The following is a 130,193-nucleotide window of genomic DNA, read 5'->3' as shown; positions in this document are numbered from 1 at the left end:
GTTCATTGATACTGGAGGAATCCGATGAGCTATGAAGCTCTTTTTCACACGCGTCTGCAACAACTCAGCTGGCTTCCGTTTCCTGGATCGTCTGCTTCGACTCCGACGACGATGTGCATTTATTTATTTATTTACTAGTGCCATTAATTCTTATCTTTTGATATCTATCTTCTATTTTTTTCTTGTATATCTTATTCTTTCAAATATATCTTCTATCTTCAGATAAATGTTTGATCGGAAAATCTAAGTAACAACAAAAAAAATTGCGCGATTCTTTATTTAAGATCTGCTAGTGTCGGCGCATGTTCCGCTGGGTACAGCTTAGTTACTTTTCTTTAAACAATTCTACAAGGTAAACTAAAACTAAACCATTTTTAAAATTGTTTTACCAGGTAAAGCCCCCCTGAGCTCTATAGCGTTTTTTTTTTATTTTCTTTCGGAAGGCAGGCACGGCGCACGAGGGGGTGGGTGACCAACACCACGCCCGGCCGCCTTTGTCCCACCAGTGGCGATGCTTACCACACAACGCACCAGGTAATCACTTGAGGCTGAGTCGACCTAGGGCAGGAGGCCCAGGACCGGTTCACATAATCGTCATCGGTGTTGGTAGCCGTGAGCGGGAATCGAACTCGAGTCACTGAGTTCGTATCGCAACCTCGCTCACCGTTTATGCGACCGCTTCCCACCACACAGACAGACACACACAGACACACAGACACACACACACAGACACACACACACACAGACACACAGACAGACACACACAGACAGACAGACACAAAGAACACACACAAACAGACACACACAAGAGAAACACACAGACACACACAGACACACACACACAGACACACACAAATAGACACACACAGAGACACACACAGAGACACACACAGACGCATACACAGACACACACAGACACACAGATACACACAGACGCATACACAGACGCATACACAGACACACACAGACACACAGAGACACACACAGACGCATACACAGACACACACGGACACACAGAGACACACACAGACACAAACAGACACACACAAACAGACACAAATAGACACACACAGAGACACACACAGACACACACACAGACACAGACAAACACACATACACACACAGAGACACACACACAGAGACACACACAGAGACACACAGACACACAAATAGACACACACAGAGACACACACACAGACACACAGAGACACACACAGAGACACACACACACACAGACACACACACTCTCAGTCTTTGGGTCGTCTTTTGAGGCTGCGTGACTTTGACTTAAAATCGATGGCGACGCAGCGACGACAATCTCCGGCAAATGTAACGCCGAAATTGAGCGGTCTCCTCTCTCCTCGTGCCGATCGCACCGCGCACATTTGTAGCGGCGCCTTGCCAGCCCCGCTCCTGCCTTGCGAGTCGGAGTGGGGGGGGGGAGAAAGCGAGAAAGTGAGCGAGAGAGAGTGAGCGAGAGGTGGGGGTTTTACATAAAGCAAAGTTAAACAAAAATTACGAAATGATTGAACGAAGCAAAGTGCCGAATACACCGAGCATCTTCTTGTTTCCACTGATCGTAAAAAAAAAAGAGAGAGAAAACAGGGGGGACATAGACATAGAGTAGATAGAGAGGGGGTAGAGAGAGAAGGGGGGTAGAGAGAGAGGGGGAAGAGAGAGAGAGTAGAGAGAGGGGGTAGAGAGAGGGGGTAGAGAGAGAAGGGGTAGAGAGAGGGTAGAGAGAGGGGGTAGAGAGAGGGGGTAGAGAGAGAGGGTAGAGAGAGGGGGAGTAGAGAGAGGGGGTAGAGAGAGGGGGTAGAGAGAGGGGGTACAGAGAGAGATGGGGTAGAGAGAGGGGGGGTAGAGAGAGAGGGGGGGTAAAGAGAGGGGGGGTAGAGAGAGAGAGGGGGGTAGAGAGAGGGGGTACAGAGAGAGAGGGGAGGTAGAGAGAGAGGGGGGTAGAGAGAGGGGGGTAGAGAGAGGGGGGGGTAGAGAGAGAGGGGGTAGAGAGAGAGGGGGGGTAGAGAGAGAGGGGGGTAGAGAGAGAGGGGGTAGAGAGAGAAGGGGGGGGGTAGAGAGAGGGGGTACAGAGAGAGAGGGGGGTAGAGAGAGAGGGGGGTAGAGAGAGAGGGGGTAGAGAGAGAAACGGGGGGGGGTAGAGAGAGGGGGTACAGAGAGAGAGGGGAGGTAGAGAGAGAGGGGGGTAGAGAGAGAGGGGGGGTAGAGAGAGAGGGGGTAGAGAGAGGGGGGTAGAGAGAGAGGGGGGTAGAGAGAGAGGGGGTAGAGAGAGAAAGGGGGGGGGTAGAGAGAGGGGGTAGAGAGAGAGGGGGGTAGAGAGAGAGGGGGTAGAGAGAGAAGGGGGGGGGGGTAGAGAGAGGGGGTAGAGAGAGAGGGGGAAGGGGTAAGCAGAGCATGAAATATTTCGTGAAATCTTTCATTTAAACAGGGGGGGGGCGGGGGCACATAAAGCAAATCATTGGGGAAAAAAAGAAAAAAACGAAATGATGAACGCAGCAAAGTACCGACTACACCGAGCATCTTCTTGTTTCCTCTGATCGTAAAAAAATCGAGGGAGATCCTCACGATCGTGGTTGACGGTGGTTCGCAGTTGCTGGACAACTCGTTAAGACCATTGGAACCTCATTTGCCAGTAAAAAATATGATAATTGGTTTTTTAGCCTTATATCTGGCAACAAAACTGACACCTTTTTTTTTACAAGGAGTCATGTTTGCATAGACCACAATACCTGCAGTCGTAATGGCTTGGACCAGATGACGTCATCATAGGCTCTAAGAAAAGCTGTCTCGGGTGTGGACCAATCAACTTCAAGGACAGTGCATACAGAGTTATGTTTTTTGTTTGCATTACGACTGCAGGTATTGTGGTCTATGCAAACATGACTCCTTGTAAAAAAAAGTGTCAGTTTTGTTGCCAGATAGAAGGGTAAAACACCAATTAGCAACTCGTTAAGAGCTGATGTGCTCGCTCGAGCCGCTGCCGATAGAAGGGTCTCCACTAGAAGGGAGTTCTTTAGACCCTCCACCCGCCCAACCCACCCACCCCGGCCTCCCCCCGCGTCTCCTGACTCTGACACGATGGCCACTCGTCTTGGAAGAGGTTGGGGGTAGCGCCCGCAGTTCACGTGGAGGTGTTCACTTAGGGTAGAAGAAGATGTCGTGGGCACAGAGGCGGGCTTCCGGAAGTATCACCCCGTGGTGTTCTGTGAAATTTCCTTCGGCATGCGTCCCTTTTAGTGTGTGTGTGTCTGTGTGTGTATGTATCTGTGTGTGTGTCTGTGTATGTATCTGTGTGTGTGTCTGTGTATCTGTCTGTGTGTGTGTGTCTGTGTATGTATCTGTATGTGTCTGTGTATCTGTCTGTGTGTGTCTGTGTATGTATCTGTGTGTGTGTGTCTGTGTGTGTGTCTGTGTGTGTGTCTGTGTATATATCTGTGTGTGTCTGTGTATGTATCTGTGTGTGTGTCTGTGTATCTGTCTGTGTGTGTCTGTGTATGTATCTGTGTGTGTGTGTATATATCTGTGTGTGTCTGTGTCTGTGTATATATCTGTGTGTGTCTATGTATGTATCTGTGTGTGTGTCTGTGTATGTATCTGTGTGTGTGTCTGTGTATGTATTTGTGTGTGTGTTTAGTTTGTTGTCTATTCACCCTGCACCTCCGATTGTTCTGAATGCCGCTGGCAGAGGAAGATGAGGAGGAGGAGGAAGAGGAACAGGAGGAGGAAACAGAAGGCGATCTCAGAGGTAGCTCTGGGGTCTCCACTTCCGTGGGACCGCGTTCCCCTCGACGTGGACGAGGGGTCGCACCGCTCTGCGCGAGCTCCGGATGACGACGCCGCGGATTCCCGCAATCGCTGCGAGCTCGGAGGGAGGAAAACGACGCGTGGGGAAATAAATAAATAAATTGCGCCCTCGGATTTCGCGGCCGAGAAGGCTGCTTAAGATGCGTGGCGACGATGAAGAGGCCGCGGGCGGCAGTGGGATGTCACGTTAAGCGAAGCTGACGGCACCCAGATTAATCCCAGGTCCCTGGCGCGGCTACAGCGCCGTGGTGGTGGTGGTGGCTAGGAGATGTTAACTACCTCGCCTGGTACACAGGAAGTTGTGGGTTCGATCCGAACCTGACGCCTGCTGTAGATTTGGAGTTTGCGTGTCTCTCTCTCTCTCTCCGTGGTGAGATGTTAACAACCTCGCCTGGTACGCAGGAGGTCGTGGGTTCGGTCCCGACACTGACGCCTGCTGTAGATTTGGAGTTTGCGTGTCTCTCTCTCTCTCATCATCATCACCGCGGTGGGTAGGAGATGTTAACTACCTCGCCTGGTATACAGGAGGTCGTGGGTTCGGTCCCGACCCTGACGCCTGCTGCTGTATATTTGGAGTTGCGTCTCTCTCCGTGGTGAGATGTTAACTACCTCGCTAGGTATACAGGAGGTCGTGGGTTCGGTCCCGACTCTGGTACCGCAGAAAAGGCATCTCGCACCCCAAGAGGGGTTAAGTGGAACCACCGCTGGGCGGAAGCCGTAGCAGGGAAGCGAGGGGAGGGGCGAAGGGTTCGGGAGACTGACAACGGAGGAGAATGATGCAGGCTTTTTTTTACACGCTTTTATTTAACTCACTCTGTCTGTTGTCGTTGTTGTATCCTCAAATCTTGTAACTCAAATTTTTTGTATCCTCAAATCTTGTAACTCGAATTTTTACCCACTTCCCAATGTGATATCAACTGCAAAACTTGATATACTTATGTCATACTGATGACAATACTATATTCTAAAATAATAAAAAAAAGCATTTATTTTAAAACATTTTATTTAAAATGTTATGTTTCGGCTTGGGTCTAATTGTCCACGCTCAACTGACGTTGGCTGTAATTGGCCACGGTCCCCTTACGTTGTGGCAAGCTTCGGGGCCACTTCCTGGAGTCGTGGAGTTCTTCCATTACTCGTACGATACATTTTATCAAAGCGTGTTTTTTAAAAAGTTTTTTTAAAAATATTACTTATTTGGGGTTAAATCGCGTAAGTATAAATGTCGTGTCGTAACCCTCCACCACCCGACACGGCCAATCAGTAAGTGGGATTTGTCACGTAAAACAAAACACCAATTAGTGACTACTTCAGCCCACCGGTGTGTTGGAGAGTAAATCCACAACATTTACAATGTGAGTAGTTCGACGTTTCGCTGGTAATTACATCCAGCATCATCGGGCGATTTGCCAGAATACTAGTAACTAATTGGCGTTTTCTCTACGTGGCAAATCTCCTTACTAATTGGCTGTGTCGGGTGGTGGAGGGTCACGACACATTTATACTTACAGGATCTCACCCAAACAACTTTTATCGTGAATAATATTCTATTGGAACCTCATTTGGCAGTAAAAAATATGATCATTGTTTTTTTTACCCTTTTATCTGGCAATAAAACTGACACCTTTTTATTTTTTTACAAGGAGTCATGTTTGCATAGACCACAATACCTGCAGTCGTAATGCAAACAAAAAACAACACAACTCTGATAATGTATGCACGGTCCTTGAAGTTGATTGGTCCACACCCGAGACAGCTTTCCTTCGAGCCTAGTCTCACATGGTGTTGGACCAAATGACGCCAAAAGGCGTTTGCATTATGACTGCAGGTATTGTGGTCTATGACTCCTTGTAAAAAATAAAAAGCTGTCAGTTTTGTTGCCAGATAAAAGGGTAAAAAAAACAATTATCGTGAATAATATTGGTCGCGAAAGCCTGCAACGTGTTCAACGGACTGGCAGCCGAGGTGACGGAACCTTTATTTTATTAACGGGAGGAATCCGATGAGCTGCTATTGCTCTTTTCTCTTTTTGTCACACCAGATGTTCCAGGAAGGGGCCCACGGGGTCAGGGACGACGGTAACACCGGCGGGGAGACGCATCGGCGAGGATCGGAGAGCGTGCGGACGGTGCCGGGCGGATCGTCACGTCGAAGTGATCGTGAGAGAGATGTCGGTGGGGTGGGTGGGGGGTGATGCCTTCATCCAGCAGCGGATCGACCGTGGCCAATGACGATGCTGCTGATGATGACGACGACGACGACGACGAGATTTGACGTTGCTGTGAATTATGACGCCGCCACTGCCACCGCCACCGCCGCCACCACCATCACCACCACCGCCACCACCACCACCATCACCGCCACCACCACAATCACCACCACCACCATCACCGCCACCACCATCACCACCACCGCCACCACCACCACCACCATCACCACCACCGCCACCACCATCACCACCGCTGCCACGACCACCACCACCACCGCCTCCACTATCCCCACCGCCGCCACCACCACCACCACCGCCACCATCACCACCGCCGCCACCATCACCACCGCCGCCACTTTCATCACCACCGCTACCACCGTCGCCACCGCCACCACCACCGCCGCCACCACCACCATCACGACCACCACCACCGCAATGGGTTTCCTGTCCATCGACCGTACAGAAAATAATTGTGCGAAAACACTCGAACGTTATTTATTTATTATGTCTCTCTCCTTATCACCCCCCCCCCCCCCCAGACAAAGATCCCCCGTATAGTCTTAACAGACTGTTGGGGCAAGTGCTGTTAGCGAGTAGCACCTATGAAGGCCGGCACGGCACACGAGGGCGTGGGTGGCCAGCACCACGCCCTGGCCGCCTTTGTCTCCCCAGTGACTCTGTTTTGACACACCGCACCTGGTACACATTTGAGGCTGAGTCGACCTAGAGGAGGCCCAGGACCGGTTCAGATAATCGTCACTGATTATGGCCGTGAGTGGGAATCGAACTCGGGTCGCCAGGTTCGTTGCGCAGCGTAACGCTAACCACTACACTACCGCTCCCCACACACACCCCCACACACACCCCCACACACACCCCCCCACACACCCCCACACACACCCCCCCACACACCCCCACACACACCCCCCCACACACACCCCCACACCACCCCCACACACACCCCCCCACACACCCCCCCACACACCCACACACCACCCCCACACACCAAACCCACACACACCCCCACAAACCCCCACACACACCCCCACACACACCCTCACACCCCCCCCCCCCACACACCCCCCCCCCACACACCCACACCCCCTCACACACAACTCAATTTCCCCAAAGGCTCCTCTCCAGGACGATCACGGTGTGTTCGCTCTCCCCCGGAATGCTAAAACGCAGCAGTCGCCGGTGCCAAGGTGACTGCTGCTCGCCTCGGATGGCGGTCGCTCTCTCACGCTCTCTCCCTCTCGCTCTCTCTCTCTCTTTTTATGATCAGTGGAAACAAGAAGATGCTCGGTGTATTCGGCACTTTGTTTCGTTCATCATTTCGTAAATATTTTTTTTTAAACGGGGCTTCATGTAGCCCTCGCTCGCTCTCTCTCTCTCGCTCGCTCTCTCGCTCACTCTCTCGCTCGCTCTCTCTCTCTCTCACGCTCTCTTTCGCTCTCTCACGCTCTCTCTCTTTTTAAATCCTTTATATTAAGTTCGCTTGCTTGCTTAGGACCGTGCACATCTTTCGGTCGTTTTTTTAACCCACTTCCCGTGATCCAATCGAGCTGACATTTGACACACAGACTCGTTGTGTGTGACAATGCATTTTCGTGAAAAAACATTTCCAAAATTTTACACTGTTTAGGGAAAAAATTGTAAATATTTAATTACCAATTGTTTAATGCTGCCAGACAATCATCTGACCCATAGGTGGCAGCCATCTCAAGCCAGAGGACGAGAGGACTCTAGCCGCCCCGATGCCACGCATATAAAGGATTTATAGTGAAAAACTTTGTTTTTACGGGTTTACTTGTTTTACGATCAGTGGAAACAAGAAGATACTCGGTGTAGTCGGCACTTTGCTTCGTTCATCATTTCGTAATTTTGTTTTACTTTGCTTTATGTAAACACCCACCTCTCGCTCACTCTCTCGCTCACTCCCTCGCTCACTCTCTCGCTCTTTCGCTCTCGCTCTCTCTCGTTCTGCACGCAGCCCTTCGCACAGTCCGACGGCCTCCGACAGGTTTCTCATATCAGCCTCTCACGCTCTCTGCTCTGTGCTTCCAGTGTTCAGGGGCCTGCTCAAGGCGCGGCGCCGGCTGGAGCACGCCATGTACCACACACGTGTCGGTGATGTGCACGTCTTCTTCGAACCACGGAGGAGCCGGAAAAGCCCCCCTCTGTAGCAGCGTGGACGGCACCCTCATGGTGTTCGCCTTCTGAAGCGCTCGCTCGTCACCGTGGCGTGCGCGATGACCACCACCACCACCACGTGGCTTTTCTTTCGTGTTGTGCATGCTGCATTTAGCGTCACAGCGCGTCGATTTGTAGCGTTTATTTCATTTGTGTTTGCTGGTGACTTTGTGTATTTCATATTGAAATCGCCTCCAGTGCTTTTTCTGCTGGCGGCACTTGATACAGCTATCGTGCTGTGACTGTTCCACCTGAAGACGGAAGCTTGTGTTGCCTCCGAAACGTCGTGATTTTTTTTTCTTTTATTAATTTAAAATTTTTACCTACGTGACTTTACCGAAAAAACCTAAGAATATGGCAATAAAAGTTGTTTAAAAGTCAAAAGTCTCTGCATGCTGGAAGGAGCGTATGTCTCTCCCCGTGCTCCAAGCGTTTCCATGACCTGCTAGTGAGGGCCTCGTTTTTCATATGCATCCTCGCCTCACCTGAGAGAGTTTATTGTACTTCCCGGCGACCTCTTTCACTCTCCGAGCCCCATCGAGTGCTCATCATCTCTCCTCTAGCTCTGCGAGTGTCTCCAACAACACAGGGTCGTGCTGTCTCCCACCCAGAGGTCGCAACCGGGTACCCGATACCCGTACCCTACCCGATACCTGGCTACCCGTACCCGGCCGGATACGGGTAGCTGTTTGCGACCCTGGTGCGGCCGGGTACGGGTAGGCCGTGAGTCACTGGTGAGTAACCGTTTGTCACTCATTTCCCAACATCTTGTCTCTTCTCACTATTCAAGTTCCTAGAACCAACCCACCCGCGCCTGCAACATGGCTTCATCCCAGAGGTCGCAATCAGGTACCCGATACCCGTACCCGGCCAGGTACGGGTAGGGTACGGGTAGGGTACGGGTACCCGTTTGCGACCCTGGTGCAGCCGAGTACGGGTACGGGTAAGGAATGAAAACCCGTTTGCGACCTCTGCTACCACCTCTGTATCCCTTTCTCCTCTTTACACACTCGTTACTCGGCACGCCTGTGCGCTGCTCACAGCCCCAGCTCTCGCCACCCTTGTTTGTTTGTTGTAGTACAGAGTTAGACTGATGGCCTTAATCTAAGTTGTCTTGTGGTTGTTGTTGTTGTTTGACTTGCATCCCACTGGGATATTTGCACAGGGTTGGTGTACGGTGATTTTTCTGCAATATTTTGCTGTCTTTTCTTGGATTTTCTGTTTGCACATAGTCACTTTAAGATGTTTTCTTGTTCATGTTTTTGTGTTTTGTTTGTTGCGGTTGCACCCGATTCAAGAGCCGAATGGCTCACAGGGCTACACCTAATAAATGAACTTTGAACCCTTCCTATTGTCGGCTTTATCGCTCCTCTTTCTCACTCCTCTTCTCTCTGCTCCTTCTCAACCCTTTTCTTTCTTTTCTGTTGTTTCCCTGCCCCTACAGCACCCAGCACGCCGTGGGATGCTCTCACTGTTGACCCCCTCTCTCCTGCCGCCACCCTGTGCCTACCTCTACCCCACTTGCTTTTCCATCCAGGGGAGGTGGGCTCGCTCACCCTGGAGGACCCGGGGGGAATGCGTAAATGTTCCTCCGAACCAGGGCTCCTCACGAAGAGCAGTAGGCCGGGTCGACGGATCCCCCGCGCTCGAAGCCTGCGAAGGCGGCATGCGCGGCCGTTCAGGGGACCTAAGTCGCGTAGCACCTGGGGGCGGAACAGGATCGCTCCGCTGAGGATCAACCTCAGCGGGCACACACCCCGGCTCGTCGGACACAATCGACACTCGGCCCCTGCGATGTGGAGATGAGTCGAATTCGCGCGGCGCGATAAACGGTTTCAGGCGAGAGGGATGCACGAACCAACTCCGCCGACCAAATTTGATCTGGACACGCCGTGGTCGAACAACTCGGACAACATCGACCGGCCCCCCGCCAAGGGTGGAGTAACTTAGGCGATGTACCCACCGGCACCTGGGGACAGTGCAAACAGGCCTTGTCCCCCGGCGACCATTCATACAGGTGTAGTGAGTTCCCAGGGAGACAGACGACGTAGTTGAGGCACACTCTTTTATTAAACAAAAGGCGGTAACAACACTTGAAAGGGTTACGGCCCCTTCACCCGTACTCAATGGGAAACACCCCTAGCACTATTCCCTGACTGTCCTATTCCGCTACGAGTGCTATGGGAGGCTATCTGATCCGGCCCTGGTCAAGCACGGATCCCGGCACCCAGCTAACCAGGCCGTGCTCTCACAAGAGCAGCGCTCCTGGAGCTCTTGGGGCCGCGCCACTGGCTTGCCCTGCTCGGCCCTGAGAAGGACAGCGAGACAGGGGAGTCCCAGGGCCTATTCTGCCGGTCTTCAGTCTTCACTGGTAAAGCTTCTCACACACTGGCCCCGAGCCCTCTGGCTCCCCGCCTTTTATAGGAATCCTCTCCGAGGGGTGGGGGGGCTATGGGGGATCACAGCACCCCCCCCCATGGCCCCCCCAGGGTTAACCGATGCGGACGTGGATGTAGACACCCGTGTGTGGGTGCAGACACCCTTGTGTTTCTGTCCGCGTCTCTCCCCGTAACAAGCCCTACACAGGGAAGCACGCAACTCCCTGAAGCCGTTCGTTGGCCAATTTGCCTCGACTCCGAGTTGACATTGAAGGCCTCACGCGCCTCAGAAAGTTTCTGAAGCGTGAAGCGAACGTAGTCAGAAATCTTAGATTTATTTTTTGTTGGTGCGGCCTGTAACTGTACATCGATGGGAGGGGGCGGGGTCTTATTCCCTTCCATACATAATTAAACGGCGAGTAATCAGTGGACACGTGCGGGCCCATCTTGTAAGCGGCGAGGACGCCAGGGATATGTAAATCCCAATCGAGTTGTGATTCATTGACCTGGTGGCTCAACATGGAGGTCAAAGTCTTCTGTAGCCGTTCGACCGTTCCGTCAGTCTGAGGGTGGTACGGCGACGTACGCACCTTCTTTGTTCCCAACAAAACGCAGACCTCCTGTCACAATTTAGGAGAAAAATGATTGCCCTGGTCGGTCAGAAGGCGTTCAGGAGCGCCCTTGTCCATAACGTAACCATCGAGGAATGCTTCCGTAGGTCGACTCAGCCTAAAATGAGTACCTGGTGCGGTGTGTAAACGTCGCCGCTAGGGAGACAAAGGGGGCCGGGCGTGGTTTTAGCCACCCAACACCCTCGTGTGCCGTGCCGGCCTTCATAGGTGCTACTCGCTAACAGCACTTGCCCCAACAGCATGTTAAGGCTATACTGGGGGAACTTTGTCTTTGGTGCGTCTGTGCCTGTGTAGGTTAGACGGTGACCTTTTGCCCTCGTGCGCGTGAATATGTGAGAATGGAAGGTGGTAGGGCACGGAAATCTGTGCACGATTCAACGAGTGATCGCGACGGGAGAGACGTACGCAGGAGTATTGCACGAGTGACGTTACTTCCCGTGTACGCGTGTGGGTGCAGTGGGGAGCGGTAGCAACTATCCGGTCAGGCGACCCGAGTTGAATTTCCCGCGCAACGACCAAAAACGGTGGGCGAATGATTATTGAGCCGGTACCGGGCCTCCCCAAGGTCGCCTCAGCCTTAAATAATCACCCGCTAGCGATGGGTGAACATCGGCACTTTTAGGTGGCGTTGGCCACCCGCCCACCCTTCTTCCTCGTGTGCCGTGCCAGGGGGGGGGGCATCGTTGTATTCGTGCCGGGAGTGGTGGTGCTTGCTTACGCAGCGCGCCGCCGAAACCCGAGCGACGTTAAGTTTGACTCCTTGAGAAATGGATAACGCTGTTTCGTAGGAACCCGATTTCTCCAGTCTCAAACAGGACCATTGCCTGAAACGTCAGCCGATTGCGTTTTTGTTTTTTTGTCATGCGACGGCCGTCGGTGATGAATGTTGCCGGGCGTCGTGAACCTGTGTTTGTGCGCCACTGGCCGTTAATATTTTAGTACAAATTAATCAATCGCATCGTTTATTTATGGCAGGGCGGAAGAGCTCCCGTCGAGAGTAACCTGGGCCAGAGCAACGCGGCGGACACGTGATGATGAAAAGTCGTCAAGCAACTGCGGCGAAGGGAAATTAATTAGGCAACAGCGACACACTGTAACGGAGCCTCGAGTCACTTGTTACCTGCAATGGACGCGAACGCACGGTTTGGTGATGCTGCTGCTGATGCTGCTGCTGTTGTTGTTGCTGTTGTTGTTGCTGCTGTTGTTGCTGCATTGGCAGTGGGGCACAAACAGCAACGGCGCTCAACGCAGGCCCCACTTAGCTGCGTGGTTCTTTTGTCAGAAGCGTAGCTGGCTATCACGAATTATAGCTCAACAAAGTGGGCTCATCATCATCATCATCACGTGGAAATGTATAGCAGCCAAATACTCTAAACGGGGGGGAAGAATTGGAGGACCGGGAGAAAAATCCACGCGACCACGGGGAGGGAGAGAGAGACACGCAGACTCCAAATATACAGCAGCAGGCGTCAGGGTCGGGATCCAACCCACGACCTCCTGCATACCAGGCACGGCAGTTAACATATCCTAGCCAGCGTGATGATGATGAGAGAGAGAGACACGCAGACTCCAAATATACAGCAGCAGGCGTCGTCAGGGTCGGGATCCAACCCACGACCTCCTGCACACCAGGCGAGGCAGTTAACATCTCCTAGCCACCGTGATGATGATGAGAGAGAGAGACACGCAGACTCCAAATATACAGCAGCAGGCGTCGTCAGGGTCGGGATCCAACCCACGACCTCCTGCACACCAGGCGAGGTAGTTAACATCTCCTAGCCACCGTGATGATGATGAGAGAGAGAGACACGCAGACTCCAAATATACAGCAGCAGGCGTCGTCAGGGTCGGGATCCAACCCACGACCTCCTGCACACCAGGCGAGGCAGTTAACATCTCCTAGCCACCGTGATGATGATGAGAGAGAGAGACACGCAGACTCCAAATATACAGCAGCAGGCGTCGTCAGGGTCGGGATCCAAACCACGACCTCCTGCACACCAGGCGAGGCAGTTAACATCACCTAGCCACAGTGGAGGCTCCAACAGCTCCAGGTGAGTGGGAGTTAGCGGTCGCGATGCCACCGGGAATGGATCTGTCAGAGTGCAGGAGTCCGGTTCGTGGGGCGATCGTCTGACTTGGGTGGTGGTGGTGGTGGTCGCAGATGTCGTGGGGAGCGGTGGCGCGATGGTCAGCGCACTCCGCTCTGAACCCGCGATCGGAAGGGATGATGATGATAATTGATAATGATTGATGATAATTGATGATGATTTATGATGATTGATGATGTTGATTGATGATGATTGATAATAATGATTGATGATAATTGATGATTGATGATGATTGATGATGATGATTGATGTTGATGATGATGATTGATGATGATGATTGATAATGATTGATGATGATGTTTGATGATTATTGATGATGATTGATGATTGATGATGATTGATGATAATGATGATAATGATTGATGATAATGATTGATGATGATGCTGATTATCCATAGGCGCGACTGGGTGACCGACCAGAGCCAAAGATTTGGAAAAGAGCGAGAAAACATCTGCGGAGATCGACCGATGAGATGCGTTCGTTGCGCCGGAGCGTGAGATGGTGGCCTTCATCCAGCAGCGGATGAAAGCCACGACGCACGAATGATGTCCAGGACGACGACTACGACGACGACGATGATGATGATATTGGCACGAGGACGTAAATAGGTCCCGCACAATAGGACAACCGTTTTGCACCCGACGCATAGAAAACTAATTCACATTTTAACCTCAATTTTCTAACTGGGACACGTTCTTCGTAAAAAAAAAACTCTCTCTCGTGTCTCACGGGGGGGGAGGGGGGGTAAGCAGACGGAGTACGCGAGGTTCAAGCGAAGAAATTAAGAAGCCTCACCGGGGGAGCGAGGCCGGCGGCGGGAGAGACGTCTCAAGTGTCCGCAGCAGACACGCGGACGCCGGAGAGAACAGAGCGGCCGGGTCAGAGTGGCACGGGCACGCGCTCCTCGCGAACTGAAACTTAATATTCTAGGTTCTTTCGGTAAAGTCACGTAGAAGGTAAATAATAAAATAATAAAATTATATTAAACAATAAAAAAATTCTCACGATGTTTCGACTGCATAACAAGCAATCCTCATCAGGTGACTTTACCGAAAGAACCAAGAATATGAATCCATGCAGTCACGAAAGCTTTAAATCAAAATTGAAACTTAATAGTTCAGTAAACTAATAGTTGAGTTTTAGACTGCGATTTGTCATTGCGCTTGATTACTCGGGAAAGGCTCACAGAGTCACAAGAGTTTGTTTTCGGAAAGTGTGTCAGGATATCCCCACCCCTCCATACGGAGCGAAATGATAAAAAAAAATATGTAGTCTTGATTTGAAGCTTTCGTGACCGCAGGAATCCATATTCTTTGGTTCCTTCGGTAAAGTCACGTGGGTATTTTATTTTATACCTACGTGACTTTACCGAAAGAACCAAAGAGTATGCATATGTAGTGTTCAACACTGGAAGGCACCACTTTTACCAAACAACTTCCCAAGCGGGTAACACTGAACGCAACTCGGGTTCTGTAGTTGGCGATGTGGCTAACTTTGTGAGTAGCGAGACGAAGACCCGGAGACGAGACGCGGGACCCAGGTTTGACTCCACAGACGAGCCAGAACACTGCCGGGACACGCCCCTTGATGCCCCTGGGCGTGGCCTCGCTCCGCCTTCGGCAACGCCCCCTTAGAAATCCTTCTCGAAGGGGGCGTGGCCTCGCTCCGCCTTCGGCAACGCCCCCTTCGAGATCCTTCCCGAAGGGGGCGTGGCCTCGCTCCGCCTTCGGCAACGCCCCCTTCGAGATCCTTCTCGAAGGGGGCGTGGCCTCGCTCCGCCTTCGGCAACGCCCCCTTCGAGATCCTTCCCGAAGGATCCCGACCGAGCATCACGTGTCCCACTCGGGCGACCACGACCTCACTTGCCCTCTCTCTCTTTTTATTACGATCAGAGGAAACAAGAAGATGCTCGGTGCAGTCGGCACTTTGCTTCGTTCATCATTTCGTTTTTTTTTAAATAATAACTTTGGTTTATGTAAACCCCCACCTCTCGCTCACTCTCTCGGTCACTCTCTCGCTCACTCTCTCTCGCTCACTCTCTCGCTCACCCTCTCGCTCACCCTCTCGCTCACTCTCTCGCTCACCCTCTCGCTCACTCTCTCGCAGGCCATCGCCAGGACTATGCCCCCTCGGACTAGCTGACATGCCGCACTCACTCTGGTGCTAGAGAGAGAGACTCCGGGCGCACAGTTACACTACTGCAACAAATCTGTATGGGTCTCTGTGGATCTCTATGGGTCTCTTCCGTCCGATATATTACATATAGATTGAAAACTCATTTTTTTTGGAGCTGCTTTTCGCGTGCTTAGTTTGTTATCCTTCCCGCCCGCACCTCCGATGAACATGGTTGGCTACGTACGGTGCGAAATAAGTTCAACATACGTACACAGAAATCCCCTCTTGCGTGCAATCTCATTATGATAGCACCCTCGATGGCGTCTGCTGTTGGGATTCGGCTTTCCAAATGGCACAATTTCTAAATTATGTTGCAGTCTCAATGTTAAACTGCCCTTGGTGACGGGAGCTCACTGTTGGTAGTGAACGGCGTTTGGCAATGGGTTTTTTTCACGTTAATTAATCTTCCGTGACCTTTCTTGGCATTTTAAGACGAAAAAAATAATAAACGGCCGATGCCACGTTGCCAAAACTGTCGATGCATTTGAACTCGCGCGTAAATCGATGGCATCACGCGGGCATCATTGAAGTCATCTTCTCGCCGTGGGTTCGATCCCGACCGTGACGCCTGCTGCTATATATTTGGAGTTTGCGTCTCTCTCCGTGGTGAGATGTTAACTACCTCGCCTGGTATGCAGGAGGTCGTGGGTTCGATCCTGACCCTGACGACGCCTGCTGTATATTGGGGATTTGCGTCCCTCTCCGTGGTGAGATGTTAACTACCTCGCCTGGTATGCAGGAGGTCGTGGGTTCGATCCCGACCCTGGCGCCTGCTGCTGTATATTTGGAGTTTGCGTCTCTCTCCGCGGCGAGATGTTAACTACCTCGCCTGGTATACAGGAGGTCGTGGGTTCGATCCTGATCCTGACCCTGACGCCTGCTGCTGTATATTGGGGCTTTGCGTCCCTTTCCGTGGTGAGATGTTAACTACCTCGCCTGGTGTACAGGAGGTCGTGGGTTTGATTCCGACACCTGCTGCCTGCTGCTGTATATTTGGAGTCTGTGGTGTCTTTCTGCCGGTTGTTGAATGGATTTTTCTCTGGGTCCTTCGGCTTTTTGCCTCCACATTTAAAATGAACGTCCCTTGAGAGAATGCGGCTGCTATACATTTGCACGTGATAAGCCACTTCGCTGTCACTTTAGCGGGCGAAGTCGCTTCTGAAAAAGAGCTACACAGTTCGGTGGGGCCTTACCTGGAAAAAATATGAAGTTTACAGTTTATCCTCTTGATTCTTTCGGTAAAGTCACGTAGAAGGGAAATAAAAAAATAATAGAAATATAAAACAATAAAAAAATGGTATCTTCTTGGTTATTTCGGTAAAGTCACGTAGAAGGGAAATAATAAAATAATACAAATGAAACATAAAATACAATTTTCACGACGTTTCGGCCACAACGCAAGCAGCCGTCCTCAGGTGAAGAACATGGCTGTCGGAAAGACAGCCCTGTTCGCAAGACAGCTTCCAAGTCTTTCCGACAGACCTGTTCTTCACCTGAGGACGGCTGCTTGCGTTGTGGCCGAAACGTCGTGAGAATTGTATTTTATTATCTTTTATTTTTATTCTCTTATTATTTCCCTTCCACGTGACTTTACCGAAAGAACCAAGAAGATGAATCCCTGCAGTCACGAAAGCTGTAAATCGAAGTTTACAGTTTAGTTGAATATATTCTTGCACTCTATTCATCCGTCCGTCCACCCATCTGAGCCTACAATCAGCGGTGGTACAACATTACGTGGGACGAACCCCCAATGAATAAATACATTTAACATTCACAACATTTGGCCTGCGAAATGTGGCGTATGTTTTTAAAACACTCCTCTGTAAAAAAAAAAACTGCACGTGATCATAAATTGCGGTCGCCCTTGTCGCGTTCGTTTGCTAAAAACGCGTTCGTTTCTCTGCCATTGTAAAAACGTAAACACGCGGGTTTCTCTCGGCAATTTTTTTAGGGGGCCGAAGCGAAATAAAAAAAAAACACCACGACGCATATTTTTTTTTGTGTTTCAGTTTCATTTATTTGGTATAGCCCTGTGCGCCATTAGGCTCTTGAATCGGGTGCAACCGCAACAAACAAAAACATCTAAAATATTAACAACAAAACATCTTGAAATGACTATGCGCAAACAGAAAAATCCAGGAAAAAACTGCAAAGTCTTCCAGAAAAAAAGCACCGTACACCAACGCTGTGCAAAAATCCCAGTGGGATGCAAGTCAAACAACAACAATCGCAAGACAACTTAGATTGTTTGCCTCTCCTACTGCGATTGAGCAGCCATGCAAAGTAGAACGTCCGCTCCATCACTCCCCGTAGCGTCAGTCGCTTTAATTAAAGGCCGTTCAGTGCATCGCAGAGGAGGAAGAGGAGGAGAGTGGGGGGGGGTGGGTGACGAGTGCGGGGGAGGGGGGGGCTGCTAATGCCGTGAATATTTTCTCGCTCGCGATCGTCGCAACGTTCCCATTGACCTCGTGGCACGCCGATGTCGCGTCGGCCCGTAGCGCAGCGCGCTTGGGGATGATGTCTCCCTCGTCTGGTATGCAGGAGGCCGTCGGTTTCGAGGGTTCTATCCCTCACCCTGACTCAGTTTTCTCTCTCTCTCTCTCCCCCCGTGGTCGCGTGGATTTTTCTCCGGGTCCTCCGGTTTTCGCCTCCACATTTCGAATCGACGTCGCGTGTTCGGAGTCTTTGGCTGCTGCTCTACATTTCCACGCGATGATGACGATGATGACGACGACGATGAGCCACTTCGTCGAGCTGTCATTTGTGATCGCCAAGCTCGCTCCTGAAGAAGAGTTGTAACACCTCAGCGGGGCCTTACCTGGTACAATACAAAAACAATTCGATTAAAAGCTTTCGTGACTGCAGGGATTCATCTTCTTGGTCCTTTCGGTAAAGTCACGCAGAATGGAAATAATAAAAATAAAACATCATAAAATTATTCTCACGACGTTTCGGCCACAACGCAAGCAGCCGTCCTCAGGTGAAGACCAGGTCTGTCGAGAAGGCAGAGTCTGACAGACCTGGTCTTCACATGAGGACGGCTGCTTGCGTTGTGGCCGAAACGTCGTGAGAATTATTTTATGATGTTTTAATTATATTATTTTTTTATTTCCATTCTACGTGACTTTACCGAAAGAACCAAGAAGATTAAAAAAAATAGTTTGGGTTTTCTCCGAGTTCTCCTGCCCCCCCCCTCACACTCGGCCACGTGAGTGGGTGGGTGGGTTTCTGGGATGGATGGGTGGGTGGGATGAGTGAGTGGCTCCGCACGTGTTTTATTTCCTTGAATCTTTTTATTTTATTTTCCCGCGAGCGCGACCTCTAGGCAATGGACATCTCTGCGGTAAGAGGGGGATGGAGGCTTGAGGTTTGAGCGCGCTGCTACGATCCCGGCGACCTGAGTTTGCTTGCTGGCCACGGCTAGCATCAGTAAGCGGGGGATATCTTGACCGCTCCATGACAATATTGGTCCTGCAATGGAGTAATCGCAATACGTGTCTACCCACACGGTTTGCCCAGTATTCTTGTACAGGGAAATCGAGTTTGCAGGTCCATACGGCGGCGTACAGCCGTTGCAATACGGGCACATTTTTTCCGTCGATGTGTTTGTGTTTCTCCCTCGTGATGGGACTTTGTAGGATGAACGTTGAGATTTATAAGGGCACCACGAGGTGGCCAATAAGGTCTAAGTTAGTTTGCGATAGGGTAGGCATTGCTAAGGGGTTGACTGGTGTGTAATCGGACCCTCAAACAATAATCTGATACCTCTCGTGATATCGACGTCTTTTGAGTCTCGATCTGGGGGGCGCAGGCCGCGTGCTTTGGCAGTGCCACGGTGTGGCGGATGTACCCTCCGATCCGAACAAGCCTCTCGTCCAAAAAAAAATATATTAAATTTTAACAAAAAATTTATGAAAAAATATATATACCAGGTAAGGTCCACTGAGCTTGCAAGCTCTTGTCAGCGGGCCTTGCCCGGTAAAATAAAAATATAAATTGCCTTGCCGAGAGGGCAGCTGCCCGCTGATGGGATGGATGGTTTCTCTCTTTAGCCAAGCGGATCAGCTGTGTTCGTCATCGTCAGCGGGCCGTGGCCGCGTGCCCGCCAAGACGCGCACATCGATGATGACTTTGCTTTCAGGCGCCCCGCTCTGAACGTGTCGTTTGCACGACTCCCACGTGCTCGCGAAACTTATTTTATTGACCCCGGAGGGACAGATGAGTCGAGTCACCCACCCCCCCCAACCCTATCCCCCACCCTCCTCCACCGGGATTTGCACTCACGAGCCTCTGGATTGCGAGCTACTGTCGCTCTACGGCTGAGCCACCTTGGCTGGATACCAGCGCACCGCGTTGGATATAAGCCCGGCTCGCCAGGCTTGCGCAACGACTGCGCCCACAGCTTTCCACTGTGACTGTGCAACGCAACAGAGGGGGAGGGGGAGGAGAGAACACAAATGTGTCTCGTTTAAAAAAAGAAGAAGAAGACTACTTGTTCCGCAAATATCTAGGGGGCGAGAGGAAATCCGATATCGGTGAATTAACACGGGCCGCTATAGATGCGCGCTAGCCGGATCGATAATCTTACATCGTCAGGACAGCCGCTGCCGGCGGACGTACGAGATTTTTTTTTTTGCCAAAGAGCCGCGGAGCTGATTCCAGGCTTGGGGGGGAGGGGAGCTGAGCGAGCTGGGTTTGAGCCACGCGGTTTTTTTAAATCCTTTATATTAAGTTCACTTGCTTGCTTGCTTGCGCGCTTACGACCGTGTAAATATTTCGGGCGTTTTTTAACCCACTTCCCGTGATCCAATCGAGCTGACATTTTGCACACAGACTCGTTGTGCGTGACAATTTATTTTCGTGAAACAAAAATTCCATAACTTTACACTTTTTAGAAAAAAAAAATTCTATTTAATTACCAATTGCTTAATGGTGGCAGCCATCTCAAGCCACCCCCCCCCCGCCGGTGCCTCCGTGTTGGGGTTTTTTTTCTTCAAGTTTTGCTGCCAATAAACCCACGCGAGCCCGTTTTTATATTTCTTCCCCGGTTTTTTTTTTATCATGACAGTGTTTGCTTTTTTATTTATCCTGAGCGGTCATCATCGCGCGGCGCTTTCAGATGCGCTTCTGCTGGCCGTCTGGAACGTTCCTTCGTCCCGCCGATATTAGGAAGCCACTGGAGCTTTGCACTTTGAAATCGCCGAGATTAAAATCTCATTTATTGAGAACTGCTTTTTACGTTTAGATTGTTGTCCTTCCCCCCCCCCTCCCGCCCGCACCTACGATTGGCGCGGTTGGCTACGTACGGCGCGAAAGAAGTTCAACGTACAGAACGTACATTCCAGTCGGCTCGCTGGGTAGAAGGACGGAGGCAATGGTGGAATTGCTGAGTGTTGTAGTTGGTAAAGCTACGGCAATAGGAATTGTCGTAGCTTTACCGGAGAAGCTGCTGGTATGTGGACCGAAACGTCAGGCATCACTGGTGAACCACACGCAGAACGACCCGAGCGAGAGGGGGAGGGGAGGGTGCTGTGTGTCGCCGCACCCTCGTGTGACCCACCGGCTCGCTTCGCCTGCTGCGATTCGCCAACACAGACACTGGTTCATCTTCTTGGTTCTTTCGGTAAAGTCACGTAGAAGGGAAGTAATAAAATAATAAAAATAAAACATACTAAAATTATTTTAAAGCTTTCGTGACTGCAGGGATTCATCTTCTTGGTTCTTTCGGTAAAGTCACGTAGAAGGGAAGTAATAAAATAATAAAAATAAAACATAATAGAATAATTCTCACGACGTTTCGGCCACAACGCAAGCAGCCGTCCTCAGGTGAAGACCAGGTCTGTCGAGGAGACAGCATCTGAATGACTCCCCGACAGACCTGTTTTTCACCTGAGGACGGCTGCTTGCGTTGTGGCCGAAACGTCGTGAGAATTACTTTATTATGTTTTATTTTTATTATTTTATTACTTCCCTTCTACGTGACTTTACTGAAAGAACCAAGAAGATGAATCCCTGCAGTCACGAAAGCTTTAAAACGAAACAGACACTGGTTTCACGGCACATCCACGCCCCACCCCCTACCCCCACCCCTCCACCCCCCAACACCCCCCCACCCCCACCCCCCGTGATCGCCACCAAGTTTGGCGGACGTCCGCCTGAGCGCGTCGTGCCAACCATCGCTCATCGCCGCTCGCAAGCCTCCCGCGAGCCCCCCACGTCCCCGTTAGTTGGCGTCGTGGCGTCGCCAAGGGGTTCCATAGGTCGAGGATGGGGGGAGGGGGGAGGGGGGGGGTTCGATCCCCCCCGGTGCCCCCCCCCACCCCCCCGGGGCCGGCGGTCACTCGGGCCGGCGTTTAAAATTAATTGGCTATCGACTTCCTTGCACCCCGGCTGGGACCCGCAGCCGTTTTGAAGATGATGGACGAAAGTTTGGCTTTGCTTCGAAAGACAGAGAGAGAGAAGATCGCTCTCTCTCTCTTTCTCTCTCTTTCTTTTTTAATAATAACTTTGCTTTATGTCAACCCCCACCTTTCGCTCACTCTCTCGCTCACTCTCTCAGTCACTCTCTCGCTCAGTCTCTCGGTCACTCTCTCGCTCACTCTCTCACTCACTCTCTCGGTCACTCTCTCGCTCACTCTCTCGGTCACTCTCTCGGTCACTCTCTCGCTCGCTCTCTCGCTCACTCTCTCGGTCACTCTCTCACTCGCTCTCTCGCTCACTCTCTCGCTCACTCTCTAGCTCACTCTCTCGGTCACTCTCTCGCTCACTCTCTTTTGTTCGGATCTTCCAACGTTTATTTGAACGTGGCTTTGCTTCCACACAGTTCCGTGGTCACAGGCTTCGGAGGCGGTGGCACACACGAGGAGCCCTTTGACCCCAGCAGCACGGAACCTTGGTGGAGGTCGGTCCTTGCGTGCCTCTCTCGAACCTCTTCCTCGCCACCTTCCTATGGATGGCACAGCTCACACACGGCAGTGCAGCTTGGCATACAGCTTGGGAAGGGCGTAAGACTCCAAGACGCCGGGCCTCGGAGATGTCACGCACAGCTACAGCCTCCACAATGTTCCTGGTGGCAAACTTTTTTAATCGCCTTATCCTTGGGCAAGCAGCGCGCCCAATTGGTGCAGCGCACCGTACTGCACGTGGCCACGGCCCTTCGTCACGTGCCCGTTGTTCCTTCTCCTCTTAGTCACGTCGGCAGTTCTCTCTTCTTTTTTTTACGATCAGAGGAAACAAGAAGATGCTCGGTGTAGTCGGCACTTTGCTTCGTTCATCACTGGGTTTTTTTCATTGCTTTGTTTTATGTGCCCCCCCCCCCCCCACTGTTTGAATGAAAGATTTTACGTATTTTATCTTTCTCTCTGTCTCTCTCTCTCTTTCTCTCTGTGCCATTCGACAACAGCAGCTTCGTACATGGGCTGGTGCCTTACCTTGCTAACGAGCGCCATGACCTCGCCAACTTCGCCTGTGCTCAGGCACAGATGGCGGTGTACAGAACGAGGATACAAGATGCTGCAAGGTGACACTGACGGCTGCTCTGTGCTGCTTCCAGTGTTCAGGGGCCTGCTCAAGGCGCGGCTCCGGCTGGAGCACGCCATGTACCACACACGTGCCGGTGATGTGCACGTCTTATTCGAACGCTGGGGAGCCGGACAAGCCCCTCTCTGTACCAGCGTGGACGGCACCCTCGTGGTGTTCACCTTCTGAAGCGCTCGCTCGTCACCGTGGCGTGCGCGATGACCACCACCACGTGACTTTTCTTTCGTGTTGTGCGCGGTGCTTTTAGCGCCACAGCGCGTCGATTTGTAGCGTTTATTTTCATTTGTTTGCTGGTGACTTTGTGTATTTCATATCAATACTGGTAGGAACCTCCTGGTTACACAAGCCCACAGGGGATTATTGTGTCCGTCTTGCAGGAAGGGACTGTGTGGGGAGGGAGGGGCTGGGTGGGGAGGGTGGGGCTGGGTGGGAAGTGGGAGGGGTGGGGCTGGGTGCTGAAGGGCTGGTCACCCCGTTTTGCCCTTGTAAAACTCAACGTTTCACCTACTCACGCCGGCTTGTGCACGCCCTCACAGTCGGGCATATTTGCAGAATACACCACGCCGCCGTTGACCCTGCAGGCCATTGACCGAGCAACCCAACGTTCCTACCAGCTCCCTCCGCTGGAATGTGTTTGTAATAGCAGCAGCAGCGGCGGCGGCGGCGGCATCGGTTGAACAGGAACAAAGCTCTAGGAACCGGTGTGGACGTGAGTCGTTTCACCGGTAGGATCAGCCTCCCTTGAAGCAATTCGCTTGGCCGAGAAAAGGGCACTGGCGGCGCTGAGATGAGTCAACAGCGGGGAGCCTGGGACCGGCCTGGGACCGGCCTGGGACCGGCCGGCCGGCCAGGCGAGCGGGCGGTGCGGCCGGGCGGGCGTGAGGTGGCGAGCAAGCGGGCGGGCCGGGCAAGGGGCCGTCCATAAATGACGTCACGCGATTTTGGACGATTTTTGACCCCCCCCTCCCCCTCGTCACACGGCGTCACAAAAAATCAGACCCCCCCCCCCCTCCTCAAATATGACGTCACAAAGCTCTGCCCCCCACCCCCCCCCAAAATAAAACATGCTTCAAATCGCTTTAAACTATTGTCGTTGTAGTGCGTATTTAATGTGGCGCTGCACTCTGATGTTGTAGGAGAAAACATCAGTAGAACGTGTCGTCTATATTTATTTAAAGTTGCGTATTTTGATGTGACGTCACATTTGTCAAACTCCCACCCCCCTCGTCACACATCGTCACAAATGTCTGACCCCCCGCCCCCCTCTTAGGTGCGTGGCGTCATTTATGGGCGGCCCCCCAAGGGCATGATGCGGGCGGCCGAGCATGAGCCAGGCTTGACTGCGGCGTCGGCATTGCGAGCCACCCAGACGGAGCAAATTGAAATAATACGGAGGAGGAGGGGGAGGGGTAGGAAGCAGAAGGGAGTGGAATTTCTGGCCTCGTTTCGGAGGAATGAACATCGGCCAAACCCAGCTGCGTCTCCCCAAACAGTTGTGTACGTCTGGTTATGGAATTATAAATTCATTAAAAAAAGAAAAGCAATTCCCCGCTCGAATGAGCATCGAGGAATTCGTGCTCGTCTCTTGCTTGCGGGCCCTGAGCCAGGGGTGGAAATTCCACGTTCTCATGGCGGGAGGGGGGGTGCGAGACTATCCGTGGGTTGACTACCTTTCACTTGGTGGTTTTAGTTCCTCCAGGATTGATGACATCCTGGAGAGACGACGGGTCGAGTGAATCCCCGGACAAAAACAAATGTGGACTTGCGACCTTCCGATAGGGATACAGAAACACATTCCTGCGGAGGGAGCTGGTAGGAACGTTGGGTTGCTCGGTCAATGGCCTGCAGGGTCAACGGCGGCGTGGTGCATTCCGCAAATGTGCCCGACTCTGAGGGCGGGCACAAGCCGGCGTGAGTAGGTTAAACGTTGAGTTTTATAAGGGCACCACGGGTGACCAGCCCCTCCCCACCCTCCCCTCCCCACCCAGTTCCTCCCCACCCAGCCCCTCCCTGCACGACGGACGGACACAATAATCCCCTGTGGGCTGGTGTAACCAGGAGGTTCCTGCCAGTAATAAACATGTATTTGTTTTAACTAGATTCGAAGCGTTCGTGACTGCAGGAATGACTCTTTGGTTCTTCCGGTAAAGTCTCTCTCTGCGTGTCTTTGTGTGTGTGTCTCTCACTGCGTGTGTGTCTGCCTAGGCTGTTCCCGTGTCTGTGTTTTATCATTCATTCTTACCCGATGATGGTTCCTCGTGTTGCAACCGAAACGTCATGTTCCACTATTATTAGATTTTATTGTCTACGTTTCTTTATTCATTCAAGACGGCAATTCCGTGCGCGTGTAGACCCCTCCCCCCTCCCCACATCCCACTTACGATTGCGTGACAATTTTCCTTTCCAAGACAACCCACGAAGATGATTTTAGATTCAGGCAGCTCGTCTCTTAGTCGGGTGGCGTGCCGACAGTCCGTGACGTGGCAGTGCCCTCTGCTGTCACACAGGGCCACGTGCTGTGCGGACTCACGCGGCATATTCAAGAGGCGTGCAGCGAAACGTCGGTACGTCGTTGGGAGCGGTAGTGTAGCGGTTAGTGCGCTGCGCTACGAACCTGGCGACCCGGGTTCGATTCCCGCTTACGGCAAACACCAGTGACGATTATCTGAACCGGTCCTGGGCCTCCCCTAGGTCGACTCAGCCTCGAATAAGTATCTGGTGCGATGTGTAAACATCGCCACTAGGAAGACAAAGGCGACCAGGCGTGGTGTTGGCCACCCCACCCCCTTGTGTGCCGTGCCGGCCTTTATAGGTGCTCGCTAACAGCACTTGCCCCTACAGTCTGTGAAGGCTATACGGGGGATCTTTGTGTGTTGTGTGGACCCAGGTGCTCGCTGACAAAAAATGTTATATGAAGCGAGGTTGAAAATGTTGCGCCCCGGAGGGAGAGGGGGGAGACACCACATCTCACCACCATGGGGTGCCACGGTAGTGAGATGTTAACTACCTCGCCTGGTATGCAGGATGTCGTCGGTTCGATCCAGACACCGACGCCTGTTGCTGTATATTTGGAATTTGCGTCTCTCTCTCGCTCTCTCTGTGGTGGCATGGATTTTTCTCCGGGTCCTCCGGTTTTATCCCTCCACGTGTAAAATCAACATCACCCGTTTCGAGTTGTATGGCTGTGTAGTGGTGGTATTGACGTGCGCCGACTGTGACAGTGATGGATCACGGGGCGGGGTTGGGCACGCGTTGTGGGCGTGGTGTGGACGCGCGCGCCGGGAGTGACAGATGACGAGGCGGCGCGGAGTGAGTGGTGAGGCACGATGAGATGTGGGAAAAGAGGATCGTAGCCAGCGCCCGGCGATTGGTCGAATAAGTGGGTGCTCGCAGCGACGTCCGCAGGTGGGGTATAAAGGGGGACGCGCGAGAGCACTCGGGGAGAGTTACCCAGTTGAAGACCCGAAGACGGAGCTGAAGACCTAGTGAAGCCGAGTAGCTCAGTGGCGTTAGTCGCCGAGTAGCTAAGTGGATGTTGGTCATCCGAGTAGCTCAGTGGCGTTAGTCGCCGAGTAGCTAAGTGGGTGTTTGTCACCCGAGTACTAAGTGGATGTTGGTCATCCGAGTAGCTCAGTGGCGTTAGTCGCCAAGTAGCTAAGAGGATGTTGGTCATCCGAGTAGCTCAGTGGGCGTTAGTCGCCAAGTAGCTAAGTGGGTGTTTGTCACCCGAGTACTAAGTGGATGTTGGTCATCCGAGTAGCTCAGTGGGCGTTAGTCGCCAAGTAGCTAAGTGGGTGTTTGTCACCCGAGATACAAAGTAGGTGTTAGTCACCTGTAACCAAGTTTGATAAAATAAAGAGTGTGTTACCCGTGAAGTCGTCTCCCGTGGAGTTACTACATTACAACTGGCGTCAGAAGTAAACCTGTCTTCAAGAAGTATGGACACAAGGAAGACTACCCGTACCCACGAGCGAGGTCGGGATGACGACGGCGTACCGGGGACACCGACCTCGGGAGTAGAGGACGAGGAGTTGCCGCCGATGCAGCACTTCGCGGTGATGGCCGACGCTCCGCTTGCCTCCGACACCGGCCTCCAGGACGCGCACGCCCGCTTGGCGGAGTTGCTACTCGCCGCCGCCGCTGTCTTGGCCGACATCTCCGTTCCGGCGAGCGGAAAAACGGCTGCGGGGGTCGTGGAGGAAGCGACGGTGGAGGATTCCCGCCAAAGGGCGCTTCGCGCCAAAAGCCTGGAAGTTGCCGCCGTTTTTGGGGGGCCGCCACCGATTGGCGGGAAAGACGGACGCCACGTGGCCGGACGCCTCCGCGCAGCGCAGCCCACGTCATCGGCGCGCGCCGGAGCCCTCCATTTTGCGCCTGACAACCGAGCCGACATTTTACACAACTCCAGCGGAGCGCGGGAAAATCTCTCCGACGTCGACGACGATCGGGTCCTCCAGCAAAGATTGCCCGCGCTGTCGGCGTTCAAGGCGGATGGGGGCGACTGGGGAGCCTTCCAACGAAGGTTCCTCGCTCATCAGGAGATGTCGGGGTGGTCCGACACCACTGCCCTGCGTGCGTTGCCAGCGATGCTTGACGACGACGCGCTTGCAGCCTTCACATCTGCTGCAAGGTCGTCCCGCTCTACGCTCCAGGCCGCACTACACCTGATGGCGAAGGTGTTCGGGCCGCCCTCCACGTGCCGCCACCAGTTCTACGATCGGCGGAAGGTGGCTGGGGAAACGACGCTAGCCTACCGCACGGCACTGCTCGCCTTGGCGGACGCGGCTTTTCCCCGCATGGATAAGGAGGGGAAGGACGCCATGGTGACGGAGCAGCTGCTGGTGTTGGCCCACGAGTTCGGGTCGCCGCTTCGCGGTGGGGGGTTCGCGGCCGGGTGCCGGGGGTTCAATTCGGCGGGGGGGGTCCGTACGCGGCCCGCAAGCAGTCGAGTGGTCCGAATTGGCCCACAGGATCGTGGCTGCGTCAGCCGGGTCGTCCGTGGTAACGGGGTTCATTGACGGGGTTGAGGTCCGGGTGCTTGTTGACACGGGTGCGTCGGCCACCATCATCTCGGACCTTATTTATAACATTCTTCCCGTCCAAAGTAGACCCCTTCTGCCAGTAGACGTGCCATTTTATGCGGCGAATGGGGGATCCCTGGGGATCATCGGCCAGATTCGGGCGACTATTTGCATTGGGGACATTAAATTAGCGGGCCCTATTTTTGTATCATCATCGCTGGCCGTTCCCTGTTTGCTAGGTACGGACTTTTTGTCAAAAATGCCCATCAAAATTCTTATTGATCAGGCCTGCATAGAGCTTCCGTCAGGTCGGCGGGTTGCCTTCTTGTCGAGCCCTATCAAAGTGCGCACGGTTTGTGCGACGGTGCAGGCGCTGGCGACTCACACTGTACGGGTACCCCCGGGATCGCAAATGTTAGTACCCCTTCGGTTCAGGAAGCCACTCGAGGTGGGTGCGGAGGCACAGGGGGTGCTGTTGGGGCCGTCAAACAGAGCCAGTAAGGGCCTCGACTTAGCGGTTGCTCAAACCGTGGTGAGAGGGGACAGTGAGCCGTTCGTAATGGTCCTGAATACGGGGTCGCGGCCGGCCGTAATTGCGCAGGGAACGGTGCTGGCTCACGCCGCGCCGCTGCCCGTTGAGGAACGGCTCGTGGCTCAAGCAGATTTTACTGTCGAGTCGCATCCTCAAAGTGATGAGGGGACTGAGTGGTTGGACTCGCTGTGTGCGGGTTCTGCTAACTTGTCCGGGGTGCAATTGGGAGCATTGAGGGGTTTGCTCATCGAGTTTGCTGACGTGTTCAGCAAACATAAGTACGATATCGGCTGCACTGACCTGTTGCGCCACCACATAGCTACAGGGGACGCGGCCCCTATTCGTCAGAATCCCTTCCGGCTCAGCCCGGCCGAGAAGGAACATGTGCAATCGGCGGTTAATGATATGTTGGCGGCCGATATCATTTCGCCCTCTTCTAGTCCGTGGGGTGCTCCTATTGTCCTAGTAAAGAAACAGGACGGGTCCTTGCGGTTTTGTGTCGATTTCCGCCGCTTAAACAAAATCTCGATGGCGGATGCGTATCCGCTCCCCAGGATGGATGAGTCGCTGGATGCCTTGGCGGGAGCGCAGTTTTTTTCCACACTCGATCTGCTTTCTGGATTTTGGCAATTGCCACTCGATAACGAGTCTAAACCTAAAACTGCTTTCCGGACACCTGGGGGCCTTTTTGAATTCAACCGTTTGCCCATGGGCTTACATTCCGCTCCCGCCACGTTCCAGAGACTCATGGAATTGGTTTTGTCGGGCCTCCAATGGGATACCTGTTTGATTTATCTTGACGATATTATCGTCTTTAGTCGGACTTTCGAGGAGCACCTCCAGCGACTGAGAGCGGTGTTCCTCAGGATGCGTTCCGCTAAGCTAAAATTTAAACCGGCTAAATGTTTTCTGCTTCGGGAATCGGTCAGGTATTTGGGCCATATCGTGAGTCGTTCAGGGATCTCGACGGACCCTGCTAAGACGCATTGCGTCAGCTCATGGCCAACGCCAACCTCGGTCACGGAGGTTCGTAGTTTCATTGGTTTTGCCTCCTATTACCGTCGTTTTGTCAAGCAATTTGCCACCATAGCCAAGCCCCTGCACGCTTTGACGGCTAAGGGTGTGAGGTTTCACTGGGGGGCAGAGGAGGAGGATGCATTCTGCTCCCTCCGTGACGCTTTGGTGCAGGCTCCCCCCTTGTGTTACCCCGATTTCACACAACCGTTTTTGCTTGACACGGACGCCAGCAATACGGGTATCGGGGGGGTGCTCTCACAGTTGGTCGGGGGGGTTGAACGGGTGGTCGCCTACGGTAGTAGGGTTCTTTCCCCCGCAGAACAACGCTATTGCGTAACTCGTCGTGAATTGTTAGCCATTGTGTTTTTTACACAGCAATTCAGGCCGTATCTTTACGGCCGTCATTTTACGGTCCGGACGGACCATGCGGCTCTACAATACGCTATGCGCGTGGCGCAGCCATCGGGCCAATTGTCCCGATGGTTGGAGGTCCTTCAAGACTACCAATTCACGACGATTTACCGAAAGGGGTTGCGGCACTCAAACGCGGACGCCTTGTCGCGGTTGCCGCCGTGCACGGACTGCACATGTTTGTTGGGATCAGCGCGGTGCAAACCCCCGGTCGCCGGCACCCCGGGAGTTGCGCTCGCCGCCACTGACACCCCGGGAGAGGACGCCCCCACGGGGAGGGATTCGCTGTTGTCGTTGCCCCTCATTGAGTGGGGCCGCCTCCAGATGTCCGACAGCTCCCTACTTACGCTGCGTCGGAAAGTTGGCGCTCCCGAACAAGGGGAGGCGCGGGTCGGTTCCTGGGTGTGCAGACAGGGCCTGTTGATGAGGTGGGACAACATGTCCCGGCGTCACGTGCTCGTGGTGCCTGTTGCTATGCGGGGTAGGGTTGTTCTGGCAGCTCATGAACGGCTCATGCATCTGGGTTTTCACAAAACGCTCGCCCTAATCCAGCGAGACTATTATTGGCCGGGGATGGGTAACGACGTGGCGAATATTCTTAAGGGATGCGTAGGGTGCGCCAAAAGGAAACCGCCACCATTGGCAGCTAATCCACCGCTGCAATCCATTCAGGTTTCGCGTATAAACGAATTGGTAGCGTTGGACATCTTGGGGCCCTTTCCGGTTACACCAAGGGGAAATAGGTTCCTGCTGGTTGGCGTGGAATACTTCACCCGATGGCCTATGGCATGGCCGCTCGCCAACCAGTCGGCTGCGGCGGTGGCGGACGCCTTTGTCCAGGGTTATGTGTTGGACAAGGGCGCCCCCGAACGCTTGCTGACGGATCAAGGGAAGAATTTTTCGAGCGTTTTGTTGCGCGAGGTGTGCGACCTGTTGGGTACAAAGAAAGTGCGTACTTCCCCCTACCACCCGCAGACTGACGGGATGGTTGAGCGTCTGAACAGAACGATTACGTCTATGTTGTGCCAACAGGTCTGCGACGATCAGGTTGATTGGGACTTACAGGTGCCGGGGGTACTCGCGGCCTATCGAATGGCCCCTCATGCGGCGACAGGGTTTTCCCCATTTTTTTCTTATGTATGGGCGGGAGGCCGATCCGGCCATGGACGTCCAACTGGGGATTTCCCAGCCACGTGCAAAATCTAAATTGGCAGACCACATCAAATTTAATATCGCCAAATTGACTGAAGCGCGGGAGGGGGCAAGGTTGAATTCGCGGTCGCGGCAAATTGCAAACGAGAAATTGCATGAGCGGAGGGTGCATACGCATGATTGGAAACCAGGCGATAAGGCCTGGCTGCATTGTCCACATGCACCGTTGGCTACGTCCCCCAAGTTGTTGAGACCTTGGAGGGGACCGGTGGAAATTGTGCGGGTTGCACGGCCCCAGAGTATACAGATTAAATGGGGGAAACGCCGTTGGTATGTGCACCCCTCCCGACTGAAGCCCTATGCGGCACCGTGTGACCCCGTTCTGTGCCGTGACGACCGGGCGTGTGATGTGACCGTCGACTCGGGGAGGGAGGTGTCGCAGGCTGATCCTCACGTGTCTCCACCTGACCCACCCCCAGGTGCCTCGGGCTTGACGGCTGCTGACCGTCGAGAGCCTGAACCCCGGGGCACGCACGAGTCCTCGATGCCTGGCCGATGTCTTCCTGAACCGCCGGCACCACCGGACGTTCAACCGCGTCTGGTGCCGTACGACGGACCGGCAAGGCGGACTCGGGCTAGGTCTCAACAATTTTCATGAGGACGGTTTTTTTGTGCTCTACACCGAGCTCGCCCGGTGTTCCCCTCTGCCGGGGTAATGTCCCGTTGTAGGGACGCTCGGAAGAAAAGGGGACACTGCACGAGTCGAAAGAAAAAAAAAAAATTTCCATTTATTTTTTTTGTATACACATTGCTATTGTCACTCGCCGGTTTGTATATATTGTTCTATTGTCGCGGTGGCATTGGTTGAGGGTTGCGGATGGTGGTGTTCGCGTCGTGTTGTGTTGTTAGCTTAGTTGTTGTTCTTGTTGTTGTGTTGTGTTACGGGGCACACAGGGAGGGTTTGTATATTTTTGTAGCAGCCGGGGCGGCTGCGAGCTATGTGGTAGGGGGTGATGTAGTGGTGGTATTGACGTGCGCCGACTGTGACAGTGATGGATCACGGGGCGGCGCGGGGTGCGGGGTTGGGCACGCGTTGTGGGCGTGGTGTGGACGCGCGCGCCGGGAGTGACAGATGACGAGGCGGCGCGGAGTGAGTGGTGAGGCACGATGAGATGTGGGAAAAGAGGATCGTAGCCAGCGCCCGGCGATTGGTCGAATAAGTGGGTGCTCGCAGCGACGTCCGCAGGTGGGGTATAAAGGGGGACGCGCGAGAGCACTCGGGGAGAGTTACCCAGTTGAAGACCCGAAGACGGAGCTGAAGACCTAGTGAAGCCGAGTAGCTCAGTGGCGTTAGTCGCCGAGTAGCTAAGTGGATGTTGGTCATCCGAGTAGCTCAGTGGCGTTAGTCGCCGAGTAGCTAAGTGGATGTTGGTCATCCGAGTAGCTCAGTGGGCGTTAGTCGCCAAGTAGCTAAGTGGGTGTTTGTCACCCGAGTACTAAGTGGATGTTGGTCATCCGAGTAGCTCAGTGGCGTTAGTCGCCAAGTAGCTAAGAGGATGTTGGTCATCCGAGTAGCTCAGTGGGCGTTAGTCGCCAAGTAGCTAAGTGGGTGGTTGTCACCCGAGTACTAAGTGGATGTTGGTCATCCGAGTAACTCAGTGGGCGTTAGTCGCCAAGTAGCTAAGTGGGTGTTTGTCACCCGAGTACTAAGTGGATGTTGGTCATCCGAGTAGCTCAGTGGGCGTTAGTCGCCAAGTAGCTAAGTGGGTGTTTGTCACCCGAGATACAAAGTAGGTGTTAGTCACCTGTAACCAAGTTTGATAAAATAAAGAGTGTGTTACCCGTGAAGTCGTCTCCCGTGGAGTTACTACATTACAGCTGCAATACATTTCCACGCGATGATACGCAACTTCGTTCAGTTATCACGTGATGGCCAGGTCGCTTTTGATAGCTCAGCGGGCCTTATCTGGTAACCATAAAAATTATAGTTTAGTTTAAAACAAATAAGTAGTTTAATTTAGTTTTTATGAAGAAGGTTCATTGCCAAAAAATGTAAAAATATTATTTTTCGTATTTTTGGCAGAGTTGGTTGCCATAGTGTATTGGGTGTTCACCAGTAACACGTGATAGCCACTGCTAATTGATGACCAATTAATGAATGCTCCATTAGAGAGTCTAAATGGGAGAGGCGGGGCCGTCTTCCCATGAGTCCAGTCGAATGCACACGCTGCGTTAGTTCAGTTGAACACGACCAATATCATCCATAACACAGGGTTTTTGTGGGATTAGATCGCGTAAATAGATGTCGTCAAGATCAATGGGCTCGCATAATACGCATGCATAATGTACGTTGATTAATTAACCCCCCCCCCCCCACACTTTACACAAGAATAGCGCAGAAGCGTGGTCACCACATCTACGACTCTATATAAGGAACGAAACAGGTGGACTTCTCCACAAATCTGGCTGTCGCCTGATTAAGCTGGTAGTAATTACTGGCAAAACGTCGTGCTCCGATTGTAAATGTTGTGGCTTGGCTCTCCAACACACCGGTGTTGCTTTACTCGTGACGGTTTGGCCACGCACTGTACACACGTGTGCTGTAAGGCTTGTGCCCGCCCTCACAGTCGGCCATATTTGCGGAATACACCACGCCGCCCAACGTTCCTACCAGCTCCCTCCGAAGGAATGTTAAATAATAAAATAATAATAAAAAATATAAAGTGAATCAAAACAATAATAAAATACCGAAAGACCCAAAAATATGAATTCCTGCAGCCACGAAAGCTTTAAGTCAAAGATTTAACCATTACCACCACCACCACCATCGTCGTCGTCTACTCGTGGACTGGGAAGAGCAAACTAGTCGTAGGCAGTTTGCCAACTTGGTGGGATTTCGAAGGCAGGAACCTTCCCGACGGTTGCAAGCCCAGCGCCCTTGACCACCGGAGGAGGAGCGGGGTGGGGGACCTCTGAGCGTCACCAACCTGTAGGGCGTCGCTTTGCATGGACGTGAAGCAAAGACCGCGTGCACCGTCACGTGACCGTCACGTGACCACCACAAAGGAAACGGGGGAGAGGGGGGGGTCAAACAAAGGGGGTGAGTCCATAGCAGAGGTTTTTTGTGTGTGTGGGTTAGATCTCGTAAATATCAATGTGTCGTCCCTAAACCCGCCACCACCCGACACAGCCAACGAGTAAGGGGCCATCCATTTAGTAGGTACGCAAAAAATCTGTCAAAACTTGACCCCCCCTATACGCAAACGTACATTTGCACCCCCCCCCCCCCACCTGTGTATGTACGCTTGACCCCACGCCCCCCCCCGAATCCTATAGAACGACCGATCTTTAATCCACGCAGAAACGATCAAGGATTAATAATGTTAACGTGTTTAAGCAAACAGATAGTCCACTGCCGGACTATCTTAACTCATTTGAAGGCCAATGTAGACAAATTATTATCGAGGCTTCACCCCCCCCCCCCCCTGTTTCTTATGCGTACGAACATTGTCAGTGGACCCCCCCCCCCCTATGTTGGAGAGTAAACCGACTACAACATTTACTATTATAGTGTAGTGTAATGTGTAGTGTATAGTGTAGTGTATAGTGTAGTATACTAGTTCAGCACGACACCGGTTGTGTGTTGGAGAGTAAACCCACTACAATATTTACTATTGTAGTGTAGTGTGTAGTGTAGTGTATAGTGTAGTGTAATGGGTAGTGTAATGTGTAGTGTATAGTGTAGTGTAATGTGTAGTGCATAGTGTAGTGTATAGTGTAGTATACTAGTTCAGTACTCACCGGTTGTGAGTTGGAGAGTAAACCCACAGCAACATTTACTATTGTAGTGTAGTGTATAGTGTAGTGTATAGTGTAGTGTAATGTGTAGTGTAAAGTGTAGTGTAATGTGTAGTGTATAGTGTAGTATACTAGTTCAGCACGACACCGGTTGTGTGTTGGAGAGTAAACCCACTACAATATTTACTATTGTAGTGTAGTGTGTAGTGTAGTGTATAGTGTAGTGTAATGGGTAGTGTAATGTGTAGTGTATAGTGTAGTGTAATGTGTAGTGCATAGTGTAGTGTATAGTGTAGTATACTAGTTCAGTACTCACCGGTTGTGAGTTGGAGAGTAAACCCACAGCAACATTTACTATTGTAGTGTAGTGTATAGTGTAGTGTATAGTGTAGTGTATAGTGTAGTGTATAGTGTAGTGTAATGTGTAGTGTATAGTGTAGTATACTAGTACAGCACGACACCGATTGTGAGTTGGAGAGTAAACCCACTACACTTACTATTGTAGTGTAGTGTATAGTGTAGTGTATAGTGTAGTGTATAGTGTAGTGTAAAGTGTAGTGTATAGTGTAGTGTATAGTGTAGTGTATAGAGTAGTGTATAGTGTAGTGTATAGTGTAGTATACTAGTACAGCACGACACCGGTTGTGTTGGAAAATAAACCCACTACAACATTTACAATCGTGGGTTTACTCTCCAACACACCACCGGCGTTGCTGAAACTCGTAACGAATCGGCCCGTTGTTAACGTGACAACCCCTACTAAATTGGCTGTGTCGGGTGGTGGAGGGTTGAGCGACGACACATTTGTATTTACGCGATCTAACCTCAAACACCTCGATTATGGATATTGGTCACGCATGCCCGACTTGTGCGTTGGGCGAGTGACAAATCCGGCGCGCGTTTTCATTTTCCCCTTCACTTCTTTGTTGTTCACATTCAGATTGATTCCAGATTTTATTCAGATACCTCCAGGAAAAAAACGAATCACACTTTAGACGGCCGCCGATCAAAAACCGAAACACTTCACAGGCGAAAATGAAAAAGGAGAAAGTCAAGCGATTTTTTCTTTTTTTGCAAAAGGAACGCACGCGCGCGAGTTAATGGGGTTTCTTTTTTTTACTTACACAACGCCCAGATAAATAATTGTACCGCCGCGCGCTCGATAAAGGGGATTATTGTGTCCGTCGTGCAGGGAGGGGCTGGGTGGGGAGGGGAGGGTGGGGAGGGGCTGGGTGGGGAGGGGCTGGGTGGGGAGGGTGGGGAGGGGCTGGGTGGGGAGGGCGGGGAGGGGCTGGGTGGGAGGGGTGGGGCTGGGTGGGGAGGGGCTGGTCACCCCGTGGTGCCCTTATAAAACTCAACGTTTAACCTACTCACGCCGGCTTGTGCCCGCCCTCACAGTCGGGCATATTTGCGGAATACACCACGCCCTGGCCGTTGACCCTGGCCATTGACCGAGCAACCCAACGTTCCTACCAGCTCCCTCCACAGGAATGTGTTTCAGCCTGTGCCCCTAAACCGATAGGGGCGAGTGCTGTGTGTGCCGCAGATAAGCAGATTTAATTTGAAATTATTAAAGAAGAAAAAAACAAGGTTAGCCTAAAAATATTTGAAGCGAAAATTTAATTGACTATTTTTTGTCTTTGTGCTGTACGCCTTTTGGCGTCCTCTGGTCTAACGCCGTTTTGAGACGACGCTCAAAAGAAAGCTGTCTCTGGTGTGGACCAATCAGTTTCAAAGACGATGCATATATTATCAGAGTATTTTTTGGTTTGCATTTTGACCGCAAGTAGTGTGCTTAATGCAGACATGATTCCTCGTAAAAGGTTTCAGTTTGGTGTTTTAACAACTTAACACCTGTTTTGTTTGCCAGATAAGAGGGGGAAAGCGTATTCTCATGTTTTTGTTACTTTGATGATCGTATCGAATGACGCAGCTTTAAAAGGATGCCGCTCATTTTATTTTCATACAAAAACAACAAAACATGGTCACATTGTTTTTCTTCCGTAGGTCCTTGAGCTTTCGTAGGCCCTGGGTACAGTGCCTCACTATGGCCTATTGGATAATACGGCCTTGGTGGGCGAGTGGGTGGCTGGGTGGGTGGGTGGGATGAGTGGGTGGGTGGGATGAGTGGGTGGGTTGGTGGGATGAGTGGGTGGGTGGGTGGCTGGGTGGGTGAGTGAGTGAGTGAGTGGGTGGGTGGGTGAGTGAGTGGGTGGGTGAGTGGGTGGCTGGGTGGGTGAGTGGGTGGGTGGATGAGTGGGTGGGTGGGTGTGTCGCTGGGTGACTGGGTGGCTGGGTGGATGAGTGGGTGAGTGGGTGGGTGGGTGGATGAGTGGGTGAGTGTGTCCCTTCCGATATTAGGAAGTCACTGGGAGCTACGCACTTTGAAATCATCGTCTAGATTGACAAACTCATTTCTTTAGAACTGCTTTCTGTTGTTGCTGTCGTCGTGTTTTAGTTTGTTGTCCTTCCCCAGCACCTCCGATTATCACGGTGCGAGATAAGTTCAAGATGCATCGGGAGCGGGGGACAGAACGGAATGGAACGCCCCGGGGGGCCTGCTTTCGAACGGCCGTGGAAACGCAGCACCGTCGCATTCGGACTGCGCACAGACGGATTGATCGGAAGTCTGAGCGTTGCATTTCGTGAAATACGGCAGCGTTCCTCTTACACTCCGAGCCCAGGCTCCGACGTTCAACAACGTCAACTGCTCCGTTGCCATCTCGCAGAGGGGGGGGGGGGGGGTCCCGCGGTTGGAATCCAACGGCAACACCCACCGGGGTTGTCGCTGCGGTGCGAACAACCTCGACCTTTGCACCACCCACCACCCCCTTACGCAGCGGACGTTCTAAAGAATTCTAGATTTGACTCTCACTTGTGACGGTTCCACCTGAAGACGGAAGCTTGTGTTGCCTCCGAAACGTCGTGATTTTTATTTTATTTTTATTTTACTTTTATTAATTTAAATTTTTTTACCTACGTGACTTTACCGAAAAAACCTAAGAAAACGAGTTATAAAGAATCCTCACCCTCGCTCGCCAAGAGGAGGCCGCCGCGGTTCGGCGTCGGGGGCCCCGAAATCTGCCGCAGCCGAAAATGGCACGGCAGGTGAACCCCGGGGGTTGGGATGAGTGATCGTTGCCCATTTCGGAGAGGACCCAGAAGCGGCGCGTCACCCCCCAACCCCCCCCCCCCCTTCCTCCCCACCGCGGGCTCGACAACGGCCCGTGGAAGGAGATGTCACGGAACTAGTATTGAGGTCCCATTCGGGCGACTTCTCGGCCCCACCACGGGCGCCGGTGCGCGATGACGTGTATCGCTGGCGCACCCTTCATTCGCTCTCTTTGCATCTTTCGATTTAAAGCTTTCGTGACTGCAGGGATTAATCTTCTTGGTTCTTTCGGTAAAGTCACGTAGAAGGGAATTTTTTTTTTCCCTTCTACGTGACTTTTCCGAAAGAACCAATAAGATATCTTTGCATCGTCGAGATTTCTTTCGCCCACGTCACTCAGCGACTCGGCGCGGAAGCCGCTTTAACCCCTCGCTCGCACACACGTGGCACCGATGAACGACGTAAAGTGACCCTGTAACAGGCCCCCCCCCCATCCCCCACCACCCCGCTGAACAACTGTAGCGACGACGACGACGCTCCACGATGCGTCTCCAGGGATTGTACCGGGCGCCGCGTTCAGAAACCGAAGAGGGCCCCCCCCCCCCCCGCCCTGGGCAGTATGGGAGCGAAACGTCGGACATCGTTGCCCAAACAAAGGACCCGAAGTCACGTCGGAGGGAAGCGCGCAGGGCAACCGCGAAAACGCACGCAGCGGCCTTACCGTTACGACGACAGCCACTGATCGAAACAGCATAATCATAACAACAACGATATCAATCATAACATTTAATCGCGATAGACGCCACGTTTATGCCAAACGCGCAGAAGTCTCTCGCTCCGACTTTCGGTCGCGCGCGCGATGCCGCACACGCCGGACACGCCAGGCCGCGTGCCTCCACCCCTGCGGCGGTCATCAAGCACTCCCAGGATGAGGAAATGAGTAAAACGTGAAAGGGATCAACCCTCGGCAGCTCTGCCAGGGCCGCTCTCTGGGCTCCTCTTGAGCCGTCTCCGTTAAATCGCCACGGTGGCTAAGGAGATGTTAGCTACCTCGCCTGGTATGCAGGAGATTGTCGGTTCGATCCTGGCCCTAACGCCTGCTGGATATTTGGAGTTTGCGTGTCTCTCTCTCTCGTTATCATCACGGTGGCTAGGAGATGTTAACTACCTCGCCTGGTGTACAGGAGGTGGTGGGTTCAATCCCGACCCTGACGCTTGCTGTATATTTGGAGTTTGCGTGTCTCTCTCTCTCCACGTGGTCGCGTGGATTTGTCTCCAGGTCCTCCGTTTTTTTTTCCCCCTCCACATTTCGAATCGACATCACCACGCGTTTCAGAGTATTTGGCTGCGATGAATTTACACGTGGTGATGATGATGAGCCACTTCTTTGAGCGATCATTTGTGATGGGCCATGGGTCGCTTCTGGAAAAAGAGATAGTGGGGCCTTTACCTGGCAAAGTAAAAAAAATAGTTGCTAGGTTTGAATAGTTGATATGTTTGATTATATTTTGCGGTCGTGTCCAACCCCGTGACGTTATCGTTGCATTTGCACGGCAGGAGAACCCGCAGTCACAAACGACGGAGCAGCAATACCTGTGCGTCAGAGTCAAGGCTAAAGGCGCAACCCTGCAATTGCCCCGCTCCTTCCACTGCTCGCCTAAGTGCTTCCGCGAGAGGGAGCTCGCAAGCAAACCCCCTCCAACCCACGGGATTTTGGCCTACTCTTCGACACGCCGGCAGCACCCACACACTTTACCCTGCCGGTCGTAGCCAATATTCAAAATACACTATGGGAACCTCATTTGCCAGTAAAAATATGATAATTGGTTCTTTACCCTTCTATCTGGCAACAAAACTGACACCTTTTTACAAAGAGTCATGTTTGCATAGACCGCAATACCTGCAGTCATAATACAAACAAAAGAACATAACATTATCAGAGTTATGTTCTTTTGTTTGCATTATGACTGCAGGTATTGCGGTCTATGCAAACATGACTCCTTGTAAAAAGGTGTCAGTTTTGTTGCCAAATAGAAGGGTAAAGAACCAATTATCATTCAAAATACACTTCGGAACCGTGCTTTGACCATGGGTGGCTGGAACCTGGATTCGAACCCAGATCTCAGGGTAATTGGCCTGCTCATCCGCACGCCGGCCAGACGCCCTGGGAGAGGTGCCGATAACCCACACTTCACCTCACACCATGCGGGCGACGTGCCCAACGACTCGCTGTGCTTTGGAGGTACGCCCCACGAAAGGACGTCAAGAGTTTACTATACATGTATTTATATTTACCGCAATATTCTCACCACGACCGTCGGATAATTCACGCCCACGCTCAGCCAGCGGGGGGGGGGGGGGGCGAGGGGGGGGGCACGGATGACCGATTCAAATTTGCAGAGTACCCGAACGTATTTTTCGTACGTTACGTGCACGTCCAATATTTACGTTCGCCAAAATCTCCCTCCCCCCCCCCCCACCTCCTCTAAACTCAGCAGCGGCAGCTTCTCTGGACTTCTCTCCATGGAGGTTCTGTGCCCCGCCCCCCATCCCTGGACCCCCCTCCCCGTCCGCCCGGCCCGCCCGCCCCTACGTCTCGGTTTGTGCTCTGTACCGGGCTCCTACTGAAGAAGAGAGAAGAGAAAAACTAAATGTTATTCGCTGTTCTCGTGCCCATCGACGGCACGACGTTTGGCAGGGCCCGTGCCTTCCCTTCTCGTGCTCGAGACCCCTGGCAGGGCCCCCAACCGCGCCGCACCGCCAGGCAGGATTTGCACATTTGTATTGCCGCTCCTCCGATTAATTAGCAACACGGCCGGCTACGCGCGCTTGGCGAAACAAGTTCGGAGTACGTCTTTCTGTGCGTACGTACGGCAACGGACGATCGCAGCTCCCGTCCGTGCACCTCGTCATGTGACCCTGTCTTGATGATTATATCGTTTGGTCCGCTTTGACACACACACACAAAGACAAAGATCCCCCGTATAGGCCGAACAGACTGTTGGGGCAAGTGCGGTTAGCGAGCACCTGGGTGGCGAACACCACGCCCGGCCGTCTTTGTCTCCCCCAGTGGCGATGTTTTTACGCACCGCACCGGGTACTCATTTGAGGCCGAGTCGACCTAGGGGAGGCTCGGGACCGGTTCAGATAATCGTCACCGGTGTTGGCCGTGAGCGGGAATCGAACTCGGGTTGCCGGGTTCGTAGCGGAGCGCGCTAACCGCTGCACGACTGCTCCCCACTCGCCCACTCGCCCACACACAAACACATACACGCACACACACACGCACACACACACACACGCGCACAAACTGGAATGTCAAAGTCTTCAAATCTCTTTGAGAGGCATCAGCGCTGGCTCCGCTGCTCGGAGAGAAAAACTCCCGCCGACGAAAGCGTCGAGAGATGCAGCGTGAGCCTCCCTGCAACATTTAAAAGTCGGCGATTCCGACGATGGGTGCGTGCCAAACCGTCACACGCCCACCCTGGTCACCTGAAGCGGCCGCTTGACAAATTAACAGCCCTTTTTGGCAATCGCGCCGCTACGGATGAAGGCCTCCCGACACCGCCGTGCCCGTCGCGCGGGGCGGGGGTTTGTTTGATCGCTCTTCACCACGCCGGTCAACGCGAGTTTGGTGAACGGAGAGGCCAGGACAAGTTCTGTCATCGCTGTCCGTCAACGTTAGCCAAGTCCAGGAATCGAACTCGGGTCGGCGAGTTCGTGGCACAATGCACGAACCACTGCACTGCGGCTACCGCCCACAACAGCTGAGAGTGCCACCCCTCTTCTCAAGATTATAAGACGTTCCCGAAAGTAAGACGCACCGATCCAAAGACTCACACAGAGACCCATAGACTCAGAGACCCATAGACTCAGAGACCCATAGACTCATAAAGAGAGCCATAGACTCATAAAGAGAGCCATAAACTAAGAGACCCATAGACTCAGATAACAATAGACTCATACAGAGCCAAGGATTCAACACAGAGACCCATAGACTCACATAGAGACCCATACACTCAACACAGAGACCCATAGACTCAACACAGAGATCCATAGACTCAACACAGAGATCCATAAACTCAACACAGAGACCCATAAACTCACACAGAGACCCTGCCATGGCTGGTTAAGACACAATGTAAGGTAGAGCCTACTGCTCGGCATGCAACAATTAAAATTGGTTCTGATGCTCACGGTGCATGCACGCAGGAGTCGATCATCTGAGATTTGTGCAAAGTGTATGAAAATGATTATGCTAAGGCTAAGCTTAGGACAAACGAGTGTGTAAAACTGTACTAATCTGGCGAGATGTTATCTCCCTCGCCTAGTATGCAGAAGGTCGTGGGTTTGATCCCAACTCTGACGTCCGTACATTTGGAGTTTGCGTGTCTCTCTCTCTCTCGCTCGCTCCGTGGTCGCGTGGGTTTTTCTCCGGGTCCTCCAGTTTCTCCCTCCACATGTATATTATGTAGCTGCTATAAATCTCCACACAGTGATAAAAAGCCGCTGTGTTGAGTAATCAAGCCAGGTCGCTTCTGAAAATGAGCTATACAGCTTGGACGGGCTTTACCTGGTAAAACAGAAAATAAATCGGTTTTAGTTCAAACAGTGGTTTAGAATCCGCTGAAAACCCTCCACGCTGAGAAGACAGGCGACCCCCTGGAACCGCCACCTCCTGGCTAAGGCTCGCGGTCCCGCGCCCGCAGCACCCGGCAAACGCCGGAGCTCACCCACACGAGCGCTAGCCAGGCTCTGCCCTGCTCAGCTTCTGAGATCGGGCGAGTGGTGGGGTGAGATCGGGCGAGGTCGGGCTAGGTCGGGCGAAATCGTCCGATCGATAGGCCCACCGATTAAAAAACGTGCGCCAAAACGATAGAGTCTTTGCCTCGGGGTGGTGGTGCCACGGGCACACGCGCAGGACGGCCACGCACAGCGGACATTCGATAGAAGATCTATTGCGAGGGTGACGGCCCCGAATAGGACATTCAACCGTAGCACCCCGAAAGTATTTAGCAAATTAACACCGGGTACGCATTTCACGACCAATATTATCCATAAGAGAATATGCGAACATTAATCCCCCCCCCGCCGCCCCCACCCTTCTGGCCTTCGCACCTGATTGGCTCACAAGTGATGACGTCACATTTACCCCCCCCCCCCCCCCCCCAGCAGGAGGATTTCTCCACAACTGTGTGTGGCTGTCGCCTGATGCTGCTGCTGGTTGTTCTTGTTGTTGTAATTACCGGCGAAACGTCACGGCACTATAACTGTAAACGTTGCGGTGGGTTTACTCTCCGACACACAACCGGTGTGCTGAACAAACCCTGACCAATCGGCTGCGTGTTGGTGGCGGCGGGCGTAACGACACATTTATATTTACACGATCTAACCCACGGAACCTCTGTTATGGGGGCAACTGGCAAACACCCTTGGCTCCCCCCCGAGCAACCGTGGGACGGGTTGCCACCACTCCTGGCTTTCAGCAGGATCGTCTGCCCCACTCAGGGCAGCTGCTGTCCGGGGAAATAAGCGAGTCTCTCCCAGGACATTTAATAAGGTGTCGGTTTTGCCAGTTGCGCGATAATCACGATACAAAAAATCCGTTCAACACGATGCATTAAAGCAGTCCTCCACTCTCCCCGTATTTTGTGAGATACTCTCCCCCGTAACGACATGCCCCCGGGGTTGTTTGTACATCAAAAGGTGGCAACCGCGAGCTCAACGCTGCTGCGGTTGCTGCTTGCCGTGGTCTCTAGCTGCCACGCTGCGCCCCTGGCTCACACGCCGCCCCCCGGGGCAAGGGTCACGACTCAGCCGACCAGTCTCGTAGCTCCGTCGGTCGGTACAACGGATGACTTGGGCCCCACTCCCTGTCCAACCCTCCCTCCCTCCTCCCCCCCTCCCTGCTCTCCCCCTCCCTCCCGCCTTCTCTCCCTCCTTCCCTCCCCCCCCCTCCTCCTTCCCTCCTTCCCTCCTCCCTCCCTCCCGCCTTCTCTCCTTCCCTCCTTCCCTCTTCCCCCCTCCTCTCTCCTCCTCCCCCTCCTCCTTGTCGCCAAGTGGTGCCTGCACCCTCCCACCGGCCCAGGTAGTGGTGGTGGCGGCGGCGGTGGCGGTGAAGCGATCGCACCGCCTCCGTCCGATGACGATCGGTCGGTCGCCGGCAAAAAATGTTTAAATGCCTTGGGGCCCGGCAAAAGGCATTGGTGGTGGGGGGGAGGGGTGAAGCGGGGGGGGGGGGTTAACGTAAGTTTGGCGACCCCTTGGATTGGAGATGCGGGATACGTTCTGGAGATGCGCGTGACTAGCACGCGGATAATGACGTCGGCCTACGATGAAGCACCTTGAATGAATACGTAAAGAAGCATTCTCTCTCATCGCTTTATCTCATCGCTTTATCTCTCATCGCTTGATCTCTCTCATCGCTTGATCTCTCTCATCCCTTTATCTCTCATCACTTGATCTCTCATCACTTTCTCTCTCATCGCTTCATCTCTCATCGCTTGATCTCTCATCGCTTTCTCTCTCATCCCTTTACCTCTCGTCGCTTTACCTCTCATCGCTTTATCTCATCAGTTTCCCTCTCATCACTTTACCTCTGATCGCTTCATCTCTGATCGCTTCATCTTTCACCCGTTTACCTCTCATCGCTTTACCCCTCGTCACTTTATCTCTCTCTCTCGACGACGACGCAGCGGCAGCAGCAGCAGCGGGGAGCCGCGTAGACTTCCAGACGCGATTCGCGGACGGCCCAAAAAATCGCGCGAGGAGCCAAAAACAGTGGCGAGAGTGACGAGGCGACGACGACGCCCCGGTCGAGAGACGACGAACAGAAGAAGGGGGGGCGGGGGGGGGGAAGGAAAAAAACACGACGGCTCACAACGGCACCAAGTCACTTTGCCGCCATCAAAGCGTAACGAGGGAGGTGGGGCGGGGGGAGGGGAGGGGTGCGACACGCCGACGATCGGCACGCGCGCGCCGGGCACCGGCGGCCGCTGAGCGTTGCTCGCCGTGCACGGCGTCGCTGGTGAACAAGGAGGCGTCAGACTTCCATGTTGATGGGCTGCACATGACCGGTCTTGTGGTCCTTGATCCAGAGCTCGCGATCCTTCGTGGGGTCCACCTTCTGCAGGGACTGGTCCACGGGTTCCATCGTCTGGCAACGAGAGTGGGGAGAACGACGGGGAACTTTGATCTCGTCTCTCTGTCTCTCCGCGAGGATGCGGATGGTTTCGTTTTGTTTGTATGTGTTTGGGTGGTTTGTTTACCTTTCTTGTACTTTGCACTCCTTCCGTGTTTGTTTATTGTTTCGTTGTTGTCACGTTCTTACCCCCGTGCCCCTACTGGACATCCGTGAAAAAGAGCTTCATAGCTCATCGGATTCCTCCAGTGTGAATCAATATTCTGATTCGTAAACATGTACCCGTTCTGATGACGTACGCGTGCATCATCATCATCGTTTTATTTATTCCATTCTGATGACGTACTGTGCATCATCATCATCATCGTCATCGTCGTTTTTTTTTATTCCGTTCCAATGACGTACGTGCGCAGCTGTGTGGGCGGTGAGGTGCCACGGTCGGGGGAGTCGAGTGGCGATGATCGCACTCAAGAGGGTCAGAGACGCTCAACCGGCAGCGCCGAGATATCCCGGGTTCAAGTCCAGGTTTGAGCCGCTGCCTGCGATTATTGACGCTTACGTCATCGGAACGAAGCCGGAAGAAAAACTAAAATCAAATCAACTTCGTCGGCGCCGAGGCTCCCGCAAGGCCTTGCGGGAGGGCGTGTGGCACAGTTTGACGCCGGCGATCGATCGGTCGGTTCTCCGCGGTGAGTAACGGCGTCTTTAAAAACGACGGCGCTGCTGCTTCGCGTCTCTAAATAAAATTAAGGGCGAGCCGATTGAGCGTTCCGAGATTCAGCGGCGAACGGGGCACCGACCCTGCAAACTCGCAGGCAGTCTCTAAGGCAGGGGTGGGGAACGTCCGGCCCGCGGGCCGTATGAGGCCCGCAAAATCATTTGGTGTGGCCCTGCCAAAGCAACCGCAGGCGGGACTCGAAATTCAATAAATCTCGGAGCAAACCTGGAAAATCAGTTGCGAGTAGCAGCAACATCATCAACACCAGCTAACATCATCACACGCCTCGCCAAAGAGAAGCAGTTCCAGCCATCGCATTAGGGGTGAGTTAATTAAATGTTTGACCAAATATAACGGGCTAATTTTTAAGTTGATAATTTTGTATGGCCCGCGAATGATGTGATAAATATCCAAATGGCCCTTGGCAGAAAAAAGGTTCCTCACCCCCTGCTCTAAAGGGTTAATGTTGCCATTTTGTCACGGAGGTAAACAGTGGTCATGGATATTGTTGTTATTATTGCTGCTGTTGTTGTTCATGATCTCAGGAAAGGCTCGGTGAGTCTCAAACCACTTTTTTGCAGGAGGGTCATGGCCAAGTTTTCACAGCAGAGGGGGCGATGTTGCTGCTGCTGCTGCTGTGCGATGCCAAGCGAGTAATTTGCAGGTGATTAGGATTTGGCTGCGATACATTTTCCAAGCGATGAGCGGCTTCGTTAAGCAATCGTTTGTGATGGCCAGGTCACTTGGCTCAGCAGGGCCTTAACTGGTAAAACATTTTTTTTTATATATATAATATTCTTAGGTTCTTTCGGTAAAGTCATGTAGAAGGGAAATAATAAAATAATATAAATATAAAAAAAAAATTCTCACGACGTTTCGACTGCAATACAAGCAACCATCATCAGATGTGAAATCCATAGCAAATTTTCTCATCATCAGGTGTGCATTCCACAGCAAATTTTCTTGCCGTGGATTTCACACCTGATGATTGCTTGTGTTGCAGTCGAAACGTCGTGAGAATTTGTATTGCTTTATATCAATATTATTTTATTATTTCCCTTCTACGTGACTTTACCGAAAGAACCAAGAATATGAATCCCTGCAGTCACGAAAGCTTTAAATAAAATAAAAAATATACGTTTATTTTTAGTTGAAGTCGAACCGACTGCCTACACACGAATTGAAAACGCAGCGATTCTCGAATAAGACGGGCGGCGACATCGACGGCGGACATCGCGAGCCTGAGGATCGCCGTCGATATTCGCCGCCCGCTCGCTCGCCCGCCTGCCCGCCCGCCCGCTCGCCCGCCCGCCCGCTCGCCCGCTCGCCCGCCCGCGCGAGCACTCACGCTCTGGTTGAACATGTCCGTCTCGTGGCGAAGCTGGGCGTATCGGCAGAGGTGCTCCTGCACCATCTCGATCCTGCTACTCTCCATCCGCTCCAGCTCCTGCGGGCGGCAGGGACGATAATTGGGAAGCCAACGGCGAAGCTACGCAGTGTGAAGTCACCTGGATTTGAGAACTCGTTTCTTTACGGGACTGCTTGTTGTTGTCATCGTCTTTAGTTTCACAGTCCTTCCACCCCCCCCCCCCCCACTTCCCGCCACCTCTGATTAGCGCGGTCGGCTATGTACGGTGCGAAAGAAGTTGAACATACATGCCGGGCAAAGGACAATAAACTAAACGCAACAACAGGCGGTTGTCAAGAAAGTGAGTTTTCAAATCCAGGATAAATAAAACAATTCTAAAGTCGCTGTTGGAAAACCACCTCAGCACTGGCACGGCATTCATGCGCCGGTGAAAAAGGCGGTGCGGGGGGGGGGTGGCGGTGAGGGGGGTGTGCCGGTCTAGCGGCGCCTTACCAGGCTGGTGGTTACCACCTCCTCGAACCACTTGGACTGCGTCTGGTTGTAGAGGTCCACGCACTTCATGAGGTCATCTCCTGCGAGAGAGGGACGGGCCCGGTCAGGCCCGAGAGACGTGGAATGCTCCCGGCAACACCCCGAGGTCCGCCCCCAAGCGACGGTGACGTCACCGTAACGCCTGCGCCAGGCCGGGCGCGCTTTCAGGCTGCCGCGTGGAAGCGTCGAAGGGCTTCGCTGACGGCGGGGTCACGGGGGGGTGGGGGACGGGACGAGGCCCCACGTGCCCGTGTGTTGACCCACTGAGATGACTGCCGGGCACGCCAACTGCCCCTGCTAATGCCCGGCGATGACACCTGCACGGCCCCCCTGTTGCCGCCGGCTGAGCATCGCCGTGGTCACAGCGCTCCCCCCCCGGGGCTCAATCCACAAACCCCTCTCAAAGAAAACGAACGAACGGCTCACTGGAATTTTTTGCGAAGGGGATGATTTTTTTGCTTTGTTTAGCGGATTGCGCGAGTGTGCGTGCGTCCGTGTTGCAAACAGGATTGACCCGACCAGCGTATTTCTAGCGAATGGAGAGCAACAGAGCGCAATGCACGTGCTTGTGTACGCAGCGTTAGCGGCACAGCGCCGCCGCGCTACGGACCCGGCGGGACCCGAGTTCGATTCCCGCTCACGGCCACCAACACCCGGTGACGATTATCTGAACCGGTCACGGGCCTCCCCCTGGGTCGACCCAGCCTCCAATGAGCACCTGGCGCGATGCGAGAAGAACATCGCCACCGGGAAGACAAAGGCTGCCGGGCGCGGTGCTGACCACCCACCCCCTCGTGTGCCGTGCCGGCCTTCGTAGGCGCTGCTCGCTAACGGCACTCAAGGCTACACGGGGGATCTTTGTATGATGTTAGGTGCCGTTTCACCCCACCGCACCCCCCCCCCCCCCCACCGTCGCCGTACCAGCCTGGGTGGACTTGCGTCGCGCCTTCTTGATGTCCTCCTCCGTCTTGTTGGTGGGCTTGATCTCCAGCTGCTGCGACTTCACCTCCAGGTCACGCTGCCGCTCCGCCAGAACCTTCTTGGCCTGGACAACCGGAGGAGGAGGAGGAGGAGGTCACTCGTGGAAGACATGCGGAGGGGGTGATGGGCACACACCCCCCCCCATCCCAACTGCCGAGCCCCCCCCATCCCAACTGCCGAGCCCCCCCCCACCCCAACTGCCGAGCCCCCCCCCCATCCCAACTGCTGAGCCCCCCCCCATCCCAACTGCCGAGCCCCCCCCCCATCCCAACTGCCGAGACCCCCCCCCTCATCCCAACTGCCGAGCCCCCCCCCATCCCAACTGCCGAGCCCCCCCCCCCCATCCCAACTGCCGAGCCCCCCCCCATCCCAACTGCCGAGGCCCCCCCCATCCCAACTGCCGAGCCCCTCCCCCCATCCCAACTGCCGAGCCCCTCCCCCATCCCAACTGCCGAGCCCGCCCCCCCCCATCCCAACTGCCGAGCACCCCCCCCCCATCCCTACTGCTGAGCGAGGGGGGCGACGTAGCCAAGCGGCTTTGCCCCCCAGTTAGGCCGTTGCGTCAACCGCCGGCTAACTTCGCGGTATAATCCAACGTCCCCTGTGAATACACCGCCCCCCCCACACACCCCCACTCACCCCCCCACACCCCCGCACCCACCCCCTCCCCCCCCGTGGCGTTAACCGGCGTGGCTTGCCGGGCCGGGCCGTGGCCCCAAGACCTCACCTTGTCCACGTTGGCGAGCCGCCCAAGCAGCTGCTTGCGGTGCTCCGATATGTGGTGCTCGAACTTCTTGAGCTCCTTCTTGAGGTTCTCTCGGTAGCTCAGCAGCGGCTTCTCCACTTCCGTGTGCAGCTGCGGAGGGACGGGGGGGGGGGGGGCGAGATGCCAGGGTGGGCGGAGTCAAGTTGGCGATGATCACACTCCAAGGGTCAGAGATGCTGAGGTTTTCAGCCGCGATTAAACCTTTCCCCATCCCGATGACGCGCACGCACGCACGTACGTCATCGCTAAACTAAAGTAATTTCATCGGTACGTCTTCAGGTCGAAAGACGACGTCGCCCCCCCCCCCCTATCCCCACTGAGCCCCACCCCCCCCCACATCACCACTGCTGAGCGAACCGCGGTCACTTCGGTTGGCGGTCAACGTTCCCAAATCGAGGACCGCGACCGCCCTCAAATGAATGGCGCCGCCCGCTCCGTGACTGCCCCCCCCCATCCCCTCCTCCTCCCCGCCCCACCGCGATCCGTGTGTCGACCGAAGCGAACGCTGTTGCGGGTGCGGACCCTTCGCCGAGTGCGCGCGGTGAATTAATGCGAGGAGGGAGTGAAGAGCGGCCGTAAAACACGACGCTGAATTACGTCTGCCGGGCCGCACCCGTCCCGTGGAGCTGCAATGGCCGGCAGTCCATCAGTCGCAGCTCGCCACGAGCAAAGCCTGGGGGAGAACGCCTCCACCCACGCGCCCGGATCTCGGTTACGGTGTAAGCCGTGCCGACGGACGCGTCCCCACCGATCTCTCCGCGTCCGCCGAGCGGCAAGAGTTTAGCGGGAAAAACGCTTTCGAGGATTTCTAAGCGACTGCTTCACTGAGAAAATTCAGTGGCAAGGTCGCTCGGTGGCTAGGTCACACCTGGTGGGGTGGGTTTCTGCCAAGCACGTGGTGGGTGAATGTGCACACGTTGAATTCGATTTTCTTGTTTGTTTGTTTGTTGGATATTGACGGCGGAAAGATCCATGGCTGCCGGCTGTACGTCTCTTCACTCTACAACTATAAAAAAAAATTAACAGGTGAGGCCCCCATCACTGAGCTACGTAATTCGTTTTCAGAAGCGACCCCCCGGCCACCACAAATGCTCAACGAAGTGGCTCATCATCAACGCCGCGTGGAAATTGACAGCAAGCAGCCAAACAACCCTAAATAACGCACGCCACGGGCGACCGCAACCCGCATTTGAAGCCACTTGACCTCCGAGCAGCGCTGCAAAAGGAGGAGCCTCAAATCAAGATTAAAAGGAGGAAAGTTGCCACTCCCTCGTCTTTGTAACGAACGCCCCCCACGGGAAACATTTGGCGTCTCCATGAGAAAAATCCCAGCGGTGGACGCAGCTTCCCACGCGCTGTCTGCCCGCTCTGGTCAATCATTGACACGGCGGTTGGGAGTGCCGTGGCGAGATGTTAACTACCTCGCCTGGGTATGCGGGAGGTCGTGGGTTCTAACAAGACCCTGACGCCTGCTGTATGTTTGGAGTTTGCGTGTCTCTGTCTCTCTCTCTCTCCCCGTGGTGGTCACGTGGATTTTTCTCAGAGTCCCCCGGTTTTCCCGTCCACATTTAGAATCCACGTGATGATGATGATGATGATGATAAGCCACTTCGTTGAGCTGTCATTTGTGATGGCCAGGTCGCTTCTGACAAAGAGCTACACGGCAGCTCACTGGGCTTTACTTGGTAAAATAATTTGTAAAAAAATTGAGTTTTAGTTTCCATCTGCTGCTGCTGTTGTTGCCCCATCGCGAGGGCGTGGGCGATTATTTGTAACGGCTCGTCGTTACGTAACGCTGTGTGTGGGGGGCTTGTTCACGCGTGGGCTCCGCCCGTGCCAGCTGATCGTGAGCTTCCGCCGGTGGCCTTGCTGGGGCAAGTGCCGTTCGCGAGTAGCAGCGCCTACGAAGGCCGGCGCCGTGGCACACGAGGGGGTGAGTGGGTGGGTGGCTGGCACCACGCCTCAACCGCCCGGTGGCGGTGTTTACCACACGCCGCATCGGGGACTCATCGGCCGGCGCGCAGAAGCCGCTCAGTGCATCGTCACACCGCGGGATGCGCGAGCGAGATGGCCGTGACTTGGGGAGGGGCCTTCATCCCGCAGTGGATAGACCACGGCTGCTACTGCCGCCGCTAATAAAATCTCAACAAACTGGGCACCTACTGATCACACCACCCCCCTAACCCCCCGCCCCCCCCCCCCCCGACCACCTCCACTGAGCGCATGGTCACGTGACTGCAAAGCAACAACAACAACAAACCTTGGCAGCAAACTTGAGATGGACCTCCGCCTCGTCAGACAAACTCTTCTTGAGCTGAGACCACGCCTCCCCCAGGGTCCTGCACGCACAAGAGGAGACCACGGAGGTCGCCGTTTGTCAGAGCCGCAGCTCGGCTCCCGGCTTCGGCCGTGGCACGGGCACGAGCCGCCCAGCTGCTGCCACAGACGCGGGCAGCAAGCGCCGTGGTGGCTTTGAGATGTTAACTACCTCGCCTGGTATACAGGAGGTCGTGGGTTCGATCCTGACCCTGAAGACACCCGCTATATATTTGGAGTTTGCGGTGTCTCTATCGACCTCTCCTCGTGGTCGTGTGGATTTATATCCGGGTCCTCTCGTTTTTCCCCCCCACGTTTAGAATCGGCGTGCGTTCAGAGTGATTTGGCCGCGATAAATTTGCACGCGATGATGATGATGAGCCCACCTCGTTGAGCCATCACTTGTGGCAGCAACGTCACTTCTGAAAAAGAGCTGCGTAACTCAGTGGGCATGGTAAAATAAAATAAACATTTAGTTAAAAGGGGGGGCGAATTGAGAGAATGCACGCAGAAATGCGCCCCAGTCGGGAATTGAACCCAGGCAAGGCCGTAATTATAATATTCCAATATGCTCAAAATGTCCCCCCAAATATATTGCTATACAATAGATTTCTGTATATATGATTGTGGTTATGGTTGTACTTTATTAATCCCTCATCTCTGCCATTACATACAATGAAACAAGAAAAGGTAAAAAAAATCAAACAGAGCAATGTAATACAATACACTATTAGACATTACTGGTAAAAATAAAGTCCATCCTAAGTGTTAGTCAATTTTTTTAATATTTTAGGCAGGAAATGGCAATAAATTAGTTTTCAAATTTAGTTTTTTTTCTGGGAGGGGGACCCCCAGACCCCCTGGAAGATTTGGTCCCCCCCAATGTTGACTCCAAGGCTACGGCCTTGAACCCAGGCCTCTCGTCTCTGTGCCGCCACCCTGGGGTTACAAGCCGGTAGGCTGGAGTGCAGCATGCTCCTGCAACTACAAAGACAAAGATGCGACGTATAGCCTGCAACAGACTGTTGGGACAAGTGATGTTAGCGAGCAGCAGTGTGAGGAGGAGGAGGAGGCCGACACACATTTGAAACAATTGGGGGTTTGTGACAGCAGCACGATGACGATGATGGGGGAGGGGTGTCACAAGTTGTAGTATTTGTCGGGGAGGGGGGGGGGAAGCACGTCAGGGGCCCCCTGCACTAAAGACCACAGGGGGCCCACCAGTGACCACGCAATTAAGGGCACTGGTCCTGTCCACCCCGTCTGTACCCACTCCAGCACTAATTTCCTACTGCACAATTTTTTTTTTTCACCAGGTCAGGCCTCACTGAGCTACGTAGCTCCTTGTCATAAACGACCTGGGCCGACACAAATGGCGGCTCAAAGAAGTGGCTCATCGCGCGGGAATTTAGAGCGGCCGAATACTTTAAGCGCGCAACGTTGATTCTGAACGTGGAGGGAGAAACCGGAGGACCCGGAAAAAGAAATCCACGCGACCACGGGGAGAGTAGACACGGAAAACTCAAAATATACAGCAGCAGGCGTCAAGGGTTGGGATCGAACCCACGACCTCCTGCGTGCCAGGCGAGAGGGTGGGTGGCCATTTGTTCTGTCTACCTGGTTGGTTCTGTCCAATTCATTATCTCCGTCCCGGTCGAATTGTCCACCTGGTGTAAGCCGTGTCCTCGGTGCGGTCCTCCTCATCCGCACCCGCCCTGTGTTCATACCATTACGTCTCGTTTGTACTGCCCGTTTGTTTTCGCGCCTGCTACCTCGTTCGGTTTTGTCTCATCGGCCTATTGACCATCCCCCCCTACGTTCCGTCTCATTTGGCCGCCCCGGGGTTTGATTGCCGAGCCGGGCGCCTTTCCGCGTGGAGTTTGGACGTCTGTGAAAAAGATCTTCACAGCCCATTGGATTCCTCGAGGCTGAATACAGATTTCCGATTCAGATTCTCTCTCCCCCTGTTCTGCGTGGGGTTTCCTGCACGTTCTCCGTTTTTCCCTCCCATCGCGAAAGTCAAAACAACGTAGCCGGCATTGGCCAAGAACGAACCCAAACGCTGAAAAGTCACCTGCAAATTCCACTCAATTGGGATCGCCCCCTGCTGCGAAAACGTGGCAAAAGCCTGCCCTAGAAAACAACACTGAATTTATATCATTGGACCTCCTTTGCCAGTACCAAAATATAATAATAGGATTATTCCCCTTTTTTCTGGCAACAAAACTGAAACCTTTTTACAAGGATTCATGTCTCCATTAAGCACAATACCTGCAGTCAAATGCAAACGAAAAACACACTCTGATAATATATGCATTGTCCTTGAAACTGATTGGTCCACACCAAGGGACGTCCCTTTTCATTATTAAATACTTTATATTAAGTTCACTTGCTTGCTTGCTTGCGCGCTTACGACCATGCAAATCTTTCGGTCGTTTTTTAACCCACTTCCAGTGATCCAATCGAGCTGACATTTTGCACACAGACTCGTTGTGCGTGACAATTTATTTTCGTGAAAATTTTTTTCCAAAATTTTACACTTTTTAGGAAAAAATAAATTATATTTAATTACCAATTGCTTAATGGTGGCAGGCAATCATTTGACCCATAGGTGGCAGCCATCTCAAGCCAGAGGACGAGAGGATTCTAGCCGCCACGCATATAAAGGATTTATAGTGAAAAACTTTGTTTTTACGGGTTAATTTTTCTCCATCTCGGTCGAACTGTCAGAAAAAAGGGGAAAAACCCCTATTATTATACCACTGAATTTACTTTACAAGGTAAGACCCACAGAGCTATGTAGCTCTTTTTTTCAGGAGCGACCTGGCCACGAATGAGAGCTCAACCAAGCGGATTATCATCACGTGGACATTTATAGCGGCCAAATAACTCTGAACACATGCTTATTCTAAATGTGGAGGGAAAAACCGGAGGACCCGGAGAAAAAAAATCCACGAGACGACGAGGAGAGACAGAGAGAGAGAGACGCAACTCCAAATGTACAGCAGGCAGGGTCGGGATCGAACCCACGACCTCCTGTGCACCAGGCGAGGCGGTAAACATCTCACCACGGTGGTGCTCACCAGAGCATCGAGACTCAGCGAGCATTTCCTGTGTAAACAAGCGGTATTGTTACAATCGTAACAATAAAACTCATAGGGCGGTGGTGGTCGTGGTGAGCAGAGCCGTCACAAGGGTTACGACGATTAAGGTAGTCAGCCCCGGGCCCCGCGCTTCGGGGGGCCCCCCGTGGTTCGACGTCACGGCGTCAGTCAGAAGGTGTCGGGGGGGGTGGGGGGAGGGCCCGCATGGCGTGGTTTGTCCCTGGTCTCGCCGCACTCCCCACTCCGGACGGGGCCCTGTTCTAGTCTCTGCCGCATTTATAAAGGCGCCCTTCGCCTAGGCGCCTGACAATGCTTACTGACCACGGTGCAAAACGGCAAAAATAAGGGAAGGTTTGGGGGGCGCGGTAGTACGGCCCTTAGTTCATCGGGTTCGGAAAAGGAATGAGATGTGGCAGCAGGGGAATGAGGCGATGGTGCAGGGGGGTTGAAGGCCCTGGTGGTGGTGGCGGTGGAGGTGGTGGTGGTGGCGGTGGTGGTGGTGGTGGTGGTGGCGGCGGTGGTGGTTGGTTGGGGGTGCCCTTACCCCTCCTCCTGCAGTGCAAGGGGGCTCTGTGACATCTTGGACAAATTCTTGGCGTATTCCTCCTCGATCCGTATCCTGCGCGCGTGTTTCACGGGGGGGGGGGGGGGGGGGGAGAAACGAATCGCGCAAGACATTAGCCGCACGACGCTCTACCAACCAATGGGATCGCGAGACCCGCTCATCGCTTGCCGACGGAATCGATTCGAAACATTTCTAGTAGAAGAAACGTCGCGCGGCTTTTAAGGGCCGTCGCTCGCCGAGATTTTTTCAGCCGACCGAGCGACGTTTTCTCGGAACGTATCTCGCTCGTCAAGCGAGGCGGATGTGCCTGTACTGTTTGTTACAGGCCGACTGTTTAAGCAGAGAGCGCCAACACAGCAGTCAGCGCGCCACGCCACGAACCCCCCCCCGACCCCGACTGCCCCAGTTCGATTCCCGCTCACGGCCACCAACACCAGCGACGATTATCCCGAACCGGTCCCTGGGCCTCCCCCTAGGTCGACTCGGCCTCAAATGAGTACCTGGTGCGGTGTGTTAAAAACATCGCCGCCGGGAAGACAAGTCGTGGCCGGGCACGGTGCCGGCCAGCCGCCCACCCCCTCGTGTGGCACCGTGCCGGCCTTCGTAGGCGCAGATACTCGCTAGCGGACACTTGCCCCAGCAGCCTGGTGAAGGCTACTCGGGGTGATCTTGATCTCGGGCAACTGACGGAAGCTCAGGATGAGCGTTACGTAACGACGAGCCGTTACAAACAATTAATCGCTCGCCATGGGGCAACAGCAGCAGCAGATGGAAACTAAAACTAAACGATTGTTTATTTTGCCGGGTAAGGCCCACTGAGCTGTACAGGAACTCCTTGACTTACGAACATTCGACTTACGAACTTTCAGAGATTCGAACAAACCCTTGTCCGTATGTCCAGTTGCCTGTTCGGACCGAGAGTCGTAAGTTTAACCGCCGTGCAATAGATAGCGGTGATGGCATCTACATCTACAGAACGTGAAGAACCAGTGGCATCGACATCTGCAGAACGTGAAGAACCAGTGGCATCTACATCTGCAAAACGTGAAGAACCAGTGGCATCTACATCTGCAGAACGTGAAGAACCAGTGGAATCAACATCTGCAAATCGTGAAGAACCAGTGGCATCTACATCTACAGGAGACTATACAATGTTTAAAGCCATTCCGCCGTGTTTAGTGCACATGTCATACGACATGTGTCGAATCGACAGGAGAAAACTTACGAACAGACCTCTGAAACCTAACTCGTTCGTAAGTAAAGCAGTGCCTGTACTGCCAATCTTTCAGAAGTGGCCTGGCTATCACACAGAGCTGAGCGCATTGTGGACATTTACAGATAGCAGCCAAAGACTCGGAACGCGCTGACGTCGATTCTAAAAGTGGAGGGGAAAACCGCACGACCCGGAGGAAAAAAGTCCACGCGACCACAGGGGAGAGAGAAAACACGCGCACGTCAAATATACAGGAGGCGTCAGGGGTCGGGATCGAACCCACGACCTCCTGCACACCAGGCGAGGCAGATGACATCCTGTCACCAGATGTAGGCACGCCGCTGTCACCACGCGATGATGTTGAGAGGAGAGAGAGCGAATTTGATTTGTTCCTTGGCGTCGAACCGACCAAAATAGACGTTTTGATCTCGTTAATTAAAATTGCCAACGACAAGCACACAATGTGCCTCTTAGCGAGTGGTGGAAATGAGCCTGAAGCAATGAGGGATTAGACGTTTTTATATATTTAAGTCACTCACAGATAAGACCCCCCTAGACTAACAGAGAGACCCACAGACACACACAGAGACACACAGACACACACAGAGACCCACAGACACACACAGAGACACACAGACACACACAGAGACACACAGACACACACAGAGACCCACAGACACACACAGAGACCCACAGACTCACACAGAGACCCACAGACACACACAGAGACACACAGACACACACAGAGACCCACAGACACACACAGAGACCCACAGACACACACAGAGACCCACAGACACACACAAAGACCCACAGACACACACAGAGACCCACAGACACACACAGAGACCCACAGACACACACAGAGACCCACAGACTCACACAGAGACCCACAGACACACACAAAGACCCACAGACACACACAGAGACACACAGACACACACAGAGACACACAGACATCCACAGACACACACACAGACACACACAGAGACCCACACACAGAGACCCACAGACACACTCATGGACCATTACCGGTCTCTGACGAACTCGGCCATCTCCTTGGACATCTGGCGCCCCTTGAGCTGCTTGGAGACGATCACCTCGAAGCCGCTGGGCCCCGCGTTGCCCTGGGCGTCCTTCCTGTCCGACTGGACGCACGCGACGGGCGGCAGACAAGTCACCGCGCGTGGCCGTAGGGGGGGGGGGGGAGGCGGGGGGGGGGGGGGGGGCGGGGGAAAGTGCCTCGAAGCGAGCGGTTTTTCATCGCAAGCAACTCTACGGGACGTCTGGTAAACACGTTAGCGGGCTGCGGCGTGTGCAACGTTCGACACGTTTGGAATCGACAGGAGCTAATGTTGGACTTGCGAACAAATCGACTTACGAACAGGCCTCTGGAAACGAACTCGTTCGTAAGTAGAGCAGTCCCTGTACTGCCGTTTTTCAGAATTGGCCTGGATATCACGCACAGAGCTCAGCGCAGTGGATCGTCGTAGCGTGGACATTGACAGCAGCACGCGTTCGTGACGGGGGACTGCAGGATCCGAGCGCGTCCGTCCGGTGTTCGCCGAAGCTGCCGTTGGCTTCCGGTCACCGAACGAACACGTTGCCAGCTCGCGCTCGGTACACACACACACAAAGCGCTTGACGCAAATGAACGACGTCGCCCTGCCGATCTCACCCAAGGAGCATCAACCACCATCACGCGGATTTTGGCCAAGCATCGAACAAAGGCGGTGGTCACCGCATCGCGCGGCGCTTTCAGATGCGCTCCTGCGGCCGTCTGGAACGCTCTCGCTTCCGATGTTAGGAGCCACTGTGGCTTTGCAACTTTTAAGTGATCTAAATTTAAAACTCGCTTCTTCAGCTTGTTGTCCTTCCCCCCCCCCGCACCTCTGATGAGCGGGATACGTGGCGGTGCGAAGGGAGTGGGGGGAGGAGCAGGGGGGGGCGGGGCGGGAGGTGGAGGGGGCTCGGAGAGTCGGGGGAGCGGGGGTCGGGGGGGCGGGGGGAATCGGGGGGGCGGAGGGGGCGGCAAGGGGCGGCAGGGGGCAGGGGGGGGGGAGCGGAGGGGTGTGGGGGGTGGAGGAGGCGGGGCGGGGCAGGGGGGGGCGAGAGGGGGCAGAGGGGGCCGGGGGGGCGGGGCGGGGGGGCGGGGCGGGGCGGGGGGGCGGGGGGGGCGGGGCGGGGCGGGGCGGGGGGGCGGGGCGGGGGGGGCGGAACTCACCCAGAAGTAGTCGCAGTAGCTCCACTCTCCGGGCTTGAGCAGCGTCTGCTCGCAGAGCGCGTCCGGGTGGGGGAAGGTGACCCCGTTGATCTGCACGGGGGGGGCGGGGGGGGGGAAGGACGAGCATCCCGATCAACGTCGCTCCTCTTCCCCCGGCGAGGTTTTTCGCGTTGCCCACGCTCGAGTTCACGGTTGCGTTGGGGAGCGGCGGCGCTGCGCTACCAACCCGGCAACCTTCCGTTCGCGGCCAACACCGGTGACGAAAATATTTTCCTTTTTTTACCTACGTGACTTTACCGAAAAAACCAAAGAGTTTGGGTGCTTTGTTTAATTTTCTTGTACTTTCTTACCCACCCCCCTTATTGGACATCTGCGAAAAAGCGCTTCATAGCTCATCGGATTCCTCCCGTACAAATACATATTCTGATTCTGTATTTGACTCACGGATAGACCCCCCCTAAGAGGCTAACGGAGAGGCCCACGGACAATCACAGACACGTTCGGGGGGGGGGGGGGGGGAGTTTGCAGTTGTTTCCGTGAAAATCGGACAAACGACTCGCGCGTGCGTCCGGGTCGTGCCGCGCGCTCACTCGGCGTTCCTTTCGGGGGGGGGGGCGGCGGGGGGGGGGGGGTAACGGAATTCGGTGACAGGCTCTCGGCGTTCGGCCCACCGAGTTTGGCGGAGCGCAAACGCCGGGCATCGTGGGCGGCCGTGGGAGCAGACGGAAGCCGCGGGGGTGGGGGCCGTGGCACTTACCGTGAGCGTCGTGGTTGACTTTTTCGACGGAGATTCCAGTTGCGAGCCCTGGAGGAGACGGAGCGGAGGTCAGTCGCGGCGAGCAAAGGCGCAGCGCCGAAATGCCTCGCTCACGCCACCGCTGCTGCCGGCAAGGGCCTCCGCCAGAGGGAACTCAAGGGAGCCCCTTCCGGAGTCTGTTTTTGGCCTACTCTTCCACATCGGCAAGGCCATTGCTGGTTGCAGCGCGACCGTTCACTCCGACTCGCGTGAAGCGGTTGGGTGCCACGGTGGCTAGGAGATGTTAACTACCTCGCCTGGTACGCAGGAGTTCGTGGGTTCGATCCCGAACATTATGCCTGCTGCTGTATATTTGGAGTTTGCGTGTCTCTCTCTCCGTGGTGAGATGTTAACTTCCTCGCCTGGTGCGCAGGAGTTTGTGGGTTCGATCCCGAACATTATGCCTGCTGCTGTATATTTGGAGTTTGCGTGTCTCTCTCTCTCATTATCATCACGGTGGCTAGGAGATGTTAACTACCTCGCCTGATATACAGGAGGTCGTGGGTTCGATCCCGACCCTGACGCCTTGCTGCTGTATATTTGGAGTTTGCGCGTCTCTCTCTCCCGGTGGTCGCGTGGACTTTTCTCCAGGTCCTCCGGTTTTACCTCAACGTTTAGAATCGACGTGCGTTTAGAGTATTTGGCAGGGATGAAGAAAAGCCCACATGGTTGAGCTCTCATTGCTGATGGCCAGGTCGCTTTGGAAGAAGAGCTGGAAAGCTCATTGGGGCCTTTACCCGGTAAAAATAAATCAAATATTGTTTTAGGAAAAGGTGGAAATTACCCTCTCTTTACCCCACCGCCAGCGCGCGGTGCTGGTTACAGCACTGGTGGTGTGTGAGTGTGTGTAACACTGGTGGTGTGTGTGTGTGTGTGACACTGGTGGTGTGTGTGTGTGTGTAACACTGGTGGTGTGTGTGTGTAACACTGGTGGTGTGTGTGTGTGTGTAACACTGGTGGTGTGTGTGTGTGTGTAACACTGGTGGTGTGTGTGTGTGTAACACTGGTGGTGTGTGTGTGTGTGTAACACTGGTGGTGTGTGTGTGTGTGTGTAACACTGGTGGTGTGTGTGTGTGTAACACTGGTGGTGTGTGTGTGTGTGTAACACTGGTGGTGTGTGTGTGTGTGTAACACTGGTGGTGTGTGTGTGTGTGTAACACTGGTGGTGTGTGTGTGTGTGTAACACTGGTGGTGTGTGTGTGTGTGTAACACTGGTGGTGTGTGTGTGTGTAACACTGGTGGTGTGTGTGTGTGTGTAACACTGGTGGTGTGTGTGTGTGTGTAACACTGGTGGTGTGTGTGTGTGTAACACTGGTGGTGTGTGTGTGTGTGTAACACTGGTGGTGTGTGTGTGTGTAACACTGGTGGTGTGTGTGTGTGTGTAACACTGGTGGTGTGTGTGTGTGTGTAACACTGGCGGTGTGAGTGTGTGTGTAACACTGGTGGTGTGTGTGTGTGTGTAACACTGGTGGTGTGTGTGTGTGTGTAACACTGGTGGTGTGTGTGTGTGTAACACTGGTGGTGTGTGTGTGTGTAACACTGGTGGTGTGTGTGCGTGTGTAACACTGGTGGTGTGAGTGTAACACTGGTGGTGTGTGTGTGTGTAACACTGGTGGTGTGAGTGTGTGTGTAACACTGGTGTGTGTGAGTGTGTAACACTGGTGGTGTGAGTGTGTGTGTAACACTGGTGGTGTGTGTGTGTGTAACACTGGTGGTGTGTGTGTGTGTGTGTAACACTGGTGGTGTGTGTGTGTAACACTGGTGGTGTGTGTGTAACACTGGTGGTGTGTGTGTGTGCGTGTGTAACACTGGTGGTGTGTGTGTGTAACACTGGTGGTGTGAGTGTGTGTGTAACACTGGTGGTGTGTGTGTGTGTAACACTGGTGGTGTGTGTGTGTGTGTGTAACACTGGTGGTGTGTGTGTAACACTGGTGGTGTGTGTGTGTGCGTGTGTAACACTGGTGGTGTGTGTGTGTAACACTGGTGGTGCGTGTGTAACACTGGTGTGAGTGTGTGTAACACTGGTGGTGTGAGTGTGTGTGTGTGTAACACTGGTGGTGTGTGTGTGTGTGTGTAACACTGGTGGTGTGTGTGTGTGAGTGTGTAACACTGGTGGTGTGTGTGTGTGTAACACTGGCGGTGTGAGTGTGTGTAACACTGGTGGTGTGTGTGTGTGTGTAACACTGGTGGTGTGTGTGTGTGTGTAACACTGGTGGTGTGTGTGTGTGTGTAACACTGGCGGTGTGAGTGTGTGTGTAACACTGGTGGTGTGTGTGTGTGTGTAACACTGGTGGTGTGTGTGTGTAACACTGGTGGTGTGTGTGTGTAACACTGGTGGTGTGTGTGTAACACTGGTGTGTGTGACACTGGTGGTGTGAGTGTGTGTAACACTGGTGGTGCGTGAGTGAGTGTGTGTGTGACACTGGTGGTGTGAGTGTGTGTAACACTGGTGGTGCGTGAGTGAGTGTGTGTGTGACACTGGTGGTGTGAGTGTGTGTAACACTGGTGGTGTGTGTGTGTGTGTGACACTGGTGGTGTGAGTGTGTGTAACACTGGTGGTGCGTGAGTGAGTGTGTGTGTGACACTGGTGGTGTGAGTGTGTGTAACACTGGTGGTGCGTGAGTGAGTGTGTGTGTGACACTGGTGGTGTGAGTGTGTGTAACACTGGTGGTGTGTGTGTGTGTGTAACACTGGTGTGTGTGTGTGTGTAACACTGGTGGTGTGTGTGCGTGTGTAACACTGGTGGTGTGTGTGTGTGTAACACTGGTGGTGTGTGTGTGTGTGTAACACTGGTGGTGTGTGAGTGTGTGTAACACTGGTGGTGTGTGTGTGTGTGTAACACTGGTGGTGTGTGTGTGTGTAACACTGGTGGTGTGTGTGTAACACTGGTGGTGTGTGTGTGTGTAACACTGGTGGTGTGTGTGTGTGTAACACTGGTGTGTGAGTGTGTGTAACACTGGTGGTGTGTGTGTGTGTGTAACACTGGTGGTGTGTGTGTAACACTGGTGGTGTGTGTGTGTAACACTGGTGGTGTGTGTGTGTGTGTAACACTGGTGGTGTGTGTGTGTAACACTGGTGGTGTGTGTGTGTGTAACACTGGTGGTGTGTGTGTGTGTGTAACACTGGTGGTGTGTGTGTGTGTAACACTGGTGGTGTGTGTGTGTGTAACACTGGTGGTGTGTGTGTGTGTAACACTGGTGGTGTGTGTGTGTGTAACACTGGTGTGTGAGTGTGTGTAACACTGGTGGTGTGTGTGTGTGTGTAACACTGGTGGTGTGTGTGTAACACTGGTGGTGTGTGTGTGTAACACTGGTGGTGTGTGTGTGTGTGTAACACTGGTGGTGTGTGTGTGTAACACTGGTGTGTGTGTGTGTAACACTGGTGGTGTGTGTGTGTGTAACACTGGTGGTGTGTGTGTGTGTAACACTGGTGGTGTGTGTGTAACACTGGTGGTGTGTGTGTGTGTAACACTGGTGGTGTGTGTGAGTGTAACACTGGTGGTGTGTGTGTGTGTAACACTGGTGGTGTGTGTGTGTGTAACACTGGTGGTGTGTGTGTGTGTAACACTGGTGGTGTGTGTGTGTAACACTGGTGGTGTGTGTGAGTGTAACACTGGTGGTGTGTGTGTGTGTAACACTGGTGGTGTGTGTGTGTGTGTGTAACACTGGTGGTGTGTGTGTGTGTAACACTGGTGGTGTGTGTGTAACACTGGTGGTGTGTGTGAGTGTAACACTGGTGGTGTGTGTGTGTGTAACACTGGTGGTGTGTGTGTGTGTGTGTGTAACACTGGTGGTGTGTGTGTGTGTGACACTGGTGGTGTGTGTGTAACACTGGTGGTGTGTGTGAGTGTAACACTGGTGGTGTGTGTGTGTGTAACACTGGTGGTGTGTGTGAGTGTAACACTGGTGGTGTGTGTGTGTGTAACACTGGTGGTGTGTGTGTGTAACACTGGTGGTGTGTGTGAGTGTAACACTGGTGTGTGTGTGTGTGTAACACTGGTGGTGTGTGTGTGTGTAACACTGGTGGTGTGTGTGCGTGTGTAACACTGGTGGTGTGTGTGTGTAACACTGGTGGTGCATGAGTGCGTGTGCGTGTGCAATGCAGATGACTCTGGGCGTGGGAGTGAACGTGCCGAACGCTGTGCTGCTCCGGCAAGGTCACCAATCAATGAATACCCTCCCCGGCCCAGAGGTCATCCCGGCAACTCGAGTTCATTACTCGCCAAGAGCATGTTTGTTGGTGAATCGGCGCTTAATATCAAACACTCGTGCCAGGATCACGTACACAAGACCCCCACCGTGTAGCCTTCACAGACTAATGCCGCTAGCAGCGCCTAGGCCTCGGCAAGGTAAGGTAAAAGTGTAAAAACAACGAGCCTAACCTTACCCTACCTTTTACCTTACCACAATACAATCACTCTACCCTACCTTTTGCTCTTTAGCAGGTAAGGTAAAAGTGTAAAAACAACGAGCCTAACTTTACCCTACCCTTTACCGTTACCCCTTGGCATGTCGACACCTTTACCCTTTACCCTTTTACCTGGTAAAAATGGTACAATTACCTTACCTTGCCGAGGCCTAGCAGCACCTATGAAGGCTGGCACGGCACACGAGGGGGTGGGTGGCCAGCACCACTCCCGACCGCCTTTGTCTCCCCCAGTGGCGATGTTTACACACCGCACCAGGTACTCATTTGAGGTTGAGTCGGCATAGGGGAGGCCCAGGACCGGTTCAGATAATCGTCACCGGTGTTGGCCGTGAGCGGGAATCGAACCCGGGTGGCCAGCTTCGTAGCGCAGCGTAGCGCTAACCGCTACACCACCGCTCCCCATGTACACAAACACACGCACACACACACACACCATAACGAATGACATTTGTCTCAAGTTTTTTTCTCTTGCCTGTATGTCGCTGCTGGACTTCCTCATGTTCTTCTGCGATGGGGTGGGCGACAAGGAAGCCTCACCTGCAAACAAGAGAGCCGGTTCACCTGCCAGGCAATTTAAAATAATCCGCTCGCTCATTCGCTCGCCCACTCATTCCGCCTTCACGCCAAGAGACTGCCCCACGCAGTTGTCGCCGGATGGGCGAGGGGGGCTGACTGCCAACACGGGCGGTGGAGTGGTCACCACCCAGCCCAGCGGCCAAGGGGAACCCCTAAGATCGAATGTGGGAGACTGTTTGGGCAAATCTGCGTGGTTGTTTTAACACGTAGGCTTGCGCGACCAATATTATATCGATATCCATTGTACTTGATATGCGTACATTAACCACCCGCCCCCCGCCTCTGGTCTTCGCAGCTGATTGGCTAACAAATGACGACGTCACATTTGTCCTTCCGTCTATTTAAGACCGAAACAGGAGGAGGATTTATCCACAACTCTTGCGGTTCGACCTCGGCAGGCCGCCCCGGTTAACAACCGCCGGGGCGTGCCGACCCTGACGCACGCCGGCGTCCCGCTCTGCGGAGTGCACGGGCAAGGACCTCGCGGTCACGGGATCGGCGCGAGCACCGCACGCGCCCAATAATTACGTCGTCATCGCCATCATTACCATCCCTAACGCCGACAATTAGGGACGGAACGGTTGATCGCGGTTGGGTCTTGGCCGGGAGCCCGTTAAGTCACCGCGGTTACGCAAGGGCAGGGGGCGCGGCTCTTGAATTGCCCGCGCCGGGCCTCGTGCGCCGGTGGGAAACTTCCCGCGAGCCCGGGGTGGGTGAGATCAGCCGAGCCCCGGCCCATCTTGGAGCGCGGCCACCGCCCTTTTGTGGGGTCAAAGGGGCAGCGGCCTCCGCTGTACTCCTCAAGCCGCGAGCGGCCTCCGCTGAAAGGAGCCCGTCGAGGGTACGTGGGCCTCCTCTGCCAAGCCGGCCAGACGTCTTGGTAGCGGTGACAGTACCCGCCCGCGCACTGCACCACCATACGCGACGTGCCGATCCACCGTGAATTGCCCGTTCCCCCAGAGACGGACGTAGAGACCCAAAGGCTTACAGAGACCCAAAGAATCACCGAGAGACACCACGAACTCACATGGGGACGCGCAGACCCGTAGGCTCGCACGGATCATCCGTAGACTCACGCAGACTCGAAGAGACCGACAGACACGCGTAGAGACTCACAGACTCACGTAAGAGAGCCGCGCCATACGGTGCAACGCGATTGACGGATCGCACTTCACGTGGTCACAATCAGGCGGCTCCGTAACCGTTTAGAATTCTGAGACATCTGCAAGTCACATCGTGGACGGATGTCCCGTTCACCGCTGAATCTCGGAACACACAAGCGGCTCCGCGTCAATTTTATTGAGCAGCGCCGTCGTTTTTTAAAAGACGTCGTTACTCACCGCAGAGAACCGTAGCGACACGACCGCCGCGCTCAACGATCAATAAGCCGGCGTCAAACTGTGCCGCACGTAACCCTCCCGCGTGACCTCGTGGGAGCCTCGGCACCGTTAAAGTTCTGTCATTTTTCTTCCGGTTCCGTTGCGATGACGAACGCCCACGTCATCGGAAAACGCAATCGGAAGAAAAAACGGATGTGACGCACGTCATCGGAACGAGAAAGGGTTAAATCCACTCGCCCCCCCCCCCCATCACGTGATTGCCCTCCCCACGACTCACCGGTGGGAGACGGCGTGGAGGGCGTTGACACGGACCGGTTGGAGGCTTCGCCCGTCGGCCTCTCCCAGGTCGTCTCTGCGACGGGAAAAAAAAATAAGCGGAACGGTCGGGGCGCGGTCCGTGCGGCCGGACCATCACAGAGGGGGGGTCGGGGCCGTGGGGTAAGCGGGCGGGACGGGAGCAGAGCACCGGACCTGCAGCCCCCATCCGCGTCCGTCCGCCCGGCAGGGTCAAAAAGGTCACGGGGTTTGGTGGTTAAAAAGTGTGGGTCCTGCCACCTCGTCCGAGAAGTCTGGCACAGTGTGGAAGAGTCGGCGAGTTATCGTCTCTCAAGGGGCTGTCTACAGCAGTGGTTCTTCTTAACCCGGCGTGCGAGATGACCTTTCTGGGGGGGTAAGCGAGGTATTGGCCAGATTTTTTTAGAAGGTAAAGCATGGAAAACACAAATTTAGCACGAGCGCGTAAGTACAACTACTTTTTTAATTTCGATTTAAAGCTTTCGCGACTGCAGGGATTCATATTCTTGGTTCTTTATTTTATTATTTCCCTTCTACGTGACTTTACCGAAAGAACCAAGAATACAACTACTTTGTTTGTATTGATTAGCGTGATAAAAAATATAACGACTGAGAACTAAAGGGTGCGAGGGTGCAGTAAAGGTTAAGAACCACGGCTCTAGAGCTTCCTCTAGTATCACTATCACTAGTTTAATTTCAGCAGGTAAGGCCGCACGAATGATAGCTCAACAAAGTGGCTCATCATCATCACGTGGAAATGTAGAGCAGCAGCCGCGTAACTCTCAACGCATCACGTTGCTTGGAAATGTTGAGGGAAAAACCGGAGGACCCGGAGAAAAATGCACATGACCGCACACGGGGAGAGAGAGAGACACGCAAACTCAAAATATACAGCAGCAGCCGTCAGAGTTGGGATTGAACCCACGACCTCCTTCATACCAGGCGAGGTAGTCAACATCTCCTAGCCACCGTGATGATGATGAGAGAGAGACACGCAAACTCCAAATATACAGCAGCAGGCGTCAGGGTTGGGATTGAACCCACGACCTCCTGCACACCAGGCGAGATAGTTAACATCTCCTAGCCACCATGATGATGATGAGAGAGAGAGACACGCAAACTCCAAATATACAGCAGCAGGCGTCAGGGTTGGGATTGAACCCACGACCTCCCGCACACCAGGCGAGGTAGTCAACATCTCCTAGCCACCGTGATGATGAGAGCGAGAGAGAGACACGCAAACTCCAAATATACAGCAGCAGCAGGCGTCAGGGTTGGGATTGAACCCACGACCTCCTGTACACCAGGCGAGGTAGTCAACATCTCCTAGTCACCGTGATGATGATGAGAGAAAGAGAGAGAGACACGCAAACTCCAAATATACAGCAGCAGCAGGCGTCAAGAGTTGGGATTGAACCCACGACCTCCTGCACACCAGGCGAGGGAGTTAACATCGCCGAGCCACCACGGCGCCTGGGATAACGCCCAGGACCGTGAGAGAGACGCCTACGACTTAGGGAGGCCTTAATCCAGCAGCGGATGACGACGTACACTGCACACAGCGTTGGTGTACGGTGCTTTTTCTGCAATATTCAGCTGTCTTTTCTTGGATTTTCTGTTCGCACTTAGTCACTACAAGATGTTTTCTTGTTCATGTTTTGTTTTTTTTGTTTGTTGCGGTTGCACCCGATTCAAGAGCCGAATGGCTTCACAGGGGCTATACCTAATAAATGAACTTGAAAACTTGAAACTTGATGACTTCAGCACCACTAGAGGGCAGCAGTGGCCAGGCCGTGGTGGGGCAAATCGTGGGGGAAGCCGAATCGGGGGGGGGGGGTCACAGCTCCGAAGCAGCAGAGTAAGCTCGCGTACGACGGGAAAACCGTTCAACAGTAAAACATTTTTTAAAAATTAACTAATTATCATATTTTTACTGGCAAATGAGGTTCCCATAGTGTAGATGCTTGCCCCGAGCTCTCATACTCTGATGGTGCATTGTCTTTGAGTTGTACGCCTTTTGGCGTCATCTGGTCCAACACCATGTGAGACTAGGCTCTAAGGAAAGCTGTCTCGGGTGTGGACCAATCAACTTCAAGGACAGTGCACATTATCAGAGTTATGTCTTTTGTTCGTATTATGGCTGCAGGTATTGCGGTCTATGCAAACATGACTCCTTGTAAAAAGGTGTCAGTTTTGTTGCCAGATAGAAGGGTAAAAAAAACAATTATCAGTAAAAACGACATCACGGCGGTGATCCACTCCGCAACTAGCTCCTGACGCGGTTGTATGTATGTTCGTTCAACTTCTTCTGCAACCGTGCGTAGCAAACCGCGCTACAGATTTCACGTTGACCACCTCCCGGCGGAGGCCGAATCCTGATGAGGTCACTCACGCGATGCAGACAGAGGGCGGTGTGCTTCGTGTGGGTTCGATCCCGACCCTGACGCCTGCTGCTGCTGCTGTATATTTGGAGTTTGCGTGTCTCTCTCTCTCTCTCCACCGTGCATGGTCACGCGGATTTTTGACTCCGGGTCATCTGCGAATTTTGTCCCGCGCTCAATTCGGCTAATTTCCAGCATCTCCAGAGTGAGTCAAAAAAATTAACCCGTAAAAACAAATCCTTTATATGCGTGGCGGCTAGAGTCCTCTCGTCCTCTGGCTTGAGATGGCTGCCACCTATGGGTCAGATGATTGCCTGCCACCATTAAGCAATTGGTAATTAAATATAATAACAAAAAAATCCAAAAAAGTGTAAAATTTTGGACAAAATTTTTCACGAAAATAAATTGTCACGCACAACGAGTCTGTGTGCAAAATGTCAGCTCGATTGGATCACGGGAAGTGGGTTAAAAAACGACCGAAAGATTTGCACGGTCGTAAGCGCGCAAGCAAGCAAGCAAGTGAACTTAATATAAAGGATTTAAAAACAAAACCACCACCACATCGGTTTGACCGTCAAGAGGTTAAGCTCGAGGTCACATTTTCTAAATCAGCTCCGTGATTCCAGACTTTCCGCGGGGCGGGCTCCCTCCGTTAACGCGCGCAGCATCTCGCATTCCTCCGCCAGAGCTCCGAACGGATTCCCCGTCACGCGACCGCGATAAAACCCGGAGGAAATCGACCGCCCCACCACCGGCCCCACCACCCCCCCCCCCAAACAAGACGCGCGGGGGCAAGTGCACCGTAACGATGCCGACGACGCGTGAACAAGACGCACCGGACGTTTCGGCTCGAGAACGAACACGAGGGCCCAAGTATTCCCAGCGAGGGCCCATCCCCCGAGCCAGGAAACGGACACGTGATGGTAAAGCAATCGCCGTTGTCTCTGCTGCGCCCACGCAGGTGTCCACATCATCATCGTCGGCGTCGTGTGGAAGTTCGTGGCACAGCCCTCGAAACACTCTAAATGTGTTTGGAGGGGACACGGAAAAAAAAAGCGGAGGACCCGGAGAAAAAAATCCACGCGAACCACGAGCAGAGAGAGAGAGAGAGACACGCAAACTCCAAATATACAGCAGCAGGCGGCAGGGTCGGGATCGAACCCACGACCTCCTGCGTACCAGGCGAAGGAGTCAAAATCTCCGAGCCACCGTGGCGCTACGAGAATAGAAAATACGCCACGGATGATGTTGAGTTAGCTCGGGCACGAGGGGCCCACTGCCCCACACTGCACCCCCCCCCCCCCCCATCCGAGATCAACTGGAGCCAGGTCACGCGGTGCTTGTGACCCGGGTTATTGAATGAGAAGTAGTAAACGGACCACACAAGACTAACTGCGATTGACCGTACCCCCACAAGGGTTTGCTCACTTCAACTCGCCGCCTCGTGTTGGAAATCCAGGGAAGAGAGGAAAAAATAAAATGTACGGCCTCATCCCTACAGGCAATGATTTACGGCGCTGCCCCAAGCTGCCCCCCCCCTACCCCCTCCCCCTGCCCTCCACCACCCCCCGGGGCAGCATCGCTGGCAGGGATGCACCCCACAACAGCCGCTTGGACGGTCTCACGGAAAATGTGAATCATTTCTAAAACGTAAACTCGGGTCACTCCGGCCAGAAACTCCGCCACCGCCGCCGTTCCTGGCAGCCGCCGTCGGCACGGACGGACGGCTTCCTCGGGACGAGCGCCAACGAGTCGAAGGAAAGTCGTCCGGAGCACTGCAATGAACTTCATCTACACTAACACGGAGTTGGCTTGGTCGCGTAAAATATGAATGCACGACGCCGGTTGCAATTACCGGCGAAACGGCTCGGCGCTCGAATTGTAAATGGTGTGGGGTTTTCCTCTGCAACGCACCGTTTTTGCTGTGCCAGTAACGATTTGGCACGTTTTGTTCACGTGATAAACCTTACTAATTGTCCGTGTCAGGTGGTGGCAGGTTTAACGATGCATTTAAATCTTCTTGGTTCTTTCGGTAAAGTCACGTAGAAGGGAAATAATAAAATAAATTAAATTAAACATAATAAAATACAATTCTCACGACGTTTCGGAAAGACAGCGTCTTTCCGACAGACCTGTTCTTCACCTGAGGACGGCTGCTTGCGTTGTGGCCGAAACGTCGTGAGAATTATTTTACTATGTTTTATTTATTACTTTATTATTTCCATTCTACGTGACTTTACCGAAAGAACCAAGACGATGAATCCCTGCAGTCACGAAAGCTTTAAATCGAGATGCATTTATATTTAAGCGATCCAACCCAAGAAATACAACTTCTGTTATGGATGAAACTAAACGATTTTTTTTATTTTACCAGGTAAGGCCCCCTGAGCTGTGTAGATTTTTTTCAGAAGCGGCCTGGCTATCACTAATGATAGCTCAACGAAGAGGATGATCATCGTCACGTGGACATTTCTAGCAGCCGAGCACTCTAAAAACACGTGATGTTGATGCTAAACGTGGAGGAAAAAAATCGGAGGACCCGGAGAAAAATCCACACGACCTCCTGCGTACCAGACGAGGTAGTTAACATCTCATCACGGAGAAAAAGAGAGACACCGCAAACTCCAAATGTACAGCAGGCGTCAGGGTCGGAATCAAACCCACGACCTCCTGCATACCAGGCGAGGTAGTTAACATCTTCTAACCACCGGCGGTGCTGGGAGAATATAGGTCATAGGTGATGTTGAGTTCGGTAGGGCAATGGGAATTCTTCATCTAAAAAAAAATGAGACAGAGTCCACAGGGTTGGCGGTGAATAATATTTGGAGACTGCACGGTGCACACGATGTGGCCCTGATAGAAATCAGTAATCTCGCAAACAGTCGCCTCCTTTGAAGAATGCTTCTTTCAACTTTGGTGAATGTTTACGTGCCCGTGTAGGGGCAGTTCACCGAACAACATTCTTCGTATTAGGGCCCCAATGGTGCATATGGTGCATCGTGCAGCCCCCAATGATGATTCACTCTTTCTCTCTGCCTCTCTGTCTCTCTGTCTCTCTGTGTCTCTGTGTCTCTCTGTCTGTCTCTGTGTCTCTCTGTCTGTCTCTGTGTCTCTCTGTCTATCTGTCTCTGTGTCTCTGTGTCTCTGTGTCTCTGCCTCCCTCTCTCTCTGTCTCTCTCTCTCTCTGTGTCTCTCTGTCTCTCTGTCTCTGTGTCTCTGCCTCTCTCTCTCTATGTCTCTCTCTCTGTGTCTCTCTCTGTGTCTCTCTCTCTGTGTCTCTGTCTGTCTCTGTGTCTCTCTGTGTCTGTGTCTCTCTGTCTCTCTATCTGTCTCTGCTTCTCTGCGTGTCTCCGTGTCTGCGTGTCTCTGTCTCTCTGTCTCTCTGTGTCTGTGTCTCTCTGTCTCTCTATCTGTCTCTGCTTCTCTGCGTGTCTCCGTGTCTGCGTGTCTCTGTCTGTCTGTGTCTCTGTGTCTCTCTGTGTCTCTCTCTGTCTCACTCTGTCTCACTCTGTCTCTCTCTGTCTCTGTCTCACTCTGTCTCTCTGTCTCTCTCTGTCTCTCTCTGTCTTTCTCTGTCTTTCTCTGTCTCTCTGTCTCTCTGTGTCTCTGTGTCTCTATGTCTCTGTCTCTAACCTCTCTGACCTCTCTCTCTCTCTGTCTCTGACCTTTCTTATCTCTCCGTTCTCTCTAAATCTCCGTCAGGGGGTGCCGTCCCCCGGAATGCCTGAGATGAGATGTCACCGGCTCTGTGAAGAAGCGGGTGCATTCAAGCACCCAATGAATGCTAACATTATCCCCATAATAGCCGTTTGTTTCGCGAGTTTAATTCAAACTTCCGCGACAGAGTTTAAAGTCTTCTGCCGCGATCGTAACACGCGGCATTCACGAGGGGTGCGGTGAGCGCCAGCTTGCGACGGAGAAACGTTTCGGGAGTCCGAGAGTTCAAATGAAATCTAACTTTCACCACAGCGGCCGCTTTGGTGAAAACGTGAACAATAAAAATTAAAGTTTACTTAAAAAAATTATTAAAACGGCAATGAATACCCGTAGTCACTCATATGCATTCATTAACCCCCCTCCACCCACGCACGTTGTGACTACGGTCTGCTCTGGATGGCCCACAGTCGCATACCATTGGAGAGGTTTTTCCCCCCATCTCTATATATATGTAAAAGGGAAATTTGTGAATATGTGTGTCTGTTCGAAATGTTTAGTGTACTTCCCAACATGCAAAAAACTTGAAATTTGGCATGTGGGTAGCTTCCAGACTGTACACAATGCAAAAAGTATAACAATAGACTTTTGTATTTTGGGGGGGGTGGGGGGGGCGCAATAATGGATGTAATATTTTGCAAGACAAGTGAGCGGTGACGTCACACCTGTGACGGGTGACGTCACACACCTGTGACGTCACCCGCATGCTGCAGCGTCACGCAGGGTGCCTGCTGACGTCACGCATCCCCCCCTCCCCCCACCCTCCGCGTAGGCCGCGTGTTCATCCAAGACAAGAATCCAAGTCCCGAAGTCCCGGGGCGGAGCCAGGTTGTAGAGCTAGTTAACAATCAAATAGTGGCTACATCATGGGACCTTCTTTGCCAGTACCAAAATATACTAATAGGTATTCATATTCTTAGGTTTTTTTCGGTAAAGTCACGTAGGTAAAAACATTAAAATTAATAAAAGTAAAATAAAATAAAATTATTATTTTATTAATTTTAATGTTTTTACCGACGTGACTTTACCGAAAAAACCTAAGAATATGAATCCTTGCAGTCACGAAAGCTTCAAATCTAGAATTATACTAATAGGGTTTTCCCCTTTTTTCTGGCAACAAAACCGACACCTTTTTTGTTTGCATTTGACTGCAAGTATTGCAGTTGATGTAACCATGATTCCTTGCAAAAGGTGTCAGTTTTGTTGCCAGAAAAAAGGGGAAAACCCCTATTAGTAATCAAATAGCGGTGGTGGTGGTAGCAATGAGGTCACCGTGCGTGAAGGTGTTGACGTAGTACTTTTGTCCCTGCGGGCTGATGTAGCACTGCCAGCCTTGGGGCAGCGGCGTGCTGCATCGCTCCTCGCCTCCGCCCTGCGGACTCCCCGGAGCTGACATCTGTGGCCCAGCGTGCGTCCAGAGCGAGAGAGAGAGAGAGAGGGACACACAGAGAGAGAGGGACAAGAAAGAGACTTTTGACTTTCAAACAACTTTTATTTCCGCCAGCAGCAAAAGCACTGGAGGCGATTTCGATATGAAACACACAAAGTCACCAGCAAACACAAATGAAAATACTCGCTACAAATCGACGCGCCGTGGCGCTAAAAGCACCGCGCACAACACGAAAGAAAAGGCACGTGGTGGTGGTGGTGGTCATCGCGCACGCCACGGTGACGAGCGAGCGCTTCAGAAGGTGAACACCACGAGGGTGCCGTCCACGCTGGTACAGAGAGGGGCTTTACCGGCTCCCCAGCGGAGACACAGAGAGAGAGACTGAGAGAGAGGGGGACAGGCGATTCGTTACGATGACGTTTGCCGGACGCGTATCGATAGCGCAGTACTCGACAAGTCTGAACTGAAGCCCTTCTCATTTTTGTTATTCGTTCATTCATCCGAAGCGTACGCTGAATAACAGGCGGTCGCTTTTTGGTCACTGGATCGTTTGCTACGAATTCTGCGTAACTTTCTTGGCCACTCGGCCACCGCTGCCGCTCCCTGTGAAGGTTGCCTGGCTTGGCTGGGAAGTTGGTGATTGCGCTCTGGGATGTTGAGGTAGACCACCGTGGGATGTGGCAGTAAACCATCGTGGGCTACGTTTCTTTGCTGCGAGAATTTATTTTCCGTCGTTTGCGCTGCTTTGTTTTGTTTCGGTGTAATATCTAAATGCGTTTATTCATTTTTTTTATTTTGCTCGGTAGTAGGAGTCGGGGTTTTCATTTGCTCGGCGTGTACGGCTGTGCGTGTGTAGGGCTTCTTTCGCGCAGCGCGTAGCCAACCGCGTATACAGCAGCAGGCGTCAGGGTCGGGATTGAACCCGCAACCTCCTGTATACCAGGCGAGGTAGTTAACATCTCCTAGCCACCGTGATGATGATGAGAAAGAGAGAGACACGCAAACTCTTAATATACAGCAGGCGTTAGGGTCGGGATTGAACCCGTGACCTCCTGTACACCAGACGAGGTAGTTAACATCTCCTAGCCACCGTGATGATGACAGAGAGAGACACGCAAACTCCAAATATACAGCAGCAGGCGTCGTCAGGGTCGGGATTGAACCCGCGACCTCCTGTACACCAGGCGAGGTAGTTAACATCTCCTAGCCATCGTGGTGCCAAGCATTACGACGGCCGGTGGCACCGCCTTGCCAACTGTAAATGTGTAATCTCGGTAAATGCTTAACACGAGGTCACACACAGATTAACTTGAGGGTCAAGCCGACTTCCTGGCTCGCAGTTTGTTTGTTTTACGACAAAAAAGAACGCAAACTCCGGCCACGCGTTAGTGGGTGTGTGAACCCACGCCACCTGCCAGAGAATGTGTGCACGTGTGTGCGTGTGTGCGTGTGTGCGTGTGCACGTTTGTGCATGTGTGCGTGTGTGCGTGTGTGCGTGTGTGCGTGTGTACGTGTGTGCGTGTGTACGTGTGTGCGTGTGTGCGTGTGTACGTGTGTACGTGTGTACGTGTGTACGTGTGTGCGTGGATGTATAGTTGGCATAGGAGGAGGGCACAGGCGGTGCATCGGGCAGTTGTCTCAGTCAGTCAAACCCACGGCACCTGCTGGGTCTGCCCCGTGACCTCCTGCCGGCGGGCGTTCGACACTTCACGTGGCCTCAGAGTGCACGTAGCCTGGCACAAGCGTCGTGGTGATGTCACGGCCACTTGGCGGTGAATGGCGGTTGTTGTGGTTGTGTGTTAAAATGTGGCGAGCGGGCAGCGTAGAAGGTTAGCGCGCTGCGAACCCGGTGACCCGAGTGTAATACTCGCTCACGGCCAACACCAGTGGCAATATTCTGAATCGCTCCTGGGCCTCCCCCTAGGTCGACTCAGCCTCAAATGAGTAACTGGTGTGGTGTGTAAACATCGTCACTGGGGAGACAAAGGCGGCCGGGCGTGGTGTTGGCCACCCACCGCCTCGTGTGCCGTGCCGGCCTTCATAGGTGCTACTCGCTAACAGCACTTGCCCCAACAGTCTGTTAGGGCTATACGGGGGATCTTTGCCTATGTTGAACTTCTATCGCACCGTACGTAGCCAACCGTTGCTAATTGGAGGTACGCAAGCAGGGATAACAAACTAAACACTAAAAGTAGTCCTAAAGAATTGAAATAACGTCGTGAGAATTTTATTGTTTTATATTTTTCTTATTTCATAGCTTCCCTTCTACGTGACTTTACCGAAAGAACCAACAATATCAGTTCCCACTAGTTAATGACAACGAACTGAACACAGAAAGCAGAAACGAGCGGCGGGGAGAGCCGGACGTCGCGCAGCTGAGGACCGTCGCGTCGACTCGCCGCCCGTCACGCGAAGAACGTTCACCCGGCGTGACGCTCGCGTGCGTGCGGCCCTTACCGGCGGCGGCCGGGACGAACTCGGCGGCCGTGCGGCGCCCGCCGTCTTCAGCCGGCTGTGGCGGAGCCGCCTCGCCACGCCGAGCGCGTTCACGCGGCGATCACGCGCGTCCGATCGCGTGCGCGGTGACACGCATGTGCGTGGTTACGTGTGTGGCCGTACGGCAAACGCGTCAGCCGACGGCCGGCACGGCTGTCTTGGGCCGTCACCTCATCCGAAAGCGCCGCTTTCGGATGAGGTGAGCTTCCGTGGCCGTCTGGAACGCTCTCCCTTGCGATATATCAGGAAGTCACTGGGAGCTAAGCGATTTTTAAAGCATCTACATTGACACACTCGTTTCTTTTTTATTTAAAGCTTTCGTGACTGCAAGGATTCATATTCTTGGTTCTTTCGGTAAAGTCACGGAGAAGGGAAACAATAAAATGATAAAAATATAAAACAAAATTGTTTGATATTCTCGGCTATTAATGTTCGAGGTGTTTTTTCTTTTGTTTTATATTTTTTTAAATTTCATTGTTTCCCTTCTACGTGGCTTTACCGAAAGAACCAATAATATACACTCATTTCTTTAGAACTGCTTCGTTCGTTCAGTTTGTTGTCGTTTCCCCCCCCCGCACCTCCGATTAGCGTGCTTGTCTACCTACGGGAGCGAAAGAAGTTCAACGCACACACACACACAGGGTCGGCACGGCTTGGGTCCCGGGTGTTAATCGTCGTGGGAACGCTGCAAACATTCCAAACCGCCCTCCTCCTCCATGACTGCCGACGAGTGGCAGAGAAACCAAATTCCTCCGTAAACGATGACGTCTGTTCGCCCCGGCCGAGATCCATCGCCGTTGTTGACATATTTTTTTCCTCCCCCCTCTTACCGCAAACCCTTGGCGGATTTCGAAGACGTCTTGCTTCCCCTTTGACGTCATGGATTTGCGCCGTCCTGGGTTCCACTCCAACCGGATTCATTCCCGGCTCATTTAATGTTCGCGGTGGTTTTTATTCTTTCGGATTTGCGAATTTTTCTTTTTCCATCTCGGTGCCAACAGGAGGCGGTGAGGGATGCGCATGGAGCAGCGTGGAGCGAGCGAGCGAGCGAGGGCTGCCGTACGAAAAGGGCCCTGCTCTTTCACCCGCCAATCGACGCTTCGGCCGGTGTCAAGAACTCGGGCCGAGGTGTGAAGGGGTTTTTAACCAACGCCATCCACAGCATGCAACTCCGGCCGTCGCCTGACGAGGCTGTGACTTTACCGGTGGAAACGCCACGGCACATTGATTGTCAATGTTGTTGTGGGTGGGTTTTACTCTCCAACGCACCACCGGTGTGTGCTGTGCGAGTCACTAATTTTGTTCACGTGACAAGCATTACTAATTGGCTGTTACTTTTCGATTTAAAGCTTTCGTGACTGCAGGGATTCATCTTCTTGGTTCTTTCGGTAAAGCAGCCGTCCTCAGGTGAAGAACAGGTCTGTCGGAAAGACAGCATCTGAATGAAACACCACCAAGCTTGGCAGCGTATATTTAACCTGAGGACGGCTGCTTGTGTTGTGGCCGAAACGTCTTGAGAATTGTATTTTATTATGTTGTATTTTTATTATTTTATTATTTCCCTTCTACGTGACTTTACCGAAAGAACCATGAAGATGGCTGTTACTCTTTGGTTCTTTCGGTAAAGTCACGTATATGATTTTTTTTTTTTTCACCTACGTGACTTTACAGAATGAACCAAAGAGTATGGATCCTTGCAGTCACGAAAACTTCAAATCTAGAATAATTGCCTGTTTCGGGTGGTGGCAGGTTTAACGACACATTTATATATTTACGCGATCCAACCCAAAAAAACTCTCTTCTGGATGATATTGTTCGCGAAAGCCCTACTGCATGTTAAACCAACAAAAACCTCCATCATGGAGAGGTGCATTCATTTTCTTCGTTCTTTCGTTAAAGTCACGTAGAATGGAAATAATAAAATAATAAAAGTAAAACATAATTAAATCATTCTCACAACCTTTAAATCGAAATTTAGGTGCATTCATTGTTTCTTTCATTAAAAAAACGCATTTCCCTCCCACCAACCCCCAACGCAATTTTACGCTAGAGACGCTGACGGCCATGTCAAGACATTCATCCAGCAGCGGACGGACCATGGCCATCGACCGCGACCCCGGCCATCGACCCCGGCCACCGACGCCGCGTGGGCAAGCGCTTGCAAGGCTTCCGCGGCCCGTCGCGATGATTGCTCCCCCTGGCGCATTCCGGCTTCGTGCTGTTGCCACAGCTGGTCTCGGAGATTCTCCAAAGGCGGTGAACTTCAAAGTAGCCTGCGTCCCGTGACTCGCAAATCTCAGCAGGGCAGCCCAGGAGAATTCGACTCGATGGATATCCTTGGGGCCAAATCCGCTGGCCCCAAAACCAAAACTGAACTTTTTATTCTTTAACAGATAAGGCCCCACTGAGCTACGTGACTCTTTATGAGAAGGTCACAAATGAAAGCCCGGTGAAGTGGCTTATCATGTGGAGATTCACAGGAGCCAAACACTCCAAATGGATGTTTCTAAATGTTGAAGGGAAAAACTGGAGGACCCGGAGTAAAATCCAAGCGACCACGGGGAGAGAGAGACATACAAGCTGTAAATATACAGCAGCAGGCGTCAGGGTCGGGATCGAAACCACGACCTCCTGTATACCAGGCAAGGTAGTTAACATCTTATAGCCACGGTAATGATGATGATGAGAGAGAGACACCGCAAACTCCAAATATACAGCAGGCATCAGGGTTGAGATCAAACTCACGACCTCCAGCATACCAGGCGAGGTAGTTAACATCTCATAGCGACGGTAATGATGATGAGAGAGAGAGACACCATAAACTCCAAATATACAGCAGGCATCAGGGTTAGGATCGAACCCACGACCTCCTGTGTACCGGGCGAGGTAGTCAACATCTCATAGCCACTGCGGCACCCCAATGACACGCCACCCCGACAAGTTGGCTGCAACAGATGCCAGAAAGTACTCAGCGGGGTCAGGACGTGGTCATTGCTGGTGTCAAGTTCAGGGTTCACGGGGAGGGGCCGGGCGGCTGAAAGATCAGAGCGCTGAGATGACACCGCATGGGATTGTGGGTTCAAATCCCACGTTCCAGAGGCCTGTAGTTAAAGTGTGGGCGAGGTGATGGTCTCAGCCTAGTGAATAATAATAATAATTGCGCACACACACACACGCACACGCACGTGCGCAGCAAAGCCAAAAACAACCTCCGTCGCGCTACATTTGCTCTCGTACGGCAGGGCTCAGCGGGAAAGTGCTGCCCCTTCCACCGCGCGCGGACCAGACGCCAATCGAAGGATTGGCTTCTCAAGAGGCAATCCTCTGTGATGTCCGTTTCGGTGGCGGTGCCATCCCCTCACGCCACTGGGATTTTTGCACACAGCGTTGGTGTACGGTGTTTTTTTTTCTGCAATATTTTGCTGTCTTTTCTTGGATTTTCTGTTTGCACTTAAGTCACATATATCACTTTGAGATGTTTTTTGTTCGTGTTTTTGTTTTTTGTTTGTTACGGTTGCACCCGTTTCAACTTGAACTTGCTCACCCGGGAGAGAGATCTGAATGCCACCACACACCGGCTCCACCCCACGTGGTCCGTCTGCTCCATCCCGTAGCTCGCGCACGGTGAACACTGAAAACTCCATGCACCTGGCCTGGCACCAAGCCTGCGGTGACGTCACCGCCCCACTCAGTGGGGAGCGGTGGTGTAGCGGTTAGCGCCACGCTGCGCTACGAACCCGGCGACCCGGGTTCAATTCGCGCTCACGGCAAACACCAGTGGGGATTATCTGAACCGGTCCTGGGCCTCTCCTAGGTCGACTCAGCCTCAAATTAGTACCTGGTGCGGTGTGTGAACATCGCCACTAGGGAGACAAAGGCGGTCGAGCGTGGTGTTGGCCACCCACCTCCTCGTGTACCGTTCCGGCCTTCATAGGTGCTAGCTAACAGCACTTGCCCCTACAGTCTGGGAAGGCTATACGGGGGATCTTTGTCTTTGTGTGTGTTACTGTGTATGTGTCACCGTGCGTGTATCAATGCGTCTGTGTTAATGTGTGTGTGGTCCTGGGCCTCCCCTAGGTCGACCTAGCCTCAAAATTGCACGCACACGAAAAAAAAGCTGATCTTTCAAGGAGGAATAAAACCGAAATCAGGTCAACCTCCCAACAGCGGCAGCGGCAGCGGCAGCAGCAGAGGCTTTTGGCTAAGCCGTCAAACAAACACGGCGGTCAGCACATCGCGCAGCGCTCTCAGATGCGCTTCTGCGGCCGTCTGGAACGCTCTTCCCTTCCGATATTAGGAAGACACCGGGAGCAATGACACTTTCAAATCATCCAGATTTACAAAAACTACTTTCGTTAGAACTGCTTTTTGCGTTTCGCCTGTTGACCTTCCCCTGCACCTCGGGTTAGCGCGGTTGTGTCTACGCACGGCGCGAAAGAAGTTCAGCGTACATCGAATGGCCGCGGCAACGCAACCGTGGGGCTTCGGTCCAGTGCTCGAACACGTGCCATGCCATTGTGTGAGAATCTGACCGCGTGCTGTACACGCAGCCGATGATGATGGCGATGATGATGATGATGATGGCGATGATGGTGATGATGATGGCGATGATGATGATGACGATGATGACGATGATGATGGCGATGATGGTGATGATGATGGCGATGATGATGGCGATGATGGTGATGATGATGGCGATGATGATGATGATGGCGATGATGATGATGATGATGGCGATGATGATGATGATGATGGCGATGATGATGATGATGGCGATGATGATGATGACCGTCAACCGCCGATGCACTTGGGCTGCAATACGGCTTGCAGTTCTGAGAAGTGTTCCTTGAATGACTCGTTGTTATTGCAAATGTCACGTCGCCTTGACTTCCACTCCCCCCCCACCCCGTCCTTTTTGATAAAGAAGATAATGTACGAAAAACACGAACTGCAGCCACCACTTTTGGGAACATTGTAACACATTACAATTCCGTTCCATTTTTTAAAAAACTGAGCACACACTTGAGCATAATCACGCGTTCTTATGTCATTGTCCGCGGGTGTAATGACTCATTCGCACGTGTGTTAAAATGTAATTCTACATGTGTACCATTAAGCCGACCGCGCAAATCGGAGGTGCGGGGGAAGGACAACAACACTAAACTCAAAAAAATGTGTGTTCAATCGAGCATAGTGGTGTAGTGTATAGTGTAATGTTTAGTCGTGGTGTGAATAGGAATTTATTGTCGTGTATAGCGTAGTGTGCATAGTGTATATTGTAGTGTAGAGTAGTGTATAGTGTAGTGTGTAGAGTAGAGTATAGTGTATAGTGGTATAGTGTAGTGTATAGTAGTGTATAGTAATGTATTGTAGTGTACAAGTGTAGTGTATAGCGTGGTGTGCATAGAGTATATTGTATAGTAGTGTATAGTGTATAGTAGTGTATAGTGTAGTGTATAGTGTAGTGTATAGTGTAGTGTATAGTGTAGTGTATAGTAGCGTATAGTGTAGTGTATAGTAATGCATAGAAATGTATTGTTCTGTAAAGTATAGTGTATAGCGTGGTGTGCATAGTGTATAGTGTAGTGTATAGTGTAGTGTATAGTGTAGTGTATAGTGTAGTGTATAGTGTAGTGTATAGTAATGTATAGAAATGTAATGTAGTGTAAAGTGTCGTGTGAATTGTAGCTCACAGTAGTGTAGTGTGTAGTATGTATGTTGAACTTATTCTGTAGTCAACCGTACTAATCGTAGATGCATGCCGCTACGTCGTGCATTGCGAGGATCCATTGCGTGCAAACCTTATCGCACGTTCAGCGGTGGAGCGGCAAGCCCTCCGATCACTTCCTGGCCACGGCTAACTTCACTGGCGAGCGATCTCCTGACCCCCACCCCGGGGGGCCCCTTCCACAACCCGGACTGACCGCAATGGTGAAGTATGGCCCGTATAAAAAATAATCCATAACAGAGGCGTTTGGGTGAGATCGCGTAAAAATAAATGCGTCATAATTGTTTTTTTTTACCCTTCTATCTGGCGACAAAACTGACACCTTTTTTTACAAGGAGTCATGTTTGCATAGACCACAATACCTGCGGTCGGAATGCAAACAAAAAACATAACTCTGATAATGTACGCACTGTCCTTGAAGTTGATTGGTCCACACCCGAGACAGCTTTCCTTAGAGCCTAGTCTCACATGGTGTTGGACCAGATGACGCCAAAAGGCGCACAACTCAAAGACGATGCACCATCAGAGTATGAGAGCTCGGGGTAAGCATTTACACCATTGCAACCTCATTTGCCAGTAAAAAAATATACTGGCAAATGAGGTTCCAATGGTATAAATGTGTCGTTAAACCCGCCACCGCCCGACACGGCCAATTCGTGAGGTTTGTCGCATAAACAAAACGTGGTCATTTAGTTGCTAGTCCAGCACACTGGTGGCGTGTTGGAGAGTAAACCCACTACAACATCTACAATTCGAGTGAACCGTGACGTTTAGCAGGCAATTACAAAATCCAGCATCATCAGGCACCTGACAGATTTGTGGAGAAATCCTCCTGTTTCGGTCCTAAATGAATATAATCCTAAATAGAATCCTTAACAACGGTCAGTTGCAATGGTTACGTTTCAAGTTTCAAGTTTTCAAGGTTCATTGATTAGGTACTAGCCCTGTGAGCCATGTGGCTCTTGAGTCGGGTGCAACCGCAACAAACAAAATATGAACGGAGAACATCTTAAAGCGACGACGCGCAAAACAGAAACATCCTGGAAAAACCAGCAAATCTTCCGGAAAAGAAAAAAAGCATCACGTGATGCCGAGGTTGTCTGCCCGTTGCGAGCAACGTTCCGCTGCTTGGGCGGTGTTTGTCTCTGTGTCCGCATGGGACTCCGTGGTGAGTTCCTTCTCTAATGGGCATGATGGGGGGGGACGGGGTTGACGCTTATCTCGTGCTTACAGCCCTGGACGAGTGGTGGAAATTCCCCGTTACTGTGGTGGGCGGGGCAGAGGTGTCTCACGATGGCAATCTAAAACTAAAATGTAAAAAAAAATATTTTACCAGCCAAGACCCCCACTGAGCTATTTGGTTCTTTTTCAGAAGTGACCGGCTTATCACAAGAAGATAGCTCGACTAATTGGCTTGACCTCACGTGGACATTTACAGCAGCCAGACACTGTTGAGTCTAAACGTGGGAGGGAAAAACCAGGGCACCTGGAGAAAAATCCACGCGGCTACAGGGAGAGAGAGAAACACGCAAACTTCAAATATACAGAAAGCGTCACAGGGTCGGGATCGAACCCACGACCTCCTGTATAGCAGGCGAAGTAGTTAACATCTCACCAACAATGGCACCCCACTGGTAGCACAAGCCCTGCACCACACTCACCCCACACACGCATCCCCCGCCAAGCCCACGGAACCGTCACTGTTCGGGTAAAGACCACGGGGCCGCTTGCTTGGGTAATGTTCGAACAGATAAGGGTCAGGGTGGGGGGGGGAAGCTGCTGAAAGATGTTTTTTTTATATGTTTCAAAGGAGGGCCTTGGCTTTGCAATTATGTGGTGGCGGAGATAAGCGTGGCGGCTGAGCGGACCCCGCGGCATGGACTGATGGATTCTGGAGCCACGGCTTGGCTTGGTGGTTTGGCTTGGCTTGGCTGGCCTTGGCTCCTGTGATGAGCGACTGGCAGTCTCGCTGCAAAAGCTCAAGTTGACTTCTGTTTTAACGGGTCGGGGACAGCTCAAGAGACCGGGACAGGGGGCCTCATTTGTGCCGAGCGGGGGGGTGGTGTGGGCCTGGGTAACAGAAATGACAAAAGGCGAATAAAACATTAAAAAATTAACCCGTAAAAACAAAGTTTTTCACTATAAATCCTTTATATGCGTGTTCAATGGGCCACAACCCAGCCCACATTGGTCTTTGAAACGGGCGGCTAGAGTCCTCTCGTCCTCTGGCTTGAGATGGCTGCCACCTATGGGTCAGATGATTGCCTGCCACCATTAAGCAATTGGTAATTAAATATAAAAAAAAATTACCTAAAAAGTGTAAAATTTTGGAAAAAAATTTTCACGAAAAGAAATTGTCACGCACAACGAGTCTGTGTGCAAAATGTCAGCTCGATTGGATCACGGGAAGTGGGTTAAAAAACGACCGAAAGATTTGCACGGTCGTAAGCGCGCAAGCAAGCAAGCAAGTGAACTTAATATAAAGGATTTAAAAATAAAGAAATGCTACGGTGATGAAGCATCATTGAGAAATGGGAAGCATCAGCGGCGATCTGAAACAAAGCCACGCGGCTACCCCCGAAGCAGTTGAATGGCTGTCAAAATCCCGACGTGAATTTGTAATCTGTTGCAATCCCCAGAAATGCCACACGACAAAATAAGGAGAAGAATGGAAAACATTGCACAACCATCAACGAACGTTTATATAATTAACCCCCCCCCCCCCACGTGTCTCGTAAGTTAACCCCGGGGAATATTATTTCAGACCAATCGTGGTACAATTGGCACGAAACAGACGTAGGGTGACAGCGGCCCTCGGATGTAACGAGTCAGCGGAGACAGAGAGGGGTCCACGGGACCAGTTCCGATACGACTCGCCACCGATGCCAGCCGCGGCCGGCCGGGGAAAGCCGATCCCAAGGCAGCCCCCGCCCACGCTGGGAGCACGAAATCACGGCGGCAGCGGCAACAGCAACAGCGCAGATCCCTCGTGCGAAGGTTCCGGGGCGAAGACTGTGGCCCCTTTGTGTTTCCTGCGAGGTTTGCCCCCGTCGAGAGAGAGACGCAGACGAGGAGACAAGGGAGCACTGTGGCCGATGGCGCTTCGTCTGTGCGGGGGGGGGGGGGGCGGGGGTGGAGATGGGACCGCTACCAGAGGGGATCACTCGTCCCAGATCTGGAAAGGGGATCGGCTTCGCCGCCGGGGAAGTCTCTGCGCTGACGTGTCGCCCCACGGCCGTCCACCGGCGGACAGAAGCATAGGAGAGGTCAGAGGTCGCAACCGGGTACCCGGGGGGGGGGGGGTCCCCCCGATCTACGTCGGGGTTGGGGGACTGGATAGCTTGCGACGTATAACGAAACAAGGTATAACGGGGGACTTTTCCCCAATAGAAATACTACCACATGCTAATGGAGGGGGGGGGGCCGCAAGAGCGTAAATATCGCCTCGGCGACGCAAAGCGCACCACAGCACCGAGTAATTCATTTGAGGCCGAGTCGACCTAGGGGAGGTCCAAGGTCCGGTTTAGATAATCGTCACCGGTGTTGGCCGTGAGCGGGAATCGAACTCGGGTCACTGGGTTCGTAGCTCAGCGTGCTAACCGCTGCACCACCGCTCCCCACGCGATAACCTTCACTTGACCACACCACTCACGACCTGCCGATCATAGATGACCTGTGGTTGCACCCAGTTATGTCGCCTCCCCCCGCATCTCCCCCATGCCTCCCCCTCATCGCCCCTACTTCTCCCCCACGTCTCTCCCACGCCCCCCCCCCCATCTCCCCCACACATCTCCCTCTCGTCTCTCCCTCATCTCCCCCACGCCTCCCCCGCGTCTCACCCACGTCTCACCCACATCTCCCCCGCGTCTCACCCGCATCTCCCCCACGTCTCCCCCACGTCTCCACCCCATTGGTGTCCCGGTCTGACCGCTGCGCGTTCGGGTGGCGGGTGGCATCCTGGGCCCTTCCTCCTCGCAAGGCCGTGTCCAGATGGCCCCGTGGTTCACTGCGTGCGCCCTCGCAGGAAGCTGGACGCTCGGACTCGAGAGGGTTTTTAAATCCTTTATATTAAGTTCACTTGCTTGCTTGCTTGCGCGCTTACGACCGTGCAAATCTTTCGGTCGTTTTTTAACCCACTTCCCGTGATCTAATCGAGCTGACATTTTGCACACAGACTCGTTGTGCGTGACAATTTATTTTCATGAAAAAAAATTCCTAAATTTTCCACTTTTTAGGAAAAAAAAATTCATATTTAATTTAAAATACCAATGTGATAAAAATGAAACTCTTACTCAAGAAAAACAGAAATGAATAATACAAATAAAACCGATGCCACGCATATAAAGGATTTACAGTGAAAAACTTTGTTTTTACGGGTTAATTTTTTATTTTTGATGATAATTTTTTGTTAAAAAGTGGAACACGCAGCCCGCAGCGGGCAGAGACCGGCCAGTCCAGCGCCCCCCTTCCCTTCCCGGCACTCGCAATCGTCGCCCACGCCACGTCGCACTTTGACGCTCACTTCGTTTTCGGTTCAAGTCGGGACCGGCGCTGGCACTGGCGGCGGTGCGGTAGGCGAAGGCGCAGCCCTGCAATTACCTCCGATTTACCGCGCCTCCGATTAGCACGGTTGGCTTGGTACGGTGCGAAAGAAGTTAAACATAAATACAAACTACTATACACCACTACACACTACACGACTATACACTGCACTACGATACACTCGGATCAGCACGGTTAGCTACGTACTGCGCAAAAGAAGTTCAACATCCATACCCACATGCATGCTTGGTAACGGCACTGCTGTCAGAAGGACATCCACCAGAGAGAGCTCTAGAGGGTAGTTGGCCTACTCTTCCAAGTTGGCAAGACGTCTCGTAAGAGCTCGGGGTACCCACTCCTTACCCCACCGCACTCGCTGCGCTTGAACCGATCGACACCGCTGGGCGGACGAGACGCTTCGTAGAGGCTTTGCGGAGCTTCGAAGAGCTTCACAGCTCATCGGATTCCTCCGGCCTGAATAAAGATTCCACATTTGAGACGCTTCCACTGTTTGCTTCACTCTGCCACGCCGCGAGATGGGAGTCAAACCCGGCGACCTCTGGGGAGGCGAGTCGTGTGCGCTGAAGGTTCACGCAGCTGCGACATCCCCTCTGCGCCGATTCTTGCCAGTAAACGTTGCTTGCCCTCTGCCGTTCTGCACTAAGACATGGTGCCGATTGTAGATTTCGAAAGAAAAATCTCGTCTCCGTATATATAAAAGGCAAAGTTGTGATTATGTGTGTCTGTTCAAAATAAATATTTAGCGTACTTCCCGACATGTAACAAACTTGAAATTTGCCATGTGGGTACTTTCCAGACTGTACACCATGCAAACATTCTGAAAATACACTTCTGTTTTTTTTTGGGGGGGGGGGGGAGCTCAATAATGCAGAATTTTTTTGCACGGCAAGTGAGCTGTGACGTCACATCTGTCACGTGACCCCCGCATGTGGAAGCGTGGCGCATTGTAGTGTAGCGGTTTAACGCGCCGCGCAACGAATCCGGCGACCCCGAGTTCGATTCCCGCTCACGGCCACCACTGGTGACGATTATTTTAACCGCTCCTGGGCCTCCCCTAGGTCGACCCAACCTCAAAACGAGTAATTGCTCTGCTGTGTGAACATCGCCACTGGGGAGACAAAGGCGGCCGGGCGTGGTGGATCCAAGTCCCTGGCAAAGCCGGGTAGTACAGCTAGCATATTTGTAAAAGGGGCAGCGCGTTCACGACGAAGCCGGTGATTCACACGACTCTGTCTGCCGCACGCGGTTGTTATTTTTACCGGGCCGCTCGTTCTCTTCCAGCGGTCTCGCGCTTAATTGCCGAAAGCGAGTGATGAATTATTAACGAGTGAGCTCCGTCGAAAGAAAATCGCATTTCGCTGCGGGGCGATCTCCCAAATCGTACGACAGACGAATATCGGGCGTGACAAATTCCTCGTCGAACGTGCGACCTTTCCACGTGGCAGTAGCAGCGGGAGGAAATAATCATTTCTAGATTTGAAGCTTTCGTGACTGCAAGGATTCATATTCTTAGGTTTTTTCGGTAAAGTCACGTAGGTAAAAAATTAAAACTTATTTTTTTATTTTTAACCTACGTGAAAAAACCTACGAATATCATTTCTAGATTTGAAGCTTTCGTGACTGCAAGGATTCATATTCTTAGGTTTTTTCGGTAAAGTCACGTAGGTAAAAAATTTAATTAAAATTAAAAATTTTATTTGAATTTTTTACCTACGTGACTTTACCGAAAAAACCTAAGAATATGGAAATAATCATTATGATATAACGATACTTCATCGCTTATTGTTATTATCATGATGATAAATATGCTTGCTTTACCCAGGAAACCCTCACTGAGTCTCTGGATTTGCGGTGATTCTCAGAGTGCGGTGCCTGGTGACCAGCAGGCAGTCCGTGACGATACCACACCCTGTCAACCCACATGGCTTACCCCGGATTCTTGTACAGGGAAATAGAGTTTTCAGATCCGTACGCCGTACAGCCGTGTCATGATGGGACTTTGTAGGATGAACGCTGAGATTCATAAGGGCACCACGGGGTGACCAACAAGGTCTGAATTGGTCTGTAATAAGATAGGCACTGATAAGGGGTTGACAGGTTTGATATACACTACACTATACACTACTATACACAATATACTACCATACCGTGTCAACCCACACGGTTTACCCCGTAGTCTTGTACAGGGAAATTGAGCCGTCAGTTCCATACGGTGTACAGCCGTTTCAATACGGGCAAAACAATAATAATTGTGTCTATTTGTTTGTGTTTCTCCCTTGTGATGGGACTTTGTAGGATGAACGCTGAGATTTATAAGGAGCACGGGGTGACCAATAAGGTCTGGTTTGGTCTGTAATCAAGTAGGGGCACTGATAAGGGGTTGACAGCTCTGGCATCTTTCGATTTAAAGCTTTCGTGACTGCAGGGATTCATCTTCTTGGTTCTTTCGGTTAAGTCACATAGAAGGAAAATAATAAAATAAAAACTATTTAATTTAATTCTCACGACGTTTCGGCCACAACGCAAGCAGCCGTCCTCAGGTGAAGACCAGGTCTCCCCGACAGACCTGGTCTTCACCTGAGGACGGCTGCTTACGTTGTGGCCGAAACGTCGTGAGAAATATTTTATAATGTTTTAATTTTTATTATTTTATTACTTCCCTTCTACGTGACTTTATCGAAAGAACCAAGAAGATGAGCTCTGGCATCCTCTACGTGTAGTCCTGCTGTGGCTGCGATGCAAACGTGGGGTTTGAACCGGACAATGATGACAAAAAGTTAATTGTACGTTTTTTTTGTTCCGGACACTAAATTCATATTTAACTCGCGAGGTAAACAAACCGGTTTAAACCACCCTAACATCTGAGATCTAAATGCCACCCGATTGGTACGGTCGGTTACGTACAGTGCAATCGCACGGTGCAATAGAAGTTCAACATACATAAACATACTACTCTTAGTTTTTGGGTAAAGTCACGTAGGTAAAAAATTAAATTAAAATTAATAAAAATAAAATAAAAATCACGACGTTTCGGAGGCAACACAAGTCTCCATCATCAGGTGGGACCGTCACAGCCAGATCTTGATGCAGCAAATCTGGCTGTGACGGTGCCACCTGATGACGGAGACTTGTGTTGCCTCCGAAACGTCGTGATTTTTATTTTATTTTTATCTATTTTAATTTCATTTTTTACTTACATGACTTTACCGAAAGAACTAAGAGTATGAATCCTTGCAGTCACGAAAGCTTCAAATCTAGAATACATAAACATGAAAATCTTATAGCTGCGTTAAAATACATTTCTAATGTTCCTGTAATACAAGTCATTTTGTTTGAAGTGGCATTCAGAGAGAGAAATGTCTCCAGGGGTGTGGGGCTGGGTGGTCCGCGGGCTATAAACAGGTTTGACAATCACTGCTCTCGAAACTTTTCAGGAGGTTCCTGCCAAGTTTCCCGCAGGAGGGGCCGATGTTGCTGCTGCTGCTGCTTCTGCTGCGATTCCCAAATGAGTAATTTGCAAGCAACTTTTCCAGCATTCGGAGAAAATTCGGCCGATACACGGCAACGTTTTGCGATGTCCTTGTTGTTGTCGCCGTCGTTGTTGCTGGCTTTGGCCGAGAAACGGAGATCTCGGAGCAAAACCCACGCAGATCGGTGAGGAGGAGAAAGAGAGAGCGTAACAAACTCCGCGCAGACATGGGCCCGAGTCCTGCAATCGAACCCAAGTCGTTCTGACCGAGAGCCGCCACCGCAGACTTTGCCGCCCTGCCGGGGGTCGTATGGCAGGACCTTGCAATCACCGCCCACGAACGAACAAACGAGTGAATGGATGGATGGAGGGCCTCTCAAAGGTGACACGGAGCGAGTGTCGGCTTTCAAAGCGAGGCGTGCATCCCCCGCGGCACAATTGGCGGTGAAAAAAATGGGTGCAGCCACGTGACAGCACCGTTAAGGGACAGGAGTTGCACCACCACCACCACCGCCGCCGCCCACCTGTGACCTGGGCGCGGTTGTACAGCGGCACAAAGGAAGCGGTCGTCTCTGCCCCTTGAATGGATGCCGCCCATTGATGTCCCCGACGCGTGTGCCACCCTGGCAAACGAGAGATGATTCGTCGCTGTGTGCACAGACTGGGCTGCCACCTGCCCACACCTGTCAACCCCCTTGTCCAGTTCCGTACCTTATTGCAGACCAAGTCAGACCTTTCGATTTAAAGCTTTCATGACTGCAGGGATTCATCTTCTTGGTTCTTTCGGTAAAGTCACGTAGAAGGGAAATGATAAAATAATAAAAATAATAAAACATAATAAACTAATTCTCACGACGTTTCGGCCACAACGCAAGCAGCCGTCCTCAGGTGAAGACAGACCTGGTCTTCACCTGAGGATGGCTGCTTGCGTTGTGGCCGAAAAAAAAGACAGACCTGGTCTTCACCTGAGGACGGCTGCTTGTGTTGTGGCCGAAACGTCGTGAGAATTATTTTATTATGTTTTATTATTTTCATTATTTTATTATTTCCCTTCTACGTGACTTTACCGAAAGAACCAAGAAGACAAGTCAGACCTTATTGGTCACTCCGTGCCCTAATAAATCTCAACGTTCATCCTACAAAGTGCCACCGCAAGAGGAGAAACACAAACAAATTCATTTTTGATGCCCGTATTGAAACGGCTGTACGCCGTATGGACCTGAAAACTCAATTTCCCTGTACAAGAATACGGGGTAAACCGTGTGGATTGACCGGCATGCCGGTCCCGGTTTTCCCAGCGGTCGTCCTTCTGGGGTAAATCTGTCTTCCTGGAACGTTGAGAGTTGCGGGGAATAATCATCATAACACCGTCCAAAGACAATGGCTTTTCCGGCATTGTGAGATACCACGGTGTTAGTTTTACTATTCTCACGATATGTTCCAGTGCGTTTGAATCTCTCGGGTGGCAACGCCACGCTCTCGCAAAGGGTGCCACGATGACGGGCACCGGAGTGGCGACGGAGTGGCGACTCGTACGCGTTTCTTTAGCGGCGGCACAACCGCAAGCCACGCGTGCATTTATTTACAGAGCCTCCACGCAGGCAGGTCAGAGGCACGCGAGACTCAAAGTTGCTCGGAGGAGCGGATGGGGGCCTTTCGGCAGGGAACGGCACGGCGAGAAGGAGCGATGGTCAAATATAATAATGGAGCGGCAGCCAGGGGACGGAATTTCATCACTGGCTGAAAGTGGAATTTCCATCACTGGCAGAGGGGATGTAAACATTGGATGAGCGCCTAGGATAATGGAAAACCCGAGGCCCTGTATAACCTACAATCCTGTAGAACTCAGGCCCTGTAGAACCTACAGTCCTGTATAACCTACAATCCTGTAGAACCTAGGCCTTGTATAGCCTACAATCGTGTAGAACCTAGGCCTTGTATAGCCTACAATCGTGTAGAACCTAGGACTTGTCTAACCTACAATCGTGTAGAACCTAGGCCTTGTATAACCTACAATCGTGTAGAACCTAGGCCTTGTATAACCTACAATCCTGTAGAACCTAGGCCTTGTATAACCTACAATCGTGTAGAACCTAGGCCTTGTATAACCTACAATCGTGTAGAACCTAGGCCTTGTATAACCTACAATCCTCTAGAACCTAGGCCTTGTATAACCTACAATCCTCTAGAACCTAGGCCTTGTATAACCTACAATCCTCTAGAACCTAGGCCTTGTATAACCTACAATCCTCTAGAACCTAGGCCTTGTATAACCTACAATCGTGTAGAACCTAGGCCTTGTATAACCTACAATCCTCTAGAACCTAGGCCTTGTATAACCTACAATCCTCTAGAACCTAGGCCTTGTATAACCTACAATCCTCTAGAACCTAGGCCTTGTATAACCTACAATCCTCTAGAACCTAGGCCTTGTATAACCTACAATCGTGTAGAACCTAGGCCTTGTATAACCTACAATCGTGTAGAACCTAGGCCTTGTATAACCTACAATCCTGTATAACCTACAATCCTGTAGAACTTAGGCCCTGTAGAACCGAGGCGAATGGAAACCCCGAGGCAGAACAAACGAGACAATGGAAATGAGACTCAAGAAACGTGTTGATTCATGATTCTAATCTTGACCTCAAATCTAAAAAATTGACGGAATTAAAATTTCATGGGGGGGGGAACGGGGGCAGCAGCGAGTTAATAGTCACATGCCTATTGGATCTTTGTCAACAGTCTGCTAAGGCTGTACGGGATCTTTGTCTTTGTCTGTTTTGTGGCTAACACCCCACGTGCCGGTGTGGTTGTCAGCCGTGGCCACTTGCGGGACACACCGATAAGTCGGTTAGTGGGCAGAACGTTTGCCGCCCCCGTTACAGAAGTTTAAACAGTTCGAGTCCAGCGGCCGCTCTGGTTAATACCTGCCGTTTTTTGTTATCCGTAACAAAAATGTACTGACCGCTACGCGCAGTCCCGCTTCACAGAGGACGTTCAAGCTGCCGTGGCCTCATTAGCAAAGAATATAGAAGCCGATTTAAAGCTTTCGTGACTGCAGGGATTCATCTGCTTGGTTCTTTCGGTAAAGTCACGTAGAATGTAAATAATAAAATAATAAAAATAAAACATTATAAAATAATTCTCATGACGTTTCGGCCACAACGCAAGCAGCCGTCCTCAGGTGGAGAACAGGTCTGTCGAGGAGACAGAGTCTGAATTCTGAATCTGAACCTATGAAGAACCAAGAAGAATATAGAAGCCACTGAGCGTCACTGTCCGAATTTTCCAACGTTGAACAACATTGCCACATGCAGATCGCTCCATCGCGATGTTGGAGTACGTGGCCATTATTGATACCGATTGCAAAGCAACTTGGCAGGAACCCCACCGAAAAAAATGCCATGAGGCTCTTTGTGGTTGTGAGCGTAAACAAGCGTAATCGTATTATTTCTTTTTCGAGCTCACGGCATCACATTGCGCTAGCCATTGTGCTAGTACGCCCCCAACCCCCCCCCCACCGCACACTAAGACCCGCCACTGCATAGCTATTAACAGCCTTTTGGACAAGTGTTGGTAGAGACCACCTATGAAGGCAACCGGCACTGCACACGAGCGGACGGTGTGGCCAGGAACACAGCAACAACAACAACAACCGCCGTTCACCACTAAGTGGCAGTGACATCAGCACAGCGCTCATGTCAGGCTAGGCACACTTTGAGGCCGCGTGAAGTGTCGAACGCCCGCTGGCAGGAGCTCAACGGAACAGACCCAAAGTGCCATGGGTTGACCCACTGAGATGGCTGGCAGATGCACCAGCTGTGTCAACTCTCTGCGCTTTAGCCACCCGGCGCTCCGCTCGTTGTTGTGAGCGTCGCTCCTCTGCCCTCCGTTGTTGCTGGAGGGCGACTGCCTCCAACTGCCCAGTAGCAGCGTCCTTCACGAGCCTCCCCCTCCACAGCAACACTCCCCCACACATCTCCGATTAGCACGCTTGGCTGCGTACGATGTGAAAGAAGTTAAACATACATACAAAGATCTCCCCTATGCATACATACACAGTCATTCACACATGGACACATGTCCAAAGACAAAGCTCTCCTGTATAGCCTCAACAGAGTGTTGGGGCAAGTGTTGTTAGCGAGTAGCACCTATGAAGACCGGCACAGCACACGAGAGGATGGGTGACCAGCACCATGCCCGATCGCCTTTGTCTTCCCAGTAGCGATGTTTACACACCGTGCCAGATACTCATTTGATGCCGAGTCGACCTAGGGGAGGCCCAGGACTGATTCAGATAATCATCACTGGGGTTGGCCATTAGCGGGAATCGTCAGGTTCGTAGCGCAGCTCGCTAACTGCTGCACCACCGCTCCCCACCCACATGAACACATGCACACTCACACACACACACTTTCATACACAGATGCATAACAAAGACATGCATACTTACACACATTCATACTTACATATATTCATACTTGCACACATACTGACGCACACATTCATACACACATTCATTTTTACACACATATCCGTACTTGCACACATTCATACGTACACACACATCCGTACTTACACACACACGTTCATACTTACACACAATCGTACTTACACACACATTCATACATACACACACATCCGTACTTACACACACATTCATACGTACACACACATCCGTACTTACACACATTCATACATACACACACACACGTTCATACTTACACACACATTCATACATACACACACATCCGTACTTACACACACATCCGTACTTACACACAAAATCGTACTTACACACACACTCATACTTACACCCACACTCATACGTACACACACATTCATACCCCCCCCCACCCTCGTGTTGCTAGGAGATGGGGGGGTGGGGGTGCTGGAGGAGGATATGGGGTCAGGCAGTGGCTCTGGGTGTCTTGTGCGTACGGGAAGTGACAGGAGAGGGGAGAGGTTCACTGACAAAGCCCCTCCAGTTCAACACGATGATTACATTATTGACTTCCCAAATTCCTGACATTTCTTACTCGGGGTCTAATCCGTAGCTCGGGACAACAGCGAGACCACCCCCACCCCCCCCCATTTTCCTCTCTCTCTCTCTTGTTTTTTAATCTTCCAGAACACACAAAAAAAACACAGAGAGTGCTGAACTGGACAAAATGGCTTGTGGGGCTGGTGATGTACAAAAATAAAATAAATATTCTTGTTTGTTTAGTCTTGGTTCTTTCGGTAAAGTCACGTAGAAGGGAAGTAATAAAATAATAATAAAATAATAAAAATAAAACATTTTTATTTTATTTTATTATTTTATTACTTCCCTTCTACGTGACTTTACCAAAAGAACCAAGAAGATGAATCCCTGCAGTCACGAAAGCTTAAAATCGAAATTCTTGTTTGTTGTTGTGTGTGGGGGCACGGAGAAAGAGAGAGACATGTAAATTTGATCCAACTAGAATTTCGGCGGCCTCAAGTCTCATAACGTCTGTCTTGATCTTACTCCTGCCGAGGGCTTCTGAGCCATTGGCCTCCTCGTACGTCATCCCCCACTGATGTCCTCCACCCCCCCCCCATCCCTCCGCCTCCCCCAATGTGTGCAGATATTACTGAGCAGAGCTCGCAAACGGGTTTTGATTCCTTACCCGTACCCGGCTGCACCAGGGTCGCAAACGGGTACCCGTACCCGGCCGTACCCGTACCCTACCCGTACCCGGCCGGGTACGGGTATGGTACGAGTGTCGGGTACCTGATTGCGACCTCTGGGATGAAGCCATGTTGCAGGCGCGGGTGTGTTGATTCTATGAACTTGAATTGTGAGAAGAGACAAGACGTTGGGAAATGAGTGACAAACAGTTACTCACCAGTGACTCACGGCCTACCCGTACCCGGCCGCACCAGGGTCGCAAACGGGTACCCGCACCAGGGTCGCAAACGGGTACCCGTACCCGGCCGGGTACGGGTAGCCGGGTATCGGGTAGGGTACGGGTATCGGTTACCCGGTTGCGACCTCTGTTACGGAGTTTAACACCGAGTAAGTAAGTAGGCTTTCGCGACCAATATCGTCCACAATAGAGGGGAGCTTTTTCTTGTTTTGGGTTCGATCACGTGATTATGAATGTGTCGTTGAACCCGCCACCACCCGACGCAGCCGATCAGCGAGGTTTGTCACGTGAACAGAACGTGGCCAATTCGTGATGCCGGTTGTAATTACTGGCGAAACGTCGTACTCGGATTGTGAATGTTGTGGATTTGCTCTCCAACACACAAGCGGTGTTGCTGTACTAGTAACGAATTGGCCACGTTCTGTTTACGTCACGAACCGTACTCCTAATTGGCTGTGTCGGCTGGTGGGGGTGGTGGTGCTGGGGGTGGTAGTGGGTGGTGTGGTAGGGGTGGTGCTGGGGGTGGTAGGGGGTGGTGTGGTACGGGGGGGTGGTGGGGGTCGTGGGTGGTGGTAGTGGTGGTGGTGGTAGTGATGGGTGGTGGTGGGTGGTGGTGGTGGGTGGTGGTGGTGGGTGGTGTGGGTGGTGGTAGTGGTGGTGGGGGTGGTAGGGGTGGTAGTGGTGGTAGGGGTGGTGTGGTAGGGGTGCTGGTGGTGATGGGTGGTAGTGGGTGGTAGTGGGTGGTGGTGGGTGGTGTGGGTGGTGGTGGTGGTGCTGGGGGTGGTAGTGGGTGGTGTGGTAGTGGGTGGTTTGGTGGGGGTGGTGCTGGGGGTGGTAGGGGGTGGTGTGGTACGGGGGGGTGGCGGGGGTCGTGGGTGGTGGTAGTGGTGGTGGTGGTAGTGATGGGTGGTGGTGGGTGGTGGTGGTGGGTGGTGGTGGTGGGTGGTGTGGGTGGTGGTAGTGGTGGTGGGGGTGGTAGGGGTGGTAGTGGTGGTAGGGGTGGTAGTGGGTGGTGGTGGGTGGTGTGGGTGGTGGTGGTGGTGCTGGGGGTGGTAGTGGGTGGTGTGGTAGTGGGTGGTTTGGTGGGGGTGGTGCTGGGGGTGGTAGGGGGTGGTGTGGTACGGGGGGGTGGCGGGGGTCGTGGGTGGTGGTAGTGGTGGTGGTGGTGGGTGGTGGTGGGTGGTGGTGGTGGGTGGTGGTGGTGGGTGGTGTGGGTGGTGGTAGTGGTGGTGGGGGTGGTAGGGGTGGTAGTGGTGGTAGGGGTGGTAGTGGTGGTAGGGGTGGTGTGGTAGGGGTGCTGGTGGTGATGGGTGGTAGTGGGTGGTGGTGGGTGGTGTGGGTGGTGGTGGTGGTGCTGGGGGTGGTAGTGGGTGGTTTGGTGGGGGTGGTGGGTGGGTGGGTGGTGGTGGTGGTGCTGGGGGTGGTAGTGGGTGGTGTGGTAGTGGGTGGTTTGGTGGGGGTGGTGGGTGGGTGGGTGGTGGGGGTGGTGGGTGGGTGGGTGGTGGTGGTGGTGCTGAGGGTGGTAGTGGTGGCGGTCGGAGTGGGGGTGTTGGTGGGTGGGAGGGTCACTCTTGCCAATGAGACTCTCCCCTGACTCTCTCGACTTCCCCACTGTGTTGGTTCCACCACAAGGCGTCGACATCACAGCGAGTGGCCACCATCGCAGTCGACAGTAGCAGCGAGTGGCCACCATCGCAGTCGACAGTAGCAGCGAGGGGAGTCACCAAAAACGAATCTCCGTCTTCACGGGTTTTGTATTCGCGCGATGCGTTAAAGTATTTTAGAGTAGCGGGGGAGGGGCGGGGGGCTTGCAGGCAACTTGCATGGACAACCTCGCAGCATCAGAATATGTATCTATGGGGCCGTCCATAAATGACGTCACGCGATTTTGAACGATTTTTGACCCCCCCTCCTCGTCACACGGCGTCACAAACAGACCCCCCCCCTCAAATATGACGTCACAAAGCTCTGCCCCACCCCTCCCACAAAACCATATTTCCATTTTGAAAATAAAACATGCTTCAAATCGCTTTAAACTATCGTCATTGTAGTGCGTATTTAATGTGGCGCTGCACTCTGATGTTGTAGGAGAAAAATGTATTAAAAAGTTTATTTAATTAAGTCTATTTATTTAAAGTTGCGCATTTTGATGCGACGTCACATTTCTCAAACCCCCCCCCCCCTCGTCACACATCGTCACAAACGTCTGACTCCCCCCCCCACCCCCCAGATGCGTGACGTCATTTATGGACGGTCCCTATACTGGAGGAGGAATCCGAGGAGCTACAAAGCTCTTGTTCTCACAGCCGTCCAGTCTGGGCTCGGCGTGAGAACGTTCCAGCAGCAATCAGATGCCATTACGCCAGAGGTCGCAACCGGGTACCCGATACCCGTACCCTACCCGATACCCGGCTACCCGTACCCGGCCGGGTACGGGTAGCCGTTTGCGACCCTGGTGCGGCCGGGTACGGGTAAGGAATCAAAACCCGTTTGCGACCTCTGCTTCACGCTCTCATTAGCACATCGTTCCGTATAAATGTCAACACACACACACATTTGGTGTACATTAGCTCCAGAGCGTCAACTACAAACCATTTTTTGTTGTTTTATCTAACCAGGTGAGGCCCCTCCGCTGAGCTGTATAGACTGTAGCTCTTTTTTTCTCTTCTTTCAGAGACGGATCTGTTTACCGCTGACGATAGTTTGGGGACTTATCATCGCGTGGAAATCTACAGCCAGCGGAACGGCGCGTTCATAAAATGCGGGGGGTAGGAGGAGGGTAAAACCGGAAAAACCGGCGGACCCGGAGGGAAAAATCACGGTGAGAACAACGCAAACTCAGGTGCCAAGGGTCCGGAATCGAACCCACGACTTCCTGCGCACCAGGCGAGGGCGTTAACATCTCGCCGGCTGCAGCTGCAACCGCCGCTTGCTTCAAACACCCAACTGGGCAGATCTGACCACGCCGGTCTCCACCGCTTTACACGTGGCCCAGCACACGCGCACACGTGGTCCAGCACACACACACACGTGACCCAACACACACACACACGTGACCCAGCACACATACACACACGTGACCCAGCACACACACACACTCACACGTGTCCCAACACACACACACACGTGTCTCAGCACACACACACACACACGTGGTCCAGCACACACACACACACACGGCCCAGCACACACACACACACGTGGCCCAGCACACACACACACACACGTGGCCCAGCACACACACACACACACACGTGACCCGGCACACACACACGTGGCCCAGCACACACACACACGTGGTCCAGCACACACACACACACACGGCCCAGCACACACACACACACGTGGCCCAGCACACACACACACACACACGTGACCCAGCACACACACACACACACGTGACCCGGCACACACACACACGTGGCCCAGCACACACACACACGTGGTCCAGCACACACACACACACACGGCCCAGCACACACACACACACACACGTGGCCCAGCACACACACACACGTGGCCCAGCACACACACACACGTGACCCAACACACACACACACGGCCCAACACACACACACACGGCCCAGCACACACACACACACGGCCCAGCACACACACACACACGGCCCAGCACACACACACGTGACCCAACACACACACACGTGGCCTAGCACACACACACACGTGACCCAACACACACACACACGTGACCCAACACACAAACGCGTGACCCAACACACACACGTGACCCAACACACACACACGTGGTCCAGCACACACACACACGTGGCAGCCGTGTATGCTGGGTGAAGGCCGGACGAAATGAATCGACGTAAACGATTGGTACGAAGCAGTACGGCTGCGAAAGCCAAACGCGGAACGTCCTCCCCCCCCCCGCGTTGTTACGGCAATCGCGCCGCGCGAGGTTTTCTTTGGCTGGCACCGATACGCGCCGTTCGGCGCCGTTGTCCGACGTTTCGCTCCAAGGGGCCGTGAGAACTTCTCGAGGAAGCGGAATCAAAGGTTCGATCGAACGTGGTCAACGCTGCGTGTTTGTCCGCCGCCAGTTCGCGTCGCGCCCACAGTGGATCCGTCGTTGCGTCCCAAGATTTGTCGCTCCACGTGCCGGGGGATCTTCGGGAACCGAAACGAAGAAGCTCGCGGTGGCGAAACGTCGGACGTCGTGCCGATCGACACGCAGCACGAACCGACGACGCCACCGCTGTGGCAGCGGCGCCACGGCTAGGAGATGTTAACAATCTCGCCTGGTGTACAAGAGTGCGTGGGTTCAATCTCGATCTTGGCACCTGCTGTATATTTTTGGTTTGCACGTCTCTCTCTCTCATCATCATCACGGTGGCTAGGAGATGTTGACTACCTCGCCTGGTCTACAGGAGGTCGTGGGTTCAATCCCGACCCTGACACCTGCTGCTGTATTTGGAGTTTGCGGTGTATCTCTCTCTCTTCCCGTGGTCGCGTGGATTGTTCTCCGGTTCCTCCGGTTTTTCACCACACATTCAGAATCAACGTCACGCGTTTACAGTATTTGTCTGCTACCGATTTTGGCACGAGAAGCCACTTCGTGGAGCTATCCAATGTGGCCAGGTCGCTTCTGTAAAAGAGCAACACAGCTCAATGCGGCCTTGCCTGGTGAAACAAAATAAATAGCAATAACAAAACATAGCAATTGGATACCAGTGTCTATTTGCTTGCAAAACATGAATCTGTTGACTGAGCAACACGGGATAGCCACCATGTGATTAACAGCGCTTAACTGTGGGTACAGCCAGCATGGTGTAGTGGTGGCGGCGGCAGTGTCTATCTCACTCCCTATCGGCGAACCGAGTTTGATTGCCAGCCACGGTGAGCGATGCCAAAACCATTCCTGGTATGCAGGGGGTCATGGGTTCCATCCAGACCCCGACGCCTGTTGTACATTTGAAATTTGCATGTTCTCTCTTGCCGTGGGTCGCGTGGATTTTTATCCGGGGTCCTCCGGATTTTTTTTGCTCCACATTTAGAATCAACATCACGCGTCTTGAAGAGAATTTTGGCCGCTATGAATGTCCACGTGAAAGGCCACTTGATTGACCTACTGTCATTTTTGGGCCTTGCCCGATAAAACTTTTTTTTTATAAAAAAAAAAATATTTCTATAGTTTATAGTTTAACCCCCATGGCCAACAGGGTACACAGTGTAGCCTTCATCCAGCAGTGGATTGACAACAGCCTGGACGCAGCTATTCCTATTTTCGCAAAGTTCTGGTCGATAAACCCCAGACGCAAGCCTTCACACGTTACCACTGCAGACCCAAACCGCGCAGCCAGGAGACATTTAAAAACAATGCCTTGCTGCTGGGTTGATGATTGCCTTACACGTGGCATAAATGATTAAGAATTCATCAGGTGGAGAGAGTTCACGGAGAGGCTAAGGCACACACAGAGAAGACTACATCCCAGGCTCCTCCCCCTCTGCATGTCTCTTTTCACCCAATTACATTCGCGAGCATCACGCAGAGCGAGCGTGTTGGACTTAGTGCTCGAGAGCGGGTCCGTGGCAGTGTGGGATGAATCTAGTGCGGGGCCTGTAGCATATGTTATGAAGGGGCCCTACATAAAATTAAAATAAAACACTTAACTATTAAAACACGTACATTTTTAACTTGCATAGTAAAGTAATTGTAATTTTTTCATTTGCTATACAGCCGGATAATACGGAAAAGCGCTAACCTTAAACACCCGGTCGTTCGTAAAAGTTGAAGGCAGTATAGTACTATAGTAAGAGCAAGTGCATTAATCACTGAACCGGAATTGATAGCTTGAAAGCATTTAGCGCGGGGCCCTTGAAAGTGCGGGGACCGTAGCATGTGTAGCTACTACACATGTGTAGCTACTACACATGTGTAGCTACTACACGTGTAGTAGATACTACACATGTGTAGCTACTACACATGTGCAGCTACTACTTGTGTAGCTGCTCATGTGTTAGCTGCTCTTGTGTAGCAGCTACACGTGCAGTAGCAGCTACACGTGTAGTAGCTACTGCACATGCAGCAGCTACTGCACGTGCAGCAGCTACTGCACGTGCAGCAGCTACTGCACGTGCAGCAGCTACTGCACGTGCAGCAGCTACTGCACGTGCAGCAGCTACTGCACGTGCAGTAGCTGCTGCACGTGCAGTAGCTACTACACGTGTAGCTGCTACTGCACGTGCAGCTGCTACTGCACGTGCAGCTGCTACTGCACGTGCAGCTGCTACTACACGTGCAGCTGCTACTACACGTGCAGCTGTTACACGTGCAGCAGCTACTACACGTGCAGCAGCTACTACACGTGCAGCAGCTACTGCACGTGCAGCAGCTACTGCACGTGCAGCAGCTACTGCACGTGCAGCTGCTACTGCACGTGCAGCAGCTACTACACGTGCAGCAGCTACTACACGTGCAGCAGCTACTACACGTGCAGCAGCTACTGCACGTGCAGCAGCTACTACACGTGCAGCTGCTACTACACGTGCAGCAGCTGCTGCACGTGTAGTAGCTACTACACGTGCAGCTACTACTACACGTGCAGCTACTACACATGTAGTAGCGAGCCTCAACCGGCGCGGAATTCCGCCAGCCCCCTCGCCCCCCCACCCCCTGTCACCGTGGGCGCGAGCGGTGGCCGGGGGATTAACGGGAGATTTGGGGATTGTCCGCGCCTCGCTGGGCACGGGGACCACGTGGCCGCTACGTCTGCCACGCGAGGAATGCGACCACCCTCCCCACCCCCAGCGGTGACAGCTCCCCGACCGCGGTGTCTCACCCGAGTTTGGGGCCACGGACATGAAGCGGAGCAGCCCGGGCTAACTCGCCAACTATTAAATAAACATCTGCTTGGTTCTTTCGGTAAAGTCACGTAGAAGGAAATAATAAAATAATAAAAATAAAACATCGTTAAATAATTCTCACGACGTTTATTATGTTTTATTTTTATTATTTTATTATTTCCTTCTACGTGACTTTACCGAAAGATCCAAGAAGATGAATCCCTGCAGTCACGAAAGCTTTAAATCGATATTAAATAAACATTTTTCGATTTAAAGCTTTCGTGACTGCAGGGATTCATCTTCTTGGTTCTTTCGGTAAAGTCACGTAGAATGGAAATAATAAAATAATAAAAATAAAACATCATAAAATAATTCTCACGACGTTTCGGCCACAACGCAAGCAGCCGTCCTCAGGTGAAGAACAGGTCTGTCGATAAGACAGAGTCTGAATGACACGTCCTTGGGCTTGGAGCGTCTATTTAAGCTGGGAGGGGGAGGAGGAAGAGCGCCTTGACAAAATAATTTGCATATCAAGAGGAATTTTAACATATTTATGTAATATTACACTATGTATTATTCTACCCATCCTACTGCACACCATAAACAATTTTTTTTATTTTACCAGGGAAGGCCCCTACCGAGCTTTGTAGTTCTTTTTTCAGAGGCGACACTGCCCATCACAAAGTTCATTTATTAGGTATAGCCCTGTGAGCCATTCGGCTCTTGAATCGGGGGTGCAACCGCAACAAACAAAAAACAAAAACATGAACAAGAAAACATCTTAAAGTGACTATGTGCAAACAGAAAATCCAAGAAAAGACAGCAAAATATTGCAGAAAAAAGCACCGTACACCAACGCTGTGTGCAAAAATCCCAGTGGGATGCAAGTCAAACAACAACAACAACCACAAGACAACTTAGATTCAGGCCATCAGTCTAACTCTGTACTACAACAAACAAACATGGCCAAACCAAAAAAACTTTTCTAAAATCACCAAAATAAAGCCATAAAAGCAATGAAACAGTAATCATAGGAACAAATGGAAGCTCCACCAAGTGGCTTATCGTGATCACGTGGGCATTTACAGCAGCCGCGTGCTCGAAAAGCACGTTTCTGCAGACTCGTGAAGACCCATAGGATTACAGAGACCCACAATCATGGAGAACCACAGAGACTCATACTCATAGAGACTCAAAATGAGCCACGGATAGCCAGAGACTCGTTTTGAATATTCATCGCGACCCATACTGAAACTAAACTATTTTTTGTTATTTTACTAGATAAGGCCCACTGAGATAGCTCTTTTTCAGAAGCGATTTGGCCACAAATAATAGCTCGACCTAATGGCTTATCACGTGGAAATGTATCGCAGCCAAATACTCTGAACACACGGTGATGCTAAAATGTGCAGGGAAAAACCAGAGGACCCGTAGAAAAATCCACGCGACCACGGGGAGAACACGCAAATTCCAAATATACAGCAGCAGGCGTCAGGGTCGGGATCGAACCCACGACCTCCTGTATACCAGGCGAGGGAGTTACAATCTCACCACGGAGAAAGATGCAAACTCTAAATATTCAACAGGTGCCAGGGTCGGGATCGAACCCACGGCCTCCTGTATACCAAGCGAGGTAGTAAACATCTCACCACGGAGAGAGACAGACATTCATATTCCAATTATACAGCGGGCGTCAGGGTTGGGATCGAACCCACGGCCTCCTGTATACCAGGCGAGGTAGTAAACATCTCACCACGGAGAGAGACAGACATTCATATTCCACATATACAGCGGGCATCAGGGTCGGGATCGAACCCACAACCTCCTGCATACCAGGCGAGGTAGTTAACATCTCGCCTCCCAACCATAATAAACGAGCCGCTACTGCGTGACGGAGCCATAGCTGAGAGCATAAGTAGAAGCTGAGCGGAATCCCATCGCTGCATCGGGTTCGTTTCTTTTTACCAACTCACCCCCTCCACCCCACATTGGCAAAAGCGCCCAGCTCCCTTCTTCCAGCAGCGGTGCGAGTGAGCGATTGCAGGCTCTGCGCCGTTTCACCCTTTAAACCGAGGCGGCCGAACGCACAATTACGGCGATGCATCATCGCCGGAGGGGGCTTCTCCTCCCAGCAGCAGCAGCAGGGATTAGGAAATTCACGGTGGCTTTCATGTCTGACTGTGGTCACGCATCATCACCAGCCACGGTCAAGCCACTGCTGGATTAAGGCGTCCCCGGAGGCATCGGCCTTCCCTCGTGGTTGGTGGCGGTGACGGGGCCCAGCGGTGGGGCCTTTGCCGAGGTCCGTGGTGCGAATCCAGCAGGCCGCCCCGGTTAGAACCGGAGGAGAATGAACAATTCTGGCCATCGCCTCGTGAGGCTGGTTGTTGTGATCGCCGGCGAAACGTCGCTGTGCTCGAATTGTCAACGTTGTGGGTTTACTCTCCAACACACCACCGGTGATGCTGGATGCAATTACCAGCGAAACGTTGTACTACTCAAATTGTAAATGTTGTGGTTTCACGCTTCAACACAACGGTGGGCTAAAGCAGTGAACTATTTGTCTTTTGTCAACGTGACACTTTTTTACCGATTGGCCGTGTCGGGTGGTGGAGGGTTACGACACATTTATAAATAACGCGATCTAAACCCAAAAACGTTGATTATGAATAATATTGGTCGCGAAAGCCTACGTGTTAAACACCACCGGTGTGTGTGTGTGTGTGCGCTGGAGCCGCGTCTAAATTGCCACGTTCTGTTTACGTGACAAACCTCGCCAAGTTGGCCGTGTCGGGTGGCGGCGGGTTAGCGACGCATTGACACTTACGCGATCTGAACCCAGCAACGAAGACTTGAATATGGAGCGTTAACCGCCGTGACTTCCCGACTCACCCCGAGTGGACACCTGTGGACGTCCGCCGCCGTCACGGTTCAAAATTCGCCAAAAAGCTCGAACTACGTACCGGCAAATTACTCGATTGGGATCCCGCGCACGGCAGCAACACCGCCTCTCCCCCCCCCCCACCCCCCCACCGTGAAACTACAACGGCCCATCCGTCGTCCTTCGTGACGAACTCCTTGCAAGGCCCCGCGGGGCCGATACGTAGACGCGCCCGCTTTGTCGCGATGGAAAAGCATCCGAATAGGTACCAAGAGTAAAACCTAATTGTTGTTTTTCACACGTTGATACTGGCAAAAAAAGGTATCCCATGATGCAGCTGCTCGCCCTGCAGCTCGAAATGCTCTGCTACGCGTGGCGTTGTCTGCGTGCTGTTCGCATTTTGGCGATGTTCTCTGGTCTGACCTGGTGGTGAGGCTAGGCCATGAACAAGGCTGCCGTCTCTGGTGTGGGCCAATCAGTTTCAAAGACAATGCCATAGATGATTACACTGGTCAACAAAAACAATTTCATTTTTTTCTGGCCTGGACTTTTGCAGCTGTTTTAGACTAATTTCAGAGTGCCGATTCCAAATCTGATCTCAGATTTGCTCTATCACATTTTTATGCTATCGGTATACCCCATTTTAATTGATTTTACCGGAAATTAACTTTGTCACTTATGATTGCAAGTTGTTGCGAGTCGGTGACTGCTTTAGTGTCACAATATGGCAGAGGTTTGGACTCGAGTCATGTGACTTGGACTCGAGTCAGACTCGAGTCATGAATTTGATGACTTGCGACTCGACTTGGACTTGCATAACAATGACTTTGTCCCACCTATGAGATGTGGACTCGAGTCATGTGACTTGGACTCGAGTCAGACTCGAGTCATGAATTTGATGACTTGCGACTCGACTTGGACTTGCATAACAATGACTTTGTCCCACCTCTGCAATATGGTGCTGTATTTTTTGGATAGTGTGTTTATAATATCATTTTATGTAGATATCCACATTTATTTAATATTTTTCTTCTGCAGTTTTTATTGAAAATGCAATATCTGATATCTCAAAAAACCTGATGTGATAGACAAAAACTGATGCCAGATTTGGAATCATCAAAATTACCTTAAAACCGTTGGAATACCTTATGCCAGAAAAAGTGTGTTGACCAGTGTTATCAGACCCACGTGTTTGTCTGCATGCTCACAACAAGGAGTGTGTGGTTAATGCAGACTCTATTCCTTACAAAAGGTTTCCACGTGGTATTTGAACATCGTTACACCTCCTGTTTTATTGCTAGAAAGGGTAAAACTTTTTATTATTTTGCACACTTTGATACTGGCAAAAAGGTCCCATGATATCGATTGTTTTTATTTTACAAAAAAAGCTTTAAACAACAATCGCGACGATGCCGGTCGTGAAACCCACGAAGACACTGATCATGTACGTACGTTTAACTTCTTTTGCACCGTACGTAGCCGACCGTGCTAATCGGAGGTGCGGGGGAAGGACAACAAACTAAACGCAAAAAGCAGCTGCAAAAAAATTAGTTTTTAATCGAGTTCGATTTAAAAGTGCATAGCTCCAGTGGCTTCCTAATTTCGGAAGGCAAGAGCGTTCCAGACGGCCGCAGAAGCGCATCTGAAAGCGCCACGCGCCGGGGTGACCCACCGTCTCTGTTCGACGGCTTAGCCAAAAGCCGCTGCGAAGATGACCGGAGTTTGCGTGATGATGGTTTATGCGAATGATGGAAATGACAGTGACGCAGGCAGCGGCGGTGATGATGATGGTGGTGTTGATGATGACGGCCTTGAAGTTTGATGACGGATGACTGGAATTGCAAACGGTGGCAGAAACATTTGAGAAACGCATCGCTGTGAGCGCCCGAAGGGCACACGTTTGGGTCCAGCGCTAACGACTGTTGAGTGAACGGTTCTGACAATCATCCCAGTGCGTTCGAGCGTGACGCACGCCACACGCCATTACAATTCCAGCATTCCGTCGTTATTCGCAAACTCGCCATCCACGATTTCTGGCTAGCTGTGAATCGCATCTGGAACTCTACATGGCTACTGCATCGAGAGAGAGAGAGAAAGAAACTGATCAGATAAAGTAATGAGAGAAAGTGATGAGAGGGCATGTGATTAGATAAAATATTGAGAAAAATTTTCATCTCAACTTAAAGCTTTCGTGACTGCAGGAATTCACATTCTTTGGGTCGTTCGATCAAATCACGTAGATAGTTTCAAAGAAAATAACAACCTATCTACATGACTTTACCGAAAAAGACCCAAAATAATACAAATAGAACCATCTTCATTGAATTAATAGCTTATTTACGTATTTATTTCAGGAAATGAAAAAAGGCCAGTATCACTGTCCACGAAATTTGATATCGACGAGCATCTCCGGAACGTATCCCTCGTCGCGACGAACAATGAGATGCTGCACCCATCATCCTTGCCGCGCCACGCGCCCGCACCACCGTTCGCTCCTAGCGGCGGCATCGGCGTGCCGCGGAAACGTAATCGCCGATGTTCCCACGTTCTCCCGCTCCCGGCACGCGAAATCTTCGGTTTCGCGAAGAGCGCGCGGTAGCGAAACGTCGTGACACGGCGCCCGGCCCGCGCGTGCGTAGCACAACTGAATTCGTTCCCAACGCAAACGCGAGGGCACCCTGGGACAGACAGCTGGCCCTGCCGTGTGTCAGGGACGTCCTGTGTCCCTTGGCAAGGCACGGGCACGCGACGCACGCGCCCCCACTGCGATTTACAGCTACAGCCACCCACACAACTGCTACGAAATACAATATCCCCCCCCCTAACCCCCCGGGCACTATTCCACGCCGGCGTTGCGAAAGGCTCCGTTCTCGTAACAAAAAAATCACGCGCCATCACCCGGCACGCGGCTTCCTCCCGTTACGTAACGACGCGGGTCTGTCCGGCTCGCCACCGCTTGAAGCCGCTTTGTCCGTGCGTGATTTTGTTACAACCCCCCCCACCACCACCACCTCAACCCGAACGTCATCGCGGTCCCGTGGTGTCAAGTCGTGCGACGAAGCGGTCCGCGGAAGTGTCTAACGCAAAACTACTTCTGAGGTCTCTTTGATAAACTCCCCCCCTCCTCTCCTCCCCCTTAACTTGTATTTAAGAACTTGCATCTTGGAATCCCTGCCTCACTTGATGCAGCAAATCTGGCTGTGACGGTCCCACCTGATGACGGAGACTTGTGTTGCCTCCGAAACGTCGTGATTTTTTATTATTTTATTTTTATTAATTTTTATTTCATTTTTTGCCTACATGGTGACTTTACCGAAAAAACTAAGCATATGAATCTTAATTTTAGAACTTTCGTGACTGCAGGAATTATTATTTGGTTCTTTCGGTTAAGTCATGTCTAAAGATAAACCCGTACCTGGCCGGGCCGGGTACGGGTAGCCGTTTGCGACCCTGGTGCGGCCGGGTACGGGTAGGCCGTGAGTCACTGGTGAGTAACTGTTTGTCACTCATTTCCCAACGTCTTGTCTCTTCTCACAATTCAAGTTCCTAGAATCAACCCACCCGCGCCTGCAACATGGCTTCATCCCAGAGGTCGCAATCAGGTACCCGACACCCGTACCCTACCCGTACCACCCGGCCGGGTACGGGTAGGGTACGGGTACGGGTACCCGTTTGCGACCCTGGTGCGGCCGGGTACGGGTACGGGTAAGGAATCAAAACCCGTTTGCGACCTGTGCTCTGCGTCTACATCAGTGGTGCGAAAGAAGAAGAATCAAGAAGAGGAAGACGACTCAACGTCTTGGCACTTTCTCACCCCCCCCCGCCCGCCCCCACCTGCTCGTGAGATGCGGTCGCATTTATTCGCCATGGAAATCGCGTCGCGACTTTTGCCGAGATTTCACAGCTAAATTATCCCATTGTTTGTTGCACGCAGTCGAACGGATATGTATATTTATTCTAGATTTGAAGTTTTCGTGACTGCAAGGATTCATACTCTTGGTTCTTTCGGTAAAGTCACGTAGGTAAAAAATGAAATAAAAATAAATTATTTATTTATTTCAAAATAAATTAATTAATTTTAATTTCATTTTTTTCATTTTTTACCTACGTGACTTTACCGAAAGAACTAAGAGGAGGATATGTATATGTTTTTTTTTCCATAACAGAGGTTTCTGGGTTAGATCGCGTTCATTATAAAAGTGTCATTAAACCCGCCGCCACACGGCACGTCAAAACAGCAAGGTTTGTCACGCAATCAAAACGTGGAGATTTGTTGCGAGAAAATCACACCCGTGTATTGGAGAGTAATCCCACAACATTTACAGTTCGAGTACAATTGGGCTCATGAGGCGACAGCCAACAACACATTCATATATTTATTGTCAAATGGGTTTAACAACACATTTGTATTTACGCGATCTCATAAAAATCCTACGTGTGAAACGGATTTTTCTTTTTTTTAATTCTCGGCGTTGCAAATCGGCCCAATTAAATGCAAAAGCCAATTTTACGTGATGGGTTTCTTTTTTTTAAATCCTTTATATTAAGTTCGCTTGCTTGCTTACGACCGTGCAAATCTTTCGGTCGTTTGTTAACCCACTTCCCGTGATCCAATCGAGCTGACATTTTGCACACAGACTCGTTGTGCGTGACAATTAATTTTCGTGAAAAAACAATTTCCAAAATTTTACACTTTTTAGGACAAAAATATGATATTTAATTACCAATTGCTTAATGGTGGCAGGCACCACAGTAAGAAACAACTGCTGAAGTGATAGAAAGGCCACGAACCAGCGACAAAACTTGTGGCGAGATGTTAACTCCCTCGCCTGGTGTACAGGAGGTCGTGGGTTCGATCCCAACCCTGACACCTGCTGCTGTATATTTGGAGTTTGCGTGTCTCTCTCTCTCATCATCATCATCACGGTGGCTATGAGATGTTAACTCCCTCGCCTGGTCTACAGGAGGTCGTGGGTTCGATCCCAACCCTGACACCTGCTGCTGTATATTTGGAGTTTGCGTGTCTCTCTCTCTCATCATCATCATCACGGTGGCTATGAGACGTTAACTACCTCGCCTGGTATACAGGAGGTCGTGGGTTCGATCCCAACCCTGACACCTGCTGCTGTATATTTGGAGTTTGTGTGTCTCTTTCTCTCATCATCATCACGGTGGCTATGAGATGTTAACTCCCTCGCCTGGTATACAGGAGGTCGTGGGTTCGATCCCAACCCTGACACCTGCTGCTGTATATTTGGAGTTTGCGTGTTCTACCCGTGGTCGCGTGGATTTTTCTCCGGGTCCTCCGGTTATTCACGCCACATTTAGAAACACGCGTTTAGAGTATTGGGCTGCTATAAATGTCCACAGGTTATGCCACTTAATCGAGCGATCATTCGTGTTCAGCTCGCTTCTGGCAAAGAGCTACATGGCTCACGTTGCCCTTACCTGGTAAAATAAAAAATAAATTGTTTAGCTCTAGTTTATTCGCAAATGCATGTGTGCGTGCGCAGTTACCGTTAATTTACTGCACACATCTCTGCGGCTTAGAGTGAGACAGTGATTTAGTGAGAGCGGAAACGCAGCCGAAGCCGCGTGGGCGATTTTAAATTGGCCCAGCGCGTTTATTTTATTAAAGACATGAACTCCGCACCGGTCAATGTTGTTCATATTCCCCCGTAAACCACCGGGACCCTATTTGTGAATTTTAGTTTCCTATCCAACAAATTAATGAGGCAGTGTATCCCCACCCGCACCCCCTCCCCACGCCGCAATTAATCTCAGCAGGGTGATTAGCGGCAGCGGCAGTATGATGCGATATACTGCTGCCGTATGGGCGACATTAGTTGTGGGAGCGGTGGCGCAGTGGTTAGCGCGCTGCACTGTGAACCCAACGGCCTGAGTTGGGTTTCAGGCCACGGCTATAGCATCGCTTGCGAGCTGGCAGCATGGCCCCCCCCCCCTCTCCTCCATCGCTATCCTGCATTGACCAGAATGGTGAAGTATGGTTTAAACAATCCTTCAGCAGGTGTGGCGTGGAGAGGTTTTTATCCAGCAGTGGATTGATAAAGGGCCATAAAGCATGACCGTTTTGGCATACTATAATTGATATAAATTCATGGCCCTTTTGTCAATGCAAAGGCCCCCCACATGCAATATTGGTTGTTGGAGGCTGATCGACCACACTGTGCATTCCTCCGGTTTTCCCGCCACATCCTCCCGTTTTACCCCTTCCACATTCAGAAACGTGCATTTAGACTATATCGATTGTTTTTTGCCGCGACAAATGTCCAAATGATTGGCCAACTTTGTTGGACTATCATTTGTGGCCAGGTCGCTTTTGAAAAATAAGTTAATGCATCGGTGGGCTTTGTCTGCTGGGATGGGGGATGGTTTCGTTTAATTTGTATGTGTTTGGGTAATTTATTTACCTTCATTGTACTTTGCACTCCGATCGTGTTTTTGTTGCAACGTTCTTATCTCGCGCCCAGCTTTATAGCTCATCGGATTCCTCCAGTTTCAAATAATATTCAGATTCTGATCAGTGGACGATGACGAAGGCGCGCGGCGTAGAAGTTTGCGAAGTGCGCAAACCACTGTGCCACAGCTCCCAAATACAAGATTCATACAATGCATATCCTGTTCAACGTTTCCGCGACATTTCATCTGCGGCATCTAAACAAGCGGCATCAACATCAACACCGCCGCCGCTTGTCCTCCGTAAAGAGATTCAGGGGCAGCCCTGCAATCGCTCGCCCAACACCACTGCTGGCAGATGGGGGCCCTCCCATCGAAGGCCCTTTGGAGAGGCCCCCCCCCCCCCCCCCGATTGTATTTCTCGCTGGCCATGGCGTTCACAGAGAGGTGGGAGAGGCGGTGGTGTAAGCGGGTTAGCGAGAAGCTGCGCCAAGAACCCGGCGCTCCCCCCGCCGCCGCCACCGCCGAGTTCGACTCCCGCTCACGGCCGACACCCGGCGGCGATTGTCGGAACCGGTCCTGGGCCTCCCCTAGGTCGACTCGGCCTCAAATGATTACCTGGCTCGGTGAGTAAAAACATCGCCGCTGGGGAGGCATCTGCCTCTGCTGGGAGATGGAATCAACACCCCCCCCCGCTCCCCCATGAACATACTCGGGGGGAGGAGGAGGGGCGGTTGTTTTTGTCTTTAAATATCGCGGGCGAGTCGATTTATTGACCCATTGGGCCAAGAGTGCACTTGCAGCGGCAGATAAGGAGCCCAATTAAACGAGCGGCGTCCTGAAAGCCACCGCGCGCCAGCGCCGCTGCTACCGCCGCTCCACTTGCGCTCGCTCGGCTTGTTCGCTCGGCGCGCTGGAACAGCGGCCACGCTGCAAGACGGCGCCTTCCGCGCTGTCCGCGAGTTTGCGATGCGTCGCCCGGATTTTCGGGATCAATCTTTTCCGAAAGATTTTTTTTTCGTCATCTGAACGATTTGCCGCTTAGGTGACAAAATTCAGGACGGTCCGGGAATAACCCAAAAAAAATTTGTGTCACATTTCGTAATTTGGCCCCCGAAAGACGTGACGTCGCTTCTCCTGTTGGCGTGTGTCGCGGCCGTGGTTAGCTCACTGGACTTACAAATCCAGAGGCAACCAGCTGGACTCCATCTCACGGCGTGGCAGTCGAAACGATGGAAAAACCTTCCTCGAATCTGCCCCTCCGCCCCGCCCCCCCCCCCCACCATACTAAACCCAACTCGACACCCAACAGGCCGCGTGGGCTGGGGTAAAGTGTGGAATGCCACCCACCACTTCCAATATGTCTCGGCAGCGTGGAAGAGTAGACCAAATACCCTCTGGAGCTGCCTGTAGTGGAGGCCCTTCTTGGCAAGCGGTGGCGCAAGCGTTGGCGTGAGCGAGCAATTGCAGGTGCTGCACCTTTATCTTGTAACTGAGAGAGACCGGGGGGGGGGGGAGGGTGCAAGTTTTGACACGCGGTGACCCTCAGGTCACCGTGCGGATCGTCCGTCCGTCCGTCTGCGCGCGTGTCTATCGGTGCGTCCGTTGCTCACGCTCCACCGCACTAGGCCACCGTTACAGACTCTGGGATGCGGTAACTAATCCTGAACGCGGTTACCGGGTCGTGGTTTTAACAGCCAGAGTTACTGTGCAGATTAAAATACTATAAAAACTATTTTGTATTTTACCAGGTAAGGCACAACTGAGCTATGTAGCTCATTGTCACAAGCGACATGGCCACAAGTGATTGCCCAGCGGAGTTGCTAACCACGTGGAAATTTACCAGCAGCCAAATGCTCTAAACGTGGAGGACCCGGGAGAAAAATCCACGTGATCACGGGGAGAACATGCAACGCAGGCGTCAGTGTAGGGATCGAACCCACGACCTCCTGCATACCAGGCGAGGTAGTTAACATCTCATAGCCACCGCACTCCCAGAAGGCCGCGTGTGTGGCTGATGGACTGTGAGAGAAAACGTTTTATTTATTTTTATTCGGGGAAAGGGACATACGGAGACGTCCGACTATTTATTTTTTTAAGTGGCCACCGATCAGCTGGTCTTGGGAGGAGGGGCGAGGGCGGAGAATCAGCAGAGTGTGCTGCTGGGGAATGTTTATAAACAAACCCATTCCTCGGATGACATGTGCTCCCTGCAACAGAACAGCCCCACGCCTTGATAATCATCATCATCATCATCGGTCAGCTGACTGACAGCTGTGCCGATCGGGGGGGAGGGGGGAGGGTGATTGACACATGTTCAACCCTGTCCACGGATTTGTCAGGGTGATCCACGCTCAGACACCCGAAATTGTCGAGAACAGAGCGACGGCGTTCGACTTCCCATGCCCTCACGAGTCGCCCCCGAATGAGGGCGAGAATGTTTGTTTCTACCGGAAGAATTCCGAAGAGCTGGAAAGTCTCCTTTTCCCCATCGCGAGTTAAAACCGCGTAACATTCGAACCAATGTGCTCACGCAGCCGCCCGTCCCCGCCGCTATAAGGGCTACAGCGCATTCTCCGTTTGTCAAGTTGCATCCATGGTGACATTTTGAAATCGAAGGCTGTTTTTTTTTCTTTTTTTAAAATCCTTAATATTAAGTTCACTTGCTTGCTTAGGACCGTGCAAATCTTTCGGTCGTTTTTTAACCCACTTCCCGTGATCCAATCGAGCTGACATTTTGCACACAGACTCGTTGTGCGTGACAATATATTTTCGTGAAAATTTTTTTCCATAACTTTACACTGTTTAGGACAAAAATATTATATTTAATTACCAATTGCTTAATGCTGCCATGCAATCATCTGACCCATAGGTGGCAGCCATCTCAAGCCAGAGGACGAGAGGACTCTAGCCGCCACGCATATAAAGGATTTATAGTGAAAAACTTTTTTTTACGGGTTATACTTATTTTCCTTCTGCCCTCCCGGTTCTCTCCCGACCGTGCCGTTGGCACCACGGCGCGTCGTTCGGCACGCTGTCCTCATCATGGATAGCACCGGTCGCGAAAGCCTGCGTGTTAACACTCATGTTGTCCTTCCGCGCGCCTACGATTGGCACGGTTCGCCACGTACGGTGCGAAAGAAGTTCACCATACGTACGTACGTACTGGAGAGCCGCTGGATATATTAAGAAGCCACTGGAGCTGTTAGGAAGCTAAATCTAGATTGAAAAAAAAATTTACCCGTAAAAACAAAGTTTTCACTCTAAATCCTTTATATGCGTGGCGGCTAGAGTCCTCTCGTCCTCTGGCTTGAGATGGCTGCCACCTATGGGTCAGATGATTGTCTGCCAGCATTAAGCAATTGGTAATTAAATATTTTTAAAAAATTCCCTAAACAGTGTAAAATTTTGAAAAAAAAATTCACGAAAATTAATTGTCACGCACAACGAGTCTGTGTGGAAAATGTCAGCTCGATTGGATCACGGGAAGTGGGTTAAAAAACAACCGAAAAATGTGCACGGTCCTAAGCAAGCAAGCACGCAAGCACGCAAGCAAGCGAAATTAATATAAAGGATTTAATTATCTCTTGACAACTGCTTTATTTGTTTGGTTTGTTGTCCATCCCCCGGCAGTTGCCTACGTACGGTGCGAAAGAAGTTCAACACACGTACAAACATGGACTCACACAGAGACCCACACAGACCCACGCAGAGACCCATAGATCCTCACAAAGACCCATAGTTTGTTGGCCTTACCCGCCCCCCGCCCGCACCTCCGATTAGCGCGGTTGCCTACGTACTGTGCGAAAGAAGTTCAATGCACGTACACACACACACATACCGCAACACGTCCGACGTTCCGCTCCCAAGCGGAGAGAACCATTGCCAGCGAAACGTCGGGACGCCGCGCCCGGCGAGAGAGAGGGGAAACCTCCCGGGCGGAAAAAAACATCCCGGGGAAGCGATGACACTCGGCCGTGCAAAAGACAGCGGCCGTGAGTCCATTGGGCTGGAGGGGGGGAGGTGGCGTTGATGAATTATGATTTCATACGAACTCCCCCCCCCCCACCCCCTTCTTCTCCCCGGGGGGACTGCGTCTCAGAGACACAGCGGCCTAATTAGGAGGCGTCACGCGTCGAGATTTCTCGCTTCTCGGAAAATTCCAAGAACGAACCCCCCCCCCACCTACTCTTAGGTTGTTTTCGGTAAAGTCACGTAGGTAAAAAAATAATATTAAAATAAATAATAATAAATGAAAATAACTCAATTAAATCACGACGTGTCGGAGGCAACGCAAGTTTCCGTCTTCAGGTGGGGCAGTCACAGTCAAATTGATACAGTAAATTTGGCGGTGATTGATACGGTAAATTTGGCGGTGATTGATACGGTAAATTTGGCGGTGATTGATACAGTAAATTTGGTTGTGATTGATACAGTAAATTTGGCTGTGACGGTCCCACCTGAAGACGGAGACTTGTGTTGCCTCCGAAACGTCGTGATTTAATTGAGTTATTTTCATTTTTTTTAATTTTAATATTATTTCTTTACCTACGTGACTTTACCGAAAAAACCTAAGAGTATGAATCCTTGCAGTCACGAAAGATTCAAATCTAGAATTAACGCACCACCCCCCCCTCCCCCGTGCCCCCACAGCGACGCAGCAAGATTTCTCTTCTGTGTTTCTGGGGGGGCCATCCATAAATGACGTCACGCACCTGGGGGAGGGGGGGTCAGACATTTGTGACGATGTGTGACGAGGGGGGGGGGGTGAGAAATGTGACGTCACATCAAAATGCGCAACTTTAAATTAATATAGACAACACGTTCTACTTAATTAAATTAACTTTTAAATACATGTTTTCTCCTACAACATCAGAGTGCAGCGCCACATTAAATACGCACTACAATGACAATAGTTTAAAGCGATTTGAAGCATGTTTTTTTTGGGGGGGGGGCAGAGCTTTGTGACGTCATATTTGAGGGAGGGAGGGGGGGGGTCTGACTTTTTGTGACGCCATGTGACGATGGGGTTGGTGGGGGGGGGGTGGTCAAAAATCGTACAAAATCGCGCGACGTCATTTATGGACGGCCCCATACGGGGTTAAACCGCGTGGCTTGTCACGGTGCGGCTTGCACCCCACGCGGAGTGGCGGCACCCCGCGTGGGGTGTGCGCTGTGCAGGTTTCTCTCTCTCCGCGTTCTGCGAGGGCTTCCTCCGAGACTCTGCGGTTCAGCGGCAGAGCCAAACACGCAGCGAGCGACTTGCCCTGTTGACCAAACGTCGCAGTGATGAAAACATCACCTGCGCCTGGGATCACACACGGGTGCAACGGCGCCCTCCCCTACTGCGGAGTCGTATACTCTTTGGTTCTTTCGGTAAAGTCACGTAGAAGGGAAATAATAAAATATTAAAAATTCAACATAACATAACAGGACTCTTGAGGCTTTCTTGGGTAAAAGGAAATGTGCAAATTAAAAAAATATACGTTTTTAATCTTTATCGCTCAGATGTGCGTGTTTACGAAGAAGGGGTGGTCATTGCCCGGGACATCATCTCTCGTAAGCTTCTCACGTTAAGGCCACAGTTTCATTGTAATAAAAACACATTTCGGCGGAGGGAGCTGGTAGGAACGTTGGGTTGCTCGGTCAATGGCCACGGTTAACGGCGGCGTGGTGTATTCCGCAAATATGCCCGACTGTGAGGGCAGTCACAAGCCGGCGTGAGTAGGTTAAACGTTGAGTTTTATAAGGGCACCACGGGGTGACCAGCCCCTCCCCACCCAGCCCCACCCCTCCCACCCCCGACCCAACCCCACCCTCCCCACCCAGCCCCTCCCCACCCTCCCCTCCCCACCCAGCCCCTCCCCACCCTCCCCACCCAGCCCCTCCCCACCCTCCCCTCTCCACCCAGCCCCACCCCTCCCATTTTTGGATGCACGACGGACGGACTAATCCCCTGTGGGCTGGTGTAACCAGGAGGTTCCTACCAGTATAAGTTTTTAATCTTTATCGCTCAGATGTGTGTGTCGTAAGCTTCTCTCGTTAAGGCCACGGTGTCATTGTAATCATACATTTTTTTTATTCTAAAGCGCCCTTTCGTTCAAGGCGATGCATTCGGGAGATGAACTCCAGCGTCGCGGCCTGCTCGCAATGCCAAGAGGGCTTTCAAAGGGGCGCGTTTGTATCGCTTTGCCGCTTCTCGTAATTTCTGTTTTTTGCGTGGCCCACAGCGCTGCTGAAGAATGGGTCCAGATCTTCTCCCGATCGGCCCACATGACCGGACGTGCCCCGCCACACTTTCAACGCTTTGATGAGGAACATTGAATTCATAAATAATAACATTAAAATAATGTCATTAAATAAAAGAATATAAAAATGTAATAAATGTTGTACATTACAAATACATTTTGGAAAATCAATGTTAATGAATAGTTTGAAAAAAAAAGGATAAATTGAAACATTTATAAAAAATAATAACATGAAATAATAATCTCACATTTCGATTTAAAGCTTTCGTGACTGCAGGGATTCATCTTCTTGGTTCTTTCGGTAAAGTCAAGTAGAAGGGAAATAATAAAATAATAAAAATAAAACATAATAAAATACAATTCTCACGGCGTTTCGGCCACAACGCAAGCAGCTGTCCTCAGGTGAAGAACAGGTCTGTCGGAAAGACAGCGTCACCTGAGGACGGCTGCTTGCGTTGTGGCCGAAACGTCGTGAGAATTGTATTTTATTATGTTTAATTTTTTTTATTTTATTATTTCCCTTCTACGTGACTTTACCGAAAGAACCAAGAAGATGAATCTCACACATTCACCACCTCCCCTCCACCTCCTCCCCCCACTTATGTCCATGCCTGCAGTTTTAGGTGATTTGCCACAGATGACTGTTTATTTGTGTTCCAGGACGAGCAGTCTTTGTGATATTTCTCACTGACGCTGACCATCATCAATGCGGGCACAGCCCAAGGGATACCCGCCTGACGAGTTTGTCGTTTTCAATTTAATATTAACTTATATTCACTTACATCTTCGTGGTGATCTCGGTGTTAGCGTTTGCAAATGCACGGCCAGAGTTTCAAGCCGGCCTCTGATGCGACGTTGGCTATGTGGAGGGGGGGGGAGGGTTTTGTTATAGAAGAACCTGCGGCTTCGAAAGGAAATCCTGCGGCCGGTTCAGTTGGGTCGCTTCCTCTGGCGAATGAAAAGCAATGAACGCGCACGGTGTATTATGTCGAGGAACACTTCACCCGGTGACAGCGTGCATCTCAAGTTCATCCTCCTGATCTCGGCCACATTCACCGATTGCCCCCCCCCCCCCCCAGGGTTAGAGGGTCACACGCAAGGTGGCGTAGCACCAACCCCCCAGGGTCCCTCGTGGTCAAAGCCCCCCCCCCCCCCGAGCAAGCCAATCCAGAGGGAACCAGCTGACAAAAGTTTCTCAAAACCTGCCCCCGCCGCCGCCGCAAACCCGACTCTCCGCCCAGCAGGTCGCGTGCGGTTGCGGTCAAGTGTGGGTCGGGATCGCACCCACGACCTCCCGTGCACCAAGCGAGGCGTTTAACATCTCCCCGCCGCGTCTGTCGCGACGCTAGGCCGTGCCGAGACGCACCCCCCTCCCCCGGAGCGTTAACCGGGGCGGCCCCCGGGCGCTCGAACCGCCAACGTCCGTGGCGCGTCGGCAGCCCCCGGGCCATCGCCGAGGGGGGGGGGGGGCGGGGGGGGGGTCACGGGGCCGGCGTGCGCCAGAGGTCGCAACCGGGTACCCGATACCCGTACCCTACCCGATACCCGGCTAACCGTTTGCGACCCTGGTGCGGCCGGGTACGGGTAGACCGTGAGTCACTGGTGAGTAACTGTTTGTCACTCATTTCCCAACGTCTTGTCTCTTCTCACAATTCAAGTTCCTAGAATCAACACACCCGCGCCTGCAACATGGCTTCATCCCAGAGGTCGCAATCAGGTACCCGATACCCGTACCCTACCCGTACCCGGCTGGGTACGGGTAGGGTACGGATATCCGTTTGCGACCCTGGTGCGGCCGGGTACGGGTACGGGTAAGGAATCAAAACCCGTTGGCGACCTCTGGCGTGCGCCCGAGACGCGGGGGATCCGGTTGTTAAGTGTTCTCCACTAACAGCCTGGCTCTGGCTCTGGCTTTTGAAACGCCGCCGCAATTTGTCCCGGCCTACCCGTGGGGGGGGGGGGGGTGTGGGGGCGTTGAGCTGCAGCGGCAAGCTCCGGTCCGGGGTCATAGGGCAGCGGTCCGTGGGCCGAATCCCCGGTGGGCCGGCTCCATTTGCGAGGGCCGGTGGTGCGTGGGGGAAATTGGAAATGTGATCAGAGCTTTTTTTTTTTAAGTGTTTTTATCCAGATATTTCATTACCGCCGATGTGTAAATTCCGTTGCTTATTTTCGCCCCAAATATTCTTCCACACGGCACCCCCCCCCCCCCCCAATTTGTTGCTTGGAGCCAGCCCCAAATTGGCCCAACGAGGATTGCACGGCAATTTAAGGACGGGGGGGGGGAGGGGTAGGGGGGGGTTGGTGGCCGCCGCGTTTACAAAATTGCCCGATTTTCTTTGTCCCAGTCCGTCGCTTCGCAGCGGCTGATCTTGATCATTGCCGCAAGCCGGGCCCCCCCCCAACCCCCCCTCCCCGTGGTCTTGTGAGCGGCTCCGGTTTAGTGGGGAGGTGGTGGGAAGTTTTCTTCTGGCTGTGGATGTCGCCACGACTGTGGGTGGGCACGCGGCGGGAGCGGTACGGGATTATCCGCCCACGCACCGATTGGTGTTACGTGACTCAGCCGGCCGACCGCCGTTACGATCATCATCATCGTCGTCGTTGTTGTAGTTGCCACCCCATCTCCCCCACCACACTCTCTGCGCGTAGGCGATGATTCCCCGCTCTGCTCTGGGACGCGAGATCTTTCCTCCCGATACGAGGAAGCCGCCGGGAGCTGCGCACTTTGAAATCATCGTCGAGATTGAGAACCCATTTCTTTAGAAACTGCTTTTCGTGTTCAGTTTGTTGTTATATTCTTTGGGTCTTTCGGTAAAGTCACGTGGATAGGTTCAAAGAAAATAACAAAAATAACAAAAAACTACGACGTTTCGATCGCAACACAAGCGGTAGTCATCTTCCTGACTTTACCGAAAGACCCAAAGAATATGAATTCCTGCAGTCACGAAAGTTTTAAGTCAAGTTTGTTGTCCTTAACTCCGCGCCTCCAATTAGCGCAGTTGGTACGGTGCGAAAGAAGTTCGACGCACACGCGTACATATCTTTTGTACAACCCATCATCTTGTCAGGAGCATTGACTCAATACAAGCAAACTCTGGAGCGACCGAGCTTTGGACATCCAGGGTCTCATCCGCAGCAGTCAGGATCGCTGGGACCAACCAATGCACCTCCGATACAATCAGCACGGTTGTTCTACGTGCGGTGCGGAAGAAGCTTGACGTACGTACATACAAAGACAAAGATCCCCCGGATAGCCTATGAGATTTAGAGTCGCGAGATTGAATACGCTCGCCCTCGTTGTCCCATGGTACCGCTCGGGGGGGAGATGGAGTGGAACCGACGACCCCCGGATTGCAAGGCCGGTGCCCCGCTGGGCGTTCCGTCGCAGGCAGTGTCAAGATTAACACATTCCTCCTGCGGAGGAAGCTGGTAGGAACGTCGGGTTGCTCGGTCAATGGCCAGGGTCAACGGCGGCGTGGTGTATTCCGCAAATATGGCCGACTGTGAGGGCGGGCATAAGCCGGCGTGAGTAGGAGAAACGTTGAGTTTTGTAAGGGCACCACGGGGTGACCAGCCCCTCCCCACCCAGCCCCACCCAGCCCCTCCCCACCCTCCCCACCCAGCCCCTCCCCATCCTCCTCATCCTCCCTCCCCACCCAGCCCCTCCCTGCACGACAAACGAACGGACACAATAATCCCCTGTAGGCTGGTGGAACCAGTGGGTTCCTACCATTATTACTCGGATTTATATCTGGCTGCTGCCTAGGAATTTCCACGTGGTGATAAGCAGCTTCGTTGAGCGATCAATGGGTGACCAGGTCGCTTCTGAAAGACGAGCTCGTAGCTCAGTGGGCTTTGACCTTGGTGAAATTAAATCAGTTTATTGTTGCGTCGTGGATGTTTCGAACGATTTGTACTGCCCTTTCCGATACGTGACACTCCTATCGTGTTGTTGTACTGTGCGTTGTTGTTGTTGTTGTTGTTTCAACGTTCTAACCCTGTGCCCCTACTACGCACCTGTGAAAAACAATACTTTACAGCTCATCGAAATTCCGGGTGACTTGCAGGGGCATCAAAATCGAACGATGGTCGCTCTGTTCTCGACAATTTGTTCTCACGGAGTGGGCTGTCTGTGCGTGGATCGCCCTGACACAAATCCGTGGACAGGGTTGAACACGTGCCAATCACACGGTGTGGCTCTGGACTCGATGCACGGACAACACCCCCCCCCCCCCCGTCATCATCGGTCACCTGTCAGTCAGCTGACCGATGATGATGATGACGATGAAAATCGTGGCGCTGTGCAATGGCAGGGGCCACATGTCATCCGAGGAATGTGTTTGTTTGTAAATATTCCCACCGCTACAGTTTGCTCGCTTTGAGAACACCAAAGGTTGGGACAGAAACGTTATTGTTCGAATGCGTCCCGCGTGTGAGTGTGTGTGTGTGCTCGCGCGTGTAACTGTTTGCACAGCGGGTAGCACAGGTGGTGCATCTGCCCACCAATATCAGTCAACCCGGAGCACCTGGCTCTGTCCCGTGACCTCCTGCCATCAACTGAAGCCTTCCACAATAGCCTCGGAGCGCACCTAGCCTGGCACAAGCACCGTCGTCACCATCACTTTGGTGGCGAACGGCGGCTATTGGTGTACGCGTCTGCGTTTTAAATACGGAACACGTGTGTATACACATGGGGAGCGGTGGCACAGTGGATCGTGGCTGCGTCTCGCAGCAAACGAGGGCCTGGGTTCGATTTCCAACTCGGACCCCTTCTCCATGTAGCGTTGGTGTGTTAATTATAATTTACATTTTTTGTAAGGCGCCTTCCGCTAATGTCTCAAGGCGCCCTGTAAGAATAAGGACGGGCCAAGAGAGAATGAGGAGTTAAATAGAATAAACTGAGCCACAATACAGGTAATTTTTTTACGTTCTATCGCGTAATCTTTGACCCAAAGAATATTCATTCCTGCACTCACGGAAGCTTTAAGTCAAGATTTTTTCGCGTAAATATGTAAATGTGTCGTTAAACCCGCCAACACACGACATAGCCAATTAGTGAGGTTCGTCACGTAAACAGAAGGTGCTATATCGTCACTAATACAGCACTAGTGCAGTACTAGTGTGTAGTGTATAGTGTAGTGTATAGTGTAGTATACTAGTACAGCACTAGTGTATAGTGTAGTGTATAGTGTAGTATACTAGTACAGCACTAGTGTATAGTGTAGTGTATAGTGTAGTATACTAGTACAGCACTAGTGTATAGTGTAGTGTATAATGTAGTGTATAGTGTAGTATACTAGTACAGTACTAGTGTGTAGTGTATAGTGTAGTGTATAATGTAGTATACTAGTACAGCCCACCGCTGTGTTGGAGAGTAAATCCACAACATTTACAATGCGAGTAGTACGACGTTTCGCCAGTAATTACAACCAGCTTCATCGGACAATTGGCTGTGTCGGGTGGTGGCGGGTTTCACGACACATACTTCCGCGATCTAACCCAAAAAAAATGATTACGATTAAATCACCTGCCTTTAAAAAAATGTGTTTCAAGACGTGACTTTAAAGTATCCACATTATCGGATAAACGAATTTTCCAAAGGTACGGAATTCCTACAACCGTGTTGCAGCCACAGCTAAACAGCTCTGTATGTTGAACTTCTTTCGCACCGCGCGCTAACCGGAGGTGCGGAGGGGGAAGGACGGCAAACTCAACACAGACACTGTCTCCCCGACAGACCTGGTCTTCACCTGAGGACGGCTGCTTGCGTTGTGGCCGAAACGTCGTGAGAATTATTTTATTATGTTTTATTTTTATCATTTTATTACCTCCCTTCTACGTGACTTTACCGAAAGAACCAAGAAGACAAACCAAGCAGTTCTAATTAAATGCGTTTGTCAATCAAGACGATGATTTAAAAGTTGGGCAGCTCCCAGTTGCTTCCTAATATCGGAAGGGAAGAGCGTTCCAGACGGCCACAGAAGCAGCACGCCTGATGCGGTGACCACCGTCTTTGTTCGACGGCTGAGCCAAAACCCGCCGCTGCTGCTGCTGCTGTTGCTGCTACTGCTGCTGCTACTGCTGCTGCTGCTGTTGCTGCTACTGCTGCTACTGCTGCTGCTGCTGTTGTTGCTGCTGTGGCTGCTACTGCTGCTGCTGCTACTGCTGCTGCTGCTGTTGCTGCTACTGCTGCTGCTGCTACTGCTGCTGTTGCTACTGCTGCTGTTGCTGCTACTGCTGCTGCTGCTACTGCTGCTGTTGCTGCTACTGCTGCTGCTGTTGCTGCTGCTGCTACTGCTGCTGCTACTGCTGTTACTGCTACTGCTGCTACTGCTGCTGCTGCTGCAGCTACTGCTGCTGTTGCTGCTGCTGCTGCTGCTACTGCTGCTGTTGCTGCTGCTGCTACTGCTGCTGCAGCGAGGATGACCGGAGTTTGCGCGATGGTTTATCGCTCCTCGACAAGATCGGCCAAGGTAATTGCGGCTCATTTGTGGCGAGCACTTTGTGTGCGACGAATGCGTCCTCCCCTATCATTCGGCAAACGGAAGCCAATGCAGATATACACCGCACACATATACACACACAGTGTAAACTGGTATTGGCTGATACATCTCGATGCTGAAAATATACCTCTAATTGACTCTATTGCGAAGATCTGGCAGGAACCTCACCGAGCCTTGAGACTCCGTGAGGCTCTCCTGATTCAGCAACGTGCAGTGGCAACACCTGCGGCATATACAAGGCGCCAGGTGACTCAAGACTACCCAGAAACCAGGGATGGGAGTGACTGACACGCAAAGGGTGCTGGATGTGAAAGCAAAAGTTGGGTGTGTGTGTATCTTCTAATCCTGCATGTGTGCGTGTGTCTGTGTGTGTGGGGAGCGGTAGTGTAGCGGTTAGCGCGCTGCGCTATGAACCTGGCGACCCGGGTTCGATTCCCGCTCACAGCTAACACCAGTGACGATTATCTGAACCGGTCCTGGGCCTCCCCTAGGTCGACTCAGCCTTAAATGAGTACCTGGTGCGGTGTGTAAACATCGCCACTGGGGAGACAAAGGCGGTCGGGCGTGGTGCTGGCCACCCACCCCTTCGTGTGCCGTGTCGGCCTTCATAGGTGATCGCTAACAGCACTTGCCCCAACAGTCTGTTAAGGCTACACGGGGGGGGGGGAGGGGATCTTTGTCTTTGTTTTTTTTGTCAGAGACCAAATGTGTTTAACATCAAACGCCAGCGCGTGGCGATCCCGCTGGTTTGCCGGCAGTGCACAAGCACAACGGCACAACAATCAATCAACTTAACACGTTCGCCAACAACAAACGCCCCGTCACCTTGAAAGGGAAGACGACGCGTGAAAGGGGCAACGATTTGTCGGGCGATGGTCTTGATTTCCCAGCACCGAGGATAGGCCTGGGTCGATAGATCGAGAGCCAGAGAGACGCGGCGAGAAATAGCCGGAGGGCGGTCGCAAACGGGTTTTGATTCGTTACCCGTACCCGTACCCGGCCGCACCAGGGTCGCAAACGGGTACCCGTACCCGACCGGGTACGGGTAGCCGGGTATCGGGTAGGGTACGGGTATCGGGTACCCGGTTGCGACCTCTGGCCCATGGTGGTGGTATTAGGAAGCCACTGGAGCTATGCACTTGATTTAAAAAATCTAGATTGAAAACTCATACTGGGTAGGAACCTCCTGGTTACACCAGCCCACAGGGGATTATTGTGTCCGTCCGTCCGTCGTGCATCCAAAAATGGGAGGGGTGGGGCTGGGTGGAGAGGGGAGGGTGGGGAGGGGCTGGGTGGGGAGGGGCTGGGTGGGGAGGGGAGGGTGGGGAGGGAGGGGCTGGGTGGGGAGGGTGGGGAGGGTGGGGGGTGAGAGGGGTGGGGCGGGGTGGGGCTGGGTGGGGTGGGGTTGGGCTGGGTGGGGAGGGGAGGGGCTGGTCACCCCGTGGTGCCCTTATAAAACTCAACGTTTAACCTACTCACGCCGGCTTGTGCCCGCCCTCACAGTCGGCCATATTTGCGGAATACACCACGCCCTGGCCGTTGACCCTGGCCATTGACCGAGCAACCCAACGTTCCTACCAGCTCCCTCCGCAGGAGGAATGTGTTTTATTTCAGAACCGCTTGTTGTGTTTAGTTGTCCGTCCCCCGCATGTCCGATCAGCGCGGTCGGCTCCGTACGGCGCGAAAGAAAGTTCGACACACATCACACATACGCACGTGGGCGTAAAGAGAGACAGAGTGAATAATAGTTGGGAGACTGCACTCATGCACCACGGGGCCCTGGCAAGGCACACACGCCTGTGTGCGTGGTCCGAGCAACTTCAGTTGTAGCGATGTGTATGGCCACTCGGCTCATTTCAAGCGGGGTATTCGATCGTCCGCTGTTATTGTCCTCACGAACACAACAGAACGACTCTAAACTAAACAATATTTTTTTTTATTTTCACCAGGTAAGGCCCACTGAACTATTAGCTTCTTTTTTTCGATTTAAAGCTTTCGTGACTGCAGGGATTCATCTTCTTGGTTCTTACGGTAAAGTCACGTAGAAGGGAAATAATAAAATAAAATAAAAAAATAATAATAATAAACCATAATAAAATAATATAATAATGTTATATAACAAAATATGAATTATTATGTTTTATTTGTATTATTTTATTATTTCCCTTCTACGTGACTTTACCAAAAGAACCAAAAAGATATTAGCTTCTTTCTCAGATGCGAACCTGGGCACACTTGATAGCCCAACGAAGCGGCGTTTCATCACGTGGGCATTTATAGCAGACGAATTCTCTAAACGCGCGATGTTTCTAAACGTGACGGAAAAAACCGGAGGACCTGGAGAAAAATCCACGCCACCATTGGGAGAGAGACACCGCAAACTCCAAATATTCAGGCGTCATGGTTGGGATCGAACCCACGACAACCTGCATACCAGGGGAGGTAGTTAACATCTCGCCACCGTAGGTCACGTGGCTATCCCACCTGAGATGGCTCTGACAGGTAAAATACGCAACAAAAAATAAGACAAGTCGCCTCCTTCCCCGTATCTGTCCCTCATCCCATCGGCAAGACGGCCTTTTGGGAGCGCATAATTCCAGCAGCGTTAGTTCAACACAAGCAAGACTGTGCGTGCGTGGACCGGTTTCCACATTTAGCGTCTCATCAGCAGTCTGGCTGCTCGAATCAATGCCGGCGAACTGCCAGATGTTGTACGTAAGCGAGGAACCCCTCCCTGCTACACACGTGGGGTCCCAGTTACATGCGAGAAGCTCGTGGTTAATTTGTGAAATATCTTCTCTGGGCTCAAGGCCAGGTAACCTCCAATTGGCACGGCTGGCTTACACGTACGGTGCGAAGCTATTTCGACACACAAACACACGGGCACAGCAGAGGTAGGGCGAGTTCAAGTCCTGGTTGCGGGGGGGGTGGGGGGCTCAGCCTATCATCATCCTTTCTCCCTCCCGAGGTCGATAAAACGGCAAGCAGCAATGAATTTGTAGGGATGTCAACAGTGGTGGCATCAAATGACTCCCGTCCCCCCCTACCGTGGCAATGTGGCATTTCCTGCACTGGCTGTGGGGGCTGTAAACAGGAGATGAGCGTACAATGGGCCTGAACAATGTGACATTCCTTTGGACCGGGGGAGGGAGAGTAGTGGCCTAGTAACTGCATTATCAATGGCCTAGTAACTATATTATCAGTAGTGTAGTGACTACATTATCAGTGGTGTAGTGACTACATTATCAGTGGCCTAGTAACTACATTATCAGTGGCATAGTAACTACATTATCAGTGGCCTAGTAACTACATTATCAGTGGTGTAGTGACTACATTATCAGTGGTGTAGTAACTACATCATCAGTGGTGTAGTAACTACATTATCAGTGGTGTAGTGACTACATTATCAGTGGTGTAGTAACTACATCATCAGTGGTGTAGTAACTACATTATCAGTGGTGTAGTAACTACATCATCAGTGGTGTAGTAACTACATTATCAGTGGTGTAGTAACTACATCAGTGGCATAGTAACTACACTATCAGTGGCCTAGTCACTACATGATCAGTTCAGGGGGTCCGGCAATCAGTCAGGGTGGGATCAGGATGCCCCCCCCCCCCCCCAATATTGTGATGTCTCTTCGCACGGTGGCACCTAGAGGCTATTATTTATACATCGTGGGCTCATCTTGGCCCTAACCACATCGTCGTTACGCTCTCACGGTCTCGAACATTGAACGCTGTAGGGGGAGCACGCGCCAATCCTCGCAACAATGCAGCCACTACCAGCTCCGGAGTAGTTAACCCCATTGAAAGATTACGTTACTGCTACAATTGCATTGCAAGAAAAAAAAAACGTAAAACGTAAATTAAATCACTTCCATATTAATCATTTAACCGCGTTTTCAATATTTTGTTGAGATATGAAAGCCTCATCGTGGTTGTCACGGGGAGCCCCAATTCGTAGCTTTGGCCACGTGGATGGGTAGGGCCAAGGCACCCCCCCCCTGCCTCCTCGCTAGTTGCTACTAAAACTAAACTATGTTTTTTGTTCTGTTTCAGAAGCGGCATGTGGCCACAAATGACAGCTCAACAAAAGTAGCTTATCGGGTGGGAATTGATCGCAGCAGACAAATAGTCGAAACCGCCCCAAATGGACATCTGTGGGGAAAAAATATTTTTAGCTCACCGGATTCCTCCAGTATGAATAAATATTCCGATTCTAAAGGCGTGATTCGAAATGTGGAGGCAACAAAAACAAACTGGAGGACCCGGAGAAAAATCCACTCGACCACCGAGACACGCAAACTCCAAATATACAGCAGCAGCAGGCGTCAGGGTCGGGTTCGAACCCACGACCTCCTGTGTACCAGGCGAGAGAGTCAACATCTCCTAGCCACCGTGATGATGATGAGAGACACGCAAACTCCAAATATACAGCAGCAGGCGCCAGGATCGGGAAAGAACCCACGACCTCCCGTGCACCAGGCGACGGAGTCAACATCCCCTAGCCACCGTGATGACCATGATAAGAGAGAGACCCGCAAACTCCAACTATACAGCAGCAGCAGCAGGCATCGTCAGGGTCGGGGTCGAACCCACGACCTCCTGTGTACCAGGCGAAGGAGTCAACATCTCTCTCCACCCACCCACCCCTCCCCTCCTCCTCCTCACCTCCACGAGACGTACGTAGGCGGCGGGGAACCATCCCTTGTCGTCGCCCCTCTCGCCCTCGCACCAGCCGTCTGCGAGCGCCTGCAGCACGCGGATCGTGTCACCCGCGTCAAAGCGCAGACCGCTCGGGTGGCCGTCGCCCGCGAACGCGTAGACGGCGCGGCACAGCGAGCCCGCCTCCATGGGGAGGTGGTGGGTGGGTGGCTGGGTGGTGGGGAGGTGGGGAGGTGGGGAGGTGGTGGGTGGGTGGGTGGGTGGCTGGGTGGTGGGGAGGGTGGGTGGGTGGGTGGGTGGCTGGGTGGTGGGGAGGTGGGTGGGTGACTGTGTGTGTGGGGAGGTGGGTGGCTGGGTGGGTGTGTTGGTGGATGTGTGGGTGGGTGTGTTGGTGGATGTGTGGGTGGGTGTGTTGGTGGATGTGTGGGTGGGTGGGTGACTCTGTGTGTGGGGAGGTGGGTGGCTGGCTGGCTGGCTGGGTCGCTGTGTGGGTGGGTGTGTTGGTAGGTGTGTGGGTGGGTGTGTTGGTGGATGTGTTGGTGGGTGGCTGGGTGGCTGGCTGGCTGGCTGTGT

At 52.2% G+C, this 130,193-nt stretch overlaps 2 protein-coding genes across 3 annotated transcripts in view; both read right to left on the bottom strand.

Annotated features, from left to right (window-relative positions):
* Positions 1–10,233, bottom strand: part of LOC144950526 (uncharacterized) — a 174,982-nt gene extending 164,749 nt beyond the window's left edge. Inside the window, exons 1-3 of the mRNA XM_078880663.1 lie at positions 10,194–10,233; positions 9,781–10,013; positions 3,676–3,873 (exon numbers count right to left, since the gene is read on the bottom strand). Of these exons, the coding sequence (XP_078736789.1) occupies positions 3,676–3,873; positions 9,781–10,013; positions 10,194–10,233 (471 nt within the window). The remainder of the gene's footprint in view (positions 1–3,675; positions 3,874–9,780; positions 10,014–10,193) is intronic.
* Positions 10,234–44,129: 33,896 nt separating this feature from the next.
* LOC144950463 (growth arrest-specific protein 7-like) lies at positions 44,130–129,861 on the bottom strand. 2 transcript variants are annotated; one of them, XM_078880585.1, is made up of 14 exons: positions 129,627–129,861; positions 73,833–73,956; positions 66,449–66,523; positions 64,728–64,816; positions 59,789–59,836; positions 59,032–59,121; positions 57,840–57,955; positions 55,574–55,648; positions 51,870–51,948; positions 49,571–49,699; positions 48,784–48,907; positions 47,824–47,903; positions 47,311–47,409; positions 44,130–45,259 (listed from the first exon to the last, which is right to left on the bottom strand). In XM_078880585.1, the coding sequence occupies exons 1-14, from the start codon at positions 129,807–129,809 to the stop codon at positions 45,146–45,148; spliced, it is 1,425 nt and encodes a 474-aa protein (XP_078736711.1). In that variant the 5' UTR covers positions 129,810–129,861; the 3' UTR covers positions 44,130–45,145. The 2 variants fall into 2 exon arrangements, with proteins under 2 accessions (XP_078736711.1, XP_078736712.1); XM_078880586.1 differs by having other exon boundaries at positions 64,728–64,792; positions 129,627–129,860.
* Positions 129,862–130,193: the final 332 nt, after the last annotated feature.

This window comes from Lampetra fluviatilis, chromosome 58, assembly GCF_964198595.1.
Source record: "Lampetra fluviatilis chromosome 58, kcLamFluv1.1, whole genome shotgun sequence".
Taxonomy (NCBI): Eukaryota; Metazoa; Chordata; class Hyperoartia; order Petromyzontiformes; family Petromyzontidae; genus Lampetra; species Lampetra fluviatilis.
The sequence above is the reverse complement of the archived record's forward strand: the minus strand, read 5'-3'. Positions and strand labels throughout refer to the sequence as shown.

What these genes read in the sequence shown, in the direction of transcription:
- LOC144950463 (XM_078880585.1), bottom strand. Translation starts at nt 129,809, where the DNA reads ATGGAGGCGGGCTCGCTGTGCCGCGCCGTCTACGCGTTCGCGGGCGAC. An exon ending in AGTCAACCACGACGCTCACG is followed by an intron (nt 59,122 to 59,788) that starts GTAAGTGCCACG and finishes CCCCCCGTGCAG; the next exon opens with ATCAACGGGGTCACCTTCCC. An exon ending in GCTACTGCGACTACTTCTGG is followed by an intron (nt 57,956 to 59,031) that starts GTGAGTTCCGCC and finishes GCGTGCGTCCAG; the next exon opens with TCGGACAGGAAGGACGCCCA.